Source organism: Pangasianodon hypophthalmus, chromosome 10 (assembly GCF_027358585.1).
Source record: "Pangasianodon hypophthalmus isolate fPanHyp1 chromosome 10, fPanHyp1.pri, whole genome shotgun sequence".
NCBI lineage: Eukaryota > Metazoa > Chordata > Actinopteri > Siluriformes > Pangasiidae > Pangasianodon > Pangasianodon hypophthalmus.
The window spans coordinates 23,454,973-23,590,463 of record NC_069719.1 but is presented as its reverse complement, the minus strand read 5'-3'; the positions used below and the strand labels follow the sequence as shown (position 1 = coordinate 23,590,463).

Sequence of the window (135,491 nt, the reverse complement as noted above, 5' to 3'; positions counted from 1 at the left end):
TGTAACGTATGTTTTTCCCCCTGGAAATGTAATTAAGTACTTGTACTCTGTATTCAAATTCAATTCAAGTAATGTAGACTGAAAAATAATACTTACAAACTAAAACGTACAGTTACTCAAGTATTTTCCATCCCTGCCCAAATTAAATGTTAAATTAAAGGAACAAAGTAGGGACAATGAAGCAACTCAATGCAAAAAGGGACAAGTTGCATGTTGAAATTTAACCTGTGCCATATTTTTAAAAAAGAAGAAACGATGGAGGACACAGAGATATGGCTGAAATTAAATACATAAAGTGCTGTGCTAAGCATTTGGAAGTGTTTCAATAACTCCTTTAATTGATGAAAGTTAAATGACCTCAAAAATTAAGAGCGGTGGTTTTAAAGCCACTTTGTTAGTGATGTGGGCTTTTGCATGATTCAGTGAACTCAGCTCCCCAAAGGACAAAGCTTCTATAGGTTACAGCCCCGATCGCCCTTCACTCTCTACACAAGGTAACTTCTCCCGTGCCCAGCTGTGGTTCGGCTATTTTTGGACAGCACAGTGTCGGCTGAGTTACGAAACCTAGCCTCCTGCACAAAGATACAATCAATTCTGTCTTCTTGGTCTCTCTCTCTCTCTCTCTCTCTCTCTCTCTCCTCCCCTTTTCAGTTTGAAATGGAGCGCGCGAGAGCAAACCGTCCTCCGTCATTGATCAGAAATTCAATTCAAAAGCCTATAAATAAAAACAAATGAGTCTCCCGGTCCCCTCTCAGAAGGTGCCAGCTGTATGGAGATCAAATCTATAATCCTTCAGCTGCAGACAGGAACAGCTCCAATAATGGCTCTAGCCGAATAATTCACATGCAAAAAAAATTGAATGTCGGTTGAATTAAATGAATTTGGTAATAACGGAATGATTGCTGTAGCTTGACAAGGGGTTGCTCGCAATTGCTTATAGCTGAAGAAGGGCTGGAATAAGAGGTGGGAAGAACGGGAAAGGGGAGAGAGGGAGTGGCCAAGTCTAAATTAAGATGTTACATGCGAAGTTTCCAATAGGACCTTGACATAACTTTTGACCTACTCATGGCACCATCACAGTGGCAGGGATTTGAAATTCTATTAGAATTACCGATGGAAAAAAGAAGTCAAGGAGTCATCAGGAAAGCAAATCTATAGCTCGACTCTATCAGCCAATTACTGTTGTTAAAGTAGAATTAGATGGGTATTGACAATGAGAAGAGGAGAGAGGATTAGGCTGACAGGGCTGCTGCACTGAGGGGACAGAGACAGAATTAAAGGAGATGGATATTTAATAAAAGGATTGCAATGGAAGCCTATTTTAATTTGCAGCACTCTGTAACTAAAACACTCCACATCAGTTCAAGTACTTTGAGTTCTGAGGAACAGCAGAAAAGAACATGCTCAATCCATTACGAGGTGCAATACTTCTTACAGAATGTGTCTGAAAGCCATAATATTTCTAAAGTCTATTCAAGCGGTGGTTAAAATCTTAGAATATTGTATGAACTATTTACATGTGGCTCTTATACTAAAATACAAGCTTCTGAGCACAGCACAGGAACTGATGAACATGTAACACTGAGACAGTGTGTGTGTGTGTGTGTGTGTGTGTGTGTGTGTGTGTGTGCAAGAGAGAGAGAGAGAGAGAGAGAGAGAGACTCCACTGTCAGATCTTTATTTCTTATTGGAAAACTAGCTGAAGTTAATATTGACACAGCGAGGTATGAATCAATACATTGAGAATGAGCAATACATTTTAATTTCAAACCTGTTCAAACTCCAGCAGCAAATCCATGCAGTTAAGCCACAAAGGGGGCCACGAGGGAGGGCAGAGGAGTGGGATTGGACAAGATAGAAATTTGCTCTAGATCAAATTCTGGATCAACCTTCTCCACCGTGACATTTCCTGTCAGCTGATATAGACTGGCCAAAGCTACATTATAATCCATACTTTAAAACGGGAGTATGGAAGAACAAGACACCCAGAATGTGCAAGGACGTTTAAACAAGGCTTTTTAATTCACAAATAGCCTCATATTGGGTTAAAAAGTCAGAAAACAAAACAATACAAAGCACTGCAAAATATCCTTCAGAAGAAAACTTCTTTCTACCAGACCACATAGGATGCATGTGATACCTAGTAATCATCATATATATATATATATACACAGACAATCATATCATATACTAAAGCCAGGAAAGAATAGAGAAAAAGCGTAAAATCATCAAACAAATCAATAATGAAGCTATCAGTTAAATACCAGTGCTCATTTGGTATTTATGTTTAAATATAATGTGCGCTGTGGTGGTGTGATACCTTGATGTTTCAACTACAGCACATACTACTACACGTACCATTACCTGGAACACACAGTAATGTGGAAACAGTGATGCTAGCTCCTGCTAGCACAACATGCAGTCTCATCGCAGGTAAACATGCTAGACAAAGACACTAGCCAGACTCTAGTAACGTGTGATGCGAGGAGAGAACACACCAGCTCATACTACTCCAACAGCTTGCTGACTTTTTGTTGCTACATTAGAAATTAGATTTAGAGAAGATAATAATCATCATTCATATCCCATAACCTGTATCAATAAATTCAAATAGCTAACTAGCGCAACATACATTATTACATTATTATTTATTAGATGCCACTTTTTACCCAGTTAGGTTTCCAGGTCAGTGGTTGGTAGGATAGTCAATGAATTTATAATCTGTCCAGCCCTGGTATGTATTCATTATATGTTAGGATATTTTTACCCACAAACAACATTTTATCCTCATGCAATCTTTTGGTAAAGTTGTGTGTAAATGTTTGCGTAAACCAAATCAAGCAAAAATTTTCCACCATATTTACAAGTTTCAGAGACGCTGATTTTGTTCATATTCACGTGCATATGTCCATCACCAATAAAGTGCAAACAGAGCAGCTCATTTAGTTTTAGCTCATTTGCATGTAGCGACACCCACAAAACTCCATAAAAGGTCAACTGCACAGAGAGTTGGGAGCGTGAAATGAACAATGATAGTAAAGGAAGAAAGACAGAAGTGGAAGTTATTCTGACTCACTTCTATGTCAATAAAAATATTTAATAATATATAATATTAATAATAATAAGTGAGCACTAAATCTCCCATTAGCTGAGGCATTTGTTTATGGTTTATGGCTATGCGCAGACAAACCGTCTAGTCCTCCGTTTATACGGCGCCATTTCTTTTGTCATAATTGAATTGTTTTATTTGTCTTAATTTATGGGTTTGTGTTGGCTCACTTTCTTTATTCTTTTTTTATTCTTTAATGCCAATAATATCAAACAACTGGCTTTCACAAAATTCTCTTGATGACATTCTTATTGCCTGACCTAGTGAACTGGCATGAGGATGTGTTTTTGATAGAGATTACAAAGCACTGGATAAGGGCATTTGCTTAATGCTGTAAATGTAATTTTAAAAAAAAGCAATTTAACCAAAGTGCAGTAGTCCATGCAAATTATATGATTTTATGTCGATCAAGTTGAGGTTTACATTAGGTAGTCTTCTTATGTGTAAATTTTACAGACACTCAGGAGCACGTGTGGGATATGAACATATTTCCGAATTTACAGGATTTTCATGAATAACATATTTCTTGTGTAAACGCTCATACGAAATATTTACAGATAAATCCATTCGTATCCAGCTTAATAAATGAGGCTCAATATATTAACATAAATGTTAATGTCGCCTTAAATCAGAAACAAAGTGCCTTTGAGTTTGGTCTACTTAAACATAATATAGATAGATATGTATAGCACAGAACTACTGAATTCTTGATTCTGTTTGGTCAGAAGGAGTTCATTTTCTATAAAGCAGGACAGCTTGGTCGGTAATTCCGGCTGCAAGACAAATCACAGGTTTATATTAATGTGCTCGTTCTAATATATTATAGTTTCTATAGTAACCGCTAATTCACAGGGACTTATACAGTTGGTACTACACATAACTAATAATTAACTAATAATAAATCTGTTGTTATTTAACAAAGAAAAATGTAGAATCGTTGATATGGTGACATTTTCTGTAAGAAGACTTATGGAAGGAGTCTCCAGTGTCAGTGATTTTGCGCTTTCCAGATTCTTAGTAACATGACAAAATGCGTGTGTTTTTTTTAATAACTTCAAGGGAGAAAAAAAGAGAGAGACTAGTGAATGAACTATTTATAGCTGCTGTAATGCAAGTGATAACAGGAACTAACTTGTTTTGTGGATAGTCCAGATGTTTAACTGTAACTACAGTATAAAGTCATAAAAAGTATGACGTGTCATTCTTTACTCAATAAAATATCTAATCACTGGTGGATCGCTGTAGTATAAGAGGAATAAAACATACTGTTATTGGAAAATTATTAACTATGAGGTGGTAACGGGTCAACACAAATTTACACTACATCGTTACACCCATCGTTGAAAATCTTCCTATATCAGGCCCTTCATGTTTTATTCCTTACATTTAAAATATAATTATTATATATTATTACTCTGCATAATAAGACGTGTGTGTGTGTGTGTATGTGGCTGATATAGAAGAGTTACACTTCACTTTTTCTCTATTATCTGACAGAGGAATGGCAGGACCCTCAGGCTGTCATGTGCAGGTCATGGTGGCTGTGTGTCTGGGTTCACTAGGTCACATGGAGGAACGGGACGCTTAATCACACCCGGCAGACTAGTCATTACTGCAGTCAGCCAGGGTGAATTACCATATCACAGCCTGACAGACAAGAAGAGCGAATGAGTGGCAGCTAGTGATGACAGGCGATCACTGAGGAAAAGGGGCCAATACACGCAATCATGCTGGAGGACATCTCAGAACAACAGAAGAAAAAAAGACAGCGAGGGAGTGAATAGCTTTGGTACTGAATAGAGAGGATGTTCAGGATGGTTTTAGATGAATAAAGTGACTAAAATTGAAGGACACCATTGCAAACGCAATAGATTTTACTTGAAAACTGTTTTTCTTGCCAGACAGGTGATTAATTGACCATACAACCAGACTGCTATTAAGATCTTAACTGTTATTAAGAAGTTTGTGTTATTTTTAGGCAAAACAAGAAGTGGTAATTAAAGTCTAGTCTTAGAGAGAGGAACATCTGTTTTCATCCTGCATAATTACCATCATTAATTAATGTTAATCAATCTAAAACAAATTATTTTTTAACACCTAGAATAAATCACAAAGGCTTCGTCTTCTCCGCCGACCCAATCTGGCTGGGCTGAGTGATCGATCAAGAGTAAATAAGACAATGTGCAGCAATGAGGCGTATTGTACTCCTGTACTTCACACACACCTGAATCATTAGTCCAAACGTGGAAATGGACGGAGGACGGAATCTTCTCAATCTAAAGGAAAGACACTAACGGCAACCACCACATCAGAATTGAATCAGAATAAGACATCATGAGAAGAAACACTCGCTAAAAGGATTTCAGTTTGCACTGTTTTAATTGCTTGAGCATCCAGTGCGTCGTTATGCAGTGAGGCTGTATGTAATGAGGTTATCAATTCAGTTATCATACACACACGTAAATTACAGCATGAGCAATGCAGTCCCACACTCACATGCACAGACACCTATAAAATCAAACAGATCCAGAGAGGTTTATGAAAAGACAAAACAGGGGGCCTGAGGGAATCCACCCACACCTGGTGCTGCTGTATTGCTGTCAAATCCACTGTTGGATGTGTTAATCAAAAACTCAAGGGGAAAGGTGCTATCTGGCTTGCACACTGCCATCTTTATCGATTCCATTTACTCCAACTCGCAGTGATTCCACTTCTTTAATTATTAAATTGGCCCAAAATAGATTTTTCGGTTTACGCTGCAGCGACAGGGAAAACATTAAACCGTAACAAAAAGGAATATAAAAGAATCTGAAACAGATGAATAAGCACTGAGGAAGATACAGTATGTGGCTGGGATTTTAATGAATTCAGATCATTTGGTTTTAGTTAGAGGTATAAGCAACAATTTTTTGGATGAATTATTTAAATGATTTGCATCCTATTGCATGTTTTGGATAACGAAGCGAGGAATTTTCAGTTTTCTAAATGAAATACATTAAGCAAAATCACTGTATGTAAACTATACATCTGTCACTAAGAAGCTTTTTGACGTTTAAATCAGTGGCAATATTTCTGTCCACTGGCTCAGTTAAAAGAATCTCTTCCCATTGTATGAGGCTTAAAGCAGACTAACCATGTAGCACAAGTATTTTTATTTAAAATTATTTATACTTAATTACAATTATATATACTGTATCCTCTATACATTTATGAGGTCCCTGGAGGACTAGTGGTTAGGCCACAGCGCTCTCACTGCTGCGGCCCAGGCTCGAATCCCGGCCAGGGAACCAACCCTAGCCACTGGGGTTGCGTGCTACAGTGTGCTCTCAGTGCCGGTCCCAAGCCCGGATGAAATTGGGGAAGGGTATCCGGCGTAAAAAAAACTGCGGACCAATGATCCTCTGTGGTGACCCCTAACGGGAGCAGCCAAAACAGGAACAACTGTATACATTTGTTTGCTACCAAATACCAAAGGTGCTCCATTGGATTCAGACCTGGTGACTGGGGAGGCCACTTAAGTTCACTGAACTCACGGTCATGTTAATAGAACCAGTTTGAGACAACTTGTGCTTTGTGACATGGTGCTAAAACTAACCGTTATAAAATGGGTAAATCGTGTCCATAAACAGATGCCTGTGGTCAGCAACAATACTCAGATATGCTCAGGCATTCAAACAATGCTCGAATGGTATTAAGAGGCCCAATGTGTGCCAAAAAAACATTCCCCACACCATTACACCACCTCCACCAGTCTGAACTGTTGACATGCATTCATGCTACTGACACCAAATTCTGACCATCTTCACGTCGCAGGTGAAATTCAGATTCATCAGACCAAGCAAGTTTTTTCTGATCTTCAGCTGTCCAGTTTAGGTGAGCTTTGGCTCAGTGTAGCCTCAGACTCCAGTTCTTGGCTGACGGGAGTGGAACCCGATGTGGTCTGCTGCTGTTGTAGCTCATCTGCCTCAAGGTTCGACGTGTCGTGCATTCTGAGATGGATTAAAACATCATAAGACTAATGGCCTCTCATAGAGCGTATTTCATGGAGTGGAATGAGTCTGAAAAAGTCTAAAATTGAAGAACAACAAAACATTAACTGCATTATAAGTTTGTCTGGGCAGACACATAATTGATCAAATGATGGTAGAGTAATGCACATTATTTGTTTCTTTTGTTTAGCTACAATTTCTTATGAAAGGTACCTTTAAAGAGGGTAACACCTAAACCAAGCCAAAAGGAATTAAATGCAAAAAAACACAATATACTGATCAAACCTCCAAATGATGACAAAATACTCAGCAAGCTCAACCTGAACAAAAAATCCATTTAACTCCAAAAGTATGGGCTCCTGTGCCTCAGTTACTCTGCTGATTTGATATTTAAACTAAAGAACTTTTCAGTGTCAAACAGTCTTCTAAACACACAACTTAGTGGAGTCATCAGGCCCCACGAAAACAAATCTATCTGTAGTAATAGCTCCTATAAACCTAGACAGAGCCATTGCAATAAGGGCAAGTAAATAGGCAACAAATCCTCGTTTAGGTTCGGGTGTGCACTGAAGCACACCAAGCAGTAGAAATGGGATCGGGCCCTGGATGGACCGCACTGAACCGTGACTAAAAAAGGGCCAGAAAAAGGCCAGAGTTCAGAGGACAAGGTCTTTATTAAGAAGCAGCCTTCCCTCCTCCCTTGCCCTCCCTCTCTCTAGTAGAAAAGGAATTGCTAGACATGCTGTGTATTGTCAAGATCAGGTTCAATTCGCAGCAATTACAGGCACGTTCAAACTAAATAAGCTTAGTCTCAGTCAAGCAACTTTGTATTTCACACAGAAAACAAGCATAAAGCTCAAAACAAGCCAAATACAAAAGCTTTCCAAAGCTGAAACTGGTGTTCATAGTCACAAGAGCTTTTCATTTTAAGGTAAGTGTGTTGAATAGAATTATATATAACTTATTATATATAATATATAACTTCTATTAGCGATCTGTCAAAATACATGCGATTAAAAATTCTGCTCAGTGTTTACAGTTGAAATGAAAGCAAAGTCACATGACTCGGAAAACACCAGTGTCACCAGACTGATGTGCAAAATAGAAGGAAAAGTAGTTCATTTATGATCATTTAAAATCTACCTCAGGAATCCATGACCATGTAAGGTTGCAATAAACACACACACACACACACACACATACGCACACACAGTGAAAGTGCAGGTCAGTTAGTAAAGCTCACACAGACATGAAAAGGTTGCCAACTTAATAATACTATTAGCTGTGCTATCAAATTTGAGTAATTGTGGATTATTGAAGATGGTACACAACGTTAAAGCCTTTCATAACAAGTTCATAAATTAGTTACGGTTTGCAAAACCAGCATCTCCAACATATTACAAGGAGAAATTACCAAAATAAGTTTAGTGTTCCTGGGATAGGCTCGGGATCTACTGCGACCCTGTCCTGGATAAAGAGGACACTGCGGATGAATGAAGGAAAGCTTTCACATATTCAAGAAGCATAAATATGAATATGATTGTGTACATGTAAAGAAATTGTACACCATATTGTAGTCATTGAGGCTTTGAGAGAAGAAACAAAAATTTTGCTTATTGATCCTAGGCAAAAATGTCACCATGTCTCCGTTATAGAGATAAAAGAAATGACTGATCTCCAAGTGGCACAGCGAGAGATTGAGCCAAGCTTCAGGTGGACAGACCCATGAGCAAAGACAGGAAACACAGCAGGTTTTACTTCTTCTTCTTCTTCTTCCTTCCCCAAAATAGGACAGCCAGCAGTGTATTTTTTATTAATGGAAAAGATTGGGATTTTAGACATATGCAACTGGAAGCAGCAGGAAAGGCATCCATGGACCACCAACCTCAATGACGACACAAATGATTTCATATTTTATCATTCACTCAATCGAACCGGTTCCTATCTCAGTCTCTGCTTTATACATGATACAGCACTCTGGCCACAAAAACAGCACTGCTCGATGAAATGGAAGAGACCTCAATCAAACACAGGCTAAGCCTTTCTTCAGGAAATGAAACACTGCAGCCCTCCAGGCAGTATTACTGTCTGAAAACCAGAACGAGAAAAGACAAAATGCAAAACAAATAGGAAAAGGAGTTAGTTTTTGATGAATAATAACCAGCAAGAAGACACAAATAACTGTGGTTTGGTGATAAACTACTACAGGTACGCAGGATTATAGTGAACGTAATTGCTATGCCATGTGGACAACAGCGGTAACACACCCACCCAACATGACCTGCCTTGTACAGTATGGATGTCTTTGGCCAGGCTGGTCAGAAACACAGAGGAGGTGTTGAAAATGATGAAGAGATAAGCCAGAGCCTACCAATGATGGATCTCACGCACTGGCAGTGGGGGCCGGCAGCACTAAATGCCCTTCCGTGCAAGGCAGAGAAAGCCTCGACTTCATCAAGGCCCCTCGCAGGATCATCCCCCTTCTTAATGGATTACCACTGTCTCCATGCAAGCACGCCACAAATAATGATAAACCGCCGGCAGATTAAAGCACCTTACACAATCCTCAATTCATTACCTTTCCCCCCCAGATAAGGGCCAGCTAATAAAAATATGATTTTCTTTCCCACTAGAACAGTCACGCTTTTTTATCCATTAGGGGAAACAAAGAAGGAAAGAGAAGGTGAGCTGGGTAAAAATCAAGGGGAATAATGACCATCATTTCAATTATATAGCCCCCATGGCGTTGGAACAAAAAGACTCTCAAGATTGATGACGCAGAGGTACACGTGTAGAGTAAGATATTTCCTGAAATTAAACAACTTCCTGCAGGCACTTGCATCCTCTAACAAGCTGCCAGTGTTAGCATTATCTCTTACAGTCCTGTAAAAAGCGGCTTTAACCATCTACTAGAACAGAATCACAAACAGTGTTGACATATGATTACTTAAGTGCTGCATGATACAGTTTAAAAATATGGTTTGTTTTTGGGTGTGAATGGGTGTGTGTGTGTGTGTGTGTGTGTGTGATTGTGTGTGTGGGTGTGTGATTGTGCCCTGTGATGGGTTGGTGCCCGGTCCAGGGTGTCCCCTGCATTGTACCCCAAGCTCCCTGGGATCAGCTCCAGGCAACTCTGTGTAGGAAAAGTGGTACGGAAAATGGATGGATGCATGGATGGTTTGTTTTTGGATGTCAGTACAAATTTTGGGTGACTGCACTAGGCTTTGCACCCTGAACGATTTTTATTTTCCTAGAAAATTTAATCCAGATGAATTTGAAAACTCACTGAGAAAGCGTTTTTGTCCAGAAAAAACTGAACTTTTCGAAAACGCCATTTTCACGTTGTACTGTGGACTGAGAAAATGGAGATTTCAAAAACAGTGACGTATTTTTAGTCATGCGACAGTCATGGGACCCATTCAACTCAAAACAAACAGGATGGTGGACGATGTTGTACTGCAGTTCTTGTGCCTGCTATCCAGTTTGATAGCGTTGTTAAAGATTAATGTCACTTTGTACAACCTTCAGATTGGATTTTTTTCAAAGGGGACGGAATGGACGAAAAGTAAATAAACACCTGACGGAAAATGACGCAGGCCAAAGCTTCTTACGCTAGACATTTGCAACTGCGCAGTTTAGTGATGTAAGCGCTTTCAGATGTTTCAGTGTGGACGAGCAAATTTTGGAAAATGTTTGAAAATACCAGTGTAGACGGAGAGTGTTTTAAAACAAAACCTGTAGTTTTCAGATTTATCCGGATTAATGTTGATGTAGCCTCAGGGCCCTTGCAGTCCTCACCCCTTTTCAAACAGATCTGTCAAGAATATTACCTCCATTTTGTTATGTCCAGTGGCATATCTAGTAGCTAAAATGGTAGAATAAGGACAAAATGCTCACTTTCAATACTAACATCCCAAAATGTCAATAGTGACAAGAAGTACAGCATGCTTATTTAAGATATTAGCTACATCGCAATCCAACCAGCTATGGCAAACGTTCAGAAAAGGGGCAGCAGACACACCAAGAAAAAGAAAACATTAATTTAAACCGTCCCACCGTCCGAAATGCTGGACTCATCACATAGAGTTTGCCACAGAGTGGGCCATGAGGTCATGTGTAAAACATGCTGGTCTCCGTGCTGCGGGAAATGATGACTTTACAGTCATCCAGCTTGTCAAAACAGCGCTCCGCAGGTAATTACCACGGCTTAAAGTCCACAGCCTGGGTGGATTGGTGCCATCGAGAGGCGAGCAAAAGGCTGGCAGAGTGGAGGGAGGTGCCACAAATCCATACACAACTTTTAAAGGATGTGTGCAAGGAATAAAAAAAAAAAGCTGTCAATTCAAGTACGAATTTGTTTCAGGACCATGCTTTGGACAAGATTAGCCTGCTGTGTTGCCTTGCACAACATTTATTAGCCAAAACTTTAAAAGCTAAACACTAATTCTGGAAACCTCTGGCTAGCTAATTCATGTCAGAGACTAGAAGGGAGCTATAGGATTGGCTAAGAGAATGTGGGAGACAATAACATAATATTTACCAAAAAATGAGTTTTATCAATACAAGTAGCCTAATAAAACACCACAAGAATGAAATAACAAGCTGCTAATTAGTCAACAGTGTAGAAATAAGAGATTTCATATTAGCTTTTGCTAGCTATTGTGTACTTCAACGCTTCTGCCATACTGGAAAGGGCCTACTATGTAAGGAATAAAACACAACGGGAAATAATCAACGCCAGGACAGAAATATCTGCAACATTCAGTTCCTGAAGACTGTCCTTAATTAAAGGGAGTTTGTGTTATCATTTGCGTTAGAACAGCTATAAACAATTCACCAGCCTCTTTTTTTAACCAGTTAATAAGACAAACATTGCAGCTTGTCATGTTACAGAGAAACCAGACACTGCAAAATCCTCTGTCCTGAAGACTCTCCCGTGGAGGAACATTTAAAGTTACAGCTTTTAACTGTTAGAACACACTGACACTGGAGATTCCTTGCAAATATTCTATAAAAGCGACTCCTTAAAGGAAACTTCACATCAATAATTATACACATTTTTCAAATCTATTTACGTGGAACATTCATCAGAGGACTCCATATGAATTAGATGTTACTATAGAAACGATTAACTCTTAGAAAGATTTTTCATTTGTCTTGCAGCTGGACCTAATGTCTGAGCTGCTGTCATAGAGAATTAAGAACTTCTGACCAATCAGAATCAAGAATTCAACAGCAAGGACCTTTTCGAAACTTCCGGTGAGGTAATCAACAATGGCAGTGAAAACAGTGAATTTGTGAACTTCCCTCTGGGATGAATAAAGTTATCTATCTGTCTATCTATCTATCCATTTATCTATCTATCTACCTACAGCTCGTGATCACTGCAGCGTCCCTAGATGCACAAATAATTCAAGCTAACATTTATATTTAAGATTTCACTCATTTCCCATGGATGTCCTCATGAGAAAGAAACGGCTTTATGCTATTCACTAGGATGAAGGTGAAAATGTTTAGAGGCAAAGAATCTGACTACTCGAAAACCAACGGAGAGATAAATAAATGGCAGAAACACTGGAGCTCTAAGCTTATCCTGAATATGCTCTTAATAGACTATTGATATTTACTGCCACTCTTGCATTTCAGTACCTAAACAATGTTCAAAGTGGCAAGTTGAAAGCATTTATCACAATGACGACGCCATCATTGCGATAAATGCTGCATTCTTGTAATAGATTATTTCTTCACTGAACATATTTATTTCTATTACTTGTTGAATACTTCTTGCTTGCAGGCTCTACTTTTTGCTTGCTGCTGTAATCTGTGGATTTACCTCTGGGATTAATAAAGTGATCTATCTATCTATCTGTCTATCTATCTATCTATCTATCTATCTTACTAGAGGTTATAACTCCGACCTCTGACCAGGAAAAAACAAAGAAAACACAGCCTTAATTCAGAATTCCTATTTAGGAACTCAAGATGGTCTCCTCAACTCTGAGTTCAGCAAGTGACGTCAAATTAGCATGGCAGCATCCATGTTTCTCCCCCGCAACTTGTAGCTTGAATGCATGGTCAAAAATGACATCATTCCAAGCTCTTACTTCCCTCTTCCAAGGTAAGTGGGATGCAGTAAAATGTCTACAACAGATGCATTTACTAGACAATTTAAGCTAATCACAAACCTTACACAAAATCTTACAAAACTTCACACATGCTATCAATTATTCAGAACATTAACTAAGAATATAGGTCAAATTAAACATTCTTTGAGAGATTTCACCTGTGAAAATTAATACCTTGTACTCTTTTTTTTTTTTTTTTATTTATTTTTTTTTTATAGGTGATTGTTACAGCCGAAAGCTGCACACACTGCGAGAATTTCTGCACAAACTCTTACTCGATGCTCCAAATTCAATTCAAGTCAATGAGCCCAACCTGGACAGCTGGCCCATCCAAGATGGCGACGCCGCTGACGTGTCATGACCTCTTCATGTCGATTGGGGTCAAAACCAACCGATTATTAGAGCATGTCTCCTCAGAACGTTCGCATTCGCTTTTTTGAAATGGGTTTGAATTCAGCACATTTTTATGTCTTTCAAAAAACACACATGTCAACTGTGTACGATAAAACATTGTGAAAATTAAAAAAAAAAAAAAAAAGACCTTTACCTGTTGCTATACGTCAATGCCGTGGCTTAGGACACTGTGTAGTTACAACACCCCTCCCTTCGCTGTTTTGGATTCTTCCTCGTTGTCATGGATACGAGTAAAGCTACACGGACATGGCGAGGCTGGTGAAGTTGTACGAGCAGATAGAGCACATTAAAGAGCAGTATTTTATCAGAAACAGGTAAACTCAGAGACCCAAAACACTTTTATGTGTTTATATTTAATGTGTCTGAGTTGTTGTTGTTTTGTTTTGTTTTGTTTTTTGCTACAATATGAGCATTATTCAGTATATCTATGCTAATGTGTATGTATTTATGTGTACAGCTAGCCTCATGGAGACAAGGTGTAATAGAAATGAATGGCTAATGGGCCACACAGTAACTTGGATATTTTATTGAATTTATGAAGCCTTTTTTTATTATTATTTATATTATAGAAATGCTGAAGAAAACAGAGAGCATGAAAATGCTGCAGCAGTCAAAATTCAAAGCTGGTTTCGAGGCTGTCAGGTACGCCTCTACCTCAGGTAAGGGTGTCCAAAACAAGGCCATTATTTTACTTTGACTTCGCTTTTTAATCTTCTGTCATTTTAAGATATTCATCCCAGTTTTCACCATTGATAAGGTCAAAGCAGGAAACCTCCATCCATCCATGCATCCATTTTCTGTACGGCTTATCCGGTGCAGGGTCACGGGGAGCCTGGAGCTTGTCCCAGGGAACACCCTGGATGGGGTGCCAACCCATAAGGGCACAATCACGGGCACATTCACACGCTACAACAATTCAGAGATGCCAGTCAGCCTACAAGACATGTCTTCGGATTGGGGGAGGAAACCAGAGGAAGCCTCCAAAGCATGGGGAGAACATGCAAACTCCGTGCACACATGGTGGAGGCGGGTTTCGAACCCCCCAACCCTGGAAGTGCGAAGGTTAACCACTAAGCCCCCATCGTCCCCCCTGTTGATGTGCCCTGTGATGGACAGGCGTCCCCCATCCAGGGTTATTACCCCCTTGCGCCACGTGTTGCTCCGGATTCGCTACGACCTTGATGTTAATGAAGACGAATGAATGAGTGAATGAACGCTAGTTACAAGTGTAACTAGCGTTCATTCAGAATCACCTGGGTACCTTCTTGTGTGTGATGAGTCCTCATAAATGGGGCTCAATGGTTAAGGCTCTGCGTTACTGATCAGAAAGTTGGAGGTTCAAACGCCATTGGTGCCAATGTTATGGGGCCCTTGAGCAAGGCCCTTAACCCTTTCTGCTGTGTAATGGTGCATTCTGACCCCAGCTTCCTAACAAGCTGGGATATTCAAAGAAACAAACTTTGCTGTGCTGTAATGTATATGTGACAAACAAAGGCATCTTCTTCTAAATGACCTAGTATTTGATATAAAAACCTGCTGTCACACAGCCATCATTCCATGGAAACTTTTCATCGAGTTCTTACCGGGTCATCGTTGGTTCCGAATAACAGGTAGCCCTGGTTGTTCTCCAGTGCACAAAGAACCACATTTATATACACAACTAGCATTTTACTTTATTCCTCCACCTTGGTTCATGAGGAATCCACTTTGGGATCAAATGGAAAGTTGTTTGGAGATGGCCGCTGCTGGAAGTGTGGTGATGTTAACATTGTAGAACCTGGCATTAACATATTAACATCCATCCCGAGCGATCCGATCAGTAGCAGATAGACGAAACGCATAACTCTTTACACCTGGCATTTTGAATGCATCTCCAGTGATCAGATTTCGTACATCATTTCCACTGAAGTAAGGGTGGCGTGCACATTTATTACACCCGTCTTCCATTGCATTTGTTTTCAGGCAGAAATATCCTGCGAATCTTATCTCATGTACCTGTATGAGCTGTTCCAAACATTTCCATTGCCTGGTCTCAGAAACCTTGTGATAGATAACAAAGTTTGCAAGCTAACCAGCGATCTCCTCTCAGGCTGGTAGCCACAGGGTTCTGAACGGCTCCAAAAACAATTAAAAATATTCACCACAGCTGTGAAGAGATGATTATAGGAGTCAGTCGCCAGCTTTGGAGGTCAGGTTACCTGTCGCTCCGACTGTAGTCACAAGCCATTACACAGATAGTGTACGAGGTGAGAAGAAGAAAGGGAACAGTGGTTGTATACCAATGGTATTTATATGAAATACTAAGTTATGTAGTTACTTTTGATTTTGTCGGAAGGTCTCGGCGTACGTACTCACAGCATACATACAGTATATTCCATAACTTATTTCTAGCATAAACTGGAAAAAATACCCATTGAAAAATTTATGGGGATAAAATTTAAAAAGAGTTTTTTTCATTCGTTTTGTCCATTACAGTGTTTTCATGAGCCTGAAGTGCTGCAGACAATTGCTACCCCCTAGCTACATTTTATGTAGCCTCTGCATGCTAAATCATTGTCTGTTTTAGTCTTTAGACATAGAAATTAGCAAGACCACTTGGTGCTCCAGCAATGTAACCTCCATATATTTCTGTGCAGTCAGCAGACAAACTTCCAGACAGTAGGTTCATTTAGATTACTTTAGTTAATTGATCAGTGTGTTAAGTGGTTAATTAGGCACAATCTGAGCGCCTTAAGTGCAGTTCTTGGGTTACCACCTTCCCTATATATGCATTGATTTTCTGGGGTTATAAATGGTCTTTTTAAAACTGATGGCCTTGTTGAGTTCAGCATTGCCGTAGACATGCATTTAGAGGGGATCATTTTGATGAATGAATGCAAATGTACAGTTGTCTGAGACGCACCAACCATTTAGGGCTCTTAGGAGGAAGCTTTCTAAATGTTCCTTTCACTGTTAATATCTAGCAAAGATGATTAACTTGGAAATATTATTGCAGCTATCTACACCGGAATGCGACTGTAATACAGAAAACATGGCGGGCTTTCAGCGCACGCCAGTACTTTAGGCAAAGGGTAAAGGTAAGCTGTGCCATTGTGTAATATTGATTATGTTATGATTACCCTCATTAACATTCAGTGGTTACAGGCGTGCCGCGACTTACACCTCAAGTAGGTTTGTAATTTGACAGTATGTATTGATTAGCTATGAAATGCTTTACCTAAAAGAGGCTGCTGAAGTAGTGCACTTATTCCTCTTCTGACAGTCATTACATAGGTATTGTTTTATGTTGGTTTTATGTTGGCTTTAATGGCCAACTTCAGAATTATTGGCACTCTTCAAGAGAACTGACAAAAATTATACTAAGCACAAATATTCAAATATTACCTCCAAACAATTGGATAAATGATTTGCTTTCCTTCTTTTTAAAATTATAGTATTTTTTAATGTAAGTGTGTGGTAAAATTTGACCTACCTAACCTAAGAAATACATCAAATAAATGTAAAACACATAGTCACCCATTAAAATGTATTACTCTCCATAACCATAAAATAAATGGCTCTTCAGAAATAATTGTTGCCTTTAACCAGATATAAGGCTTTAGGGTTTTTGCACACTTGTAAAATCACTTTGCCATCAGTCATCACAGAAAACCAAAGAGCTATCAACACAAAAGAGACAGATGGTTGTTGACTTGCACAAGTCAGGTAATGGGTATTAAATAAATACTGTAGGTAACGAGTTAAAAATTAAGTACAGTCAGGTGGTAAAAGAAAAAATCATTTTAAAGTCTGGAACAGTTGAAAATTTGCCATAATCACAGATTCAAAGATTGAAAAGAACAACCCATAACATCCTATTCCAGATGTTGTTCCCCTTTGCTGTGATAATAACCTCCACTCTTCTGGGAAGGCTTTCCACTAGATTTTGGAGTGTGGCTGTGGGGATTTGTGTCCATTCAGCCACAAGAGCATTAGTGAGGTCAGGCACTGATGTCGGGTGAGAAGGCCTAGGGTGCTGTCAGGGTTCCAGTTCATCCCATAGGTGTTCAGTGGGGTTGAGGTCAGGGCTCAGTTCAGATCACTCGAGTTCTTGACTCCAACCATGGTAAACCCTATCTGCATGGAGCTCACTTTGTGCACAGAGGCATTGTCATGCTGGAACAGGTTTGGGCCCCTTAGTTCCAGTTCTATACAATTGTGTGCTTCCAACTTTGTGACAACAATTTGGGGAAGAACCACGTACGAGTGTGATGGTCAGGTGTCTACAACCTTTGGCCATATATCATATGTTGTGATCAAATAAGACCAAATAGAGCTTTTAGACTGTTGAGCATGTTTAAATATCACATCTTAAAATAGCAACTGCATACAAGTTGCAACCCTTGTGGTCACTGTAAAATATGGTGGTTTTGTAGGTCTTTTTAACGGCACCTTGAAGCGCCAGGATATTTTAGTGTAATACCTGGTTGCCTCTGCCATGAGGTTAAGACTTGGCCATAGATTTAGAGCATCTTTAAATAAAATAATCATCCAACTCAGGACAGAAGTAACAGTTAATGTATTTCAATGCGATGGCCACCCCAATCTTCAGTTTTGAACCCATTTTAAAACCTGTGGTCTGAACTGATTAGGACTTCAACTAATATAAATGAGCTTGAAATGTTCTGCATGGAGAAGTGGTCTACGATCCTCTACAAGTGGATCAGTTCCCACCCACCAGCCTGCTCTCCACATCATACAACAGCTTCCAGCCGATGAGGTGAAGGCTAACACATGCTTCCTCCAAGACACATGAAGGCAGCCACATCTTTTCAAACTGCTGCTCATGCTGCATAAGACACTCAGGGGAAAGCGCTATCTACCCTCTTCTGCATACAGACTCCCAGGATTGGCTAGTGTCACTGTGATTGACAGGGACGTGAGAGAAATGCCTTCCCACCCAGAGAGCAGGGCCAAATTTGCTCCCTTGGCTCCTGGCCATGGATGGCTGTGGCATCATTGGGATTTGAGCTTGCGATCTCCTAGTGATAGAATGAACATATTTCTGTTGTGCAAGTTAGGAGCCCTGGAGTGTTTTGCACAAAAATGCAGTAACATATTGTGTTAAAGTTAGCAACTATGCAACATCCCAATATGTTTCTCTAATTATCACATAGTGTGTGTTATTTATTTAACATTGTTGCTCATTTTCATGCAGGGTGCCAACAGTCCTGAAGATATTTTGATTGTTTATTATTTTATTACTTATTTTCTTAAAAGGTAACTCGGGTAAATGACAGAGTGGCTTTATAAAATGTAATGCTTGAGTAAACTGAGTGAGAATTCTAATAGTTATAGCTTTTAATAATTTGGAAGTTCTCTCAAGTTATTCCTGAATAGTGTTCACAGTTAATAAATTATATCCTTACCTGTAGAGAATATTCTCTGCTATGGTTATCCAGTTTATTCCCCGTGGGGCGCCATTGATTATCAAACTCAGCATAGAGTGTTTTGCCATATATCTCCATTAGGTTCCAGTCTGACTAGCATAGATTTTCCTCAGCCATGACTGCATTATGTATTAAGAACAGCCGTGTCCCTTCAATATGAGGTCTGACTTACATTTACATCCTATCTCTCTCAGCTAGGTCTTTGTTGCTTATTACATATTCCATATAAAGCAGATTCCTCTTGTGCATGTTGGGAACAGGTCAGAAAGCCGTGGTCCAATGCCTGTAATGTAACACTATCTCCCTCTCTCCTCACAGACAGCATATTTTCTCATGAAGATGAATTTCTACAATAAGATGGCTGTCAAGGTAAATACGTCTTCTTCACTTGGTCTCAAGTTTATAATTTTGTGAAATCTACAAGCAGATTTTCTTGCCATTTGATAAGCATAAGTCAGTACAACTGATACACATACGATGAAACCCTCATTATATTACAGCTTGGCAGTGATAGTTTTGCAGTTGTCCAAAGAGAAAAAAAACCCTCTGCATGTGAGATGTTAAGTCAGCTACATGTATTTATCTTACTAGAATGTATATGCCTAATGTAATGTTTTATTGTAATTCTTTATCACTGATGTTTTTTTTTTGTTTTTTTTTTTTAGAAAATTTTTGTTCAGCAGGTTGTATTCTTATAATTCAAACAATATAGGCTTTATTCTTACATCATCATGTGGCAGCCTCCAACCAGTAATATTCACCCAAGTGTCTGTTTTTTCCCCCTTTTTAGTTTTAGACTTTTATCAGTTCCTCATGTTGTATTCCAAAACATATAAAGTAGCGGCTTCGTATTTGAGTGATGCATTGGCACTTTTATAGGGGTATCAATATGCAATGAAATCGTAGCTTTACAATCCCATGTAGTGTTTTTTTTTTTTTTTCCCTGAAGTGAAACTTTACAACACTTACAAAACTTCACAGTTTATTGAAGAATGGCAGGTTCCCACTGAGGAGTGATATTACTGTGATGTTTGGAAGGCACTGGAAATCAGGAATGAGTGAAGATTTATATATCCATTGGCGTGTTGAATGTGGGCCCTAAGCCTGTGCTCTGTGTCCATTCCTGTTACATGAGTCTAATAGGAGCGATGGAGCTTGACCTCTTCCCAGAGGTCCCAGTGCGTGAGGCCGAAGGTCCTGTCGCCACTTAGACACAAACAGAAGCCGCTCAACAAGGCAGATGTGTTTTATAGCTCTTGTAAAAGAAGAGACTGTTATGTCTAGGAAGGAAAGGGAGTGTAAAAAATATTACGGGAGAAAAAAGGGGGCCGGTGTGAAAATGGAAGAAGAACTTGCAAAGCCAGGCTGTGTGTATATAGAATACATCAAATGGATAATTTATGGGTCTTTTTAAACATGATTGCTTTATCACTTTATTGTGTTTATTTTGTTAAGTGTTCACGAGACAAGGATAAAGTGGTTATTGATAAATGAAGGAAGGGTTATATCTCCAATATTACATAGCTATCCCCACTGCTAATGTTACAGTCCACAGACACACATTAATCAATCAGTCTATCAGGAAGTCGTCAATTAATTAATAAACCAATCCCATAACAAACCAAACGTTCAGTATTTATGATGATCTGCGTTTTGCTTGTAGCTGTTTGCAGTAGATTTTGATTGGTTATTGGAGAGTTGTAATTGTAAGACACAGTTTTTTCAATTACTATTCATTAATAGCTGTGCTCTTTTTCCAATCCAATTTTACTCGCTCACACACATTCTTTACCAAAAGCCAATGTGTTAGCTTGTTAATAGAAACCAATGTTTACAAGGGTGCACACATTTGTATTAGATCTAATTGAGCAATACGCATCATCGATTTTACTTGTCTAAAAGGTCAGTGAGAACTTGGATTTGCAGAGCGCAATTACTTTATTTAGAATTATCTATTGACTGCTGATCAATGCCAATTTTCATTTTGTTTTGTTTTTGCCTTATTATTTTTCTGCTGCCGTTGTTTTAATCTCCTAATTATCCTGAAGGACATGTGTCCACTCCGGTGCAGAACTGCAGCACTAGAGTTAGAGTAATGCTGTTCTACACACTTAGTTGTGTAAGTGTGTGTAACGGCACTATGTCTAAACCTTCTTCATTTACGGCATTTCTTTCAGTGTAAAGTCAATAATATTATTTATATTAATGAGCACATTCATCTAACTATGGAGGCGACCAAACAGACAGTGATGCATTGTAGGTAATTAAAAACACTAGCATTGCAGACATATGAAAATCCAGGATGAAAAAAAAGTCAGTTAATGACAAATGATAATCCTGACATTTCTAAATGAGATATTTCCTTGACAGATACAACAGAGATGGAGAGGTTACTACGTAAGGAAGTATGTTCACAATTACTATGCACGGAAGAGGTATCTGGAAGCCTTGACAAAGAAGAACGCACAAGTGAGGTGGGAGAAAACACTCCAAAAATAAGAAATATTGTTTACTGCGTATAATACTGTATTTTATATTATCTTGCAGTAAACACACACACACACACACACACACACACATATATATATATATATATATATATATATATATATGTATATATATGTTGTATACATCTAAGTTTGTACAGTTTGCATGCAGTAGTATTACTAAGATTAAATCCATGAGTTTCTACAAAGATAAATTACTCCTATAAATTGTAAACTGTGCAGATTAGTAGGATGCCAGGCATTTTTTGCCCATGGGTTACTCAGAAGCGAATGTTACCAAATTAAAAAAAATTAGCCCCTCATTTCAGCCAGCTTCTGCATTAATAAAACATGTATGCTTTGGGGCTAAAAATGATACCATCTTTTACTTTTGATAAAAACTTGGAGTCACATGTTAATGTGGCCAATATATTTTGTGGGAAAATATCTTAAGGGTTTTGCTAAAATTAAATGTAAATTTGTTAAGTGCTCCTTGGATCAGTAACTCCAGCTCCCACCAACGACACCTCCAGCCACCAGAGACTCAACTCACTTAAGTGATGCTGCTTGCTTTTAATGGGGTTTCTCACCTATGAGTCACTTTCTCTAATGTGTATGAAACACTGAGGATTAATTTTTTTTAAAATGGCAGGCCTTTTACAGTATCCCTTTGTATTTGATGAAAAGTTTGTAACACATGGGGCAATGTATTGATATTCTTAGATATGAGATAATTGTCTAATATTAGAAACCTCAGAAGAATCTTTACATACATAATAATAAGCATATTATGATCATTATAAAAGAACAAAATTTCTAACTGTATAATATATATACATTATAATATACACTTTATTACAAAAAACACTGAGTGAGCGACAGTTCTGTGGGTGGAAACGCCTTGTTGATAAGAGAGATCAGAGGAAAATGGCCAGATTGGTTCGAGCTGCCAGGAAGGATATAGTAACTCATATAATTACTCTTTACAACCGTTTTACTATTAAAGAGGACGGTGTGTGTGTGTGTGTGTGTATACATATATAAAATCTACTTCTCAGTGCAGGAAATGCATCATTTCTGCAATTTTCTCCCTTCCTCATCTTAGTAGAATTAGTTGTTTATTAGTTGTCGCACTATACACTCTATAATATACGTAAATATATGTCTATATCTAGTCACTCACTAAATGATTGCACCGAGTTTGTGAACCTGCTTGAGTGTGGAATCACCCAATGACTGATACGTCACCCCTTAAAGGTCTCTGTAACAGGACTTTAATTCATGTAGTTCTAGCGACCAAATAAATTATTCAGAATTTTACTAATGGTTCCCACTGAGCACAAGGCAAATGGCTCAAGCTGCCAGTGACCCTCGCCTTCCCTCCTCTCTCTCTCTTCCTCTCTCTCTCTCTTTCTCTCTCTCTCTGGTTGAAAGATTTCAACCAACAAAAAAAAAGAAACATGCTTGCCTATTCATTAGCTGAGACTTGATGACAGAAGCCACTATGCTCCAGTGTCCATCTTCATCCTGCCGTCCCCTCCTGCATATCTTAATGAAGTCAAGGCCCGAGTTCACCGCAGCAATTCCACAGCAAGAGTTTGTGCAATATAACAATTCATCATTTGTCAAGAAGACACTTAAAGTTCTGCTGCTTAATAAGGGCTTCCTCTGGGCTTGAGTAATTAGAAGTGAGCGGCTTGCATATTTACTAAATGCGGAGTGTCATTGCCACCACGGCCTGTTTCCCGCATGAATTATTCCTCTATCTGTAATAAACAGCTGGGTAATTATTACAGCCATAATCAGATAAATGTCTCTCTACACTGTTGTAGCAAGGCAAGTCTTTAACTCTTCAGCAGCGTAGGGAGGGAGAATTGATGGACTGCTAGTGGTAAGGCTACTTTTGTGACTCTTGCATACCTTTCAAGGGCATGTGAAAAACTGGCTTCCTTTACTTAATGTATTGCAAACATTTGCAGAGTGTTTAAGGCAAGTACCTGATCACAGTAACAAAGAAATTATTAATGATTGTGGAATGCGAAAATATTGAAATACTGTTTAATTTATGGAGCAATCGAACTTTTTATATTTAATGTACTCAGGAAATCAGAAATGGGCTGTCTGTACTTAAAGAGATTTAAAAGTTAAACGTTTATGAGAGCTATGTATGAGAGCTGTTTTTGTGAAAACCCTGAAAATTGCTTGGTGTAACATTAAGAGTCAGCAGACCTACCGCAAATTTGTTGCGAGTTAGACGTGTGTGTGGTGTGCGCATGTGTTGTGGTGTAAGGACACACAAAGGTCATGTGTGTGAGCCGCTCCCGTGTCTCCCCACTGGTCCATCAGCACTAATGAGCTTTATGTGTTTCCCCATCGCCTTCCTCAGACACAGATTGAGATCCCCTCCACGGTTACAAATCTGTTTGGCTTTTGTCCACTACAGTGCAATTAATAATAAGTGTGAGATATAGGTCAGCAAGGTCACACAGACTATAGTACCAAACACACACGCACACACACACAAAAAAAGGAACTGGATTGAAACTGCATCCAGCAAATGCAGAAACTTCAGATCGCTGCGCCACAACATCAAATATTATGCTTCCTAAATCATGACAATATTAAATCTGTACGTTACCCAATATTGTCTGTATTGCTAATAAAGAAGCTGCTGTAGTCAGGAGGTAGGTAGAATATTGCAAATGAGCTCAAGCTAACTGGTAGATTTCATTACCATTAATACAGAAGACCATTTCCTGCAGACTAAGATGTCTCTATTCTACATATTTCATTTCGTAATTTAATCTTCTGCTGGGAGAGAAGGGGGGTTTCTGCAAAAGTGGTGATTTTTAAGTGTCAATATTCTCAGTTCTATAATCATATGTAAAAGGGAATGATAATTGAAAAGTGAGAGCTCGAGGAGGAGGCTGATGAACGACTGGTCTCTCTTTCTGTGCACTTGTGTGCACAATAGAACAGGGCGCAGGTTTTATTATTGTATACTGTATCATGTCATATGTGTTCTGTTCTGCTATACTACCAAACAGCTGTATGTGTGTATAATATAACGCAAATAAAGATTACTTTTGTGCATATTTTTGTGTAAAATAATTACATTTTGCAAGCATGATATAAAAATTAGATTCATAAATAATTAATGAAGGAATATTATAGTGTTTTTATTTGTTGTTGAAATTGTTTTATATTCCTATCAAATCTAATTCTGAATTCTGAAAAAAAAAATTTGAGAAAAAATTGTGTGGTTCTGTGTTTTTTGTTTTGTCTTTTAGGAGAGAACTAGAGGAAATAGCAGAGCACCAGAAAAAAGAAAGAGAGCGCATTGCCATTGAGAGAGAGGAGCAGGAGAAATATATGCAAGCTCAACGACTTCACTTCCTCCTCAGCACTAAACAGGTCAGCACCTCACACACACACACACACATACACACACACACACACACCAAAATCTGTTCAGGTTCTAAGCAGTAATGTTTACAGTACTCTTGAGAGCAGAGACAAAATAGAAACAAGACACAAGTTGTGTTTTGGGGATTAAGTTATTCAAGCGTGTCAGAATATGGCGTCATGTTAGAATGTTTTGGACTGAGATTAACTTCTGGTGTTTCAGACAGTACAGCTGTAGGGCAACACACACATCTAATTAAGACAACAACTTAACTAAGAAATGAGGAATATTTTATTAGTAATTTCATCAATTTTCAGCCGGTTAGGGAACCGGGAATCATACTGCAAAATGATGAAACCAAGAAACCAAGACGACATTTATTGTGTTAGATTTCCCATGTTCAGAACACAAGTAACAAAAATAGTGTTTAAGTGTATGTTGCCTGTTTATTGTCCCTCGGGGGGCCACAGTGGCTTAGTGGTTAGCACTGTTGCCTCACGCCTCCTGGGTTGGGGATTTGATTCCCAGGTACTCCGGTCTCCTCCCCTAGTCCAACACGCGTTGAAGCCTGAATGGCATCTCTAAATTGTCTATAGTTTGTGAATGGATGTGCGATTGTGCCATGCAGTGGGTTGGCACCCCATCCAGGGTGTCCCCTGCCTTGTTCCCTGAGTCCCCTGGGATAGGCTCCAGGCTCCCCACGACTCTCTGTAGTATAAGCGCTACAGAGAATGGACGGATAGATTCTTCTTCAGCTGTGAACGGTCAATATTTTCAGTTTGTGTGACAGCTTTTTACCCAACTCCCGTTGACACAACTTATCACAGCAAACTGCTTTAGGAACGTGTTTGAATTATTCAAGACATAGCAAAGAAAACGTGTGTTAAGAAGAGCATGTCAGCTGCAGATGAAAAAGTTTGCTATTAAAGATAACTGCTCACTTCGACTCAGGCTGTAACATTTAGGGCATGTTTTAATGTGTTTTCAGCATGAAAACCATGAAATGAACATAGGATTCTGTTTTGTAGAAAAGAAAATAATAGCTGTAAAATAGAGGAGCCAAGACACAGAAACCAAGAGGGATGAATTTTTTTTTCCCTCTAATGCTAACTGGTCCACTGGCTGGTTGATTCAGTGTTAGGCAGATATACATCTTCCCATGGCCTTTAAGCCGTGTTTTTCTGTGGCATCTCTGGTCATCTTCTCACCAGGGATACATCTACTGCCATAACCATTAGGGCAAGAAGATGCCATTGGCAGCACTCTGCAGTCAGTGTGCAGAAATTAAGTAATAAAACGTATCAGCTAATGGCAAATGGAGAACAGATGTGGGGAAGCAGCATGATAAGAGATTGAAAGGGGGAAAGGAGTGTGACGGCCGTCAAGTGGGCACTCTGAGAATGGCCATCATTGGCTATAGTGTTTATACAGATACTGCATGCTTTAAACCAGTGATCACCAGTCCTGTTCCTGGAAATCAACATTCCTATACCTTAATCCAACACATCTGTTGCAGATAATCAGTGTACTTCATTAGCCGCATCAGCTCCGGATCATTAGGGCTGGAAAGGAATTCTGTTCAATGATAGATTTCCAGGAACAAGGTGCTGTAAACATTTCACTTAAACACATTTCACATGCACATTATTCAGCACAGCACATAAAAAGCTATTGAAAAGGTCATGAACCTCGAACTCAACCCACTATAAAGCAAGAATAGCATTACTATCTTTAGGAGAAGCACTCTCTGTCTCTCGCTTTCTCTCTCGTGCACTTTCTCTTAGTCACTCGCACGCTGCGTGTGTGTGCTAGGCAACTTCTGTTCCCACAGTCTGACCTTGTCTGAAGGAAATGAATGGGTCTCCAACGGTTCATCGTTAACCAGAGAAAATTCTGCTGGACAAAAGTGGCTGTGCTGACATAGATGTAGTTGCTCAGTATGAGGGTCAACATCATTGCTCTTTTCCTGGAAGACTGTGGCAAGTTGGGAGTTTACAGCGTACCCCCCAACAGATGAAGAAGCAGGAGGGGAAAAAAGCCTCAGAAGTGGTTCATTAGCAGTTGATATTAGCATGGATAGCAGCACAGTTAATACATACGTGCATAATTCGTGAAGGATGCAACTAAGCATTCCAGCCAGGTCACCTATGACAAGGTTGAAACTTCCTGGAGGAAGCTAACGTTCATGCTAGCTGGAGGACTTGACAGGTGCTGAAGTGATAGATATACGTCTACTCACGGGAGGTGACAAGTATAATTGTTTTGCTGAGGTTGAGTGATTAAAAGCAGGTTCATTGTCAGTAAGACCGTGTGCATTTTTAGAGCAGGTTTTGCATGGATACCTTCAATAAGGAGGTGATCAGATTGCAAGATGAGAATAGCTGGAAAGTGAGAACAAAAACACACAAAAGAGGCTTCTCAAGGCCACTGGAATAGTTTCAATGTCTCAGTACTATGTTAGTGACGTATATTAACCATATTAAAAAAAAGCAATGTGTGTGTGTGTTATTTGTAGCGCCCAGGTGTGTTCAACTCTCCATTCCGCCCAGAGCCTGATGAGATGGAGCTGAGGTTAAGGACAGTAAAACCTTTACGGACAAGATCTGCTCCCAAAGAAACAGCAACCAACCAGCAGCCATCTGGCTTCTTGTCTAGCATAGAGAGACTACCACCAATACATAAGACACCACAGGTAGAGTCACCGCATGTCTCAACATGCCTATAGAAGGCTTCCTAACATAACCTAATGCTGGCATGTCCTAAGAAATGTAGCTGGTTAAGAAATAAAACTTCACAGTCGAAATAATGATTCATAGGTGACATGCCATTATAATGCAAAACAAATATTTATGAACTAGTAACATGTACATTGCTAATAGAATTAAGTTTCATTTACTTTACACATTAAAATCATTTATGAGTTATAAGAAAAAAATACTTTAACATTAAAAATACTAATGCTAAATATCTCATTCATTTTTTAGTGACTGAAATATCAGTTATTGCTTCGTACAAAAAGTCAATTGAAGTGCATAAAGCGAAATACATAACTTCCACCATTCAGTGTTCAGACGTATGCACAATAAAACAAATATCCAGTAGTAAAAATAAATTTGAACGGATTGCAGAGTGTGGAGGCAATTAGCAAAGGAGATTACAAGATAACCGTGGACACTGTTTGAAAACTCCCCTCGTGCCGGTATACTAGCCACTGAGAGTAAAACTGGTGAAAAGCACAACTTGGCTCTTGTTATTCAGTGAATCCCATCGAGTGGTTCTCTGTTAGGAAATACAAAGACATTTTAGAAAAAGACGTCAGTGTTTTTAAGCAATCCCAGATCTAGCTTGTCATCTTGTCCGGCTGTGAGAGGGAACTTGACGATGCATATTTGCATGCATGTTATTTACAATGCAGGACTTTTATAGGGACTGATCCTCATTATTGGTTTCTATTAGTGTTAAACATAAGTGAGCAGAAATAAGGCATGAGTCATTTCTTTTTATTAGAGGCCAAGTTGCTCGTCGTGGGCTGTGGCTTCAACAGAGCCCACTTAGTTGAAATTCAGACAGACAGACAGACAAAGTGGAAGAATGTATTAGTTATCTAGATTATACCCCCACAAAAAGCCTCTCTCTTACTCATTGTAACTTTCTCCCCTGTGATAAGCATCAGGGAGTGATGGATTGATTATGTGTGCCATTTGGGGAAGCCAGGGGATTGGTCAGTGCCGGGTGCTGATCTGGTCTCGATAGCATCAAGGGCATTTGTGCCTGCATGAATTAGCAACCACAGTGTCTGAAGGTCACATTAAGAAACAAAGAGTAACAAAAACCGAGGTAGTTTCGGCCAGCGGAGAGACGCTTTCTGTCCCTGAGCAACGCAAGATTGCTGACCAGCATGATCCTGCCACCGTAACTCCTTGTCATTTCATGTGTACCTGTGTGTTCTGAATTCACTGCCTCTGGACAGTGTCTTACAGAACACACAGAGACTTAATTCACAATATAATCCAATATAATATATATGCTATACAATATTTACGCTATACTAGTATAAATAATTACATTGAAAAAAAATATTTTCAGGTTTAGCGCAGCTTTTGAAATAATTGTTGTAAAACTCGGTAGACTACTTTTTACAGAATAAACAAAATCGGCCAAAATTACAAAAACAGTATGTCTCCGTTATTTTGATCAAGTACTAAATTCCGAATATTGCAGTGTTATGTGTCCATTTCATGGCATACCCTTTCAAAATAAAAGGTTGTAGCAGAAACTGTGATATAACACAAACTGACTTTGTTGTGTGTGGTACCATAGGGTAAAATATTTATACCTTTTTACCCCTAATCCCATTCCTGGTCATCATGCCTTTAGCATCACTAGAACTGAGCTTTAGTACCACAACAGTAGCGGAGCCTGGGGGCCAGTTGGCTGCAAGAGGGAATCATCAATAACAAGTAGGGTGAGCAATAAAACATTTACGTTATCCCTCCCATTCATGTCAGGGGCCTTTCAGGCCAGCTGCAGAGGTTCAGCGGCAGCGCCAGAGGCCCCTGGAGCCGAGTCTGCGCGTGGCCACATCCATCACGGCCCTGGAGGAGGCCAGAGAGGAGCTGCGGCAGCGCGAATGGAGGACTCGCCTCATCGACCAGCCGTGAGTCCCACACACATGTATGCAACACAAGACTGTTTTAAGTGCGAAATCTAAGATATACATATAAATCAGGATTTGACAAAGCAAGTAATATAGTCATGGTCAAACACAGCCTGCCTTTTAAAGAAAAGTGTTTTAAGATTACACGAATTCAGTGAGCACACTTCAGTGCTGGGGGTTCAGTGTATCTGTACGCTCAAATAACATACATCATACTGACAGCAGGAAACATGTCACACTGCATTTGATATGCAGATATATAAATTAGGATACCTAAATGCCAGCTGGTGGTTTTCCAGTAGCTCAAAAGTTGTTGTGCTTTAGTTAAAGAACTCCAACACGGGCTTAAAGGGCAACAGAGCTTCTAGCTTTATCCTTCCAAACTTCAGAACAGATGGTAAAAACTCAGAAGGGGCCACTTTTAAACAAGTTAGCGAGAACATAACTGCACTCTTGAATAAAACACTGCCTTCTCAGCTATTAATGTCCCACCACACGTTTTCCATCCGTGCTGAAACATTATTAGAGTGCCTCTCAAGAATATAATGATCACAGTGGATTATCATAATAACATTTTAAAACAATATTCCTTTAACAGTTTGGTTTGAAAGCCCTTCCATTTATTTAAATTACAAGCTTAGTGTGCAGTGTTTATTAATCAGGATGGCTCCAACTTTAAACAGTAAATTAGCTAACCCCATTAACGCAGACCGCTCCAGCCAGGCTGTTATACGAGAGGTAGTTACTGTGCAAATTGTATTATACATGTGGCAGCTCTGGGGCATGCTGAGGTGTGATTAGTCTGTGTTTTTTGATCTGGCATCCAGCTCATTCTTTTCTCAGTGATTCCCACTGAAATGTTTCACAAAGCTTCCTAAATCTCCTCTTCTTCTATGGCACCGTCTTAATTTAAATTAAAAGACGTCTACTGAGCTGCTCATTCAGGCTATACAGGGGGGTATTGTGACAAATTAAAGAAACTTTGATATGGACTGGACGTTAATGCTGGCTGAAAGTTTGACTTTAATTATTTGGCAGGTTTAATTTGCATGGAGCCTTGCAGCCTTTTGAACTGGTTATTCATATGGAACAAGCATTAATTGTTATTATGCCACCGTGCTGTTGAATTCTCGATTCTGATTGGGCAGAAGGTGTTGATTAATTTTCTATAACAGCAGCTCTGACAGTCGGGCTGGCTGTAATTCAAATCACAAGTTTATATTAATGTGCTCATTCTAATATGTTTTTGTTACTATAGTAACAGTGCATTCACATGGTGGACGCTCCAAATAATTGAAGACTAATAATAAACAGATTAAAAAAAGATCTTTTTTAAATGGTAACTATTTTTTTAAATGCATATTGTTGATATGGTGTTTTTGGAAAGTAGACATTTATCTAACATTTGTGGAAGGAGCGTCAAGTGTCAGTATTTTGTAAGTTTTCCACCATGGGAAAGTGTTCAGGATAGCTGACTTTGAGCTTTCCTTTTTCTCACTAACATGACAAGCTGCTTTTTTTTTCTTTTTAACCTCTTATTAATTAAGAAAGAGAGTAAAATAGGGTGGTGAGGCCATAACTGTGTGTAGCTACTATAATGTAATTGATAAGAGAAAGAAACTTGTTTTGTGGACGTTCCACAACATTTACTATAAACGGATAAAAGTTACAAAATTTCTAGACGGTGTACGAATAGGATTATGATTATCATGCTTCAGTGTGCAGAGCCTTAAATGCCATATAAAAAATGAGAAAGAAAACTTTCTCTCTCTCTCTTTCTCTCTCTCTCTCTCTCTCTCTCTCTCACACACACACACACACACACACACTGTCTCTCTATCACTATCTTTTCCCCTATTTCCTCTCTGTTTGGTGGCTGCCTGGTGTGTTGTCACTACACACTACCTCACACTGCCAAGAGATCCCCTGTGAGGAAGCCAAACTCCCCTTAATGGCTTTGAATGAATAAAAACTAGCCTATTAAAATGCAATTCAGAGGCAATGAAAGCAGTAAGTGAAACAGCCGGCTAGCAGCAGAAGCATTGTGTATTCGAGGACATTGGGGCCACATTAATTTTTACTCTGCGCTGTCTGTCCCATGTGCACATTAGCATGAGTTGCACTGTAATCTGTCTTGCAGGAGCGGCTGGTGTCTCTAGTGGGGAACGATGTATGTATGAGGCCATTATTTAAAGTGCTGTGTTTGATGCAAACTTTTTTACTGCCCCATCAAAATTTTTATCAGTTATTTTTTGCTCCTTTATTAGGCTATTAGGCCATAATTATTTATTAGGGTGTTATACATAGGTTCTCTCCTTGAGGTGTATAGCGAGAATAAATAAGAAAATCACGCTGATTCTTTCTTTGCCATTGCCTGATTGTCAGATCTAACAGTATTTTACTTTTTGTTTCCCCCACCAATCATCTCGTACCCAAGCCCACCCCCATGCATGATTACCCACAGGAGAAGAGGCAATTATAAAATATCCATATGCCAGGAATGATTTATAGACAGTTTACCTTTTACAAAGTGCTTTGATAGGAGGTGTGTTCTTTTTTCCTGTTCAGTGACAGTTCCATGTTTGCATATGGCTTTTGTATGATCTAACTATCTCCAGTATAGCTTCCACATATCTTTATTTAATTGCATTCAAATGTACAATTTAACACCTGTGGTTGTTGTCAGATCATCATTAAAAACTTGTGTATGACAAGTGTGGGGAATAAAAGGGCTTTTTAGTGCGGAAAAAGCTCACAGGGAGTGCCAGAATTGTTGGTTGTTTGTTTGTTTTGTGATGAGCCAAGCCAATGCCCAGAGGACGTTTAGCCGTGCTCATGCAGACACCTCTTGTACTGCGCCGGATAAATCTTCCTCCAGGCAACGTGTCTTGGGTGCAATTTACAAAATCAACCTCGCTGTAATTAACATCTGGCATTTTTCCTAAGTAACAGCCATTTGCATTGAACAAGTGCCCAACAAACACACAGGCGACTCTAACAACCCACAAGAAATCAAGCGATTAAGAAGCCATTCCGATTTGGACTGGAATCCATTGCGGTTCCAAGGGAGGAATGAGCCGACATGGTGATGTATAAGGGTTGAAACATTAGCTGGGAGTGGATGTACTAGATAGAACTAGAGGCTGTTACTGCAATTTAGGACTCTAATTAAATCTCTCCTGCTGATTGTGGCAACTCTAGCAATGTGGATTTTTCTTCTTTTTCTGCTGCAACATTTTACAGCATTTTTTACATCAGAGCACTACTCCTTAGGTTCCTTAAGTTAAGAGCTTATATGTGAAAAAAACTCAAACTATTACATAAAATATTAACTTCAGTTTTTTTTCCCTACCTGAATAGGTTTCTGCCTTTCTCAAAAACCCACCGAAACAAAGAATATGAGCCTCTTCTCCACACACATTCTCCATATCAACAGAAAGCGTACGGAGCCAAGCACTTCCGAGAGGAGAACAGGGCCCAACTACAACGGAAACAGGTACACTTATAGCACAGATACACAGACTATGCACTCCAGCACAATATACTGTATATGGACCATGGCATGATTGAGCAGGGAAAAGGAAACGACACGAAGACACCCCATTCTCAAGTCATGTCACAAATTTGTCAAATCTGACAGCAATTTAATAAATACCCAAAAGTAAATGAGAGGAAAAAGCTCTCTCCTCTCACCACCCTGAAGTCCTCACATTAGGTAATTGACTGTGTCTTTGCTGAAGGCTGTTCATGGATGAAAGTTCTTTATTGGCTCTTACCAGCAGGCACTGCCCTCTGCATCCAGTGCAATTGCCTGGAAATACCTCCTCCTAGAACCAAATAAATATGAGTGCCTACTACTGACACTGCTCAGGCATGTGCAGCCAGTGTTGCAGCGCCTCGCATTTGAACATGTACCTGCACTGTTTGATAACTCGAGGAACACAAGAGACTATGATTGCCACATGCCATCTTTTCTATTAATCCCTATTTGAAGATGAATGAATCTTTCCCTGTCTAGGTTCTTCATGGCATAACATGCTAAAAAAAAAAGTGCAGCCAATCATGATACAACACAGTAACTCTCTCAATTCTTTTGAAGCCAGCTTCATATTCCAGGGGTGTAAAGCCTGTCCTGCTGGCGTTTGACAGTAATGAAGGCTCAGCGTAACAAGCGTGTGTGTGATTAGCATAATTGACGCAGCTGAGGATGTCACATTGAGGATTATCACTGATCCATAGGTAGAAGGGAGGTACCCCCACTATCAAGGGTTATGCCCCACCTAGAGAGGTCTCTCATCTTACTGACAAAGCAGATACACACACACACACACACACACACACACACATACTTTTTGCTGAATTTATTACAGTGCTTCATCTGTGTATTCAGGTAGTGTTTTAAGTTAAATCTCCTGCTTATATCTGCACAGCAGCAAGTCAGATTAATCCAATTAGTATAGATGTTTGCACAGTGTTTACACAGTGTAACTCTTTACAATACAGTTCCTTACTTAATGCTTAGGTACTGACTAACTCAGCAGTAAGTAATCAAATGTTACCATATTTCTTCAATAATTATTAATCAGTACAATAAACTACTATGTTGACTTAAGTGTAATTACTTATATTATATTAAAGTTTTAGTTTATAGCCACTGTGGTTTCTACATTTATCATAAACTTTGTCATTACAGAAGCATTAATTACTGATACATTAAATAACTGTCATAATGTATTGATTCATGGCTCCTTAATTAATGACTAAGTACTTACTAGAGTACTAATAAGTAGTCAGGTATTACCATATCACTTCTCCATTCATTTATGTAATAAATAGCAATGCTAATGATGTATAATAATTTAAACAGTTGTGGTCACTAAATAAATTGGGCTACTCATCACTAATATGCTGACAAAATATATATAATGACTTATTATCCATTTTTGGATACTAGTAAATAGTGATTTACCTGCAGGACATTGATTTATCACTTTACTTGTAATGACAAATAATAATAAGTAACATTAATATATCAGTAATTAACACTTCTGTAATGAGAAAGTTTACAGCGCTGATACATGTAGATCACAATTGGATAACAAGTCATTACCTTTTTTTTGTCAGCAATTTAATACTGTCTTAATTTAATATTAGTTACTAAATCATTACACTTTGGTCAAAATAGTTTATTATGGTGATTAGTAATTGTTGAATTACTATGGTAACACTTGTTTACTTACTGCTAACTTAGCAAGTACTTAAGCATTAATTAAGGAACCATCTTAATAGTTACCTATTGATAGGTAAGAAATAGTCTAAGACTTAATCATTTATTATGTAATTATAGATAACTAGTAGATTACATTTCTACGAAGGATACAATTCTTTCAAAAAAATTGCTTTGCGTGACTCGGAGTGCCATCAATGCACGAAAGTTTCCAAGGAAATGGCTACTATTGCTTTGCTGGCAAAAGTTCAAATGTTTTCTGGAAAAAAAAAAAAAATGTGAGAAATTTTTTTAAAAAATGATTTAATATAGAAAGCTAGGAGTATTGAAAGGGATGAAGATAAAAGGATGTAGTGAGTATGTGCTGTGTGGATGGATACATAGTTTGTGAAGTATAAGAGGGCCATGGCAACCTTCACTATAAATATCAAATTACAAGAACTTCTGTTGCTTAGCTAAAGCCTTCTTACTTTGTACAATTAAGGATGTCATGAAATGTCTGAGGAAAAGTCTTCACCACTCACTTCTTTTTGAAGATGATATATTTGAGAAGAAGTGAGAGATTAGAGGAAGAGGTTTACTATACTATAGTAAACCTCTTAGTGCTGTTTACTATTTACAGCACTAAGAGGTTTACTATTGCTGCCAGAAGAAGATAAGATTTTCATGTCCATGTTAATTTATGGAAAAAGATTAAAAAAAAAAGAAAGGTTGTTTTCTCCTTCACATACATTCACACCCTTCAAATCACATTACTGCTATAACGTGTAGATTCCCACATCATGTTGTCCTCTCGTCTTTATCAGATCTCACCGAGCTATTTGTTATGCAAAAATATTTCTAGCTCTTTAACTCTCACAGGAAAAGCTTTGTCCCTTGATAGCAATCCTAAACGTAAATTGATTCTAAAGAGGAAATTAAATGGCACTTATTACACTGTCTAACTAGTAACCCAGTGTCATTTGTCTGTGGCTTGATAAATGTGGCATATTTGCCTGCGGTTGCCGCTTAGCGGTGAGATATGCGCCGCACACAGACCTGTCGTAATAATGAATTTCCACATCGCCTCATTCCTTTCTCCCTCACATTGACTCACAAGAAGATAATGATGGATATGGTTATTTTCAGGTGCATTTGTGATTAAATTATACCCATAATCTTTTTTTCTTCCTCTACATTTCTTCTTTCCTCTTCCAGTTCTCATTAAAATGGCACCCTGTGATGCGAGATTAACACGCCTTTACCCAAAAAAGCAGCGCGCAGTGATTTATCTCAATTGTAAAGTTAAAAGGAACGGGTGTGAAGATGGCAGAGGCCTCAGACATGCTCACATACATAGCTAATGAACTTCTGATGCTTATATCTGCCTTTTTAAACACTTAAAGTCTTTGCTTTTCCTAACATCATGGTTTAGTTTGTGTGGATAGACAGCTCTCTTTCCCAATCTTTCACTCCCCACTGATTGACATATTAATTGCTGTTAATATACAAGATCCTGAATAGATCTATAGATCTTAAATGAATAGACTATACTGCAAAAGCTTCTTGTGATGATGGCGGCCGTTGCTGATGCATTGTGAAAGTCCAGGTGGTGAGGATGACGGGTGATGCGTACTCCTTAATTAGCACATTAGTTAACACCCCCTTGATGAGGACGGCCCTTCATCAGGCTGCCCTTTGCATGGCCAGAGCGTGTGTTTTGAGCTTTGCATCAGCACCACTAGCACTAGCTAATTACAGAGCCTAATGAAGTGCAGACAGTGGCTGTGCCTAGCCGCAAAACCCTCACCATCACCTTGTATTAGACTTTCATCAATCACGCTTTTAAACTGATATATCTCTGTAGTGAAAGCCCTGTGCGCTACCTACATTTTTCCTCGCTCGCTTTTTGAATGTTGCTTTAGTAATTGCTTTTTCCATTCCATGTCTTAGCCACAACACCACATTCATTCAAGCATATATACGCAGGAAAATTTATACCAATGATGTGACTGAGGTGTGAGGCATGTTTAAATGGAAATGATGGAAAAAAAAAGTAAAAAATAAAACAGCCTGCGTTTTTGGGCATAGCTGATGGTGTCTGGGTTTTAACCCTACAATCACACACATGCATGACCACACACACACACATCAGTCGAGGCTACATTAGTGACCAAGAGGCTCTGGGTGATTCACTATAACTGTTTTATAGGGTGATAAAATTTCCCAGCCCCTTCATTTGCCATGTAATAAACAATTCTCCGGACGTGCCTCTTTCCTTTTTTATGTTATGTATGTATCAATTAACACTGCGCCTTCTTCCATCATGTCAGCATTTCCCTTTTTTATCGTTCTGCATACAAATAATGTCAATGAAAAACAACTTGAAGCATTTAAAAGTGACTTGTTCCCTTTCAATATTTAGCACCGAACAGTGTTTAACTCAGATCAGTTGTAATATATGTTATCAAATATTATTTAGAACATTAAAAATTGTAGCTCTAAATAATTTTCTGGAAACCTCAAGTATTGATGCTATAATGAAGTCTAGTGCAGCTTAATCAATTCAATTCAGTTCAATTCAGTTTTATTTGTATAGCGCTTTTAACAACGAACATTGTCTCAAAGCAGCTTTACAGAACATAAGAAACAAAAAGCATGCAAACAGAAACAAAAACATGCAAACAGTCCTAGATGTTAGACAAAATTACCCCTAGTGAGCAAGCCACTGAATGAAACAGCCTGTATTATTATGTATTTAGTCTTGGACTAGTTCACTATATTCCCCCCTGAAGAACCCTTTTATTAAATTGTTTGCTGTATCCAGAAATCCTAAAACAAGAAAAAAATAATAATAACACAATATGTGATCAGTGTCTTTCCAGGACATACAGGAATCAAAGATAACAACTTTCAAAAGCATCTTTGCATTAAGTGAGTGCCAGAGACTCAGCCTTGCACCCGGCACTCTCTTTAATAGTTATGCTCCACTGAACCAATATACTGCCGTCTTTCGGCTTTGCTTTGCTGTACGTTCTCCACACCAGCACCAGATCTCAGCCTTCAAACAGCCACACATGACAGCCTTCATTTTGCATTGTGAGGAATGTAAGTAAACAAAGAACAAAATGGAAATGACTATTTGATTACTTTGTTTAAAAAAAAAAAAGAAAGAAAGAAAGATGCAGATGCAAATGCAATCTGAAGGGTGTATGAGACTGGTTAAAAAAAATAATAATAAAATACAAATAAATAAATAAAAACACACACAGATGGTCAAAACAAGATAAAAACAAATGTGTTATTTTTGCATTAATACAGGCTTGCCTGTGCAGACTTCTCTATACTGGGTTCATCAAAATTCTCCGTTGTTCCACTTATGATCACATTAATTAAAGCAGAATAGCACAGGGCTTTGATTATGTTACAAGAATTTATATTCGAAGTAATTAATAATGCACAATATTAATATTAAACAAAACAAATTTGTTCTGAGACAACGGATACGATTTTTTCAGATCTCTGTATAATTATTTGTATTATTCATATTCAGTATTCATAAACATTTGCAGGGTTTTGCTAAGTAATATTATTATTATATTGTTTTTAATAGTTGTAATATGTTAAAAAAAAAAAAAAAAAAAAAAATGGCACGATCAGTAGTTACCTGTGCTTTTGGTGTTTCTTTTTAATCCTGTTAAGTCTCGGCTGAATATGACATTGAAAAACGAGTTGGATTAAGGAGACGCACTTGCAAGAAGGAGCAGCACCCCTTTACATTTCTAAATCACAGTTATGGGGAACGTAGGGAGACGAATGAAAGCACTAAACCCTGGTGAAAGAGTGGGATTAGAGGAATAGCGTCCACATCCAGCGTGTGCTGGAATTTAATTGCATAGCCCTTGAGCTCAGATGATCTGGATGAAGGAGAGTATAAAAAAATCTCCTCATATGTAGCTATTAGTGAAGTATTAAGGTACATTACACAAAATGACATCATCCGTTGGATTCAGATTTGAGGCTCACATCTTGTCCTTAACTTTCAGAATGTTAATGTTCTAATGATTATTTCCAAAGTGGGAACATGAGCTCGGGTTCTGTTCGTGTTTTCTGTCCGTGTTCTCCTCATGTCAGTGTGAGTTTCCTGTGGAGTTTCCAACTTCCTCCCAAAAAACATGCCATTAGGTGAATTGGCTAAGATAAATTGCCCTTAGGTGTGAATGAATGTGTGTGTATGCTGCCCTGCAGTGTACTGATGTCTCATCTGGGGTGTATTCCCACATCACACCTAGTGTTCCTGGGATTCAGACAACTCCAGGATCCGGGATCCGGATCCACCGCAACCAGGATAGAGCAGTTACTGAGTGTGTGAATGAGTGTAACAGGACATATTAAAACATTATTCTCATTTTGAACTTGCACTAAAAGATCCGAATGGAAGTGACAAATAAATAAATAAATTATTCACACGGTTTTACACACAGCATCTCAAAATAGCATCTCCTATGATGAATATGAAAAAAAAAAACATTTCGATATACTATTTAATCCAGTCGTGTGTTGGTTGGTTTTTAATGACATAGTTTTGCTCCACAAACTCATAATTTGCCAACTTTTTAGAAATTTGTTTAAAATATTGAAGGATATACACCTAAACATTTGACTGCTATTTCAGGCTAGACTGTATACCAGAGAACGCTGATCAAACTATAAGTTTGATCAACTTTCTCGAGCTGTAATTAATAGTCCAACACACACACTTCCTTTCTCTTCTGATCTCATATCACTGGCTATGAGACCATCAGTGAAGTCTATCTCTCTAATGATATGTTATTAATATTACACTAACACATCCTGTATGATTCCTTTTATTTTCTATTTCTTGGCATGTTTCAGCAGAGATTTGTGTGTTTGTTTTGTTTTCGTCTCCCACACTCATACCCCACCTCAGCCTAAAGTCGTTTCTTCACACGGGAGAGATAAATAAATAAAATCGGATGATAAAATAAGACTTTGGTATGTGGGATGCATATTTCATCAAGCATCTGAATAAAGCCGAATTATTATGCATTGCCATCTTGGGGTTGGAATGATTACCATATACCATAAAGGGCTTCCTTTTTATCAGTCCAACCCTGATTGTTTTTTGCCGGTAGATATTTTTGCCTGTAGATATCCTATCCTAGCATACAACTGCCTCAGAAGACTTTCTCCAGGAAACCTCCATTTCAAAGGTTTTGTATATTGAACTTTTGCTTTTCATCCAGTTAAAATAAATTTCACATTAGCTGCATAAAAAGGTCCAAAATGAGATATGTTTTTTTTTTTTTTTTTAGGTTGTACACTTTAAAGAATTTTTTTGATATGCATAAATATTATAATGATATTGTTCCACTCTTACTTCTATTTTATAGCATAAAGATCTTTATAGAAAAAAAACAGAAATGTCCTAAAGTGCACAATTATTATTCTGAATAATGGTTCAGAATCATTAAAATAATCAATGTTTATAAACCCATAAAAAGTCACAGTAAAAAATAAAAATTAAGTTCTAATTTTTAAATATTTTTAAGAATGTTAATGCCAGATAAAACAATGATAATCACCTGACAGTCTGTATCGTCCCACAAAATGTTCATAAATTCATCTTTTGACCTTTTCATGTTCTGGAATCTTTTATTTTCAATGTACTGTTATTTAATTATGTTATTCCAAGATAATGAACTCTGAAGATAACAGATTTCATATTTTTAATTTTCTTTAATACCCTGCACTAATGCTTTAACACCTTTTGAGACTGAATCAACCTGTCTCACTTAAATGCTACAGAGAAGCTACTACTACTACTACTACTACTAATAATAATAATAATAATAATAACTAAAGGACATTTACTGTTTAATTAACAAAAACTTATTTAAAGTATTAAAGTAATAGTGCACAGTATTTACCTCAAATATTTCAATTCTGTTTTTGATTTCCAGTAAGTGGGTTTCCAGTGTGTGTGTATATATATATATATATATATCTATATCTCCAAGCCTTTTTATTTTAAAAAAAAAGCCTTTTTATTACGTGATTTCAAAGTTTAGTAGAGCACGTTACTCTCGTTGTATTACGCAACTGTTCCTTTGTTGTGTGCAGTCTGTCCACCTCACTTAACCCAACTCTGCACATGTGCTTGATGTGCCCTAATTGTTTTTTCAGTTTCTAAAAATCAAATACACTAAACAGTCATTTGCTTTGTCAAACTACACAGTGTAAAGAGCTGTAGCAGCTTCAGAGGGAACAAGAAGCAGCGATGTATGAAAGAGTCCTCTGCCTTTTCAGCTGGGAATTACACCATCAACTTCTCGCTAGCGAACATAATGTAAACTCGTTTCGGCTGCAGGCCGGCGAGATGTCAGCGTGTCGGACTGCGGAAAGTGCATTGGATGCATTAGGACTTGACAGGGTCCTTTCTTGAAATAAGTGAAATTAATGGAGCTCTTTTCATGTACGACAAGGCCGCGGCACCCCTTTCACACTGCTTACATTCAGAGAAAAGTCAATACTTTTTTATTACTCGATTGTGACCTACATTCTGCACTACAAGTGCTAGCCCGCTAATTGGTTTCAGGAAAAAAAAAAAAAAAAACAGAACAGCTCCATGCCAAAGAATGGTCAAGCAAATAATTCAATCTTAGTTTTTTTAATGCCTGCGTCTGTTTTTTTAAGGGTAAGGTTACAACAAATGCTGGGTTAAATATGACTCCAGCAGGCGAAAAAAAGAGTGTTCAGATTGAAGCTGTAGTTAAGTAGCTGTTAAAGGCACACTAATGCAGACAACTCCAGGCTAGTCATACCCAGTTTAGTGTTCTTGGGTCTTAATATTAATGAATGTCTTACTAATTCTAGTATATAAAATGTTTCAGGAAAAATGAATGAATTTAATGAATCATATTAATGAATTGACCTTACACATCACTTAAGTAACACAGTCCTGTTATTTTTAAGGGTATGTTTGAACAGAGTCTCTGAAGGCATTAATATACAATGTTAAGTCTGAAAAGTCAGGAACCAATCAGAATATGTTGAGCAAATATGTTGATCCGAATATGATGAGAAAAATCCACAAAAAACATGAAACAGAAGCTGAGGAAATGCGTAGACCGTAATGGTGAACATGTCGAGCATATGCTGTAAATAATAAATACAAAATGAAGTATATGTAGGTTTACTCTCATTGGTTCCTGACTTTTCGGACATGCTGTATCTACAGTATATTATGCACTCCACCCCTTCCTCAAGCTGACACGTTGGCTGCTCCTGTGGCTCTGACCATGTGTCCTCTTCACCTCAATGCAAGTTCAGCATACTTTGCCTTCCATCTCATTAAGTAGCTCTACGTCACAGGAGCTATGTACAAATACGGCTCATTCAAGTTGTTACTCTGATTTCCATGTTAGCAAAACACACATATGGAAATTTTTTTGCTTTTCCTTTTTCCTCTTTTGAGGGTTCGAGATGAAATGCATTTTAGACGGCATCCACTTGCGTTTCCTCCGCAGTCATTAGTGTCAGCACTGAGTGGTGTCTACAAGGACAGCAGTCTGCAGCATTTCCCGAGGCCATGGCAAAAAGATGATTGTCACGCCGGCCGACGCTGACTGACAGACAAATCGCATGCATGCCTGCAAGAAGGGAAATCGTCAAAGCCCCAGTCTATGACATTAGTTTGTCCTTCGTCTTTTTTTAGTCTAAACAAAATATATAATTAAAGCATCTCCCTTCCCTCCCTCTCTTTCCTGCTTGTCTAACTTAACTCTCCACTTTTGTTGCTTAGCCCAAGCTCTAGCAAGCAGGCAAGCCATGTTGGAGTGGTTTTAGACCATCTCTGCCTCTAGGGGGGGTCGGCGAGCATTAGTGCTCATCTAGTGAAACAGAGAGGAACACAGCAACTAGGCCACTTGTAAAAAGCTGAATCCAGTCCAGCTAAAAATACCTGACACTTTTTGCAGAGCTGCAAAAATAGAGGTCAGGATGTGTGTGGTGGCTCTAGCATTCATCATTAACAGGCTGACTGAGCTCGGGATAAACTATTAGGATTATGATGAAGAGGGCATGCTACTTACAGCAGCAACTTCTCCACCCCTGTATCACATTAGAGCACACAGTGGAGCAAACTGTGCATGTGGAGTGAACTCACTACTCTGTGACTATTCAGAGCTTTGATATACGGTAACAGGAAGATGGTCAAAAAAAACAAAAAGTTAATCTATATTTAGAAAATTGCACATAAACAACAGTAAACCCTAAGAACGAATTCAATATTTGACGTTATCGTTGCTTGTCTTTCAAACTCCATTACTTCTCTGCATGCAGTTGTTTAAGAATATTGGTGTTCTTCTGTAGACTTTGGCTGTGTCTCTTGCTTCTGTCTCTGCAGGTCCCACACAGCCTTCAAAATGTTTTTATCCAAAGACTGCTCTATTACTTAATAACCTACTTTCATTAATGACACATAAAATGTTCTTTGTAGCATTTTTTTCCTAATATTTACATATATTCTATATTTACAGAATATTTGTAAAAACATATAAAAAATATAAAAACATGTAAAATGCAGTTTATATTAAATATTGCATTCTGATATATTTTATATATATACATGTCTTTTGCCATGATCAGCTGCATATTATAGGTTATTAAATCTTGGTAAATAACATTATTTTTGATGGTGTGGATATTGAATGTGCTCTAATGGTTAAATCTTCTTCATTTTTCCAGCCATTCAAGACAGTCTTCACAACCTGCCACGTCTTTGACAAGTTTGGACAACTATACTCCAATGCTGGGAAAATTGTTTAGCAGAGTAAATCAATTAAATAAAATATGCATCATGGGTTTTTTTTCATGTGTATATATATATATATATAGGATCTCAGGATAGCCATGTTATGAACCCTGTTATTTACTATATATATTTTGGCACTATTCCTGTAATTAGGTTATGTTCATTATTTCTCTGTGATTTTTGAGGGTATTTTACAACAAACATTTTTCAAAAGTTATGTGATTATTAGGATTATACTAATTATACTAATTACATGTATAAATAATAATACATATTATATTTACCTAGGTATTTCTAGTGTATTTTTATTTCAACGAATGGAAGAAATGCTTCTAGTAATATTGCATTTAGTGGCATGCAGTGTGATTGTTGACTTGACAGCTGTCCATCAGCAGACACATGGCAAGAGGTGGCTACTTTAGTGCATGCGTCCAATTTTACCTCGTCCTGGAGACAAGGCCACTTTCCCATGCATTTTCCACTGAGCAAAAAACGTCTTTAATTTCACTGAGTGGGAGAAAGGCGAAGTCGGCCAAGTGAGGCTTCTCCTACAGAGATTTAATTTCCACAAATAATTCTGAGTGCTTTGTTCTGTTGTGGTAGTATGTGTGTTTGTGTGTGTATGTGTGTGTACGCATGTGGTGTGTGTCTAGGTGAAGCCTGCAGGCGACCATCACCACCACCCCTGCTGATGAATCAGTGGCAGAAGCGGTGATAATTTGCAGATGCACAAGCTATCTCTTTGATTGCTTTCAGTCTACGGTAGTCCATCACTTCACAATAACTCAAGCCGCTGCTGACTCCTTTCTTAAAAAATGCTGCTTTCCCATCAGAGTGATACGCCGCTTTCCATCAGGCCGATTAGAAAAAAAAGCCCTGGCGACTTACTCTGATTGCTCACTCTTTTCATACCAAGTTTGATAATCCATGCAAGACCCACGTCAGTGGAAGCAAGGGCAGGGGATTGTGGGAAAGGCCGTTTTCGAATGATTCATGAAATGTGACCGATAATTATTCAGCAAAAGGGTTCACACGAGAACATTCTTCACATCCCAACCATGGTGTATTCCCGCTCAGTGTTCCTGGGATCGGCTCCAGGTTCACTGCGACCCTGACCAGGATAAAGCAGTTACTGAATATGAATGAATTCATTTTACTCTGACTTAAGAAAGATCTCACATTCACCAGAACTATATTTTAGACTAAAGGTCACAGTGCACAAAATGTTTCAGACAGCCAGTTCATCACTACTCATATGTTACTACTATACTTCTCAGTTGGCCACTACACTTCTTGGTTAATCCACTATACTTCTCAGTTAATCCACCATACTATAGTTACCCAACTATATTTCTCAGTTAGCCCACTATATTTCTCAGTTAGCCCACTACATCGTGAGCCCACTATACTTCCCAGTTAATCCACTACACTTCCATGGTTGGCCCGCTATATTTCTCAGTTAGCCCAATATAATTCTCAGTTAATCCACTATACTTCCCAGTGAGCCCAGTATACTTTCTCGGTTAGCCTACTATACTTCTCAATTAGCCCACTACACTTCTCAGTTAATCCCCCATACTTCTCATTGAGTCCACTATACTTTCTCGGTTAGCATGCTATACTTTTCAGTTAGCCCACTATACCTCTCAGTTAGCCAACTATATATTCTCAGTTAGCCAACTATACTTCTCAGTTAGTCCACTGTACTTCTTAGTAGAGCCACTATACTTTGTCAGTCAGCCCACTATAGTTTCTCAGTTAATCCATTATACTTCTCAGTGAGCCTACTATACTTCTCAGTTAGTCCACTATACTTCATGGTTAGCCCACTATATTTCTCAGTTAATCCACTATACTTCTCAGTGAGCCCATTGTACTTCTCAGTTAGCCCACTATACTTCATGGTTATCTGACTAGATTTTCTCAGTTAGCCCACTATATTTTCTCAGTTAGCCCACTATACTTCTTTGCTAGCCTACTGTACTTATTAGTTAATCCACTATACTTCTCACTGAGCCCACTATACTTTCTCAGTTAGCCCACTTTACTTCTCAGTCAGTCCAGTGTACTTCTTGTCCACTAGCCCACTCTATTTTTCAGATACTCCACTACTCAGTTAGTTCCCTATACTTCACAGTGAGCACACTATACATCTCAGTGAGCCCTCTATACTTCTCAGTTACTCCACTACTCAGTTAGTTCACCATTCTTCTCAGGTTAGCCCACTATACTTCCCAGTTAGCTCACTATAATTCTCAGTTAGTTCACGGTACTTCTCACTTTGTCCGCTATACTTTTCAGAGTTTCTCCTTTATGTGATAATGATCTCTTATTGTCTCTTAAAACATCTTATTGCTTCTGCATCGATGTCCTTATTAGGCAGGAGCAATATAAATAAGTCTCACAGTCAAGCCCTGCAGTGTGTTCTTCACAGAGCGTGTGTTGGGTTTGGCTGCAGCTTGAGTGTGGATTTGAGCCAATGCGTGCGGTGAAAAGTTGCTGCAGTGACGGCAGGAGGTCCTCTGCCAGTCTGACGGCCATATGCAGTGATAAAATGCTCTAATGAGTGAAGACAGGTACAAGAAATATTGAAGATTAGTTTAGCTTTAAAATCAGATCCCCTTTATTGTCATATGGATAGTAAAGTCATTAGGGGAGTAATAATACTAGATATTTCAAATTATCTGGATGACTGAAAACCAGTGACATATGAGTCACAGGGCACTGCTTAAACTATGAAAATACTGGGCATTGTGTTAAGCTCAACATGGCGGCTGTTTTGTGTAAGTCCAAACCACTAAATCAGATTTCTATCTGGCCTATCAGATTCTTCGATACATGGTAAGATTCAATACATTCAATACAACACCATTTCAAATGTAATCTTTTTGATCTGTTTCTGATGTATGAGGTTCTTCTCATTCAAGGAAATAGGAGCCTGATCTTGAATGACTGAAAATACCTGCTCATTGCCAAGATGGCTGCCAGGTGGACAGACTTTACTAGAAGCACTTCCCTGAAAAACCTCATAGAAAATGGCATAAAGATTTGTGCATATATACATTTTCAGATGTTTTCCATGACTTAAAAATCCCCAAAAATCTGACTTAAGATCCTAAATCAAAAGATCCTGAATTAATTCTGACTCAACAAAATTCTTCTATAAGCACAAAATACATATATATGGTGATTAGTCATCTGGACTGACACTATGCACCACAAATTTAGCTATTAGATTTTTATTAGAAATTAATGATTGCAGTTATTACAAACAACACTTAAAACCGATTTGATTATCAGCTTTGTGAAGAATTACTGGGCAGACATGAACATTACTGTATTAATGTATATTGATTGTAATAGTTTCTTTGTTTTTTATGCTTCAAACATTTGATCTTGAGGGTAAAATGTTCTTTACGAAGATTTATCTTAACATGGCTGATTTTTAAAGAAAGTCCCATAGGCTGAGCTTCATACAGAATATATTTGCATTTAGGTAACATTTTAAAAGTCCAGACATAGCTCCTCCCACATAGCAGTAAAGCTCACACTTTCTGGCTTCATGAGCAGGACGGTGTGAGAAGTGCTGATCGTGTGGGTCAGTGCAGTGCTGTTGGTCAGAGTGATCAGTCAGTGAGGGGGTCTTCCTTCTCCTCCAAAACCCAGCTAACGGACTCGAGCACTGGGGAGAGGAGGTGGGTCGGAGGGCTGACAGTGAAGTGATGGGCTGTCTGAGCTCACTGCTGGGTCACAGCAGGACATGTCAGAGAAGCTGGCTTGCCTCCTACCTGTCTGTCTGCTCTGTCCATCTTCTCTCCTCTCTATGTGTGGACTATACACACTCTCCTCTCTCCCAGACAGGGCATACAAAAATTATACATGGCTGAAGTCATGTTAGTCATACATATCTTTTAACCCAGACTAAAACACTCAGCAGCAATAAACAAAGTTTATTTACCATATCCGATTCTGTGGAGAAAGTAGTATGGGAATAAGATAGGTTTTTCATTTCCATTGTTCCACTCTGTGGTGTACTTTTAAAAAACTTTTTTTAAAAAGTGGTTTGTTTAAAACAAATAAGGGTAGTCCTGATTTTAACTAATTGTCGTAAAATTACTAAAAAATTTCTTGTAATATTAAGTAAATAAATACAAATTTTATTAGAGTCTTAAAAAAATTTATACCATTGTGTGATGGTTTTCCCACCAGCCATTGCAAGATTTATTTAAGAGTTATTGTTATTGTTATATTAATGTTATTATTGAACATATCTTCAGTAGCTGCTTTATCCTAGTTAGGGTCATGGTGTATTCTATACCAGCAACACTGGGCACAAGGTGGGAGAATTCACCCCAGATGCGACACCAGTCCATCACGGGGCACCATACACACACATGCATTCACAGTATGGGCAATTTAGCATAGCCAATCCAGCTACCTGGACAGTGGGAAGAAACCAGAGAACTGGGCGGAAACCCACACGAACACAGGGAGAACATGTGAAACTCCACGCAGACAGTAACCCGAGCGAGGATGAAACCCTAGAGCTATGAGGTGGTAATTCTGCACACTGCATGTAGTTAAATCCTACGACATGGCTATTAATAAAGGTTTACATTTGGATTCTAATATTTGGAATATAAGAAAAAGGTGCAGTTATCCCGAGTTATTATTAGAATAAACTGTGAGATCGGGTCGTGTTTTTTTTTTTTTTTTAGGTTTGAGTTCTAAAGGGTTCTGTCATCCTTGTAGAGGTAGAATGAGTGCATGTGATGGCCAACTGTAGCTTTTTTTTTTTACAGTGTGGAGCTTCACCCTCTGTCTACTAAGAAGAACGGTCATGTACCCATACCTAATAAAATGTCTGAGAACTTTATTTGATATTTTAATGTAGTTGTTTTGTCCTGAAGATTAAAGCGACATTCTCACCATCTATCATTTCTATAATTACAGTGGCCTGTAGGTTGTGCAGCCATTTCTTACACGACACAGGCAATAGTATAAACTATTATGAACTCCAAACCAAAATTTCCAACAACGTTTTATTTTTACCATTGTGAACATGTATGTAAAAAAGAAAATATTTCATTTTAATTTTTTTAATCTTTTCCTCCATCTAGTCTTTATTATTCCCTACCCACTACATGAAATGGCCCTCATTTGACACAAACGATTTGAATTAAAATGAACGGATATGAAATCGTCTCCATTGTTCCATAAGCAGAGCATGAACTGAGTAAATAGCAAGCTTAATGTGCTTGTAGGAACGGTATTTGAATTGTCTGGAACAGAGCAGGAGAGTTGCAATGAGGGTAGTGCCAGATGCTATGCCAGATGTGTAGCCCAGCTCACTTGGGTGATTCCATAATTACATTTCTCATGCAGATCCGAGCAGGCAGTTTCAATTGCCACACTGAATGCTGAAGGCCTCAGCTCCAATGTCTTTCCCCTGACTAATTCATGATTTGGTGGCAGTTGTGGATGAGGAACTCCATTTAATGATCACCTTTTTCACCAATACACTCCAGCAACCCAAGTTATAATGAGCAGGTTGTTCTGTTGGGTTCATGCAATCATATCATGTCCTTACAGATGTTTTGTTCAGGCCTTTAATACTTGGACTTTTCAAGTGGGAAAAAGACTGTTTTTAACAGTCCCTAACCCCAAACATCTCTTCAATGCAGATGATGAATGAAATTCAACAGCAATGATGAATGCCAATCAGAACAGGAGGCGACAAGCATTTGTTCTGTGTAGAGCATGAGAAAGAGACAGGTGTCTGTCTTAAAAAGGTGTATTGGCAGGTGTGTGCCTCTGGCACTCATCAGCTGCCTGAATGACAAGGCGGTATTGATAGACAGGATGTGCTGACATTTAAAAACGCAGGCAGAGTGAGAATCTGTAATTATTTTCAACATTTATAGAACATATCACCCAAAAACACAACAAAGTGTAGAATAAAGATGAATCTGTCTATAGTTATAATGCATCTATCTTTCTCTCTAGTAATTTCATGACATCCTGGTATTTACGGTGGTCAGGATGTGTCAACTGGCCAGGACAGCCAATCTGACAGGGGCAAAAAATCAAGATGATGACAATGAATGTTGGAGGAAGGTGCCAGCTGCTGCCCACCCTTAGTGACCCTTGGCCCTGACGGGCGCCCCAGGTTCTGGCAGGGTGGACAGGTACTGCTCAGTGTGTGGGCTCATGCCCCTGCCTGGCTCCACTCAGTGAATCAATCAGCCAAGCTGTCAAAAGCTAACCCATACAGACAGAGGAGGGCAGCGAGAGGCAGAGGGAGCTGCTCCCACTGGGAGTCCAACACTAAGAGCCAACAGCATGCATTACCAGGTTCGACCTCTATCTCTCTCCCAATCAACCCCTCTCTCAACCTCTGTCTGCTACGTACACTTGTATCTTTAATGGTAACTGTGCGTTTAATGTTATCAATGCATAATATATTAACTCTGGGGTGCCCATTCTTCATATATGCAAATCACAATAACTGTAACAGCAAAGTCTTAATATACCGCATTGTGTTCCATAAAGACAAGAGAAAACAGCCGTTATGGCAATAGAGATCTATGACCTTTCCTGCTCCAGCTGCAGACACACATACATGCACACTGATGCATCCTGCCTAACTGTGTCTTGTATCACCTCAGGAAACTTGTGGCTATTTTTTTTGGCGGGGGCTTGGAGAAAGAGAGAATGCAAATGAGTGCAGACAGCTGGTGCCTTCCTGGTGGCGAGGAGTGATGGAGGGCCTGGAGGCCTCACTCATCAGCCCCTCGTCTTGCCTCCTCCTTTCAGACAGAAACCCACCGGGGAGAAGGTGGGGAGGCTGCTCCAACAGCGGGACCAGATGGTCCAAAAGGTAAAAAGCACAGCTCATTCGGTTAGCACTACGCTATTGGTCACCTGGGCGATGCTGTTAATGCCTTCATGGCCCACGGGCGTTCGAAGAGTTTGAACAGCTCCACCATCTAACTGGCACCACGTGTGAGCATGAAAGGAGGTGCTTCCAGTCAATCTCACACATGCATGTGTGTTTTGGACATTCAGACACAATGGCTGCTGTCATTTATTGCGTTTATTGCGTAAGTTATTGCACCTTCATACAAAATCAATACACAAAATGAACAGATTAACTAATACAACTTTCCAAATCAAATGCAAACAGATATCATTCTGGGTATTCAGTGAGTACAACTCCATATTATTTACATAATAATAGCAATAATCCAGGATTGCCAAATTATGGAGATAATAATATGCCCATATAATAATATCCTGATATACCAATACTGGTAAAAATATGAAATAGTCCTGTTCGTGCTCTGAGTGACCATTCCGTAATTGTAAAAAAAAAAAAAAAATCCCAAATTATTCGTCCTCCAAATACAGAAGGTTATCAAAAGAAACCTGGATAGAAAATGTCAATTAGGTGACCTTGTCTAAAAGTGATATGGCCATTGTCCTGATAGTATTTCAGGATATCTCAGGGATATATTTTGTCTGTTTGACCTTTGACCCATCAGTAATTGACATATTTCTATTTTTCAATATTTATTTTTGAGAAAAATTCAAAGGTCCAGCACTGACACAATAGGAATCTGGGTACCGCTGTCAGGTATCACACAGTGGGGAGGTGGAAGGTCACCTGTCCACCAACCTGCCACTGAGAGAGTTGTCAAGACACCTCACAAGTGTGAATCTCTCTTTCTCTCTCTCTCTATCTCTCTCTCTCTCTCTCTGTCTCTCTCTCCTCTCTTCACTGTTTGACATCTGCCAGCTAGCTGAGAACTCCCATGTCTCCCCCCCTGCAAACAAGCCTTCATTTACAAACACAGCCCCCTGTCCGCTTCTCCAGCTCATCAACATTTAGATATAGTCATCATTTACTGGGCCAGGCCTGTCAGCTAACATATGGATGTCAGGTGCAGTCTCTGCCAGAGCTTGAGTCAGGACGGAGAGAGAGAAAGTGAGAGGGAGAAACAAAGGAGAAAGAAGGGGAGGTATAGGGTAACTATATTAGATGAGTTGCGGGGAGGAAGAGTCAGACTCCCTTATGCAAAAAAAGATGGGAACTTAAAATACATAGAGACTTTCTGGCTACTATATAGTGGACAGGAAACAGGGGAAGACAGAGAACGAGAGTGAGAGAGGCAGCCAGAGTAGATTAGCCCTAAGATTCACAAGAGAACTGCCACAGGACCCCTAGCCGCCTCCTGATATATCAAAAACTGATGGAAAGACACAGTTCAATTTGTCCGACTTTCATAAAAGATAATTAAGCTGTCAGTCTCCACACTTCAACAACTTCATTAGATCGGAAGTGGAGCGTAGGTCGGTACAAAGGGGAGCCAATCAGGATGGGTCCCGATCGGAACCCCTCCAGCACCTACCTCTCTCATTTCTCCCCATACTCCCCTCTGCTAAGTACATGTCAAAATATCAATGGATCATGGACATGTGTTTGCAATAAACACAAGTGACATCTTACAGTAATGGCTTATGTTAAACAGTGCATGTTTCTAGAACAGGGAGCTTGACACCATTTAACATAACATGAAAACCTCACAGAGAGAGCAAATCAATTTAGTGCCACTGAACCATGGAGTGGTCTCGAAAAGACCTTTTCTTAAAATAATGCAATGGTATCTTAAATTGAGGTTAAGGGGTTAGCCTGTCATTACGAGTCTATGCTCATACAAGAATCAAATTTCATATGCAGAGGTTCAGGAATGAGCTTGAGAAGGTCGATTATAGCCAAGAATTCCACTGAGGAGTGTGACACAAGGACTACTGACCTAGCTGCGATTCTGGCCTCATTAGGATATGTACTCCTTCCACTATCACACACTTAAATGATCACTTTACAATCTTCCACTTAAGAGGCCATCACAGCAGCCTAAACTTTAAAAGCGTGATAAAAGCGGACAAGTGGTGCACTTTTACCATTCCTAATCACTAAAGCGTAGAAGTCCAGAGCACCTTAAGGTTGAAAATTGTGCATTGTCTGCATGTATGCCTTACCAAATTACACTACTACTATACTGCAAACAGCAAAATTTTCAAAAAGGCATACAGTTAATGAGCAAATTAAACACTTGGGTTCCAACAGATGCATCCCTCATAACTACCAGGGGACATGGTATAATCTGTTGTAAGTGAGCATGCAGTCTGACTCTTTCAAGCACACGCACTTTACTGCAATTCACTGTGATAACACGGCCAGGTGCAAGACCCCTCATTTGGTGTCCAGAATTTTACGACCCGAGTTAACCAGCACGGTGACCAAACTCCTGACCCTCTGATGGTATGAATATTCAAATGCTCTCTCATCTCTTTGGCTGAAGGTGAAGGGGGGCTTGTTGAAGACATTTCCTCCAACAGATGGACCACAAGGACCCATCTGCTGGCAAGACAAGCAAACGCTCAATGATGCATCGCAAAATGATTTAGCTTTCAAGGATCCTCGGCAAGTAGTTAGCAATGATTGTCGCAGTAGCGCCATGTGCAAACACTCTATTTTAGATATGATCTATTGCCTCCATAAACAAGGGAGCTTTTCTTAAAGAGCCAGTGCCTTATTTAGGCAGCTTCATTCTGATTGGGTATGTGAATCTACACAATCTAAATTTGTAATTTAAAACTGTTATCATTTATGAATGTCTACAAAGTTATCAGATCTACACAATTGTGCTTTGGCACTGACTAGTATTGTGACCACAAGATGAACATTTGTCATGTGATCATGCTCGTTCAGATCTAGTGATTCCTACAGAGATCACCAAGGTCTGGAACTTTGGTGTTATTTAAAATTTCTTTCTTTTTACCTCCTACATTGTCAAATTCAATATGGAAACAGTGACGTCTTGATAATGTAGTAGAAGGATATAGGCTACTGTGTGGAAAAAACTTTCAGCAGTGATGAATGGCTCTCAGACTAGCTGAGGAGGACACTTTAAGTTTGCCCATAGACTTAAATGTCCATTTTGATTAGCTCTCAGGAGATGCTATGATTCCAGCCTATAGCATTCCCATCCAGCTTCACATCTAGTGCTGAGTGAATGAATGAATGAATTAATTAATTAGTGCATGCCCTTGTCTGCGTATATGATGTTAGTTTGATGCCCAAGTATAATGTTTGCGAGCAAGAAAAGGCAAGAGGGGCAGGTTGCTCAAGGGCACATTCGTATAAAACTAATGATTGGATGTAAATGGAGAAAATTTTTCCTGTCTGAAGAAAGAGGCATCCACGCTTAGCACGCTATCGTGTTGATGGAGTGCGGAATCTCATTACGTATCTAATACAATAACTGCCGTGTCGTTCTGGAGGGGTAACAGCAAAACCAGATTAGTCTTATTACTTTATTATGCACCACATGGCACGACTCAGAGTGGACAATTGCATTAAACAACAGATGAGATCACAGACAGGGAAGGCTCTGCCCCCCTCAAAACCATTTAATTGATTCCACATGAAATTAGCAGGGACAGATTTGGGATACCTACAATCACCACTTTGTAAACTCAGACGTCCTTTGCCATCTCAAGTGGGCTCCTCTTTTTGGGGAGAGGACTATGGCAGTGGTCAGGACAAAAAGGAGAGAGTTTGTCATTGTCTGAGTGAGTGGATGGAGGAGGGATTAATTACCGTGACCCTGTTGTGCAGTTTGTTTTGTGTTGTGCTACTTGGCTAGCCACCCTGTTTCTCATTACTACACCTCTCACTGAGTAACTCAGGCACTGAACTCATCATGCTCTATCTCATTTACGACCACTTTGTGCAGTCTAAAAGTTTGGGAACTTCTGGTGCTCCATAGGAATCAACTGACTAGTTTGCACCAAGGGTGTAATGTGGGAGAGGAATACAATTAACACATTTAGGGGATCCCAGTTAGGGAGGGTCATCTATGATTCATTACAGTGTCGATAGTATCATAACTCTCCTTCTGACCGTGAGGAGTAGTTTACTCATCTGTTGCCTCTTCAATTCAATTCAGTTTTATTTGTATAGCGCTTTTAGCAATGGACATTGTCACAAAGCAGCTTTACAGAAAAAATATAAATTCAGGATATAAATTGTAAATTTAGGAATGTATCCCCAATGAGCAAGCCAGAGGTGACGGTGGCAAGAAAAAACTTCCTGAGATGATATGAGGACGTAGGCTTATAAATAATTTTCACTGTTACATGTGTCAGTATAATTACTAAGCATATAAGAATATATTATTAACTACACAATGATTATTTTAATCTGTTTCAGGAGAACAAGGAAAAATGGCTAAATCCAGTCATACCTACTCTCCAAATTGTAATGTAATTTGTATGCTAACTATAATGTTTATGTTAAAATAAATTCCTAAAATAAATCCTTTAGCATGATTAACTATGATCATACAGATGGACATTAGCTATAAAATTAAATCATGTGACACAGCTCAGGAGTGTTCATTCCTAAGAATTATTTAGTAACATAAAATCTTATTTCATAACATAAAATCTTATAAAACCCAATGTGTACCAGTTCCCTCTTTTGTACATTCTTAACCTCTTAAACTTGATTTACTATCAGTGACATTATTTAATTATAGTTACTGAGTAATTCATAGTAGTTAATGAATAGTACTGTATGGTTTAAGATGATCACTGAAATAATTAGCTGAGACTTAAATAACACAAAAGCAATAAGTATTCTATAAGTGGCAATAGGGTTTATATACAGCAGTTTCTGCTTCTTTACTGTAATCACAGTCATGTTAGATGAGGTAAATATGATACACACTCATACACACACACATAACAAGAGAATTGTATGGATTTGTTTCATGGCTCATCTAACTGTCAGCACTCCATCAGTATCAGGGACTGGTGATGATATCGTGTGTGACATCTCACCTTGACCGCTGTTACGTCAGTGTTCTTTTCCAGCCTGGCATCAACACTGTTCTCTACTAGTACAACAGCCATGACCTTGACTCCCCCCTCTCTCTCACTTACTGTACTCGGAGCGGTCCTCAGAGGGACAGGCTCTTGGTGGCCATGGGCTGCTAACCTCACACACTTGCGATGGCCTGGCAGTTTAAGGATGCTGTCTGTCAGTCACTGTAGACTCCTGGTGGCTAAGATTACCCAAAAACCAGACAAGAGTGTCATTTTCTCTCCGTTTGTTCCTTTAGTTTCATTACTTGCTGTTTTTAATGATACAGCTCTGTTATTTGTATAAATGAACTCATAATTTCAGCAAAGCTGAAATGTCATTTAATGACTGCTTCCATTGCCTTGTGTTCTGTTACACTAAAAAGTCAAGACAAGTCAGCACCAATTCAGCTCCATGAAATATCATCACCATACACCAGACTCTTACTATTCATTCTTTATCCTTTCAAAATTCAGCCCTATAAGCTGCTGAAATTCATGAGACTTTATGGACAAATCCATCCACATTCCCCAGTGTGCACGTTCTGCTATAGCAAAGGTCAGAGACCTGTCACTTTTCAGTCGGACACCTCACAGCCATTCAGTGTAATTGGCCAGTACTTCCACAACAGAGAAGTCTTGTGTCTTGTGAAAGACGGCAGCTTGTGTTATAGCATCCTACACCCTTTCACACACTTCCTCCTCCACTTATTTGATTATGTTTATGCTGACTTTCCATTTCTTCCAGCGTATACATTTATTGGCCTGAACAGAAGTCAGGATGTCACGATCATGGTCCTCAAAGCTCATTTTCTATCATATCAGTGAGATGTTCAGCCAAGGATTCCATGTGCTTCCTGATTTTTTTTTTTCTTTTATGGTATTACATTGTATTCAGTAAGAGGTAACTTATGTTTGTAGGTGACAAACCTTCTGGGATTTCTTGGGCCATCTATATATAGTAAACAAAGCCCTTAGTTATGAATAAATAGATCGTCTGCCAAAAGAAACCACTATTCAACTGATAAACATTGCTACTGTGCATGGGTTAAAGCACTCTTTTTCAAAATTTTAAGCCACTATAGGTTTTTTTTATTATTTCTGCCTGAAAAACAACCCTGGGCAGGCAGCAAAGTGACTGCATGGGAAGGTGCAAAAAGTATAAGTGAGTAGGGCCAATGGTGCTTTAAAAAGAAAGTTGGAAAGCGCTTTGGTCAAGGCGGAGAGAGGAAGAGTAATTCAAATGGTTGCGCTAATGACCGGAGGAGGAGCAGCACAGCAGTTGTTTCCCTGATACGATGGCAGGTCATTGCGACAGATGTTCCCAACATATGTGGAGAATTAATTACCCACTAGTAAACAAAATCTGTGATGCAGAGAGTCGTTTTGTCCAAATTTCTTTCGTTTCGCTGTTATTAGGGGCATAATTTTTCTTGATCAGCCAGCCCTACTCAAATGCAAGAGCCCAGTAATGGAACGGCCACATGAGGCCAGAAGGGTGTTTAATTGGCAGAGCTGATTGTCAGCCTGCACAATGTGAAAGCCATTGATTTTATAATTGGTTGATTGAAGCGCAGGGGTCCCAGAGCACGTTTTCCCTACTGTTCCTCCTAAGGGCTGGGATGCCAGGAATGTTTTCACAGAGAAAAGAAACCTTGGCAGGGGAAGAACACACAGTGGCAAGTGTACTGGTCCAGAGTGTGTTAGGCAAAATGATCTGAAATGATAAAGAAGCGCAGTACTAGAAACTAGTTAGTAGCAAAGATGTCAAGCGAAAGAGCATAACGTCTCTTCAACAGAACATCACAGAGAACTGAGGACAATTAAGTGTTTCTTTTATTCAGCATATTTCTTAATGTCATTACATTTGGTTGTGTAATGTGATAAAGTGAGCACTGACTCAATAGAAAGGACGGCGACATCCATTAACCGAGCAAGCTGAATCTCAAGAAGCTAAAATGAAAATCAATTCATAAATAAGGAATGACATTGTCCCTACGAACAATGCAGAAAATTGCAACTGGTATTTAGAAGTCTCTCAACATCAACAAATATTGATTTCTCCATCACCTTATTCACACCCTCAATTTAATATTAGATTAAGCTAAAGAAATACTTCTCAAGGTGAATTATGCATTCCTGCACAAATCCTAATCAGATTAAGTTAACCGATCGATTCGTATCACTTACGTCTGACTGAAGTGTAGCAGCATGTAGGATGGTTATATGGTTAGGGAAACTCTTCATTGCAATTAATATTTTTAAATATAATAGAATAGAAATGGAGTTATAGAAACGTATGGTATGTCTGCAGTTATTTGATGATTCCTTATACAATTTACTGTTCAATTAACAGGACTGAGCTGATATTGTTTAAAAAACATTCTTTTCAATCTAAGGACCAAAGTCTTGGAAATCAATATCAATTCACATTAAAAACACAATGAGCTGCCCAAATATATCAAATCATTGCCAATAGTGAGTTAGATAAGGTCAGATCATGTTACTACTTTAATCAAGACTGGCAGGCTGATTAAGCCGATGGCTAACTCTAGGAGCTTGGAGGGACTCAACCCTGACATCTTCACCATAGCCAATTCAACAGCATGGCTTCAGCTCTGCTCTTCCTGAGAGTGGAGCTCTAGTGAAGTGTAACTAAACTCTGGGAAATGAAGTTGTTAGCTAAAATGAGCTAAGCTCCGAGGCTGTGACTAAAGCTGCATGTGATTGCTTCAGGGGGGAAAAACACTTATTACTTCATTACATCCATAACGTATTGATTTCCTGCCATGATAACATGTCAGTTGGAGTTAGGCATCGCTTTGAGGAAAATATGGCTGTCCGACATTATTGTCCAGTCTTTAATAATGTCAAGCTATCACACTGTGCACAGGAGGGGCTCTGATACTGGTATTCCAGTAGTGGTATATTATTATTATTATTATTATTATTATTATTATTATTAATAATAATAATAATAATAAATGTAAAATGCCGTGGACATTAATTTGTAGTTTTATTTTTTCTTTTTTTTTGGCAAATATTTAATGTTAGAATGTAATGCAGACTGTAAATACTTTTTGAGACAACAGAGAAGCAAGAGCAGAACAATATCATATAATATTATGCATATTAATTATTTCACATATTTGACTTATATATTATATTATATTATATTATATTATATTATATTATATTATATTATATTATATTATATTATATTATATTCAGTACACTCAAGTGTACTGGTAAGTCAATGCTTTCTACAAATTGTTACGCACACTATATGGCCAAAAGTATGTGGTCACCTGACCATCACACCTATGTGGGCCTTCCTCTGCACACAATTGTCCAGAATGTCTTTGTATGCTTTAGCATTATAATTTCCCTTCACTGGAACTAAAGGATCCAGACCTGTTTCATCATGACAATGCCCCTGTGCACAAAGTGAGGTCTATAAAGACATGATTCATCAAGGTTGATATGGAAGAACTTGTGGCCCCAGCCCTGATCTCAACCCCACTTGAACACTTTTGAAGAACTGGAACACTGACTGTGCACCTTCTTACTTGACATTAGTGCCTCACTAATGCTCTTGTCATTGAATGAGCACAAATCCCCACAGCCATGTTGCAAAATCTAGTGGAAAGGCTTCCCGGAAGAGTGGAGGGGGTGGAGGAATGTTATTAATGCCTAGAATGCCATTAACATATAAAGTTAATGCTTTTGGAATGGGCATATATGGGTGTGATGGTCAGGCGTCCACATACTTTTGGCCATATAGTGTAAATACATACCACGAATAATGAAAAATGGTGACAAGGCAGCATGGTGGCACACTGCTGCCTCACAGCTCCAGGGTCACTGGTACAATCCTGTGCTTGGGTCTGTATGGAGTTTCATACTGTGTGTCCAGGTTCTCCATTTTCCCACTTTCCCAAAATATTCAGGTAGGTGGACTGGCAAGACTAAATTGCCCGTAGGTGTGAATGGGTGTGTGAATGGGGCCCTGAAATGGACTGGCATCCCATATGAGGTGAATTCTCTTGCCTTGCACCTAGTGTTACCAGGGTTACACTGGATCCACCGTAACCCTGACCAGGATAAAGCAGTTACTGAAGAAGAATGACTGAAAAGGATTATATGGAGACTGTATCCAGTTGTGAACACTGAGTGAACAAGAGTTTTGTAATTGTAATTAACCAAGGTAAAAATGTCTCACTTACACTCACTCATTCTCTAATGATAAGCCCAGCATTGAAACAGTGTCAAAACTGCAAAAAGCTATCATGAGCATCATGATAAATTTCGGCCTGTGTTTTCCCACTCCTTTTCCTTCCCTCTGGTTTCCAACTTCCTACACAATCAATCACCCCCACACCACCAACCCCTTGTTCCTTGCCTCTTGGATTTCGGATCAGAGGATGTAAATCCCTGACAAGGGTATCTATATATAATATTAATGTGCATTGTGGAGGGTTTCCCATGAACACTGTGCTGACTGCCAAATAAGAGAGTGATCAGAGGCAGCTTACCCATCCTCCCTGGCCCTCTTCTGTGTTCTCAGCCCCAGGATGGATGGAGCATCATTAGGCAAAGGAGCCTGGCCATTCTCTGCAGAAATGGCCAAGCCGGAGGTACCCATCAATCTACCCACAGATACCATCAGTGCAGTGAGGTACAGAGGGTTGCGAGTTGGTGCTCAGGGAATCACTGAGCTGAGTGCGGCCCAATCTCATCTACAGGCATCCGGGGGATGGGGATGGGGGTGGGGGGGGCTCTTCTTACTCGCTCTCACACACCCCGACTTCTAACTTATTTACGGAAAGAAACAGTCACCAGGGAGTAAATGTACAAGGAAGGAGAAAACAAAATGCTTTCATCTATCCATAATTTGAGGCCATCTTGCAATATGGTTTTTGTAATTGTACTTGAATTACTATAAAAGAGAGGCCATCTTCTTGTCTCTATAAAACAATTCCAGATATCACATATTCATTACATTAATGCACATGGTGCTCTGCAATGGACTTGTGTCTCATTCAGTGTGTATTCCCTCCTCGCACCCAGTGATCCCAAGAAAGGCTCATGATCCACTTCAGCCCCTACCAGGATACACACTATGTTCAAAACTTGCTAGCAATAAGGATGCACATCAGTAAGGCTTTCCATCAGATGATGTAAACTGTATTATAGAAAAAAAAATGAAGTGTACACATTTGTTTCAAAGATAATAGCTTGTAGGAGCACAAAGCCTATGTGAAAGGATTTCATTTAATTGATGGAATTGTTTGTTATGCTAATACTAATAGAGGAAAGACAGCAGGATATTTGAATCAAAGGGAAGGGTGTTGAGCAGGACTTGAATTAGAAAGAGGAGCAATGTTGTGGAATGCGAGTTAGGTTATTGGTAATCAATCGGAATAGAACGGTGATTGAAAAACCGTCTGTCATGCAGTTTGGAGAAACAATTTGAAAATAATGGCAAGAAAAAGGAGGCAAAAAGAGTGTGACACAGTCAATAGAGGAAGACAGCTGCAGGACAGATGTGAGATGTGCTTTGTGCGATTATCTAGCTGGATGTGACACAGTGCATTGTGAGCACTTGAATGCACATTGAAAGAGAAATACACTCAAAGTCAGTAACACACTGACCGAGCAAAGGCACATTAAAACTTAAAACAACACTTTTGGATTTTTTTTGTTTGTTTTGTGATCAGAAGCACAGCAAATGGGACACAAATATTAAATTCTAACATGGCAGTGTGTTGTATGAATACAACACAACAATGAAAATGATTTAAATTCAAATTAATTTGAAGGAATACTTGAGAATACTTCCTAAATACTAATTTCAAGTAATACTTGAAAAGAAAAACACATGATGCCAAAAGACCTGACTACAACTTAGTCTTCGTTACAGCAGTCATTGTTCAATAGTGGGCTGATCCACTGGTTAAGAACAATGTTGTGTTTATTACTTTCATCACTACAATGTTTATTACTTACGGTGCACCTTGTTTTCTCTTCCTCTCTCTCGCTCTTCTACTGTAGCTCCTGTAGGACTTTTTTCAAGATTTTTTAACAGAGTGTTGGGGGGTAGTGGACTTGTTAGTCCACCACTGTCCAATTTGTTGAGGGTGTTTGGATTTGATTAAGGTTGGGGTCCCTCCTGCTGTCCACCCCGCCCATCAATCACATTGATAAGTCCCAGAATGGCGACACATTGCCTGGGAAGAGGACGGGGAGGGATATCAATTTCACTGTCATGCCGCCGTCTCCACAACTCGAAAACATCCCATGCTGTTTTGGCAGAGGTGCAGGACCGCCAAGGGTGAGGTGAAGGGGAGAGAGGATGGAGTACTCCAGCAGGGGGATGGTGGAGGGGGTTCAGCAAGTGGGAGACGGTAGCAACCAGGGATCTGGGGGTTAGAAAGGTTAGTCAGGGAGACCTAATGATTTTAATGTCTGTATTTCAGTGTGTATGTATGTGTGCTCTGATGTTGAGCTGTAATAGTGGTACAACTTGTGCACAGCAGGCAAAGGTGAGGCTCATATGGACAAGCTCATCTCTTTATAAAGACGTTAATGCAGGACTTATTCTCTGTAAGGTATAAGGAAGCCGCAATTAACCACCCATACATTGATCATGTTGAAACAAAATCACTGTTATAAAAATATTAAAACTAGAAAGCATTTTTTTTGTCCCTTTCAGGGATCCTTACTGTAGAACACTACAGTTCATGGGTTCCCAATTAGAAAGGGTTCCAAGCAGAACTGCTTTACAAAGCTAAGAATCTTAACTGTCCAAAAAAAAAAAAAAGTGAATATGAGTAAAGTGCCCTGTCTAAGTACACTTTGCAATACATTGTGGCTATAATAGAAAGACACAATCAATTCAGTAGATTGGATTTATAAACGCTTTACATGTTTTCTAGTGACTTTAGTGAAATGTTGTAAAATCTGGGTCATTATTTCTTAAGCTGTCTATGGAAATATACTATGTGTAGGTTTTTTATGTGTAGTATGTTCATAATACACAAATGTTAAGCATGTTCTTTGTTCTAAGAAATAGAAAATACAGACGTGAAATTAAATTTAAAGAAAAATATATGGCTAAATTATCTGAATAAAATATTAGAGAAATGTGTTCTGTTTTTACCAGACTGCCAAGTTTTACTCCATACTTGAGTGCATTATTTATGAATACTAAATGAACTAATATTTCAAAAACAAATGCCACAATAAATGACATAACCATAAATAGAGACCATTGTTCTCTCACTAATCATTTCATCAAAGATTAAGCTATTATATGGAGAGATTATATCAAATAATTACAATTAAGATAAATATTTGAAGGGAGCCAGACAGCTAAAATTGTTGTGCAAAGCTGGTAGTCCTAATTCAAGTGAATACATGAATCAAGTATGTCTCAATGTAACTATATTTCATTTTTGCTACTTATGAAAGTGCTTAAATTAGTGATTAGCTAAAATGAAAAAGAGGAAACAAATATGCAGAGTATATCTGGCACATTTCTAGTGAAAAGATCTAGAAAACTGATCAAAATGTGTCATCATGTTAAGGTGCCATTATACATTCTAGAAAAGCATGATAAATAAACATCTACATCTTTCAGTTAAGCACTAAGCAGTAGTTTAGCGAGGGTGTGTGTGCCATGTCAATTAGACATGGTTACATTTACACGCAGAAACTTCTCTTTACTCCCAGAAAGTCTTATATTTCCTTTCTAGAAGGTGACTTTATACAAAAGATCCCAGCAGGAAGTTCATGTCACTGACCTTCTGAATTTGATAACTTCATCTATGTCTGGAGCCATCTGTTAAAGTTGTGTATCAACGACTTGTAATATTCACATTCACACACTCGGTCACTTATAGCTCTTACTAGCATTTGGTTTTCATGTAATTCAATCATATGCCATGAGCCCCCTCTCCTGCTTTTCGCTCACTTTCCTATTTTTAGTGTCCTTCTCTGTACCTTTGAAAATACAATGATGCAAATTACAGTTTGGCTGTTTTAACAGTCCAACCGCAAAACCAGTGGAAGAGAAAGGGGAGAAAGAGAAGGGAGGACAAGGGGAAAAAAGGTGTCTGCCTTTTCACCGTTGCTAAGTGCTAACTTGGGATTTCCCAGGCCCATTGTCATGTCAGCCAGTGCAGCAGTCCTTCCATTGTGATGATAATGGATTCGGTGTTGTTGGCTCGGAGGTCACGGGGTCAACATAAGCTCCTTAATGGACTGTGAAATAACTCTAACTGCATTAACCTCCCCAGATCACATGGTGCGGCACCCACTCTCCCTCCTGGAATCACAGCCCTTTATGGCCGCCACACGATTGGATTGAATTTTAATTGGCAAGGCGTGCACCTGGCAGTGGCGCTCCAAGGATTTTAATCACTGAAATAGGTGCAACTGAAAGGATATGGTAAACATGCACGGATAAAAGCTGACAGTCTCAGCGGGTGTAATAGAAGCATGAAAAGCTCAAAGTGGCCTTCATTAGACTGAGACTGCCTTTTGTCTGTGCATGCTTACGAATTGACCGCTCCATTGAGTTTGCTTGTCAGAGACCTCATGCATGCCCTCTTGCCACAGAAGTCAGTCCCCAAGAGGCTGGCGTTCATACTGGAGCCTGGGGCCTGTGACTAGGAATTGCTTCCTTAATCACAGTGATTAGGAGCTGACAGCAATACATGGTAATTTGGTCACAGGACATTCTTAAAGGAGTCTTACATTAAGGGGAGGAAGTTAAGGAACACCTTATATATCAAACTTTGTAAATAACTATTTGAGAGTTTAAATGCATACAAGACCAAAACCAAACAGAGTGATGAAAAACTGAGACAAGGCAATTTACCACAATCTGTAGACACATTAAGATAGTCAGTTAAATTAAATACACCCAGAAACTACTGAATTGTTAAGTTGTTGTAGAAGTTGAACAGCTAAGCTTTGCTATGGCCTACAGGGTATATTTGAATTATTGAATTATGAATTATTTTTGCTATTTCACACCAGGATAAAACACACAGCGTAATCATCCTCATCTAACGCAATTTACTATACAAACTGAAAATGCTGACTTCAAAACATGCAGTCTGTTTCGCTATAATTTCCAACAATCTCTACAGAGAGGCACAAAAGAAGTGGCTGTCATAAGCTTAGATTTAACTTTAGTTTCAGAGTAAAGTAGCATTGAGTGATACAGTGTAAGTAAGAGACAAATGAGGTAGGATGGCAGGAAAGTGCAAGTGACAAACATTGCAAATGGCATGATATATGAGTAGTGATGAGTCTAGAGACATGTAAATGATAAATGTGATTCAAAGACAGTACAGTACAATCGAAACAAAGGTGCAAATGCAATGATAATAAGTGGACATTTATCCAGAGACATGAGTGAGTGGAATCCAAATACAGATACAGCAGAATGTAAGGTGTAGAAGAATGTGCAAAACTGTGCAAACTGTATATAAATACATATATTCCGTGTGCAAAGAGCAATTGGGGTTTGAAGAAAGAGGGATTAGAGCCATTGTGAGAAATTCAACAGTGCTTCCTGGATGGGAGAGGAATGAATCATACTGTCATGTATTAAAATTATTTTAGAAATCCATAATTTTTCAGTAAAGGTGTGCAGACCTGTGTGTAAGGCCTCGGTGGAACTATGTACTATTGTTACTCTTAATGCAGAGATGTAGATATAATGTGCCTCTGCACAGACAACTTATTAGTCAGTACCAAGTCACTTAATTTGAGGAATTAGGACATGCTTCAAGAGAATCCAAACTGCCCCCCAACCTCATCCCCCTTTTTTTGAGGGTAAACTGAAAGTGACAAAATGAAGTGTTGGACTTTGTAATGCTGATGGAGCATGTTCCGTGTGAATAAAGGATAAACAGTGATTAATTTCAGTCAATAAATAACCGTTTGAGGCATTGCATCAAAAAAAGCCCAACAATTACTTTTCCATTTTTCCTGCCAAATGGGCTGATGGGGGGAAACAGGGGATCATGCCGCGTAAATCAGTCTTAATTTTGCCTTCCCCATTAAAAAGCCGCCATTAAGACCTTCCTCGCCTCATTTCATCTTCCTCTTGTTTCACTTTTTCAATTTGTGCGAAAGGGGGAGTTCACTCATCATAAAATTTCACTTTGGCTGGCCTATCATTTGCATCTGAGCCAATAAATAGCAATTAGCATTAACAATTAAACCAGAGAGTGGAACCAATGTCTGCTCTCTTGGAAAGCTGATGAATGGCTATGAAGTGACTTCCTTTTTTTTTTTTTTTTTTTTTTTTTTTAGAAGTGGGGGCATTACCTTCCATGGCCCTGCAGTAAAAGTAAGAGCTCTCAGAGAAGTGGTACATCCTAAATGCTGATTTATTCCATACTATATTGACCTCCCTCATCTATTGTAATGCAACACACAAGATGACTGTGATGAAGTAGAGGAAAGAGACATTTCCAAAGATTTTTGCTGCAGTCTGCAAAATGTGTGATATCCAGTATATATTCAGAAAGACATACTGTATATACTGTAAGAGACACAAATCACTTTTTGTGGTCAGGTAGAGCTTGCCTATTGCTAACTAACCCCTATTAAGTTTCTTTCAGTAACAGTAAGAACTAATCAGTAACAGTAAGAACATTTTTGGATCAAGTATTCCTTTAAAGTCAAAAGATAAAAAAATTTGAAAGATGCTAACAGGATAGCGTATAGCAGCTTTTGCTGTGAGTCAGCCAAGGGAGACAAATGGCTCTGTTTAGCCCCTCATGGCACTCAAGCACATTTTTAATGTCTTATTTTAGTGACCCATTTTATTCTCCCTCTGTGGGAGATCAAAACAGAGTACAGGTTCAAGAGGCATTCAGGATAACCGTCTCTGGCCATTCTCTAAAATTACACCACACCACTGTTTTAGACCTCAGCTATAAATGGTCGATTGTGCAAGATGAAAGAAAAATAAATGCTATTTGTACACAGCAGACATGCAGCTGGACCTGGAAGGAAATTAGCTCATATTGTCTGTACCTTATGAATTCATTTAGTTGCATTAATCATCCGGTAAAAGTGCTGACATAGCAGTTTAGGTGCCCTAGCTAACAAACCATGGACTAAGGACAGTGGCACCCAAAAGCAAAAGAAGGCCTGAAATTGGAAGAGAGTGGCTCTGGTTCTCTTTTTTGTCCTTTTATTAACATCACAGGCCCATTAGAAAGCTCCCTGTTCACCTTCACTGGAGCAGCAAATGAAGAAGCTTCGCAGCGCAGGACTCCTACAGCCTCGCACGGTCACAGCCCAGGCCAGCGCCACCCGTGTTTTAATGCTTGTAAGAAACAGATGTTCCTTCCCTGACAAATCTCTCACTTTGATTTATTAGTCATTTGCTCAAAGCACAATGGAAAGTCTTTGGGCCATTAATTAAATCCCACGCAAAAATAAAAACTGGGCCGTCACAAGCTCATTACTGGTAAATGACTTTGACACATCGTCACATCTGAGAGTAGAAGCTAAAGATCTTTTTTGGTGGTAATATGAGAAGGAGAACTGGGTCTGGTCTACTGAATCCAGGGTTATTACATCTGTGTATAAAACATGAGCATTAAGATTAGGATCTGTGAAGGCCTTCCAGTTGTGTCAAGAAGAATCAGCCTGAAATCGATTTAGATTTGAGCAACAAAAAAAACAGATCTAATATGTTTTACAACCCCTGATGATGAAAGCAAGGAGGATGAAAGCAATATGAAGAATGCAAGCACTGTGCAATTTATACCTCTGATAACTTCATTGTACTGTTTCTGAAATGCAGAAACATTATGGTGCTTAATGCTTCTACATGATTTCAATGCTCCGAAATCAAAATATTCACATCAAACATCAGAAGAGGGAGAAAATGTGATCTTGGTGGCTTTGTGGCATGGTTGTTGGTGCCAGACAGACTGGTTTAATTTTTAAAAACTGCTGATCTCCTGGGATTTTCACCCACAACAGTCAAAAATGTTTACACAGAATGGAGTGAAATACAAAAAGATCCAGTGAGCAGCAGTTGTGTGGGCAGAAAGGCGTTGTTAATGAGAGAGGTCAGAAGAGACTGACCAGACTGGTACAAGCTGACAGGACAGATACAGTAACTCTTTACAATAGTGGTGAGCAGAAAAGCATCACAGAAGCTTTCAGGGGGTGAGGGGGATGGGCTACAACAGCAGAAGACCACTTGAAGTTCCACTCCCGTTAGCCATGAACAGGAATCAGGGGCTACAGTGGGCACAGGCTCACCAAAATTGGACAGTTGAAGATTACTTGGTCTTTTTCCAATCATTAACTGTCCATGATGAGACCGTGCCCACTATATATGTATACTTATTTATAAGTATATTAAAGTATAGTAAAATATTTATCAGTTAGCTATACAATAACAATTCAGTTGCAGTAGCCTGTTTTGTTTGCTAAGTACAAAGATATAACTACAAATGGTCGTGTCCATGGGCACAGTTCCTGTTACAGCTGCCAGTTGCAGTGTGTCAATGATCTTCTAATTACCTTTTTAGCTTCACCAGTTGAGAGCAATTATAATGAGGGAATGGTTTCGTCACCCCCACCTCTAAACACTCCAAACACAACAGCGCTTGTGGGAGTTTGCACACACTCACCAGGCCATCCAAATGACTGCATCACGCACCCCAGTCAGTGCTGTCACACCCCCAGCGGAAGTGTTATCCACCGTGTCATCCTAGTAATCGCACACTCATTATATTTTTAACTTTTTTTTTTTTAGATGTTTTCACAGCAGTTATTATGAAACCTTCACGTGCTGTTAATGGCATAACAGTTAAAGTCCTGCTGAATAGATGACTAATAAACTCACTCCTGGGCTTTGTTATGTATGTTGAGGGAGTTAATAGCATTTAACAACTTATAATTAGAGATTGCCTCACTGCAGTGTTAACATCATAGCAGCACTTTGGTAGGATCTTGTCCTAAGGCTTGTGAAAATGAGACGTCAGTTTCCCGGCAGCTGACTGGTGAAGTCACACATTTTACAGGTTGTTCATTAACATTGTCTCAGCGGATCCTTATCCATCAGGTCAAGGTCGAAGTCCCAAGTCTGCAACCTGAGAATGTAAAAAAGACACAGGTATTTTAGCTAAACTAGAACTTTGCCTCATGCCTTACCTTGCCCTGAACCGTGGGTTCATTACATGCTCTATAGGGGAGAGGCTGCTATCGATAAGAAGATTAAATACCTATTGACTGGCATCAAAAAGGTGCATGCTTTGATAATCTATTGTCATTGTTCTGTGGCCCAAGTGTGAACCACTTTACTTGATAAAAGCGCTGAGTGTGGTGTAAAAATACCCCCTCAGCTCCTGTGACCGCTGCAGGCCGATCTCCATTTGCGGTGGCTCCTGCAGCAAAGGCACATCGAGGACTGCTATAATTAAGCGGCGTCACTTCTCAATGACAGTTTAATGATGCTGGCCCTCAATAGAAGAGACAGGAATGCTTTGGAGCATCTGCTGAAGATAGTCCCTCAGATGGAATGACAAAACACGCGCATACACATGCACATCCAAACGGCTAAAACTTCCTTTGTGCCTGCTGCCGCGAGGACCACAGGGGACGGGGCCGCTCTAATTAAGTCAGTCTGTGGGGAGAGCTGGTGTCATTTCTACTTGGCATCAGTGCTCTGGAACTGGCAGCATGGCTGGCACCGGTGCAGCTCAGAGGGGAGGCAGATTTGAGGGGCAAAATAAGTAAGAGACTTGTAACGGATTTGGATAGCAACAAAAGTGCTTTGGCATGTCTTGTTCCACAATTTTCTGTGACTTTTGTCTCTCCCATGTTGAGCTTTGTTTGTATAAGCACACAGTGTGTTTCCTCACATATTAACAGAATCTACATTAATGTGACTGAGAAGCTCTTATAATCAGCTGGATTATAAACTGGATAAGGAATAATAGCTGCTGGGCTGATTGGATAACTACGTGAATGAGCTGGGAGGTCAAGAGCTTCAGTTAATGTTCACACTGAACATCAGAATGTAGCAAATGTGATCTCAGTGACTTTGACCGTGACATGGTTGTTGGTTGCCAGAATGGCTGGTTTCAGTATTTCAGAACCTGCTGATCTCCTGGGATTTTCACACACAACTGAGAATGGTGCAAAAAACAAAAAACATCCTGTGAGCGGCGGTACAGTGGGCAGAAACGCCTTGTTGATGAGAGAGGTCAGACGAGAATGGCCAGACTGATTTGATCTGACAGGAAATCTACTGTAACTCAAATAACCACTCTTTACAACAATGGTGAGGAGAAACGCATCGCAGAATGCACAACACATCGAACCTTGAGGTGGATGAGCTACAGCAACAGAAGATTAGAATCTGGAGCTATAGTGGACATAGACGCACCCAAACTGGGCAGTTGAAAACATCGCATGGCCTTTTTCCAATATTCTACTATCCAAATATATAATAGAAAGTGAGTGTGGTGTAATCAGAAAGGTCTTTCTTTCTTTCTTTTTACTACAGTTGTAACCTACCCTACTTATGTTCCCCACAGACACACTGGAAAAAAAAACCGTCTCTACAGAAAAAAAAAACGTCTCTACAGTCCATAATTCTCTCAACTAGAGGTGTGTGTGGGACTGTTTGTTTAATCTTGCTCATGCAGTTATTATTTTTGACAAATTTCTTCTATGCAACAAATTTATTTGGTTCTATTTCCAAAACTATAAACAAACCAATAGCCTAATTTAAACCATTTGTCCAGTATTTCACTTTCGTAAGTCGCTCTGGATAAGGGCGTCTGCCAAATGCCATAAATGTAAATGTATTTGTCCTGCAAGCTTCATATCTGACCACACATTCTCACCTGCATGAAAGTAAAAACCTCCTTCCTCTGTGAACCTTTTTATTGGGTGCTGTGGGATCCCAGTCCTGATGCACACCTTACAGTCTCAGCCAGATGTCCTAAAAAAAAAAAACTAAAATAAAATCCTTAATATAAACACACCCCCACACTGGCCTGAGGACAGCCAGCAGCCCTGACATGGTCCACTGGGAAATGACAGGAGTGGACACCACTGTCACCAATGAAAAGCCTGCCTTCATCCTCACACCGCTCCTCGATCTGGCAGCCGGTCACACTCGGACATGATATGAGGAGACAAGGCAGAGATGTTCTCTTTTTCCCCACGTCACATGGATTTGGGAAAGCTGCCGCAAAGCAAGATTATCATTGTTTTTGAGTTCCTGTGTCTCATTTCATGAATTCACACATTTGCAAATTTCTGGGTTTTTTTCTTTTCATCTGTGTGGCTTCAGTGATGCAGGATTACAGGTAGAATTGCCCTGCAAGCCTTTTGCCAAGGTTATGAGCAACAGTAGGGTGTGCATGACAGCTTAAAGGGTTCGTAAAACGCACATCAGGTAAGATAAAAGCCAGTAGAAGTTATGTAAAGACAACATTGCTCTTTGCTTGGTTGGAGGTTTTTCACTGACTGACGTTCACATATGGAGTGGATGGGGGAAGACAAGAATCATGTCAAAGAGTAAGGTGCGGAATAAAAGTCTACATTCATAATAACCAAAATGTCTCACTATGAATTTGCACAAAATGAAAAAAAAATAGATTTAACAAGCAACACGTACTCCCATCAACAGTACCGCTTCATACAAAGATGTTTGTGTGTACTCATACAATTTAGAATGACACAGTGCCATAAAAGGTGAAACTGCTCACACACACACACACACACACACACAAGTGAAGGCACCGACACAACAGCAGGTTTATATGCTCTCATAAAGCATGTGAAGTTTCCTTACAATCCCAGAGGCTTTCTCCAGCAGTGGCATGAGGTTACACGCTTTAATGGAAATGTTTTCCTTTGCTGCCATTCTATCCTCATTCGTATTGCAAAGAAATTTGTCTTCAGAGTCCCAAAGCATATAAACTAGTCAATCACCAGAATGAGGAATGATTAATTTATAGCCTTTTCCTGCACCTGAGTCCAAGGGAGCTGTATTTGCCTGCATGTTTCATCCACTGCTGACCCGAATCTGCTGCTTCAAGTCCAGACCAAAAAACTGTGCAACAGGTCTCTGGGAAATATTGGCATTTATTGCATGTACAACTATGTATACACAAAGGTTAAATGTGGTTGAAATAGTGCTTATACGTGCCAGTGTTTTTAATTATTGTAACAGCTGAACTATTCTGTGAAACATTAGAAGGAAGATTCCAGAGTGTTAAACACTGTTTTTTACTTTTTGTACATATTTGTATAATGCTTCGAATTCTTACTAACACCACAACTGTTATGCAGATCAGAACCTTAGTCCATAATTGTAGATAACACATAAGCCATCATATATTTGCCCTGAATTTTATTTTATTTATTTTTTTTGCTACAATTCTGTCAATTCAATGTACACTGCCCTTTATCTTTTCTCTCTCATAAACAGCTTCTAAGACAATCTCATAAGACAAAGGAAAAAATTAGGATCTTACTACAGAATGGAAAATAACATTCACTAATCCTGTTTTTTTTATATTTACTACCTAAGGGTAGGTCACCCACTTATTTCCACCACAAAACCGTAAGATATGGACCTATTATGGAAATGTACTTTCTGGTACAAATCTATATAAATATAATTAATTTTGTTAGAATTTAACTGAGATTTGCTCTTTTCTCGCATCCCTACTAGGCATGTCACCAAATATATTATTCGGAATGAACAGATACAAGTACAGATATGATTAGGAGGTGCACTATTTGTTTTTCAGGTTCACAGGGTATCTGGGTGAAACTACAGGTGTGCATTGGGACTGGAATCACGCAGAATGCAAAAAAAAAAGGTGCAGGAGGTTTTTACTTTCATGTACATGCAAGTGATTGATCAAAAACCACATTCGTTAACATGAATGTACAGCTTTCTTTCATTTATCCTAAGTAACTGCTGCTCAGGATCATCATGGTTTAAATTAGGCTACCACTTCGTTTATATTTTTGGAAATAGAACCATCTAAATTTGTTAGAAACTGTCAACTGCAGTGGTGGCTTAGTGGTTAGTACAGTCGGCTTTCACCTCTGGAATTGGGGGTTTGATTCCTGTGTGTGTGTGTGTGGAGTTTGTGTGTGGAGTTTGTGTGTTCTCTCCATGCCTATGTGCCCTGTGGTGGGTTTGCACCCTGTCTAGGGTATCCCCTGCTTTGTGCCCTGGTATAGGCTCCAGGTTACCCTGTGACTGTGTGCAGGATAAGTGTTTCAGAGGATGGATGGATAGATATCAATTTCAGGTACAAACAATAACTGTGGGATTAAAAGAAAGCAGTTCAACTGCAACCAATTATGTACTAGGGTGATGTAGCTGAGGTTGAGGAACCAGCAGAACCAGAATTCACACACCATGCTGAGGGTGCTGGCATTTCTACCTCTGTGTGTTTACCCAAGGCGCATTATTCAGAAGCAATTAAGAAAAATGTCATTCATTTATTATTTCTAGACTTCATCCTTGTCAGGGTTGAGGTGGATCCGGAGTCTGTCCAGGGAACACTGGGCATGGAGCAGGAATGCACCCTGGATGGGACACCAGTTTGTCTCAGAACACCATGAACACACATACACAGCTAGGGACAATTTAGAGGAGCCAGTCCACCTACTAGCATGTTTTTGGAGGTGGGCAGAAACCGGGGAACCCAGAGGAATCCCATGAATACACAGGAAGAACATGTGAAACTCCACATAGATAATAACTCGAGCACCAAATCGAACCAGGGAACCTGGAGCTGTGAGGTGGCAATGCTGCAGCATTATGCTGGACCGCGTATTTCAATTCAAGGCAAAAAAAAAAAAAAACAGTCATGTTAACAAGTTCTTCCTGTCAAGGTCCCTGATACCAGCATACTATATTTGTAACTTTTTTTTTTTACTTTCTTCTTCATGTGCATCCAAACTGAGTTCATTATCTATTTCCTTTGAACAAATATCACGTCTTCTTCCACATGATTCATACATGAGATATAAGTAAAAAACCTTAACATGGTTTCATTTAATCATTTACTTATAATCTATTTGTCTATTCATTAAAGTCAACATAAGAGTAGTTATTCAATTGTCAATATCAGTATCAAAACCATGGCAATGCGCAGGTTTCTGGTCATTTTTCCAGCATGTCATAAAACCAACACAGGCAGGAAGCATGATCTGTAGCTGTTTTTAACTTAACACAGAAAAGATTGCCTCTATTGACATTTTCAACCTTGATGCCATCTCCATTTAAAGCACCGAGGCGACTGGAGGAGGATGAAGGTTTAATGAAACACAATTCATTGGGCTGCCTAAAAATAGACCTGAGTGTTTGTCACACACAGAGGTCAGTACTGAAGTATTAAATAAATGATTGTGCTGGTGATTGAAATAATTGAATGAAAGAGTTGTTCACTGTACACAGTACACAGCAAACAACAAAATCATGACAATAACGCCAAAGATGTTTGTGTAGTATTGTAGTAATTTTCATTTTCATTGTAGTATTACTACTACACTTTTATTATTACTACTCATACCACAAAAACATATTTACAACCAATACTACTACTACTACTACTACTGCTACTTCTAATAAAAAAAAATAATAATAATAATAATAATAATAATAATAATAATTATTATTATTATTATTATTATTATTATTATTATTATTATTATTATTATTATTAAGTAGCAGTAGTAGTAAATGTGTTTTTGTATTATGAGTATTTTTTATTATTACTACTCATACTACGAAAACAGTATTATTATTATTAGAAGTACTACTACTACTTCTTATAATAATACTGCTTATAATAATAATAATAATTATTATTATAATTTTATTATTTTAATTTTATTTAAATTTAATATTTAATATAATTTTAATGTTTAATTTATAATTAATTTAATTTAAATTATATTATTTTAATTTTATTTATATATTTTTTATTATTATTATTATTAGTAGTAGTAGTAGTATTTTTTTTTTTTATAAGTAGCAGTTGTAGTAAATGTGTTTCTGTAGTATAAGTATTCTTTATTATTGCTACTCATAGTACAAAACAGATTTACTACTATCACTAACTGCTACTACTACTTAATAATAATAATAATAATAATAATAATAATAATAATAATTTTTATTATTATTATTATTATTATTATTATTGTTGTTGTTGTTGTTGAATAAAATATATAATTATTGTTAACAGAAATTAACAGACTTAGTTTAGCTATTCAATTATTATATATTGTGAATATTTAAATTAGATTGTGAAAGAATTCCAGCACTGAAACATGAGGCTCTGAATTCGAGAGGTGTTTTTATTGTATCATTTTTGAAACAGTGTGAATTTCCTTTAAAGGTGGACATTTAAGTGATGTAGTAAAGATCCATTCATTAAAATGTTGGTGCTGCTCCTGTCCTCATCTTTACCTGAAACCTTCAAGGACACTCCACTGACACGGGCATTGTGAGCTGCATGGCTTTAGGCCAGATTTCCTACATCTGCCATTTTTTCTCTGTTTGTGCAAATTAAAAATGACATTTTATTCCATTTCTCTGTCTGTCTCCGTCTCTCCTCCTCCCTCACGCACCCTCCTCCTCGGAGTTTTCAAGTGTGCAATTGTCAAAATATGACCACAAAGAAGCGGTTTTGTTTTCCCTGCTGGCTATGTGTGGGAAAAACCTCCCTTCTTGAACCATAAAAGAATTTTCTCCTTCTTCCTCTATTCATCCTGACAGGACGTTAAAGTGCATTCAAGGCCATTTGCTCTGTGAAGTACACTTTCCTTTAGAGAGTGGTATCAGCCACATTTAATATTACATGCTGCTGTGTTTATTTCAACACAACAGTTAAACAGCTTTAAATATAACAATATGTTCCACATATTATCCAAAATTATATGCTCTTATCATGGTTGTGAATTTATTTAGAATTTGTGTAGAATTTATTTTTTATAATATCTACGCTGTAAATAAAAAAATAAAACATAAATTAAAAAAAAATAGAGTTTTAAGACAGCTGCATGGATATTAAATTAGAAATCCCCAATACCTTCAACAGAAATGAGGTGTAAGTATGGCAGGAGTAAATAGTTAAATGCACAAAATGTATTTATGTTTTATTTATATTTAACATTTCATAATTAGAAACAAAAAATATATAATAATATCTGTTTATTTAAAATACTTGTCAATATTTTTGTCATCACTTTTGTTTAAACGCATTTTGTTTTGTATTGTGTTAAATACTGTATGTGTTGAGGGATTAAAACTACACAACTGTCTACACATCATGTTTAAATCATTGTCAGTTCAGAGTGTGTACTGCCTTCAATTTTCCCTCAAATCTACAGAATCTACATATTTTAACACGTTTAGTTGAAACTGGTTGTGTTAAAAGTAGCACAACGTGAGTTAACTAGACACGCAGGTGTGTTAAAAATAACCCTGTTGTTTTATTCCTTTAAAAAAAAAAAAAACTCTCATGTATCCTTCAAACCTATCGAAAGGTCCGTTTTAGTGTACCAGTCTTCTGGATTTTCTAGATTAGCAAAAGCTTTTGAATGTAAGAGATACAGCCCATGACAACAATCACGACGACAGCTGAAAGTTTTAAGAGACACAGAGCTTGTCATTGTATTTAACATCGCTGAGCATAAAACTTTGACTTTAACTTTTAAACCAGATGGAAGTGAATGTCACTTTTAAATCTTTCAGATGTACATAAAAAAGTGAGAGTTTCTACAGTGCCACTTGTTTTATCACTGCTTCCAGACGTACAAGCAAAATCACGGTTCGAGTATAAAACAGGTTCTTTTGCTTCACATCAGGCCGTATCACACCACTTTAGCATGGATTATAACAACTATAACAACGCAACACTTCCCACTAAACTGGTAAATCCGTGCAAGGAATTTCTTTGGAATTTCGTTGGTGTTTAGTCACTTATGGTAGACATACACGTTACTGAGATAATAAAATATTCAATTGTTACAGTAGTCCTATATTTAGGTGGTCAAGGCTTGGGGTTGCAGAAAATTCATAATATCCAATATAACTGGGGTCGTTTACCCAGAAAGTTTGAGAACTCATGCTAGAGAAAAACTGCATAATGTTTCAAATTAATCCATTAATCCCTCTCGTTAGGTTTCTTGCGTCTATACAACACATCTCTCTCTTTTTCTCTCTCTCTCTCTCTCTCTCTCTCACACACACACACACACACATGAAACTCTCTAAACAAGGGCAGCTGAAAGTCAGTGAGTATGTGTTGCACGTTCAGTGTCACATGAAGTATACATGGTGGCAGATACGTACGGAGGCCCCGTGGCTCTGACTGCCCAAACAGGCAAAAATAGATTGAACACACCAGTTCTGTGCCTGTTCCTCTGCTTTGTGTTGTTCTACGTTTTTTTTTTTTTTTTTTACTTCCAGTGTTGGGCCAAACTGAGACAGACAGCGACAGAAACAGAGAGAGAGAGAGAGAGAGAGAGAGAGAGAGAGAGAGTGACACAGAAATAGTAAGGATTTACACACATCATCAGCAAAATTCCTCAAGTCTTTAATCACTGCATTTGTTTGTTTCACTTGTTTATTGATCAGAAAAAAGTCAGATTTAAATTTCTATCTATGGAACAAACATAATGTGTATAATTTCTGTAACATTAACAAATCATTATCAAACATGATTTCACTGAATTCACAGTATTTTGAATGACGGAGTACATGGCCTATAGATTTTGTATATGGTATATTCTTTTTTGTGCAGGTTAATTTGTAATCTTAATACAAGATTTAATTTCTTTAGAATTTGAATGTGCAAAAAAGTTGGGAGCTCTGATAAATTACCTAATATATAATGTAAATAAAATATATTATACTATATTATATATATTATGCCATTTCTTCAGATGCTGTAATCTGTGCACTTTAGACACACCATGCAAAGCTAAAGACAGTGGAAATCATGCTGTTTATTTATAATAACTGGCTTTTATGCATGTTTATTTATATTTTAATATTTTATATTTTAATCTTAATGTGATATGTATTCCTAGATCATTATTAATTAATATATTTGAATTGAATATTTCTTAATTCTTTTTCAACTGTTTGCCTGCTCTGATACATATTTAATTAAATTAAAGTTACTATTTCACTACTAATATTTATATATTTATAATAACTCCACAGTCATACATTTCTACTGCTGTTTTACTATTTTACACTTTAGCCTGAGCATTATAAAAAGCTAAAAAGAGTTTTAATCGTGTTATGATTATTGGTTGATAAGTGGTTGATTAATCTTTCTTTTTCTCTGACTTTCTTGACAAATATCTGTGTTTAAGTTTAAAAAAAAAATGATGAGACTTCAAGACACAGTGTTCAGGTGCTCTCTGAAATATTTAATGCAAAAGAGAGAAACTAGATGATTGAACACTGCTTTCACATGGAGGGCCTGTACTCTTCAACTTTTTATTAGTTGCCACTCAAATAAAAATGACATTATTATATAAATTACAATTTTGTAGTCTCTAACTTTAAAAAGATGGTGGCCCATTAAACAATAGCAATTAAATTTCTCCAAACTCCCTCCTCATGCCATTAACTGCAATATCTAATTAAAACTCAAAAAGGGAGTCACCTTTGATGGATAGGATCTCTTTTTACTATTTTGCATTTTAATGTTCATTAATAAACTTTTATTGTTTTGCTAATTATAATACCCCCTTTAGATAATGACTTCTCATGGTTTGTTATAAAAGCCAGTCAGCTACATATGGAGAGGCCTCGAGTCAGACTCCTAACAAAGCAGAACTCTGTCTCTCACTTCTCTTCAAGATTCAGTTTCACATGTTCAGATAAATCCCATTTTCGGTGTATTTACAAATATAAAGGACAAACACTTGGACAAAGCCTAGTTTAACACTACGGCTAAAGCATCGGTAATCAGTAAGCTTGTATATTGCGATGTGATTTCAAAGTCAACTGTCACAAGACTGGTATTGACGTTGGCGGATGCATTGTCTGCTGGATTCGAGGTCTCTAATATAGAAGTCAAAGAATCCACTAACCTTTCAGCACCTATACTGTATCTCTCTTTCTGTTTCTCTCGTAAGGGCCAGACATTCTCATTTTCCTGGTTTGTCTAAAATAATATCTAAATGTCTTCTAATTCCTTTCTGACAAATATACATGAGTCTGTACAGCCTTTAATCGAACATAATGAACACATTTTATACAAAGCAGTTTGCTTTGACTGAAGGAAGGCATTTTACAAATTTGAATAAAAAATTCAAGTAGTGTGAAACGGCATTACACATAATTATCATCACCATTACGACTTAGTACAATTTACATTTCCATCAGATTGTATTACGGGAGCTCAGCTTTGCTTGTTGTTCACAGCTCTGTGCCCTTGAGCTCCCTCCAGTTCAATCTTATTTAAAGTTATTTAAAAGTGCCACATAAATAAAGTGCTATTAGTAGTATTGTCAAAACAGCAATCTGTGGCTAAAGCTGAGGAAGCATGTCCAGTCGAGACAGAGGGGCTGGTGCTTATAAAAAACACTTTTCTTTCACAGGGAAAAGGGAGAAAAAGAAAAGGAAGAGCACAGAGGAGGACCCAGCGGATGTGTAGATTGATCAGGGCCAGTAATGGGCCAGTGATAACCTTGTGTAATGATATGTTGCTGCACTTGTGATTCCCGGGCCGCATGATGGATGACGACGGCGAGTTGATAGTGCCATTACTCACTGACACACACACCTGGCTGACACCCGTCCCCTCCGGACCCACACCAGGGCCCCCAGAGCCCTGCTTGCCGACACACTCGCCTCGGCAAATTCTGCACTCTGCACAAATCCCAGTAAAGTTCCCCCCCATACCTCTTTTGTAGGACGTCTCCCCCCTCTTTTTACTCTCCCAGTTGCTTCCCTTCACACACTTTTTCTGACTCTCTTGGCTTGAATACAAGCTAAAGTCTCACGGCCTTTTAAGAACATCTAAACAATGTGATCAGTAGTTTATTGTGTTTAAAGTTTTTCCTTCACAACTGTATAAGATTGTAAAAGTAAGACATCAAATAATATCACAGCTGTACTGCTCCCTCTCTCTCTCTCCCTCTCTCCCTCTCTCTCTCTCTCTCTCTCTCTCTGTCTGTCTTTCTGGGAAGCGTAGGAAGACAAGCTTTTTTTTTTAAATAAACTTTCCAGAGTGTTGCTGATTTTTTCGTTTGTTTGTTAGTGAACTTTTTAAACCCATGTTCTCATGTCATCGCAAATTGTCTAAAACTAACTTCTACTAACTGCTATTAAACTATCTTGTATTTGTCACAGAATGAGTGGGATTTCAGCATCAGATTTGCATTCGCAGTGATTTCTTGAACAGTTAACAATTTTACCACAATAACTAACATTAACTAAGTTAGCTAGCTGGCTTAGCACACCAGCTCTAAAAAGTTAAAAGTTTCCAGGTACTCCATCATCCTCTAATCTCAGACATAACTGGTCATTAGCCAAGCTTATTATTACTTATTATGACCTTACCTTACATACACAACACTCTGAACACATACACAACAGTCCAGTTCAGTTTATTTTATAGTCAGTGTGCTCACTACCTCCATAACAGTCTGGTTCTGCTCTGACTCTTAAATCTGCAAGACCAGACTGCAGTGAGTGGCGGAGAAGATCATCAGCTGTGAACGCACCAAAATCAAGGCCCTATACACCATCAGGGCAAAGAGGAGGGAGGTGAAAACTGCTGCTGACACCGAACATCCAAGCAACCACCTCTTTTTCAAGCTGCCATCGCAGAAGCGCTACAGGTCCATCACCTTCTGAACTACACGCCGGATGCTATCCAGTTACTCAACTGCCCCAGTCCATAGCCACTCTTACTGAACCACCTCGCATTTTTTCTATTGCAGTTTGCACAAACTGACACCTTTGTCTTATGTCTCATGTCTCATGTCCTGTTTATGTGTAATCATAAATGCTGTTAGCATAATTCCTGTGAGCACAACTCATAGGCAAATAAGTGTTTCTGATTCTAATTCTGATTCTTATTCTGATTTCGACTGTGAAAGTCCATGAAATTTGCAAACCATTTAATTTTTTTTTTTCAGTTTGGGGGTTTATTAATAAGTCATGATATACAAAACATAAATACATTAATTGTATTTATGCAGAACACATATTTATGAATCATTTTTAATAATAAGAAGGAGCATTCTATTGGTTCACCCAGTTTATACAAACATTCAGTTGTGTACATCAACATCTCTGATTGTAATTAAACCAAAAACTTTCCCATAGTGAATACAGGCTACAGTGGAGATTCCTCATACAGCTCATGTGCTGAGAGAGAAGTGAGGACTACAGACCTCACTTCAGTAGGACCCGCAGTTTAGGAATCCCAAAGTACATACTGCCCCCTCCCACACACACACACACATACACACACACACAGAGAGAGAGAGAGAGAGTGACCTCCCCTGACACCTACAACACCACCAACCACCCAACACACAGCAGCCTCAGTCTATCAATCACACCTAGCCGGTGCAGAGAACCTGGAGGAGACATGATGGAGAAGAAACAGAGGGAGAGAGAGAGAGTAGGGAGAATAAAATAACATCTGTCCCACTGCTCCCTTCCTCTGCAAAGCTCTCTGAATGTTTCCAGCCTTTCAGTTGTAAATGATAAAAGAAATGAAATATGAGAGTTTGTTTTTTATTTTGTACTTTAATCTCTCACACTCAGCGCTGCCGCTGTCAAATGTGATTTTTCATCATTTCAATTCAAGAGATGAATAATGTCTGGACATCCTTGAATGTCAAAATTTCCTTTCCTGTTATGCTTGAAATAGATAGACATATAGACAGATAGATAGAGCTGAGTCTATTTATGCAGTAATACAAGCAGAAGTGTTCATCTGCTGCTGCACACTACAACCACACTGCTACATCAACCTCTCCAATAAACACACATTACTGTACTCATTTTAATTCTGACATTTACATCGTAACTATGTCGCATATTGAAATTGAGCCAGGTTGCCTGTATGCCACCTGTCATGACCGTGTCTAAAGCAGGTTTAACCATTTGAGCAAGATTCCCAAGTGACAGGCAACTGACAGGCAGAATTACAGATGTCATTTAAAGAGAAAATATTATTCACTGGCTCTGGATTTTTTAGAAGTTGTCTTTCAATATTGTCTAGAAACCTTGCACAAGCAGTTATAACTGTCTTTATAGAATTGCTACACTAGGACACAAAGCACAGCAAGAATGAGACTGAACATAAAAGGATTGCACTTTAATACGGATCAAGTGCAGAAATGTGCCACTGAGTGCAGTTATTTCACACTTTTCACATTTATACATTTCTATAATTCTACATATTCTGGCCTTAACTATCTTAATATTTTTAACTGAGGTTTTGAGAACACATGTCTGTTGACAAAACAGATGTTAATTGATTAAATTTGCAGCCGGAACTGACATTTGAGTGCAGAGAAATTAAAAAAGAGCAAATAACGGGACACAAATTGAAGTTTAGTGGATAATTAGCATTAAATGGGCCTCTTAATTGGGCTAGAATGCAATGAGAAAAACATCCATATTTCACTTTGTCTTCATTAACGCCACATGAAGCGTTCATTTGATTTATAATAATGAAGTTAAATAGGAGATATTTATTCCAGAGCTCAAACCGTTTGCCATGGCATTTAGGGAAATAAACAGGAAACAAACATGTAAACACCCAAATGAATCACTGCCTTGTTGAAGCAGTGCCTCATTTTCAGAGAGTCTATTTTGGGAGCCAGCAGTGGCAGATCACAGCTGAAATCACAGTCTTTCAGATTGAATATTTTAGCAGACGACAACCCTGGATCATGCTAAACAGCCATTACATAGCCCTTAAAAACAGTTAGGTCCCAGTCTGGTGGGTGGATGGGAAAAAGCAAATAGAAATATGGTAATTGGGAAATGAGAGTGAAAAGGAGAGGTGTGGAGTCTGGGAAAGTGTAGCAGTAGAGAGTAGCCTGCACACCAGCCCTTCTTGAAGACTGCACCTGGGGGATTCTGGCCATATGTTTAAGCTTTGTCTTGTCCTACAAAGTTAGTCTGCCCTTCACATGCTTCGGCTGTGACATGGAGAATATGTGCTGCTAGTGAGGGAGCCTGAAGGATGGGAGGGAGAGTGAGAGAAAGATAGGGGGGGCCAAAGGAGAGAGATCGCTCCTGGCTTCTACTGAAGAGGCCAACTGCTGAACTGATTATGGTATAATTAAGGCTGTAAAGCAGTGATATTATCCACCTGGATAGGGCTCGAGTCCCCCGCACTAATAAGGCAAATGAGGGGCGTCCAGCTTGCAGGTTTGGGCCGAGAGCACTGGCAGATTAATGCTGTTTATTGAGATCTGTTAAAAGCATTATGGGTAGATAGGCGTGGTAATTTGTCATTTTTAAAAGCTGGCAAATTAAATTATTGGAACAGGTAAACTGAGCACAGATAAAGTGGAATTGCTCTTCCAAAGGTTACAGTTTTGCAAGCTATGTGTTTTCAGGTTTTCCCTTCTCCCTCTCCTTCCAGGAGGCTCCTGGTGGGCCACTTTCATTTGCCTTTAAGTGGCTAAATTGGGAATAATTACCTCAACCATAAACAGAATTTGATTAAAGGACAAAAGACACCTATGAGGATGTATAGGGAGGATTTAAATTGGATTTGCATAACTGTTAAGTGTGGCTAGAGCCACAACCACTGTCTTATTTCAGCTCATAAGCAGATGTGCGTACAGCTTACACATGCAGCAAAGCCTAGTGAGTTTGTACACTGCAAAATCACAACCACACACTGTTTCCTGAAAAACAGATTCATTCATTTATTCATTCGTTCGTTCATAAAATGAGATTCAGTTTAACAAATTATTTCAAGTTTGCCAAGCACTACTCATTATATTTAAAATAAAGGCAAAAATGTTGAACAAGCTTTTTGTGTTCCTCTCCTTTTTCTCTGCTTTTACATCTTTGTCCTTTGTCTTCCATTCTCATCTTATGTGTCATAATTTTTTTTTTACTTTTATAAAGCAGTTCATGGTCCTCTACCCACAATTTTAAAAAAAAAAGCATTTTCTTTCTCATCATCAGGCAAACGAACATCTCTAACTTTGTTCCTTAAGGGCCGTTTGTGAGCAGTGTATCTATAAGGCGAACAAGCACGGGACATGCACAAGGTGAACATTTTAAACCAGTTACAAGACATTCATTTACATAAATGTGCAAAGATGTGGAAAGAAACTCTCACAATCCCTTCAGTACAAATACAGAAGCCATACAAGGTTTGATTGCCATTTATGCCAAGGGGCCTTAATATAGACGATACAATACATCCAAAAGATAATGTGAACATAGTTGGTTTTTTTGTTTGTTTTGTTTTGTTTTTGTTTTTTTTTAGATCAAGAGCTAGTCAAAATTTCTCCACAGAAGTTTAAATAACTTGAACTTGGAAGAAGAAGAAGAAGAAAAAGAAGAAGAAGCATGCTTAGACATTGCTATAAATATTTCTATGCCTATTGTATTTTATGTAAGAAAATGCAGGCAAAGAAGGGTAATGCATATTATGCCATTTTTAAATCTTCTTTATACTGTGATGTTTCCTAAAATCCTGAAGCAGTGATGTTGTAAAGTTGTTCTGGCAAACCCTGAAGGACGTGGTTTGTTTGCGAAATGTGCTGGGAAAACTGGAACCTTGCATATTTTTTGTGTTTACCTAATGATTTTTTTTCCCAAGGACAAATAAGTAGCAAGTCAGTAGCCTCTATAAATTATTACAGAACACAAAACAACACATTTCTCCTGTTAGGACTGTCGAGAGAAGAAAGAAAGGATTTCTTCACCATTTCATTGTAGAGGGAGCCACCTTCTGGTCATGATAAAACATACACCTGGCAAAAATATTTGAGTTTTATAACAATTGATTTCCATTAACAATGCTTAAGGAATCAGCAAAGTCTTATTGCTGAAAGATAAATCAGTTTGCTAGTTTGCAGGAACACAAAAGGACAAAGTTACTGTGTGTCTTGAGCTGAGGTGGAGGCTCACTGCTCCCCGTCCTCATGCTCTAATCCATATGAGCGCTTATAACAGCTGTATGTAGCTTCAACAACAATAAGCAACTGTGGAATATATTAAGAAGCAGGCTGAGATGTACCTGTGAAATCCAAGAAAAGTGGAAAGACCATGATTTGCACTTTTAAAAGACACAAAGACACATTTTTACCTAGACTGCTACTGAGGGGAAAAGTTTTACACAGTGAGCTTATTCTTTAGAAACTGTTGTTTAAAATAATAAAATATAGCATAAAAAGAAATTGTCTCAAATCTGTACAATAGATAATATCGAACAGTTATATAATAATAATAATAATAATAAAAATAAATGTGTGTTAACAGACAGGCTGAAGGTTTTCTTTTTTAGTATTCTGGCATCAAAGTACTGAGTGGTCAATAGCACTATAGGCCGCTGTGTATTGCTTTCAAGACCTTAAGTTACTCAAATTCATTTGATTCTTTTGTTTTGCTGGGGGTTTTTTTGTTTGTTTGTTTGTTTTTAATTGATCCATGCATTGTAGGAGCTAGAATAGTACTATAAGAATACTGGTAATTGTTGGCTGAGTGCAAGTTTCTGTTAAAATCATAATTACATGACAAAGAGGGAGAGAAAGAGAGAGAGAGAGAGAGAGAGAGAGAGAGAGAGAGAGAGAACAAGTGATGCCAGTATGCCCCCGGTCTCCAGTACCCGGAAGGATTTCTAGCACACCTTATTAAACACTACGTGATAGGGTCAATAGCTCCCTCTCCGAACACAATCCTAGAACAATTTCAATTTTAATAGCTTTTACTATGTATAGGAGAAATAGAGTGAAATAGAGCCCACCATTGAAATAGAGCCATCAAAAAGTGGCACCGACACATTCCAGCCCGGGAGCTTGGCGTAATTATCCCAGCGGATGTGGGCCTCTGAAGCTCGGTCAGCCTCGTTCATCATTTCCAGCAGGCCCCTGACTCTGCCTGCTAATTTCATCCCAGGGATTAGCTTGGCTCACTTGTCTATCTAGTTATACTTCTGCGTAGGGGTGTAAAATATCACCTCTTTCCATTTATAATAAGGCCAGGCGAGGCCACGCACCGATGCATGCACATGGCTACGGCTCACTCTTGTGGGAAGTGACCGAGGAGAGGAAGTGAAGGTGAACAAGTGTGTGTGCCTGTGTTAGCTGCAGGGCAAGGTGAAAAAAAGGAAAATACAGAGGTACAAATACCTCCAGAGTATGCTTAGGCTGAAATTAGCAGACACTTAAGCACATACTGTATGTACAGAACGAGCACAGAACAAGTGTGTGACATCTTATTAGAAGACACTGACCAAATCCACTCTTGCACAGATCATTTGCTATCCGTTTGTCAACTTCACCCTCCACTTCACATGTTCTATGCTTAATTACACTGTATTGCATTTAAAGGGGCAATTAAAGGCAATCACACAGTGCCAGGCTAGGCCTTAATTACACACTCACAAGACCTGAATAACACTTGCTCCTCAGTACAGTGAGCAACATACTGTTACTTTGTTGCATAAATCTTAATTAGTTACAGCACATATCTGTAATCACACTGTTATAGTGAAATCTAAAGTAATACAGAATGTGCTTATCAAAAGAATAAAATCTAATCCCATCAGAACCCACTGACATGACAAATCCCACATCACTGCAAGCAAGCTATTATTCTGTGCTTGTCCATCTGAAAATATTAGGGCTGCGCTTATCACTCAGCGAAAGGTGATAGAGCCACTACAAAATTGAAACAGAGAGACTGAAAAATATAATTAACCTTGTTATAACCAGGTCAGGCAACCAATTGTTATTCGTTTTGATATGACAGCGCTGTGAGGCAGTGTGTGCCCAGGGAACTTTGAGCCATGAGACTTAAATTGAGATCAAATGAAAACAAGAAAGTTGAATTAATACAACTGTATTGAGTAAAGAGCTCAATGGCACCTGTGAGATGCCCTCAAGCAGTGTGAAGTCAAATCGCAATTTAACCAGATCCATTTAGCTACTGGAGCTCATTGCTTCAGACTTTCATTACAGAAGCCATCTATCGTTTCATTTCGTACTGGTTACTGTATTACTATATATGTTTACTATAGATCCTGTTTACTGTATTACTTATAGAGCCAACACATGCATACATGCAGGAACAAATGTAGACAGAGCCTGAGCCTGTAAACACCATGCTCATGGTCACTAATGAACCTGTACTGTGCAGTGTTCAGTTGGTGTCAAACATCAGTGTTACCCATTATCACTTACAGAGTTACAAATGATCATTTTCAATTGTTTCAGATGACCTTTATGATAGAGAAACACAGAAACAGAACTTTTACATGTTATCTCATATATACACTACGATGAAGGACACTATGAGGACACATATAGGACACAGTGATGAAGACAAAATAAAGTTACAAAGGTTATAATAGTAGTCTCTTAATTTAGTGGCATGATTGTATAAGAAAATTATTAATATCTGTATATATTGTGATATAATACATTAAAATTGTAATAGCAGCTGTAAAAATTTTTTTATTAATAATAATATTAATATTAATATTAATATTCATAATAATAAATGTAAGTCACAATAAAACTACATATTAATATTCCATGGAATATTCCTAAAAATATATTTAAGTATTTCACCTTTGACTTGCACATAAATACTTACACATTTAAAAAAAAAAAAAAAAAACATAGGTAAATGGGCAGAAGTGTAGCTTGCTGTATGATAGCTGTTACTGGACAAACACTGAATTTGCCATAATACTCTTTAAAATTATTCTAAATTTAAGATGAAATTTAACAGCAAAATATAATGCTCCTGAGAGGTGGGCTCAGGAATAACAGAAAAAACACACCATTTACTAGCACAAGTAGATGATATGGATTTAAAGAGCACTATGCTGTGGTAGAGAATTGTTCTTGTAGGAATTTTATACTGTTAAGCTCCGGCCTGTAGCTTTTTCTTAATTAAAGCCAGGGAATTGTATTGTTCATTACTTTGGCTTCTCGTGCTTGCAATTGCTGCAGCCTATTAATATTTACAACCTAATATGTACCACTCATTACAGACACAGGAGTTGCTGCACTCAAATCATATATCAGATGATTAACACAATACTTATACTGATGATCAACAAGCAGTGAGCCATATTTCATACACGGCCATGAGTTTTTCATTTTTAAGGGTTTAAATCTGTTCTTTATGCAAATAAGTTCTCGACACCTTTCAATTGATGCTGAGGGACACTGTAACTACAAAACACGAAACACTTTATAATTATAAGTCATTTCTCAGTGACAACGAGTTTTGGTAATGTAGTGCTTAAACTGACCTTCTTTCTAAAGCAGCAATGTGTTTGAGGTTTGGGTATCATTTTCTATTGTAATAAAATATATAATCTTTACCATTTACATTAAAATCAATTACAGTTAAAAATAATCAGAACAATTACTAGGAAATTTGCTTGTCCATGTCTCTCATCACAATTTTTTCCTCTCCCTTGGCATATATCCGCTAAAGATTTGTATTTCTTTATTTGCTTTGCTCCTATGTATATTACAGCATAATGTCTGAATCACTGAAGACTTAAGTTATCTCTTCAGCCTTCTCATCCAAATCAAACCAGTTATATAATCCATTTCCATAAGAAAGTAAGTTCCAAATATTATAATTTTTTTATCCTGGCTGCCTCCAGAATTTTACTGAAGTGCTCCTAAAGCGTGCCACGCTTTCATTCATGCATAAAGACTGATATTAATTGAATTACCATATTTTCTATCTGCTATCCAGAAAAGGCCACCCACCACATCAGGTGTGCAGGGTCATCAATGATGACATTTCTATCCCACAATGCCAGGGGCACACTGTGATACATCATTTACCCCTCTGAAGGTTAAACTTAGATAACCTGCCTTTGGCATTTAATCAGGTACATGTTAAATACTCTTTCAGTAATAAAATTATTAAAAAATTTTATTGCTTCTCAAATGAGGCTCTTTTGTTAATGGATTTAATGACTTTGTTAAGGCTCCACACTTTCCATGATGCCTTTCCAGTTACATCAGTGTGTAAAACTAACGGCATGCTTTACAGCGTACGAAATTGCAATGATTTTCATCCAAATGACTTTGCTAATAACTATGTGTAAATTAGAAATACTTGCGCCATAGGCAGACGTTTAAAGGGACTGTTTTAACTTGGAATATGGATGGTATGCTCCTGTGTTCTCGGGAGCTATGTGGTTTTATGATAGACATAATATGATCCACATGACATAAAGAAAAGAAAAGAAAAGAAAAGAAAAGAAAAAGAAACTCTCAACATTTTTTTTGTCACAGTGACATTGACCGTGTCGTGGTTAGTGCAGGTAGGCTGGTTTGAGTATTTCAGAAACTGCTGAACTCCTGGAATTTACACACAACAGTCTCTAGAGTTTACACAGAATGGTGCAAAAACATCCAGTTCTGTGGGCAGAAACACTTTGACTGCTTTGAGCTGAAAGGAAGGCTACGGCAACTCAAATAACCAGTCTTTGCAGCTGTCTCCAATGGATTTGATCTGAAATGGATTATAAGGTTTTGCGCAAACTTGTAGAGTCCATACCAGCTTGAATGCACACTGTCATTAAAGCAAAAAGGGAACATACTAAATACTAAGAAACTCTGAAATTCATGTAAATATTTCAAACATTCTACTTTTCACTCAAGTTGTTGTCAATAATATAATTTGTAAAGAAAATTGTTGTATTAAATTAAAAAAGAATGCAAAATTGAAGCATTTATATTAGTGGTCTAAGACTTTTGGACCTCACTGTATATAACATTAGAAGAATCTGCTTTTTGGTTTTTAAGTCACTGTTGAATGTCAGAAAAAAGTGGCCAAAACCTTACATATAAATACATTACTCATACACACTAGGCTGATTTTCTGAAAATATCCCAAAAATGTATCTCCCTAAAACAAACCCCTTCAATACTTCAGTGTCTGGGTTGCCCTTCAAAGCCCAGATGTGCTTGTTTCCCATCCACTGACACCCATATAAATGGCCTTATTATCTCCCATTGTGGCAGGGGAAGCTGGCATGGTCTGGCCCAATGAATCACCGCTTGCATCCTGCTCGGCTGGCCCGGCTCCAGCTCTTGTTTTCTCATTAGGGGCTGCGTCCCGCGAATGCCGCAGTGACAATAACTCACCTGGATTAAAAGCCCAAACCAGCCCCTGAGTGGCAGCATGGCCAGCTAATGAGGGGCATTTGGGAAAATTGTTGACAGAGCTTTTCAAAGAAGGGGAGGGGCCACTGGTAATCTCCCAGCAGCCGATGAAGTCAATGCAGATGAAGATGGATCCACTAGCAGGTCCTTGGGAACTTCTGCATTAGTGCATGACAACCTGAAATGCTCTTGTCATCAATGAGCGTGTGATTTGCCCACGGGGCACTTAGTGGGGGAACAAGAAGCCGTCAGGATGACAGATTGCAGAATAAGGAGGACTGGTAGGGGAGGAGGGTATGAGAAATGAGCGTTTTGTTGTGAGGGCAACCACAGAGAGTGACAGTTACATGCTACTTGTGTCAGTATACTAATTCTAAACTGAAGGGAGGCAATGCAATTTTCAGTCCTTGGTTTATTCATATATGCACTATCAGAGCCATTACTAGCTTCACACAGAATTGTATTTGGGGTCTAGGCTTATATAAATGCTGGATACCAAAAAGTGTTAGGTCCAGGGACAGGAATAAATATGGCCCTTTGTAATGTTTGATAGCAACATGCTTAATACACCTTGGCCTAGACTATGAATATCCCTATCATTTGGGTTTTTTTTTGTTTTTTGTTGGTTTTTTTTTGTTTTTTTAACTAAGCTTTTTCTATTGTTATGTCATCTTTAAGCAATCTCTGAATTACAATGCTCTTGTAAAGCTTCCTTGTTTCAATTTTCATTAGTATAACAGATATAAGTACGGATGATGCAGCAGTGCAGTAACAGTGACTTACAGCTCTGGGGTTTGATCACAAGCTAGTTCAACAAATTTACTATCTGTGCAGTGTATCATGCTAGTGTTTTCACTGTGTCCAAATGGGAGTCCTTATAAACAGTGCTTAAATTCTAATGAAATTCCTGGGCAGCCCCACAAGGTGGCATTGTCGAATTATTGAACGCTGATGGTCACTTGAAACTGAGATATTTAAAAAAAGAGTGAGTTAATTAAGCTGATTTTGTACCCATGTAGCATATCCTGATTGCGTGAACAACTAACGTAGGCTGTCATATTTTTTTCTTTTATTACGATTAAATTTATTTAAAAATTGTTCTTGATTTCCAGCCATCATACTTGCGACTGCAAGTGCCAATTATTAACAAAACATTAACAAATAAAACTACAGCAGTGAAAGGAATAAAAAGCTACAAACATTATAAAAGAACTAGACCAAGGCAAGACAAGGCAAGGCTAGGAACACTCAATATAAATGCAAGATTCTTGACACCCATGACACAAACACAACATAACAGTAACAAACACACAATGCTTAGCAATAAGGGAGACAAATGGCAGAACTTACATAAGGGAACTAATTAGGGGGACCACAAAACGGGGGTGGGTGTGTGTGTGGCTGCCCAAAAACTTAGGAGGGCCTGGACCCCTGAGAAGAGCAATGTCCCTACTGGTGGCAGAGGGGGGAACGATGACCACGGCGAGGCCAGAGCAGGGAGTCATGTCCCGAGCCGAGCAGGAGCTCAGGGAATTGTTGAGCTGGGGGGAATTGTCCATGGTGGATGTGAAAATGAATGAATGATGCTGTGATCAAACTGCTACTACAAGAATACTGAAACACTGCATTTAAAATTATTATATAGGACTTTTATAAAATAAATTCTAATACAATAAGTTGAACTCCCTTTGTCTGATTCAATTCAATTTTATTTACTTGGCACTTTTAACAATAGGCATTGTCACAAAGCACCTTTACAGATATCTGGACTCGAAAGGGAACCCACCCTCATCTGGGTGACACCTGATAGTGCGATTATAAATCATTATTCTTCTACAACTGTGGACTGTAGTGTCAAGCAGTGCTAAGTGTTTTGGAAAGGTCTTCAGCATAAGCATCAGGATCATTTTTTATGTCAGTAGAATTTTAGCTATGTAAATACTGTCGAGTATGTGTGCTCGTGCGTGTATGCGTCCGTGCGTGTGTGTGTGTGTGTGTGTGTGCGAGAGAGAGAGAGAGAGAGAGAGAGAGAGAGAGAGAGTTGATATCCTACGATAAATTGGGTAAAATTTGACAGTTTACATTTCAGTGAATCATTAAGTGAACAAGTCAACAGCCACTCATTTAGAAAAACATTTTTAGCTGACTACAAGAGTTATTGGGAAGATAATGGAAGTGTTACTATTGCAGAATTGACTGGACTGGTACCCATATTGCACATATCATAACTGTTGTATTCTCTTATAGAGTCTTACTCAAAATAAATAAACAAATAAATAAATAAATGTAAGCATACCTACCCTTTTTACAATATGATTGTAAATAAATTAAACAGTATATAGAAAACTTGGCAAAGACTTACAACAAAGGATTTATTGTAAACTTTAAGTTTAAGTTAAAGTACTGGTACTCAGCAGTTGAATTTGCTAAAAATGTTAAAGTTCAGGCGCTTAGTGTTCAATTATGGCAAAAGAAAATGTATTGTGGGCCAACAGTCACAAGCAGTAAAATTAAATGTATTCACTGCATTTGGAATCTGGAAAATGACTCAAATGCAAAAAGAAATACACCTAATTCATGTCTGGCATTTTATTCAAAACAAAATACTTTGATGAAACTTTATTTGTGTTACTTTTAACTTTATCATAAGCTAACTACACTATATGGACAAAAGTTTGCAGACACCTGACCATCAACCCATATATGACATCCCCCCTTTTGCTATTATAATAACCTCCACTGTTCTGGGAAGGCTTTCCACTAGATTTTGGAGCGTGGCTGTTGGGATTTGCTCATTCAGCCACAAGAGCATTAGTGAGATGAGGCACTGATGTCGAGGTGAGGAGGCCTGGGGTGCAGTCAGTGTTTCAGTTCATCCCAAAGGTGTTCAGTGGGATTGAAGACAGGGTTCTGTTCAGGCCACTTGAGTTCTTCCACACCAACCTTGGCAAACCATGTCTTTATGGACTTTGCTTTGTGCACGGGGACATTGTCATGCTGGCACATGTTTGGGCCTCTTAGTTCCAGTGAAGAGAAATTGCAATTCTACAGCATACAAAGACATTCTATACAATTTTGTCCTTTCAACTTTGTGGCATCAGTTTGAGGAAGGCCCTCGTATGAGTGTGATGATCAGGGGCCCACAAACTTTTGTCCTTGAATATACACTTTTATAGTGTATTTCATATTCTTTTTTTATTACCTTCACAATGGTCACCATTACAGTTTAGTATTTCTTATTACATGATTATTCAATCTGGCCTTATTCAACAGCCTACCAATACATATTGTACATGTTCAGAGCTCATGTGCTGCTAACCATGTGAGATGTAGTATATTAGACTTTAGTATAAGTATAAAAACAAGACATTAAACTCTCAATTAAATGTTAAATGTAAACTCTCAAATTAAAATTCCATGGCTGTCGAGTCAAGATGGCGTGGGGAATTTAAATGTGTGGTGTCCTGGAAAGAGTCTTCACATGGTCAAATTTTGACATTTTCTACTTTATATAGAAAATAGCAGGTTTTCCTGAACTGAAATATATTTCTCTTTTACACATATTTCAATCAGAGGTAACATTAGAGTATTTTAAAGTGTGGTTACCCCAAAAGTGAAAACGAAGAAAATCCCATTAAAAGAGTTTCACTATGGTGTGTATCTCTCCAAAATTTGTGTTGCTTGGAGGGGGGGGGGGGGGGCTATGACCTTCACCCAGCTGTAAGTTCTGGTCCATCATGCTAGAGATACACTCTCATCAGAGCTGAGCTGTAGATGTGTTTCTAACAGCCAAATTCAGATGAGTTTCCATAGTGGATTGCCTAATGGCTCACATGCCAGTTACAGCAGGCTTCCGTTATAATAATATCTGGTTTGGGACCATTTGTTTTAAACCTATATCTTCAGTACATTCTATTTATCAAATTATAAATTATAAAAATCATGTTGTCTTCCATAGCCTCGTAGATGAAGTGTGCTAAAGGTGAACTCAGGTAATGTGGGACACCAGATATGGTGCACCTACATTTTTGTGTTTTTCTTATTCTAATAAGAACAAGTTATTGTTGCTATTCCTAAGTGTTAGTAATGACATCATGTAATCAAAATACATGTAACATGACTTTGTGGATGTGGTGTCACTATGGGGCCTGGTATCAAAAATAGATCATATCAAAAACTAGGTCAGAGTCTACATAAGTGCATATACAATAAATATATGGAAGAACTCAAAGATGCAAGACAAACAAAATAATCCAAAGACTAAGTCCAGGAAAAGGATTAAAATAATGAAAAGGATAATGGGCAGATTGGATATTTTGTGAATGCGTAGGTTATTAGGTGTTTGAATGAATGAAGTGGAGGCAGGACACTGGAAATGAGTAGGAACATCTGGGCAGTTTCCCTAGTCAAGAAAGGTTGCTGTCTTCCAATTTGAGATGAAATCTGAAGGATCTGTTGGTTGTTTTAAGGTCAATATCTAGAATCACACCAAGGTTCTTAGCTATGTGCGCTGGATGGACTGTGAGCTTGTTGATGGTTAAGGATGGGGCCAGTATTAGGAAGCTCTATGCAGTCTAACCACTGAGAACAGTGATTTAGTGTAGAAGGGAAAATACAGTGCAAAAAACCTGAGCCCATAGTTAGGCTGTGAGGTAATGGCACTGAACCTCTCCAGACTATATGGGAGAATTGATCCAGTAGATTTGACGAAACCCAAATCAGAGCATCTCTTACAGTGCCTAAGTCAGCGAGAGTAGAGCTCTGGCGTTTCACTGTATCAAAGGCAGCAGACTGGTCATGAAGAATTATGACTTAGCCTTTTGTATGTGATGATACAAGAGCTTTGTGACAATATTTAATTTAAATATTGATTAATTCTTAATTATTGATGCCTCACAGCTTGGGTCCAAATGATCTCTCCATGTACTTGTGTGTGCATAGTGCCTTGTAATGGACTGGCAATCCATCCAGGGTGTACCTACTCATGCCTCGCACCCAGTGCTCCTGGGATAGGCTCCAGCTCCACTGTCAAACTGAATAAGATAAAGCAATTCCTGAAGGTGAATAAATGAATTTTAACTGTTGCAACGTTATTGCAGAATACAGTGGTACAAAGTGATATAGCCTATTAATTATGGAGAATTAAAAGAGATGAGGCAATGTCCTGGGGGTTTCACAAAGCCTCAGTGTGCTTTCCTAAAAGATTTGCTTGATGACAGAAAACGTTTACAAAAATTTTCCCAGATTACTTGATGTCACCCCATCGTTTTGACAGCAGATGGAGCTAAAGCATTCTTAGAGTCCACTAGTGGTCTCACTTTTCATTGCTTTGGCACAAAAGCATTGAATGACCTCAGCTTTCAAAATTCATCAATTCTCTTCTCACTTAAACTCAACCTCCAACAAAGCTCTGTGTATCTACAACTCATTTTTCACAGGTTTACATACTGTTTTCAAAACTAATCAAGATAGTTTCAAAACCAAACAAATATGGTAATTTTTATAATAAAATTTATATTTTTTAGGGTTGTAAACAAAAAAAAAGATAGATAGATAGATAGATAGATAGATAGATTTGATTATCCACTTTAGCCTTAAGGGTCCCCACAGCCCCAGGGTCTTCAGTTTGATCCTGAGCTCAGCTTACCATCTCTGTGGAGCTTCTGTGCATGTTCTTCCCATGTCCATGTGGGTTTCCTCCTGGTTTTCTGGTTTTCTCCCACCTCCTATTGTACAAACCAGTAGGTGGACTGGCTAAGATAAATCATCCCAGGTATGAATGTGTGTGTGTGTGTGTGTGTGTGCGTGTGTGTATTCCTGCCCCGTGTCCAGGATATACTGAGGTACAGTATGTGCAAACAGAGACCCTGACTGTACAGAACTGGATCTAACCTGCAACAACAGAAGCATTGCACTTAAAAATTGCTGTGCTGAATTTACCTGATTCGATTGAGTATAATTACACATGAATTAAATATTACATCAATATAATTATATGCAAAAGTAAGTAAACTGAAAGACAGAATATAATGTCATATGTTTACATCATTTAGCTTGTGCTGTTATCCAAAGCAACAGGATAAAACTGAGGAGGGATAACAGACAGCTTGAAAATGATGGGATACAAACTTATAACCTTCTGATTAATAGTCCAGTGCTATAACCACTGAGCTATCACTTCCCCTGTGAGGGTTTTTGTTTATGAGTGAATGATGTACTTGTCTGAATCAATCAATTCAGTGCATGATTTTTTTATTGTGCTGTGCATGAAAAGAATTTTTAGCACTTGGTGATAAGTGATATTTCACATGTGTATGTGTGTCTGTGTATGTACAGGGGATATACATATTTTAATTATTTTCCTGGAATTTCCATTTTTTTTTATACTTTGGGTTTACTTACATTTTGCAAAAATGACAAAAATGACACAAAACTGAGGTAAAGTATGTGCAGTAGTACACTGCAGCATTTTTATTAATTCCTGTAATGTATACGGTAGTACATTCTACACAATAAAGAGGTAACGTCCCTTTTTTGTGATGGAATGTTTGTTTATGTATTAAAAAAAGACAAAATGATAAATCTGGTAATGTTACCTGATATTAGTGTTTTTCAGGTCACTGTGTTGTGAATGAAAAAGTGTTCTTGTTGAGACAGAACCTTTGCTAGTGTTCTGGTAGAATGACTTGGTTTTGAGGCATGTAAGAAGTGTTTGTGGTTTTAGTGCATTTTGGATGTGAGGTTAACTGCTGTGCTGAGCTGCATGCTGATAAGTGTTTAAAAAAAACTGTAACGTCCAATGACTGGACAATCAAACAGAAGTGGGCTAAGTAGTAATCAGACTGGATTTGTTTTTACATGGGGAGGTGGGGTAATGTAATTATTACAGGAGTATCTCAGGGATATTTGTCCATCTGTAATGTTTGCGGACTGCTCGTGCCCGCATCTGGAAAGATTACATTCTGTGTCAGCAACTATAAAAGCACTTGCAGAAATAACCCAAGGTAGTAAACACTCACCATCCACTTTAATAGGAACACCTGTACACCTGCTTATTTATGCAGTTATCCAATCAGCCAATCACGTGGCAGAAGCACAATGCATAAGATCATACAGGTACAGGTCAAGAACTTCAGTTAATGGTCACATCAAACATCAGAATGAGGAAAAAGTGTGATCTCTGTGACTTTAACAGTGGCATGGTTGTTGGTGCCAGATGGTCTGGTTTGAGTATTTCAGAAACTGCTGATCTCCTGGGATTTTCACACACAAAAGAAAGAGAATGGTGCAAAAAAACAAAAAAACATCCTGTGTGTGGAAGGTCTGCAGGCTGAAACACCCTGCTGATGAGAGAGATCAGAGGAGAATGACCAGACTGGTTTGAGCTGGCAGGAAGCCTATAGTAACTCAAATAATCACTCTTTATAACCGTGGTGAGCAGAAAAGCATCTCAGAATGCACAACACATCAAACCTTAAGGTCGCTGGACTACAACAACAGAAGACCACATCAGGTTCCAGTCCTGTCAACCAAGAACAAAAATCTGAGGCTATCATGGGCACAGACTCACCCATATGAGTTATTATATCCTTCCTGACAGCTCGAACCAATCTGGTCATTTGCCTCTGACCTCTTTCATCAACAAGGCGTTTCCACCCACAGAACTGTTGCTCACTTACTGTTTTTTGATTTTCGCCAAAAAACAAAAAGAAAAGAAAAAAAACAATAGAAATCATCGCAGAAATTCTAATGATTTCCATTACAAACCATCAGCTAACCATTAAAACCATTACCATTACCATTATTGGTCCTTAATCCTATCTATAAGACATAACATGCCACCGATAGAAGGCAACAAATTACCAGTAGAGACCCACAGGGACCATTACAGTTTCCATTAAAACCAATACAATTCCCATTATAACCATTAAAACCCTGTCAGGGTTTCGATTGTTGTTGTTGTTGTTGTTGTTGTTGTTGTTTTTCAGCAGGGAGAGGACATCTGTTTAGTGTGTAGAGACTAGCAGATCAGCAGTTTCTGAAATACTCAAACAAGCCCTTCTGGTACCAACATGCAGGCCATGGTTAAAGTCCCAGAGATCACACTTTTTCCTCATTCTGATGTTTGATGTGAACAGTAACTGGAGCTCTTGACCTGTAGCAGCATGATTTTATGCATTGTGCTTCTGCCACCTGATTGGCTGATTGGATAACTGCATGAATGTGCAGGTGCTCAGGTGTTCCTATTAAAGTGGACGATGAGTAGATATGTCCTAATGACGTGTTTGCAAAGCCTATGTTGCAGTATATCCTGTTGAACAAGAGGTTTCGAGCTTTTTCCTCAGTATCCTGGAAGCCCGCGTTTCTAGGTCACGTGACCTGCCAATGTTACTGTGAGCGCGACTTCCGCGGCCACGCGCGCGACAGTAAGCGTGTGCATGAAAGTCAGAATAATCAGTTCTTATGAATATGTAGTGTATATGTAAGCAGGACGCATAGACCTTTGGTATGCATAAACACTAAACTGATGTCCTCTGACAGCATTACTGAGCAGACTAATTCAGAGATCTTATCCCGTCCTAATAGCAGGCTAATTCAGACATCTTTCTAACAGACTGCACTTCAGTAGGACTATTTATGCTTTGAAAAAGCTTTCTCGACCTAATTTGTGTGAGTGCATGCGAGAGTCACTGGAAATGCCCTGAACTCTACCTTATATCAACAGCTGGATAGACTGCAGGCTGGCATGCTTGTTTATTTATTAGGTTTTTAATGTTATGTTTAGGTTATTATTTAATTAGCTGCTTATATCTACAAATGTTTACACCCCCAATGTACTACCACACTGCACTCTTAGACTGTATTCTTTTTATATATTTATTCTTCTTTTATTTCATTCATAATGTTAAATTACTCCTAGTGTAGTTTCTAACTCTCTGTGCTGCTGTAACATGTGAATTTCCCTCTGGGATGAATAAAGTGTAAATCTATCAATCTATCTATCTATCTATCTATCTATCTATATGTCTATCTATCTATCTATCTGTCTGTCTGTCTGTCTAAGCGAGTACAGACAACAGCTTTGGTCTTAAATTAAACACTACTCTACTTTTCCGAGGTCTCCCCTGACCGACTTGGTATCTTCTGCGTGTGTCTGCTGCTCACTCATGGGAGATACCATCTCCGCGCTGTGGTAGGGGGTTCCTCTGAGCGACAGCCTGAGCCTGGGCGCTGATTAGTGTTAATCATCAGGGCACACGGCTGACACGCACACTGGACAGAGCTATGTGAACTATTCGCTTCCAAACACAGGAATATTTCAGCGGTTTGTTCAGCTCACTGGAGGTAAGTGTGTATGCGTGTGTTGGGTGTGAAACATGCTGAGCGCAGGTCGGTGGAGTATTTTCTCAGTACACTGACGCTGAAAACTTAACCTGCACTTTGTCCTAAAACACGTCTTGTGCTGCTTCTTGTTTACTGAATGCTGCATGAAACGGGCTTCACCCAGGCGTTAAACAAACAGCAAACAGTGAAACATAATCCTTTTATTCTGAGAAAAAACTGTGTGTGCGCACTGAAATATCACTTTATTTGTATTCAGTCCAAACCAGCGCTCACAGCAGGCTGTAGATGTGATATCAGTTCCACTAGTCTGAATTTATCACTGACTTAAAGGCATGATGCAGCTCCATTCTGCACCAGAGCCCTGAGGACAGGTTTTATAGTGTGTGAACAATATTTATCCAAATTCAGGTTCAGAATTCATATTTAATCAGCAGCTAGAATTGTTTTGGATCACCCGTTTGGTGGACTGTTATGTCTAATATCTGAGTCAGAATTCTTTTATAGGATAAGATTATTATTATTATTATTATTATTATTATTATTCAGGGTTTGTACCACTTTTATATTTATTTTCAAAAGTTCAGCCACTATAGTGTTGGTTCATCTTTGTGTAAATCATTTAGTCTTTTCCTTGAAAGACAACACAAACATAGGCAATTTTTATCTTTTTGGCTGCTTCCAAGGACAAAGCAGTAGTTCATCACCATAGTTCGAACTGCATCCAGCTGTGGACTCAGCATTAGTCATTATGTACACAACAGCAGAAAGGGAATTAAATGGGATGTGAACTGTGTGCTGCAATACACACTGAAGTTTTTGAAGATTTTAATGGCAGGAAAAATCTAACCACTTAAATCTCACATTAGCCACTTTAATGAGCTATGCCTCAGGAAAAGTGTGGACAGTGTATGAAACTATTATTATTTCTATTTCTATGGGTTTAAACTATACAATTACTATTATTTCTAAGCTATTACTGTCTAATTATCATATTGTATTGTATGATGGGATTGCATGCTGCAACTGGACAGCCATCTGTTGAAAGTAATACCTCACAAGATGTCAGCATCTGAAAGAAATTCTTCACTGAATAAGCTATATAACCATTCCACTGGTAATTCCATATTGGTAGCTGTTATCTGTGTGTTGAAGTCTTCACTGTACAGTTTTCAGGTTTTATGACAGTGACTACAATGGTTTCAATCCCCAAACACACAGAAAAGTTTTACAGAAAAGTCACAGTCGAGTTGTGTTTACTTAGGAACCAAACAGAACCAGTTTACTGACGTACAGAGAGGAGACTTACTGCTCAAAATGCCTAATGTGAGATTTTCAAAGGTTTGTCTGTCTGTAGAACTACTAAAACTAGCTGAAAGGCAGAAATCTTTGTTTGTCTCCTGACACTACTCTAATGATGAACTGCCATCATTTGCAGGAGAGACAGCTCATAAAACTTTTCCGAGGTGTTTTTGTAGTGTGCCACTATGTGCACAAATTATAAATAATAAAATAACATTTGTGGAACACTCTTCTAAAGGTCACAGTGGTATTTTCTCAGCAGAAAGATGAAATCTTGTTAGCTGTTGAAGATGCTTAGCTGATGTTATGGTGCTATTGTGTCTCAGACAGGTGGCCAGGCCTTTTAGGACTGTGAGACCTGATTAAGACCCACTCCACCATCACATCCTACCACAGGCACTCTTTTCTTTCTCCCTCAGTTTTTTCCTTCTTTACCCACTTTGCTCTGCAAGGTATTTGCAAAAATATTATAAATCTGAACATAGTCAGATAAAAGGTTCCAGTTTGTTGTCATTTCAGGACATCCCTTTAAGCACATCCCTATTTGCTAACAGCACACATAATCCTCCTAAAACTGCACCACTGATCCCAGTGTGGGTGTGGGGTGAGGTGGGGTGTCTGAATGCAACTGGCCAGCCCTGAAATGTGATCTTTTTGCTAGGGTGCAGAGGCCAAAGGTTAAAGGTGAGGAGAAGAATGAGTTAGGGTTATCTTCCTGGCCCTATAAGCCTCTTTATGTGCATTGAGCCGCTGGCTGGACCATGCCAGAGCACATCAAAGCTTTACCCAAACATTGTTATCTGGACCTGACCTTTAACCTAGGGATGGGTGATACCACTGATTTTTTTTTTTTTTTTTGATCCAGTAACAATACCATGACTTGTATTGTGATACTGATAATTTGAAAAGTCTTCTTTTTTATATAAAATGCAAACATACGTATCAAGAATTATATGTAAAATAAATCATTTGATACTGTTCTCTCTTTGGGGCCTGTGTACAGAAAAAAATTATATATATATATATATATATATATATATATATATATATATATATATATATATATATATATATATATATGTGAGTGTGTGTGTGTGTGTGTGTGTGTGTGTTTATATGGTGTGTGTGGGTGTTGTGGTGGAGCAGTGAGGAAGGGAAGGCAAATAGTTAAATACTCTTTTTTCTAAGTCCCCAGCTCTTCCACCAAAGCTTTACTGCCCATCCTTGGCTCAGTGTCCTTTTTCTTGTTAGTCTGGAGCAAAGAATGCAGAGAATTAGGCAGACCACCCCCCGCAAACACACACCATTCTCCTGGAGGCAGAAATTCTTTAAAATTGACCTCCCCCTCTCTGCTCTTTTGTAGCTGGGCAGTGAAAGTAACAGTTCATGCATGGGCACTAGCAGACCCTCAAGTGATGGCAATTTGTTGATAATGTCCATAAGGTTTATTGCTAAATAACAATATCTAGAGGGAAGCATTTTGACAGTCTGGCTGAATTACTATAGCATAATTCTTACAAGTGTTGGTGAAATTTAAAATTTAAAGCTGCTGCATTAACATCTGTATGTCGATTGAAAATGTGTCACAATGTTAATGGACAAATGTGGCTTATATGGGGAATTTAGTTCCTGATCTTTATTTCATGAAAAGAATGCGGGAGTGAGAGACAGAGAGAGAGAATGGATCACAGTGTTTGAGACAGGAGGTCATAAATACAGGCACAATGGTGGGGTGCAGTGGCCTGGGAGGAGCAGAGGAGAGATGAAAGGGCTTGTCACCTCCGTGTAAAGGAAGCCGTGTCGGGGAGGTCAGGGCTGAGGGACATCCTCAATCCTATCAACACTTCCTCCTTTATCTCCCAACCTATCAGCAGAGCACCACTCAAAAGCAGCTCGATTTGCATCTGTTTATTTCACAGACACTGCCTATCAGGAAGGCTTGAAAAGTCTGGACAGTGGTCTGCTACAGAGGTCCTGTACACACCATGAAAATAGGGTTGTATATAAAAGCTTGCCTGGGGCACAAATGAAGAACTGGGTGCTGTATGGAACCTTTTCAGAGCGTATATGCTTTATTTTCTTCTAGTCAGAAAAGTTGTTGGCAATTGATATTGGGCCAGTTAGAAAAGAATTAGAGACACAATATTTATTGATTTAAACCCTTACTCTACCGGGTCTCTGGAGGACTAGTGGTTAGGCCACAGCGCTCTCACCACTGTGGCCTGGGTTCCATTCCCAGCCAGGGAACCGTGTGCAACAATGCACTCTTAGTGCCCAAGCCCAGATAAAATTGGGGAGGGCATCCAGTGTAAAAACTGTGCCAAATCAAATATGTGGACCATTGATCCGTGGCAGCAACCCCTTACTCTATCACTGGATGTGAAATTAAATAACTCATACTACACTTTTAGAAAAAGGTTAACTCGAGAATGATAAAGGGGTTTTTTGTCTCTTCAGGGATTTGTTAAAGGTACTTTGTAGAATTCTACAACCGAAGGTTCTAAGTAGGACACCCAAGTTTCATTACACAGTGGATAACTTCATTTGAATATTATAGATTTATAGCTAAAAACTGTTAAAACTGCTTTCTGACCATGTCTATTGTTAAAAACACTATATAAATAAAAGATAAAATAAAGGTGAAGATCATATGGGATAGTCTGTTTAGGTGCTGGGGGATTAATTAGGAGTGTGTTCCTGAGTTTCTGAAAGGTTTTCTGGGCTCCTGAAACAGTTTCTTACTGTGTCCCTACATAAAAACACAACCTTTACGAGCTGTCCATTATTATACAATATATATGTTTCTATTTTATGTAATACACTTCAAATGCTGCAGGCCAAGCTCACAAGATGATTATTTACTCAGGAATAAATGAGTTGTGAGTAATTTGATCCATATAAATTCTGGTTCATTAATAATATATACGATAATTCATAAAGAAATTAAGTGGTTTATGTTATGACCTTCTTATTCCCGTCTGTCAGATTCACTGCAGCCACCTCTGACGTTAACTGTTGTTTACTGTAGGAAAGATGCAGTGCTCTCTCTCTCTCTCTCTCTCTCTCTCTCTCTCTCTCTCATTCAGGTCAGAATGACCTGACATTTGGTTAGAATTAATTCATGAGGCTGCGAATTGGACACCATGACCAAATTCACTGCTTCTGTTGACCTCTCTAGAGGAAGTTATGCTTCTGCAGTCGGAGTCATGAAAATATGGTTTTTAAATGACTTGACTAATAGCAGAGACGATTTAAACTAATTCTTGGCTCGTGAGAACTCATCAGAGATTCATCATATTTACGAGGCAGAGAAAGAGGCAGACTGACTCATCTCGTGCAGACTGACGATGCTTATTTGAGCTTATTTTATTATTTGATGCTCGTCTTCTTTTAAGATGTGTACAATCCTCAGAACCCTGTATTCTCAAATAAACTTTTGTAAGTGGTGACATTGCTATAACATCTTTCACAAGTTTTTTTATTTATGTCTAGAAGTCATATAGGTTATGATTGTAGGATAAATTGTGAATTGTGGGTGATTTACAAAAAAAAATAGTCATGCGCATTACATTGCCTGCAAAGTCAAGGGAGGAAACAATATATAAATGCAATTTTTGTATATGCTGGAAGTGTTAGATATCAAAGAGATTCCCAGAAGAGAAAAATGAAACTGAAACTCAAGTATAACACTTACGAAAGGCAGTGAGAGAAGTAAAAAAACTGTTCAGAAAATACAATATGAATAAATTAATAAAAGAGTGCAGATATGGGTGGGTTTAAATGATATGTATATGTAAAGTATATCTGTAAATATATGTATATGTACAGTGCCACTAGATATTGCCACCCCCATGCTACATGGTTGGGATGAGGATCTTATGTTGGAATGCAGTGTTCGGTTTTCAAATACAACACTTTGCATTTAATCCAAAAAGTTCTATTTTGGATTCATCTGTCCATAGAACATTCTTCCAGTAGGCTTCTGGCGTATTCACGTGGTCTTGAGCGAACTTCAGATGGATAGCAGTGTTCTTTTTGGAGAGTAGTGGTCTTATTCACCAGTCTTATTCAGTGTTTGCCTGATGGTGGATGCATGAACATTGACATTACTCAATGCAAAAGTGGCTTGTGGGTCCTTAGCTGTTACCCTGCGGTTCTTTGTGACTTTTCATAATGTTATTCACCGCACCCTTGGGGTGATTTTTGCTGGATGTCCAGTCCTTAGGAGAGTAACCGTGGTGCTGAATTTCCTCCATTTGTATATCATCAGCCTCACAGTGGATAAGTGGAGGCCAAACTCTTTAGAAATGGTTTTGTAACCTTTTCCAGCCTGGTGAGCATTGATAACTCTGAAGTCCTCAGGTATCTCCTTTGATTGAGGCATGGCACACTTTCATAAACCTGTGTGCTGAAGACCAGACTTTGATAGTGAAAACCCAAGTTTATGTTCTTGAAACATGGGAGGGCCTGCTAAACTCACGCCTGATTGCCATCCCCTTGACTGAAGCACCTGACTTCAATTACCCCTTTAAATTAACTCATACTCACAGAGAAATTAACTCATAGATTCACAGAGATACTTTTTCCACCAAGGATATTTAACATTGGATAATTTGGCGCAATAAATAAATGTAAAAACTATAATGCTTTTGCATCATTTGAGGCACTGTATATGTGTATGTATATGTGAATCAAAGCCTTTTCACAGGCTCTGTTTAAATGTTCTAAGAATGTACAGCAAATAGATATAGAAGTATACCAAAACCTGACCAATCACACTCATAAGTGCTTATTGAACATCCCATTCCAGATTTAGTCTTCCTTTGCTGTTATAACCTGCACTCTTCTAGGAAGGCTTACCATTAGATTTTGGAGCATCATGCTGGAACAGGTTTGGGCTAGGTCCATTAGTTCCCATGGAGGGAAATTTTAATGCCACAGTATACAAAGACATTCTAGACATTTGCGTGTGTCAAACTTTGTGGCAACAGTTTGGGGAAAAAAACACATGGGTATGATGGTGAGGTGTCCACATACTTTGGTCATATAGTGTATATAATATGAAGCCAACTTTAAGAAACTTTTCATTTATTTCTAATAAAGCATAATTAAGATAAACTAATAATGTTCGTTAATAAGACTATCATTAAGCAACTGGCAGAAACAGGCTTCCACAAATTTAATACATGCTTTCTGGGCATATGAATTTGCTCTTGCAATCATTGTTCTGAAAGTAAATTTCGGGCTGCTGTAAATTGCATTGCAGTTTGCTCCATAGACCCTGTTAGTAAATCAGCTTGCATGTTTTTGTGGGTATTATTTAATTTGCACATGTTTTTACACATGCAAATTTGCGACCATAGTGTTCTTATGCCCAGGCATATCTCTTAATAACAGTCTTCACGTTTTGCATCATTCAAATTCGAGTCTGGCTTACACTGTCACTTAACCCCATTCCAATTAATTGCCATTCTGGAAAAGAGCATTTTGCTGTTAAATTAATAATATAATAAAGAATAAATGCTCTTTACTCCACTTTTTATCATTTTGCTTTTGAAAACTACCTTCTCCTGTAAGCTAAGCTCTCACTCTGTCAGATGTTTATTTATTAGCCTATGGTTGTCATCTCTTCTTTCTTTCTGCATGATTATATTAGGAAATGTTCTTCTTCTGTTTTCATTGCACTTCATTTTCATCTTTATTCCAAAGGAGATGGGTAACTCATATGCAGGGCAGCTGCGCACCACACGTTTTGAAGAGGTTCTGCACTATTCCATCGAGGCATCTCTGCGCTCCAACACTGTAGTACCCAGACCAGTGTTCTCTCAACTGTATCTGGAACCAGAGCAGAGGCCCCTCTCTCAAGAAGGTAATGGTCTCTTCTTGTTTTCTGTGTCCTTTGCTGTGTCAAAAAGAGTATGTATCTGAATTACGATTTGTGTTTTTATTTATATTCACATGGTGATTCCGTTCCAAAGGATTACTCCTGAAACCGAAAAATGCTAACATTGCTAAAAAATGAAAGAAATTAAGGAGAGCCCATTAATGTTGACATTAAACATTCTCTGCAAATTGTTCTTTTGAAAAACTTTAGGAAACAGAACCAGTTAAATTCCTTAGAAAATATCACAGGCAAAAATAATACCTGCTTGAAGGAGATTTTTTAAAAAAAAAACTTGCTCTCATCTTTAAGTGAGACCAATGAACTGGAATGATGTAGCTGAGGTTGAGGAACTGTCAGAGTCATGCTGACAGTGCTGCCATTTATATCTGTGGGTTTTTTCCGTTGTTTTCCAGGGGCAGAGTGTTAGGATTCTTGGTTTTTTTTTACTGATTTAGGACACTCCCATGTCTGGTTTAAATCCGAATACAGGTACAGATACACATGTTTGGTGCACTAATAAGTACATATACAGATAGTGGGGTTGTGTTACACCCCTAGTGTCCATAAGGTGTTTGAGTGTTAGTGTACATGTTTATGTGTTGCTGGACTTGTTTTGGATAAAGGCTATATGCATCATACTGGTACTTGTGTGTGTAATGTTTAATAGTAGGCGAGTTGCTTATGCAGTCACAAATGCACATGTTCATTCTGGTCAGGGCCATGGTAGATCTGTTGCCTATCCCAGGGAACATTCACCTGAGGCAGGAATAAACTCTGAATGGGACGTTAGACCATCACAGAGCACCATGCACTCACATTCATACACTTATTCATACTTAGCATGTCTGCAGTTTAATATAGGCAGTCTACCTACTGTCATGTTTTGGAAGGTGGGAGTAAACCTGAGAACCCACACAGACACAAGGAGAACATATGATGAGAGCTCTGCACGGACAGTGCCATTCTGTTATGCACATGTGCATGCATAAATTATGTGAATGTGCCCGTTTTAATTACAGTTTTTCAATATGTATATTATTAATGAATTTAACCCGTTTTTGTTTAAACGTTAATTTGATCAATTATTTAGAATTTCATCAATTAATTATTTCCTAGTTTCTATTAAAGCAAAATTTCCTTTTGATAAATGTCCTACATTCTTTTTGACAGTGATTGTTTCAGTACTGCTTCACTGTAAGTTTGACATAAAGGTATAATGATTGTGTCAACCCCATCATCAGAACACAACCTGTATTCAAAACCTAATAGCTCATGCTAGTAAAATGATTTCACAATATCTAGTTCGTGCAGGACACTCGGCTTTTATTTGATATAATTTTCTTGACTATCAGTTGTTTATTATCAGCCACCAGCCAACCATGTGTTCTCCTAATGGCTGATCGCTGTGGAAGTATGTGTCACATTCAGAGTGAATTTTCTGAACTGCCTCACCTTAAAGACCTTGAAGCCCATTAAAGTGTTAATATCAGTACAGAAAGCCATAATGATATTAAAAATCTGAATAAATTTTGTTTACTCAGTGTAACAATGTGTAACAACAGCTGGTATATTTTTAAGAAACAAGAATGCACTAATGAGTTTAGAAACAACATCACAGCCCTAGTAGGCCATAGTACTGGAGGAGAAGTACTTTCAGACATCGGGAAAAGCCATTGAACGCCCCTGAGTGTGCATTATGTTTATTAATGCAAAGTAGTGATCTCTTAAAGCAAGTCGGAAATTGGAAATGCCGGCATTAGCGTTTGGCAATATCATCGTCAGACAAGATACACCAATGATGATATATATTATATTGTGTGTAAATTTAATAATTTAATCTAAACAAAAATTTCTTCACCAGGCCAAATGGAAAATGAGGAAGATGATGATGAGGATGGCTCAGAGTCTAACAGTCCTCCCATTCCATATCAGATGAAGCCTGCTCCAGAAGGCTCCTGCACCACTGATGGTAAGAGCACGAGCACTGATCAGTATGATGGGCACTAAGGCCAAACATTTTAAAGAGGGGATCAGAGTAACACTCCAGTCATCATAGTATTGAACTCTGTCATATGAGATTGCAAAACCAGCTGTGTATACAGTCATTTACAGTATATCCAGTGTACAGTATGTTTCAGCAATATTATTCACAGAACACAAAAACAGTGCAGTATCAGCTGGATGTTACACTTTAGTAGCATTGTTTCAGTTAAGCACTACTATTTATTTTGCATTGTTATAACAAGATCCACTGTTCTGCTATCTGTTATTGGGTGCTTCTCAGGATTCTGTCAGGCAGGTAAAGACCTGCGACTGACCTCGATGTCCACTGAAAATCTGGATGTGCCACCAGGATTTCTGCTGGTCGGGGCCAAATCTCCCAGTATACCAGGCCACATACTGGTGTGTGCGGTGGATCGCCGCTTTCTCCCGGATGAACGTGGACGTAATGCACTTTTAGGTAGGAATTACGGCGGTTAAAATTTAGCCATTAGTTTCTTTATTTTTGGGGTACAATTGTTGATATCAATATCTTGCATAGAGTTCCAATCCAAAAGCATTTTACTAATGGAAAATCTATAGAGGTAAACTCATTACATTTGTTGAATAGAGTCGTGATCAAGCAAGCTGATTTTCCACTGATTTTCACTGACTCACTGCTCACAATCAATTAGACGTCTAATACATTTTGTAGTGCATTTTATCACTGGATTTCTCAATATTAGAAAGTGAGGGGCTGCAATATAAATGTGGAGAGATTGAATGAGAGAGACATAGAGAGAGAGCAGTTTAGACACAGGACAAGCAGCTGGGTCAGGGCACCATAGCCAAGTGCATCCAGACCTGTGCTTATCACAAATATATTTTTAGCCGTTCAATTATGATTCATGTAATCTCTACATCGGCTCATTTCCCTTGATCACTGTGGAAACTGGGCTTCATTTACAGCAATGGCCTGAAGCGCATTGCACTTTCGTCCCTGACACACCTAAAGATACAGTGACAGGGGAAATCAAATTTATTTGCATTAATCTCAGTTGTGTCTGGCTTTCAGGCTTCTCAGGGAACTGTATGGGCTGTGGTGAGAAAGGATTCCGCTACTTCACTGAGTTCTCCAACCACATCAACCTGAAGCTCACCACACAGCCCAAGAAACAGAAGCACTTAAAATACCATCTGCTCCGCAATGCACAGGGTGTGCTGGTCAAGGGCCCACCCATCTGCTGGAAAGGAATAGGTAAGCCATGCACAAGCATATAGAATAGGATTATTGTCAGGTGATAGAAGGCTGACTAATAACGTTTACATTCTAAAGAAACAAAGCCTGGTTCTACCTTCCATTAGTCCTATGGCTATTTTGCAATACAGGACCTGGCTTTTGGAATAGCCTGACTGAAATAACCTGAGAAAAGAGAAAAGAATAAATGAAGCCAATGTTATTTTTGTTGTGACTGTAATATTTAGTAACAAACTCCAAGGTTAGCTGCGGGGCTGAACTCTTCTCACTATTCCAAGAGTGCTTTTCCACCGGGTGGTTCACGGCTCACCATGGCAAATTACCCATAATCTTCCACATTGTTGCCAAAATCCAAGTGAGCTGTTTTGTACCCAAGTACTATAATGAAATTGGTTACCCTTCTTATCCAGGTAACATGCCCACTGATCTGTAGTGGGTCTAAAAAAATTCAGTTCAGGCCATTGATTAGTCAGATGCAGTCACACAGACATCCTGATTAATGTCTCTGGCCGAAGTCCCTCTCTACCAGCACAAAAATCTTCAGAAATAGTTATTGTTTGCCAAAGGCTAACGCTATTTAGCTTGACCTTACATTTCTTCCTGCATTCTTCTAGAGCAAATCCCAGCTGGTTTCCTATTTACTTTGTTTGTGCCTTATATACAAAAAATAAAATAAAATAAAATAATGGAGCTAAACACCCTACCTGTTGAATAGTGTAGAAATACATTAGAGATTTATTGTGGTGCTGTTTGGTGGAGAAAGTATTGGACTGAGAATAATGATTAAAACAGGATGGTACAGCAATTTGATTGTATCATTAAACTAACTGAGAATTAATGCTGTATATACAGGTTACATATACAGTATGTATATGGATATATTTATATGATTGTGGAATGTAATAATTAAATGTGATCAGCTGAAATAATTGCAATTAAAAGATTATGTAATAATTATGATAGACCAACGTAAGTGATATTCGTGTTTGTTGTAACAGGTTTGTATCTGTGTATAGATAGCCGCGTAAGACAGACCTCCTCAAATGTGTCCGGTGGTGTAGAGGAGCAGCCATCTGGACCTGTAGCAAGCAACTCACTGCCTAATTCAGGACATGTGGGTTTAAGCACAGCCAACCTCACAGGTACAGTGATGCATTTAGCCTGTAAAGTAATGACAGTGTATTCATATAAATGTATTAGATATGTTGGGTTTATTTTCTTGGTCAATATGGACTGTTCCGCAGATCTGAACACACATCTCCATGCATCTGAAACTTCCCCTCCAATGACCAATGGCAGCCACATTCCAGTATCTCAGCAGCCTCTGCCCCAGCCTGTGGTGGCCAACGGCCCAGGAAGATCCACAGGTACTATTCAGCACCTACCAAAAAGTACTTTAATGCTAAGTTAAAAAGCCTACTTTGGTGTGCTAAATAAAGTACCACTATTTTAGTGCCTATCAGGAGGGAGTGCTAAAGGGGGGATTCACTTCCCATCACACATCCATGAAAGAGATTCCCCTACCCTAAAATACTTTAGGAAGAACTTCAGTTGTATAGTCTAGTCCTTTTGCTCCTCTGCTTTTGTACTGACAACACTTGGGGTAATAAAATGTTTTCCCTCTCAGTGTAACACCTCCATAAATGCTGTTGTTTGTTCTTTTTACTCTGTATTTTGAGCTCACCACTGCTATAAAATGCAAGGATTCTTTTGTAACATGTGGTTTTCAGTGCAGTTTAACACACAGTGTTCACTTTTGTGACCCTGAGACATAAGAAGATGCCCCCCACCCCCCGCCCACACACACACACACACACACACACACACACACACACACTTCCAGCCCTTCCAGTTAAACAAGGGCTTCCTGTCAGACCCAAGGCTTCCTTGACATTTATTTATCGCTAGACTCCATCATTTTGAAATGGGAATGTCATTGTTGATCTCATGATGTCTAAATGCTACCTTTCTCTCTCCACTTCAAGGATCTATGGCAAACACAGGACCACCCAAAAAGAGACACAAGGGCTGGTCCCCAGAATCCATAGGACACACTGAAGCAAGTAGTAGACCTGTGGCCTCCAACACAGTCAACGGCACAAAATCAGGTACAAACCTATCTAATTCCATCCTCCTAACCACTGACCTGAAGGGCTCAAACCTCTTGAGCACTTCTCAACTAATTGCTGACTCTGGGTGCACTCAGAGAAGCTTCTGTTGAGACAGATGTATTTTTAGAGATGTTTGTTTCTCATTAGCCCTAGAATAAAGTGCTCTTAGCCAACTCCTAATGGGGAACCTAGAAAGGAAAGCACATCATGCAACACACATACAGATCAAAAGATTTAAATGCTAAACAAAGAAACTCATGGGGATTGGAACGTGAGTAGTTTAGTTTCTAGTGTTCTTATCATTGCTATAAGACTGATTATGTGCGTGTGTTATCACAAATCCATTTTTGTCAATATCATTCTAATAAACCTGATGACCTTGTGTGTGTGGCAGACACTGGGACTTCAGTGTCTAAAGGGTCTTCACCCTCCATGCCCCCAGAGGAGTCTGTTGCAGTGCCTAATAATCTGCTCCAAACCTGTGGATTGCAGCCAGTTATCTTTAAAGGTGTGATTTTCTCCACAATCTGTACAAATACACATAGAGAACATAGTTTATGTTCCATGAATGCAAATATGTGGTTAAAGGTAGATTTACACAGGTGAAAACCCCATTCAGTGAAGCATGATTCATTATGTTAAAATTAATTCATAATGCATTACATTATAATTGAAAAAGTTCTGTATGTTTACATATAATAGCTATAAAAATGGTGCATGTGTGTATGTAGGGCATGGGGATCTGCCACATCTATGTGGGAATACAAGTGAAGTGTTGGTGAACGGGTGGCTGCAGGCATGCTACCGAAGCTCCCAGAACCTCCCACGTATTTATGAGCAGTATGGAGCCTCCTCCATTCAGCCGCTCTCCACTGAGATGCAGGTCCTGTTGACAGTCTACTATCTGGTACAGCTGGGTGAGAGAGGCGCTGACAAGTGCATAGCATATACACATTAAATCTGTAATCTATAAAGCAAAAGATCTATAAATAAATGGAAAAATATGTATAGCGTGTACACTATACACTATATATATATGTATATAAAATGTAAAACGTGAATAAATCAGTGGACACGAAGTCCACCATAGAAGAGCAGATTCTGTATGATTTTGCTGGCAGGGTTTGGTCCACTTGCTTTAGACCAATGTGTTAGACAGCATTCTCCACCACCATCATCAAAACACCAGCTAACGGAATATCATTTTGGAAGAATGGTGTTCATCATTCAAGTAAAGTTACAGATTTGTAGACTCTATGACAGGGTGCACTGGTGTCCTGTAGTGTCCGTAGTAATACACTTTACACTTTATGTAATACACCTAGTAATACAGTTTATGTTGGTTCTTCCTTTAATTTGTCATCTGTCTATTAAATATTTCCTCCAAGTTCATTCAGCTGCACTATGATGTAGCATGAGCAGCAGATTGAAAAGATGGGGTGGCTGAGCTGCACGTCTCTAAGGAAGTTCTGAGGAAGTGCAATAGAGGAGAACTCGTTAGTGATTGGAAATTAGCCAAACTGGATGGAAAAAAAAAGAAAAAATCAGTGCATACATGTTTCACAGTGTAATTACTATACAGGTTTTCCCCTTACCAGTGGGATTAAAACCCATACCACCCACATTTGCCCCTAGAAAGTAACATACACAGTGACAGACATTTTGGCATGTTTGTATTTAAAATGGCAGTTATTTTTTCTGGTTCACTTTGTATGTCCCTTTTATGATTTTCATTAGCATACTTATAACTATTATTATATGTTGCAGATATAACTATTATATGTTGCAGATATCCTTGTGCAGTGTGATCATCATATGTCTTATCCTAGGCCCAGACCAGATACCCCTGATGGAGGACCTGGAGCAGATCCTCATGCGCTCTTGGCGTGAGTCACACCTGACAGAAATCCGTCAGTACCAGCAAAGTCATGCCCAGTTTCCTGCCCCACTGCCTGGACTGGCACAGCCCCTAACCCCTTCTCAGCTCCCTTGGCTGGCCAAGCTGGCCACCAGCTCCTGCGGTGATGCCGTTCTAGTGTTGGACACATCACCCTCATTGTCTGAGGCACTGACAGACACCTTCCGGAGGCTAATAGAGGGCAAGCTTAGTCACACACATTTTGTGGTGATCATTTGCATGGGCAGGAGCCAAGAGACAGAGTCCTGCATAGTGGTTACAGGTAAAAAGCTTGCCTGCATTCCATATATCTCAAAAGGGGATTAACTCCGATGATCTGGCTATGTGAATTGAAAAGTCAATTAATGTATTTTTATTGTATCCTCCCAGTCCTCCCAGGTGTAATGGTGGGTGTTTTTGTGTGTCATATAAATCCTCTTGTGAGAGAGTGTAGGCTAGCAGATCTCTTGGGAGCAAGGCCTAACATTGCACAATCCTTTAGGCCTGCCTAACCACCATGGACAACCTAATTCTGTCCCTCTATGGATCCCTGACCATAATTGGAAGATAAAACAACCAAGACTTATATACTGGGAACCACTGTGTTGCAAAACAGTGTTGACAAAATTTGTCTTATTCATAGATAATTCATTGAAAATGTTTCTTATATACAGCTCACTGCTACCCTTTGGTGTCTAGGTACCTTAAAGAATATACCTCTAATCTACAGTTTTTGTAGAAAATGGCATATAACAGTCAGTTAATTGTGTTTAGTACACTATAGTAATTGAGTCAGCAGTTAAGCACCGTTCTACCCAGAAGTGAAATTACTAAGCTCAAAAGATCCCATTACCGTGCTAACCATTAGTAACAGTGACAAGCAACATTCAGAAATAGAACAAAACACAGCATGGCAATCACATTTGAAAAAATCCAAAATAAACAGCTGGAGACCTGAAAAGGTCCTTAGAGAAAAGTGGAATAAAAGTCCACATTTATACTACATTCAGAAATATCATCAATCACTATTAATATCTCACACTTTTTTGATTAAAGTGGGTAGGCAAACATTTTACTCACCTGTATAATCAAAGTGTAGAAAGCTCCTGGATTATTAAGACACTAATTTACATTTTTTATGTATTTATTTATTTTTCTTAACATTTGCGAAAACCAGTTATGAACATGTCGTTGTTGTTCATCTTCCTATTTCAACGGCTCCCGTTAGGAGTCGCCACAGCAGATCGTTGGTCCACATATTTGATTTGGCGCAGTTATTACGCCGGATGCCCTTCCTTACACAGACCTCGCCAATTTTATTCGGGTTCGCGACCGGCACTGGAGGTGCACTGTCACCTGCAACCCCAGTGGCTGGGGTGAAACCAGTTATGAACATAATGAAGATAAAAAAAACAAAAACAAACATAAATTGTCTTAGACTTGGGTTGCCACAAGCTTCCAGAACAGCTTTTAGCTTTGAAATAGATTCTACAAGTCCCTTTTTCTAGTCCCTAGATTCTACCCCCCACTTTTTATGTACAGTTTGATGGTGGAGAACATGGTATATCACGTTGGCCTAAAATCTCCCAAGTGATCAAATGGGTTGAGATGTGGTGACAGTGAAGACCTAGCATATGATTTACATTTTAATACTCATCAAACCATTCAATAAGCCCCCATGTCCTGTGGATAGGGGCATTGTTGTCCTGGAAGAGAACTTCTAAGGTGACAAGTGGACCCAGAGCAACTTTCTTTTTGAGCAATACATCAATGTTTCCCAACAGGGAAGCACCAGGCACGAGCACTTGCAGAGAGTATGCTCTCCCCAAGTGAATGTGTGAGAGAAATCAGTCAGGAGCTTTCCTCTGGGATGACTGCTGAATTAGATGCCTATGTTAGCTCCCTAGGTCCAGGTAAGGCTGCTTTGATCATTTCAATTCAGATTAGCGGTCAGTTTCCAGTGCTCACATCTTAACCTAAATCAAGATAAATTAGCCTAGATGAGCAGAAAAGGTGCCTGTAGCTATGCATTAAATTTCACTTTAGTTTTGAATATATCCTCTTATAAATAATGGTCTCATTCAGATGGAAATGTGGAGAGTTTGCTGGAGAAATTCAATGCAGAGACTTACAGCCTTTCAGCTCAGGCACCTGGAAAGGAATGCTCTGCAGAAGCCATGTGTACAGGTGAGTCTCATGTGATCAAGTTGCCTTAGTCTATTATACTGTACCTTATTTGGAAAGAATTCATTGTCCAATCTCCTTTCACAGAATATCAGGTAGAGTGGCATGAGATTCGGCCCATTCAGCTAGCAGTGGCACGAAAGCTGTTGTCCCACGTGTGTGCAATTGCTGACTCCAGCACACATAACCTGGATCTTGGATCTTTTGACAAGGTGGAGTTCTTAATCTGTGTGCCTCCTTCTGAGGTGACCTTCCAGCAAGTGGTCCTGCATCTGTGGAACTCAGGTAGATGATTAGGCTTTTACTCCTTCTTGCATATACAGTTTAAAACCTACTGATTTTAATGGTAACATTATCAAGAGTTATAGTTAGATTGTAAAAGACTTTGAGTGGTACTACATGTTCTCTGTTGTTATTTTTTGCAAGGGGTCCTTCAAGAATTAGGCATGGACCAGGACTGTTTGTCCCCAAAGGATGCTGAGCAGTATGTGGTAAAATTAGATCAGTCTGCTGCAGCTAAGATCAACGGTCTCATTCAGAAATCAAAGTTGAACCCATATACCCTCTTCATACTGGTGCATGACCATGCACACTGGGACGTGAGCAGGTAATGGTGCTCTGCTATCTGCTCTTTGTCCAAAACTACTTATGATGCCATTAAAACTTTTCTTTCTTTCTGTCTTTTGCAGTGAAAAGTGTGGGAGGATGGGTGGCTTGTCCAGCTCAGGACTGGTCGACAGTCTGCTGAACTGCAGGCATATTCAAGAGGCACCCAATGTCCTGATTCTCCATGTGACCTCATTCCCCTTTGCCCTGCAGACTCAATACACACGCATCAGCCCCTACAATGAAATCCACTGGCCATCAGCATTCAACAATGTAAGTATAAATACACTATATGGCCAAAAGTATGTGGACATCACACCCATGTGTGGGCTTTGCCCAAACTGTTGCCGCAAAGTTGAACGCACACAATTGTCTAGAATGTTTTTGTATGCTGTAGCTTTAAGATTGCCCTTCACTTGAACAAAGGGACCCTAACTTGTTCCAGCATTGCAGTGCCCCTGTGCACACACAGAGGTCCTTAAACACATGGTTTCCACGGTTGTTATGGAAGAACTCGAGTGACTTGCACAGAGCCCTGACCTCAACCACACTGAACACCTTTGGGGTGAACTGGAATACTGACTGTGCACCACTCACATGATCAGTGCCTGACCTCACTAATGGTCTTGTGGCTGAATGGGGAGAAATTCCCAATTCCAAAATCTAGTGTAAGGCCATCCCAGGAGACTGGCTGTTAAAGGGGGACCAACTTTGGAATGGGATGGTCAGGTGTCCACATACTTTTGGCCATATAGTGTATAAGGAACATCTTAAAAATAAGAAAACTACTTTGTATTACAGATGCTCTAGTCCCTTTAAAGTTTTTGATACGTATGTGCTATATGTTTTTACATAGGATGTGGATCTGTACCATGAGAAAACAAAATACTTTGGCGTGTCCGAGCTGCTGGAATCCACACGATCAGGGAGCGGCCTGCCTCTGCTGCGCTTTGACAGTTCATTTGAGAGCATGGTCACTGCCCTGGAAGAGAGGTAACAAGTATCAGTGCCTTTGATCCCAAAATGTCAGATCTGCATAATCTGTATAGAATATGTACCTCTAACTGTGTTCTGTGCAAATCTGCTGTGTTGTGAATTAGTTGACCCAAACCACTAGGCAAAAGTAAAATGTAGCAATTTGTGGATCATTTGGCAGAATATGTACAGCCCACCTTCAAAACAGTGATTTCAAAAACAGTAAAGTAACACTGAATTAATGGAGGGAGATTATAAAAGCATTAATAAAAGCAATGTGAGCCAAATTTCCTCTGTCATACTGGGAAAGAGCATGAATTTTTTCATGTGTTCTCACATTCACATAAAATTATATGAACAGACTTTAAAAATGAAATAAAATATGTAAAAATACATTTCTCATGATAATCTGAAAACTGTTGTTTTTTCTGTGTAATGTTACCACAAAATGCCGCATACACAACTTCTTTATCATATCCTGTACTTTACTTTCTATCCATTCTCTCTACTATAGTCAAATGTGAGACTTTCTTTTCTTTTGTGTTTTTTGTGTATTCTTGTTTTTTTGTGTATTGTTGTGTATTCTTGATGCATGTGACCCCGCCCCATGCATACATTCATATTACCTGCATAGAACGATTACACGTTCACAGATTGTAAGATGTAATCTAAATCAGGTTTTTATAAATTTTTTTTACTCACACAGAGAACTTTTTTCCTTTTTCAGGTTTCCAAAATTGCACAGCTCCGTAATCCGCACCCAGGTGCTTCTCCAGCACTATTCCGTGGCTCTGTTAGCTGCTGCCAGAGGCCAGGTCCAGCTGCAGAAACACACCTCTGTAGAAACGCTGGAGATAGTGCAGTGTCTGCTGGGCTCGACGCGACGCTGCCCCAGCCACCATGGGTACATGCTCCTGCTGCGTATACCTTTCCCATGTCTGGCAGCACTGGCACATCAGCGCCTGTGTCACATACGCGACCGCCTGGGCCTCCACAAGCACTTTGAAATTGTGCTGGGAGACCCCACATCAGGGATCATTGTAGGCAAGCACTTCCTGAGCCAGCTGAGGGTATCTATTCACTGCATGTGCTTATTAATTAGCAAAAGATTTTCCTGTATTTGGTGGGTACTCGCCTTGGCTGACGCTGATCATGTATGGGTTACATGTGTGTAGGTGTGGCTGAAGATCCAGGACCCAGACTGGACACCTCGCACATACCTAGATTTAGAGGCTTTGCCCTGCATCCTCATTTTTACTGGTATGGATCCAATGGGGGAGTCATTGCCAAGGTATATAACCTTTAACTAACACAAGGTCTACTTTAGGGTAGAATTATTTCAATAACACTATTATTATTGTGGCATGTATGAACATTTCATTATCTGTCATGAGAGTGACATGGAAGACTGAAAACATTTTCATAAAGTACATACTGTACATTAGAGTACAAAACTTGGCATACCCTAAGAATCAAATGAAGAAGACAAAGAAATGTAATGTATACCAACAATATGTGTGTTCAGTTTAACAGATGTTCCTTCATTATCACAGCTAGCAAAAAAGGGCAAATAATGGAAAAAGAAAATATCAATTCAGAAATTTCGATCTCCTTTTGTAAATGTGAGATAAACATTCTCTAAAAACTTGTATGCACACATTTATAACTGCCTTCAACCTTTTCCATATCCTCTCAGCAGCTATTGGATTCTCTCGGTTGTAATATATGGTGGCCGTTTAGACCATTTTCCTCATAAGTAACGTTCTTCCTGACATATCTGTTGTTTGTTTGGCCAATCTTTGTTTGGCCAAATCTTTGTCCATTCCTCTAGACATAACTGTGTATGTAAGATGTAATACATAGCTTTCATTCTAATTAGATTTTTTTGTTGATAGATTGTAAATCAGTTATTTTTTCTTTTTTTACCCAGAAATTTTTGATTTTATGCCATCTAGGTACTTGTAAGGTACTTGTAAGGTACTTTTTTTCATTATTATGTCAGATTTTACATATCACAGAAAAACATTTCCACTGTTGCAGTTTGTGGAGTTGACTGACACAACACAGAGCATGCACAGGAACATACAACACAAAGCTCTCCATCATCAAGCCTGACCTTTCACATAAATTGTCAGCACATGCTGGCCAAGAGTGGCTTGGTTACTGTCTGGATGTCATGTATTGGACCAAAGACAACAATGGTCTCCATTCAGAACTGGCCTGAACTGGAATGCCATGACTTTATCAGTTCTGTCTAGCACACAATATTTAACAAAAGCATTCAATTCAATTCAATTTTATTTGTATAGGGTTTTCAACAATAGACATTGTCAAAAAACAAATTTATAGATTTAAATTTTGGTGTGAAGAGCTCAAGAGCTTGCCTGTGAAATTTGACACACTTTACACTTTTCCCAATATACCCACAAATACCATCCAATCTCATTGTACCTTTTGATCCTGTGCTACTCAGATCTCTGAAGTACTGTGATGAGCGTGTAATAAGCTGCTGCGCTCTGCAACGCACAGCTCTGGAGCAGGAACTTGGTCTGGCGGCATACTTGGTGCGAGTGGAGGAGCAGAGGCAGCATGGTCCGCGTGTGTCCAGTGACCTGTCTGAGAGCGATCCTGATAAACTCAGCAGCACCGACAACGAGGAGGAAGAGACTGTAGTGGATGGTCAGTTGAGTGACCTGCTTCAGTAGCACTCAGAACAAATGAAAAATATTGTCACTTTGAATGAAGATTCTTTCTAAACTTTCTGTTGGTTTAGGAGTCACATAAAAAGAGCTATAATATTCACTTCAGTGTCCTGATTCGTTTGAAGTAACAACTAAAGGATTTTGAGTAGTACTGTAAGCTGAGTGAAATCTGTCCCAGAACCCATGTATCTTTGTCCCAGAACTCATGTAAGGGGACCTCATATAATGTGTGATTTACAGTTCTCCATCTGAAAATATGTGAACATGTCATGCTCAAATGTTCACATAGGTGTCTGGCAACATATTCACACACATTATGTCTATTACAGGGCCATTTTGGTTATATCATATCCGTTTCAGAATTTAAAGCTCTTTCTTAGAATTGTTAGGATTACAAAGTTCCACAAAACTCGGCTATAGATTTTAGAAAATTGCATTAGATACCTGTCACATTCTATCATATGAGGAGACAAACTGTATTGATTTTAATGTCACTGTTAAGTTTTGTGACATGGACAGAGGTTGTTCATAGAAGATGGCAGGCCCAGTCCAATTTATTTCTTTTGTTGGGGGTCATCACGTCATCAAATCCAGTTGTAATATTTAATGTCAGCATAAATAAGGAAATTTCTACCTAGTCCATTGTGCTTTTTGAAGAACATGTTTTAGTGTCATTTTTCTAACTCACATCCTCTGCTTCTCCCTGACGACCTGCAGTGAGTAGTGCTCTACCTGGCCAGGATCACTCCCAGCAAACCCAGGATGAATTCTCTCCTAACAAACCAAGTCGATCTTCAAAATCCACTTCCCCTGACTCCTTGTCATCTTCACAGACCTCTCCACAGCGCTACTGCTGCTCCTGGGCACGTAACAGAAATAGGCCGCCTGTGGTCCTCCTCCCCAAAGCTTTGTATGATCTGATCACCAGTGTGGATGCCAGTGGCTTGCCCAAGCCCATGTCCTTCCTCCCACACCCATGTGTAGAGTGGGCCAGCTCTTTCAGGCCCCTCCTCAGCAAGATGATGACATGTACAGAGCAGTCTTTGTACTACAGGCAGTGGACTGTGCCCAAACCTCAGCATATGGATAGCAGCAATTGGGCTGAGGGACGCACTGACAACTTTCACCCTCGCAGACTGCTCCTCAGTGGACCACCCCAAGTAAGCAGCAGTGCTGTATGATTACAGACACACAATGGATTGATACTATAATGGCTCATTGCAGTTAAAATTTAACTTCAAATGCAAGATATACAGCATATTGAAATTCCCAATGTGTTATATAATCTACAGTACCTGATATGGAACACGACATATACTTATGAAAATGTTAATAGTGAAAATATATATGGTATATGGAAGAAGTTCATAGGTGTCTGCTACAAAATAACTTCTGTTTTATTCACAAAAGAAATTATGTTCTTACATTTTTATTAATAATGGAGTAAAAATATTTTCTGATTTTCTGAAGTGGTTATATGCTTGACCCAACCTCACTAATGAACGTGAAAAAAATGATTTTAAACATCATATTTATATTACAGAGACAAGAATAATCACTGGCCTTCATAAATAAGATAAATAGGTGAATTTATCCCATCTCATAATCTCCATCTCTAATTTGCGCTCTGGCGTGCCATGTTTTTGTGTGTGTTGTGTTTCTGTTCCTGTGATTGTTATTCCTGATGAGGATAAGTGACAATGGATATTTTAAAGTAATTTTCACAGTTTCATTGCAATAAAGCGGTTTTATTGCTAAATAGTGAACAGAACAGAAAGATGAACCTGTATTGAATGTTTGCAGGTTGGAAAGACTGGTGCATATCTGCAGTTCCTGGGCATTCTCTCTCGAATGCTGATCAGGCTCATGGAGGTGGACATCTTTGATGAAGAGGACATCAACTGCAGTCAGTATATAACCTCAGACAATCAGTTGTAGATTCTGAAATTCAGATTATCACGAAATCATATGGTACATGGTCTGTAACTTCTCTCCAGATTGCCAGTCTGAGTTGGTGAAGTATCATCAGTCCATTGCATCATGGCCCAATGCTGACACCTTGAGAGGAATGCCTTTTGACTTTACCATCCATGACCCCAAATACGAGGACATCAGTAGCATCTACTCCCCTGACTTTACTCCAAATGTAGAGCGTAAGAATATCAAAAAAGGCAAAATGTAGTCTATATTGCCATTTTGTTTTATAGTCAAAAAGTCATATAGAATTTTTTTTGACATACAGTATACAAATTCACGATTTTTTTTTTTTTTAAAGGAAACCCCCGACGTCAGGAGGACTTGTACCTTCGTCGTCGTACAGCCCGGATAAAACTCTCCAAATATGCAGCATATAATACTTACCATCACTGTGAGCAGTGCCATCAGTACATGGGATTCAACCCTCGATACCAGGTGAGGTCATATGTTAGAGCTGGATAATAGTTGTCATTTTTAACAAAATCAACATTTGTATACTATTTTCCAATGTTTAGCATCTTTATGCATACCCAATAATTTTGTTTTGTGTGTGTGTATGTGTTCAGCTGTGTGAGTCTACCCTGCATGCCTTCACCTTCTCTCATCTGTTACTTGGGGAGGAGATACAGCTCTATTTCATTATCCCCAAATCCAAAGAGCATCACTTCTCCTTCAGCCAACCAGGAGGCCAGCTTGAGAGCATGAGACTGCCCCTTACCTCTGATTGGGTATGGACTAATATAGTTATCTATAAATTATATCCACTCGCCATCAAAAAGCACATTTAAGTAATGTCTAAATAATCAGAAACCTAATTGTATGATGCTGATAATAAGAAATGTAATGGGAGCTGTATTTCATGCTTATAGAATCCTGATTGTATAAAGAGTCCTATATTTACACCCACCACGGGTCGCCATGAGCACGGCCTGTTTAACCTGTATCATGCCATGGACGGAGCCTCCCACCTGCACATCCTGGTCATCAAAGAATACGAGATGGCTGTCTATAAGAAATACTGGCCCAATCACATCATGTTGGTCCTGCCCACCATCTTCAACGGTGCTGGAATAGGTAGCTAAAACTTCTTGTAACTCCCAAATTAAGCTCTTGCACTTAAGAAATTCATAATTTGTGATGGGAATTTTCTCCATGCAAAGTGTTTAATCTCACTGTCTTTCACACAGGAGCAGCACATTTTCTAATTAAAGAGTTGTCCTATCATAATCTGGAGCTGGAGCGCAGTCGGAGAGTAGAGCATGGCAGTCGTCCTCAGGATGTCTGGCCCTTTATCATCCTGGCAGACGACTCCTGTGTCATGTGGAACAGTGTTGACGCTGACCCCAAGAGGTGCTTCTAAGGGTTCCTCTACTATCTAAGAATTTTTACATACTTCTGTGGACTTCGTCATTAATTTTGTGTCCAGATATGTTTGCTTGCAATGAAAGGGCACTAGTTAGAATTTTTGCTGACTGGCAAAATTTAATAATAATTTTAAAATAATAATAATCTAGTAATAATTATAATTATAATTATAGTTATAATTATAATTATTATTATTATAGCGCACAGTGTTATAGTGTTCAATATATTTCCCAAATCAGAGAGAGACTTGCAGTGATATGAAAACACTTTATAACATCTTTGATCTGGCTTATTTTTGTTCTTGCATGTGTGCATTGTGTGTGTTTGTGTGTGCAGTGGTACTGCTGGAGCAGAGAGGAATGTGTCACTGAAGCAGGTGCTTCAGCACATGGAATCGTCTCCTGATATCACTCAGTACGGCCTGTGTGGTCTGAGGAAGTGGTCAAGCCGTGGAGCTGGCCCTGGACAAAGGAGAGAGCCCTTCTCACGAGGACACCTACATGACTTCCTGCTCCTCAACGTGGACCTCACTCAGAATGTGCAGTACAATCAAAACCGGTGAGCTCAAATGGCACCTCTTTTTTATACTTGAGGGTTGAAACATTAAGAGAAACAACAGGGAAGCCACTATTAGTTTACTTCTCCTATCTCTGTCTTCTCCAGATTTACATGTGACGATGTAGACTTCAACCTTCGCGTCCACAGCGCTGGCCTTCTAATTTGCCGCTTTAACAACTTTAGTGTGATGAAGAAGCAGATTGCCATTGGAGGATATCGTACATTCATCATCAAGACCAAGGTTGTTTTCAACTTTATTATCCAGAAAAACGGAAACAAAAGCAGAGCTTGGTTAAGGGCACTTAGCCCAATATATTTTATAGTTTATAGCACTTACATTTACAGTTTCTTTAGATTTTTACTGGTTAGTTAGAAACTAACTAAAGAAACTAAAAAAATCTAGATAAACTCCTGAAGTTACACTCCAGCCTAAACATATTTTCATTGCAGAATATACAATCAGAGATTGTGGTAGCATTACCCAAATCAAAACGAGGTTATGCTAACTACTCACCATTCGATTTCGTTAATGATCAGTAACGATTTTCATTCATTATGCTTTAAGAGAAGAGTTTCTTTAAAAAGAACTGAAACAGAACTGGATGCTAATTATATGTTATATAAATTTTCTCACAGATGACTGATGTACCAACCACAGTGCAGCCATCTCAGTACATCTGTGCTCCAGATAGCAAGCACCTGTTCCTGGCTACTCCAGGTCAGCTTCTGCTGGAGAAATACCTCCAACACACAAGTCAGCGACTTTTCCCCCTGAGCACTGGCAATTATAGCCATCCGGTTCTTTCAGTCGACTGCTATCTCAACCTGGGCCCCGAGGTAGGCCAATGTCCTTACTGATTTCTGTACAGGAATATATATTTTCACATATATTTGTAACTCATGGGACCAGAGACAGGAAGATGAAATCAAACAGTGTTTAGATTTATTCAGTCATTGTCATAATCCAAAACGAGTGTCTAAACACTGCCAGACACTGTAAACCAACGGTTCATGCCAGGATTTTTCTAAAAATAAATAAATAAATAAATAAATAAATAAATAAATAAATAAATAAATGAGAAAGAGGGGATACTAATACTTAAAAAAACATCTTATGCTCTCTTGGACTCCTAGCCATGATGGATTGTCAGAATTTGAACTTGTGATGTCCCAATAATAGGACGAATACTTCGCTGTTATGCCACTAATCTTTATGTTTATTTTGGTTTAATACAACTTTTGAAATATACACACTGATCAGCCATAACATTAAAATCACTGACAGGTGATGTGAATAACACTGATTATCTCCTTACAGTGGCACCTGTCAAGGGGTGGGATATATTAGGCAGCAAGTGAACAGTCAGTTCTCAAAGTTGATGTGCTAGAAGCAGTGAAAATGGGCAAGCGTAAGGATCTGAGGAACTTTGTCAAGGGCCAAATTGTTAAGGCTAGACGACTGGGTCAGAGTATCTCCAAAAGGCAGGTCTTGTGGGGTGTTCCCGGTATGCAGTGGTTAGTACTTACCAAAAGTCATCCAAGGAAGGACAACCAGTGAACCAGCAACAGGGTTATGGGTGCCCAAGGCTCACTGTCTGGTCTGATCCCACAGAAGAGCTACTGTAGCACAAATTGCTGAAAAAGTTAATGCTGGCTATGATAGAAAGCTGTCAGAACACACAGTGCATCGCAGCTTGCTGAATATGGGGCTGCGTAGCCACAGACTGGTCAGAGTGCCCATGCTGACCCCTGTCCACTACCTACAATGAGCATGTGAGCATCAGAACTGGACCATGGAGCAATGGAAGAAGGTCACCTGGTATGATAAATCATGTTTTCTTTTACATCATGTGGATGGCCGGGTGCGTGTGCATCGCTTACCTGGGGAAGAGATGGGACCAGGATGCACCATGGGAAGAAGGCATGGCGGAGGCAGTGTGATGCTGGGAAACCTTGGGTCCTGGCATTCATGTGGATGTTACTTTGACATGTACCACCTGCCTAAACATTGTTGTTGCAAACAAAGTACACCCCTTCATGGCAACAGTATTCCCTAATGGCAGTGGCCTCTTTCAGCAGGATAATGTGCCCTGCCATACTGCAAAAATTGCTCAGGAATGGTGTGAGGAACATGACAAAGAGTTCAAGGTGTTGATTCGGCCTCCAAATTCCCCAGATCTCAATCTGATCGAGTATCTATGGGTATATCTGGACAAAACGTCTTATCCATGGAGTCCCCACCTTGCGACTTACAGGACTTAAAGGATCTCCTGCTGTCTTGGTGCCAGATACCAACAGCACACCGTCAGAGGTCTTGTGGGGTCCTTGATGGGTCAGAGCTGTTTTTGCGGCACAAGGGGACCTACACAATATTAGGCAGGTGGTTTTAATGTTATGGCTGATCAGTGTATGTCTCTATTTCTTTATGTATTACAATTTGTGCTGGTAGCTGCATCATGTGTAAGTTATTCCTGAATCATTGTAGTGATGCAGATGGAGCTATGCTCTGATCTTGTCTGTGTGTGTGTGTGTGTGTGTGTGTGTGTGTGTGTTTGTTCCTCAGGTAACAGTGTGTTTTGTCAGTTCAAGACCACACTCCGTCAACATCAGCACAACAGGTTTGCTCTTCAGTGGCCTCCTGCTCTACTTCTGTGACTCTTTTGTCACACCAGGCTTCCTCAAGAAGTTCCAGTTTCTGAAAGGTAAAAGATCATATTTACACTTTCATTCCCTTTTAACAGTAGACCTAGCATATCACAGTAAATGGAATTGTAGGATTTTAGGCTGTTTGCATGAAGTGAACATATAAACTTAGAGTATATTAATGTAGACCATTCATGTCCAAGTTCTTGGCCTTTCATAATAGTTAACTCAAATACAAACAAATACATTCTTACATATACAAACATACGAATCTGTCAAATGACTGAATGTGAATGTAAATATATTCATAAACAGTCACAATTGCGAACATGGGAAGTGGTAGCTCAGTGGTTACGACATTGGACTTCTGATCAGAAGGTTGAGAGTTCAAATCCCAGCACCACCAAACTGCCACTGCTGGGCCCTTGAGCAAGGCCCTTAACCCTCAACTGCTCAGCTGTATAAATGAGATAATTGTAAGTTGCTCTGGATAAGGGCGACTGCCAAATGTAAATGTAATATTTATACAAGCGAACTATAAACCCTTAAACTCCCAGGACCCATTAGTGAGTCCAGATGTACATTCATTGTTCTGCTAACTGTGTATCTTTTGCTATTAATGTCAGTGTACTGAATAAGTCATTTTGTTTATTGAATAATCTGCTTGGGTAGTACTGTTACCTCACAGCTTCAGGGTCCCTGGTTCGATACTGGGCACAGGTTACTGGCTGTGCATGTTCTCTCCTTGTCCCTGTGGGTTTTCTCTAGATTCTCTGGTTTACTCCCAACTCCCAGAAACATGTCAGTACATGGTCTGGCTAGATGCACTATATTGCCAAAAGTATGTAGACACCTGACCAATCACACCTATATGTGATTATTGAACATCCCATTATAGATGTAGTCCCCCTTTGCTCTTATAATAACCTCCACTCTTCTGGGAAGGCTTTCCAGTGGATTTTGGAGCATGCTGGACCATGCTGGAACATGTTTCAGCCCCTTAGTTCCATTAAAACGGAAATCTTAATGCTACGGCATACAAACACATTCTATATAATTGTGTGCTTCAAACTTTGTGGCAATAGTTTGGGGAAGACCCACATATGGGTGTAATAGTGAGGGGTCCACATACTTCTGGCCGTATAGTGTAAATTTCCTGTAGGTGTGAATGAACATATGAATGTGCGTGGGCATGGTGCGCTAAGATAGACTGGTATTCCGTCTCTGGTTGCCACCTCACACAAGTATGTAGAAGTATATTTATGCTCTCAACTATGTACTATGTAGCAGAATAAACAATAAAGTTGCAGCGGGTGTCGTGCATTTGGAGCAGTAGTGGAACACCGGACAGGAAATTTTAAAAGTGTTTTAACAACTTTTCTGTGTGTGACTGCAAGGCCACTGAGAGATTAATTCATTTATTAATGTTAATTGCTCATCTCTCACTCACATAGGTGCGACTCTGTGCGTAATCTGCCCAAACCGCAGTGCTCTCCGTCAGACAGTGGTGCGGCTTGAGCTGGAGGATGAGTGGCGGTTCCGGCTGAGCGACGAGTTTCAAACTGCCAATGCCAAAGAGGATCAGCCACTCTTCTTTCTCACAGGGACACACATCTGACTCAGTAACTCTGGCCTTACTTTTATGTACATAGATGTGTGTATATAATTAATTAGATATGTACTGTACTCTTGCACTGGTGTTACTGTTTTGTTTGTGTGGTCTTTCTCTTCTCTCTGTTCTCTTGCATAAAAATGAAATGTGATTTTTAACAGTCTTCAGTTTTTTATATATATATATATATATATATATATATATATTTCATATATATATATGAAAAATTATATTTATTACCATAACTGTTGTATGACCACAAATTCTGTCTTGATTTTTATAGTGCTTTTTTATTATTGACATAATTCGTGCATAGAGAATTGTACAACCCTTTGAATGTTTTTGCAAAGGATATTTAGTAGAGGGCGAATATTTTTGTATATATTTATTTAGCCTGTTCTCTGCTCTTGCTTGCTTTATTAGAAGATGTCTGAGGAGATTGTGTCATTGTACAGTTTTAGTACCTCACTGCTTCATCTGGTTTGATTTTGTGCTATTTGTACAGTTGTGTGCTATTTGTTCAGTTTTGTGCTATTTGTCCCTTTGATGGACATTTATTGCTATTTGTTCAGTTCTGGCAGGTTAACAGTAGAGGGCACTATAATGCTATCAATTGATATCAAATATCAGTCTAGTTCATCACAAGGTCATTTTGTATAAAGAAATGACTTTATTAAAAATGTCTATAACAATAACCTGTGAAGAACTCATCCACAAAAGAACAGAATGTGTAGTTTCTCACTTTGTTCTTGATTAATATATTAATGATATAAATCACCAAGCACCTGCAAAATCTCTCAAATACCATATTTAGGAGCATATGTTCTGTGCATTGGCCTACTTACTCAAAAAATTGTAGTTTTACTCAATGAAATGATATAGAATTCAGCAGTTTAGAAGGTGGTCACTGATACAGTTGTGGTAGCAAATTCTAATAAAGAGTAAGTGATGAATAATAAATCACTAATACAACTATCGAAAAAAAAACAACAAAAACCTAAGATCTGATGTTATTTCATCATGAGTTCTGTAAATCCCAGCTGACATGCTCAATATCTTTGTACATCATGAATGAGAGCATTTACTTCTTCCATGTAGCAGAGAAATGATACGCACAACACAGGCCAAACATTTGGAAGCAACTTCAAAATATAGCAGACAGTACCATATTAATTCCCATAAACCTCCCATAGATGTATACAGCAATAATTTGATTAACAACTATAACTATACGCTCAACTCTAGAGTGAGAGTACATCACTGCAGAATATTTATTCAAAACATTGGGTTAAACTAGGTATCTAAACATGAATTTCATTGACTTCATTGTAAAATATTTTGAAACATTAAAAATCAATTCAGTTTTATTTATATAGTGCTTTTAACAATGGACATGGTCAAAAGCAGCTTTACAGAAATCTGCATACAAATTTAAAAAAAAAAAATGTATCCTTTATGAACAAGCCAGAGGCAACAGTGACAAGGAAAAACTTTGTGAGACGACAAGAGGAAGAAACCTTGAGAGGAACCAGACTCAAAAGGCAATCCATCCTCATCTGACACCAGACAGTGCGATTATAAATAGTTTCTCTTCTATAACTGTATACTGTATAGTAAAAAAGTGTTAACTGTTTTAACAGGAACTTGAATATGAGCATCATTAAAGTTTTAATGACGTCTATAATACCAAACTGAAGTTATTTACTGTTCAGTGATGGACATTTGAGTGTAAACTGTTCTTAGCAAACACATTTTGCATCACCTTTTTTTTTTGGCAAGTAGTGTATAAGTGTATGTTGAAACAGCCATGAGAACATTTAATTTTTACCAGTGTATATGGATTTTTAAAATGAAATTAAAATGAAACCGTTTCTGAAGGGATGAAGAGACACATATAAAATGTCTGCCTGAAATATAAGGATAACAAAAACACAGTCTCACCCATACAATCACAGATGATGGTGTCCGACAGTGTCTGACAGTAACTTATACCTTTTGAAGTCTCATTGAAACCATGTGAAAATAAATGGCAGAGATGACTTAAAGTGCAGGATAAACATAACAAGATAAACCTGCACATATACATGGGCAACACTGTACTTTTGACTGTATTTTAAATGATTAAATACAGATCTTTTTTGTTATTTTTATTTCTCATATTTCAGGTACTGTAGGTTTTATAGGTTTTTTTAGGTTTAATTCAAGTTATTATGTCTCTTGACCCAAAACTGTGCAGTGTAGCACTATAAAAGCAATAGAATTGCTGTTATTTTCAGATCCTAAAGTGATCTATTTATTTTATAGGCATTTTATTTGCCACCTTTTTTATTTCTAAGTATATATAATATAGTTTCCATTAAATTTTTTTAAAGTGCATTATATGACAAAATTACAATTTATATTTCTCTTTATTCAAAAAGAGAGGGTTCAGACGGTCAAATCTTATATAACTGTGTGAGCAGATGCTAAAGGGTCTTGTAAGGTTCTCGCAGCGCAATCCTCTCAAGTTGCTCTGGACTCCATTCCAAGAACATGCTCGGTAAAATTAGTAAGAAACATCCTAGAGCCTGGTATATAGACCACTGTTTGGATCACCAGGCTGCCACAGTCACGCATATTGTTGTTAAGAAAATTTGTTTTGACCTCAAGCAAAAAAGACCTGGTTTACTTTGGGGAGCTGGGAGCTCCAAACAGACAATGGAATCATGCAATCTGAGGATGAACCCGAAGCATATAATGTGGAACTCAATACCAGTGAGACAAGTTGGATATGGGTAATAACCTATTTTCTTGTGCATGTCTGAGTATCAAATCTGTATAGAACAGTTTGACACCATGTAACATCTACTTAAAACCTATCAACCTACTTAACACTGTAATGCACTCTCAGAAAAAAACTGCATCTCCAAAGCCATGATTTTCCTAAAAAAGTAGGGCTGGCTGGCTAAACAGAGATGTAGAACAAAATATCAACTATTATTCTTTCATTTTGTATTTACTCTAGAATACAAATTCCAGAATAAACTAAGTTTCCAAGTATAAAATATATAAAATTGTAAATATGTAAATAACAGTAAATGATAAACAAAAGTAAATATGTACTGCATTCTGAATGTGATCTGATTCAGCAGTGCAGAACACTGCACTCAGGTAGGAGGACTTCAGGGTGTTGTTGTCTCTGTAGCTGTAAAGGTCCAAGTCAAGTAAAATGTAGCAGAGAAACAAGCTGAATATTCTGTATATTTGGCTTGTTCAGTAAAAGCTAAAGCACAAATACAAACAGAGTTGAAGTAATTGTTTATATATTTAGACACCAATACAGCAATTGGAGTATGAACATGTGACACCGTTGTAACACAAGGTTAATAACTAGGGACACTTGAACATATCTGGACGCCTTAGCTTACTACATGATTTTCCTGGTACACCTGTCAGGTTAAAGTGAGCTAGGTTTCTGTATAATATTGTGCTTATACATGTAGCATAACAGGGGATTGTGCAGTAGGCATGACCTAAGCAATGATAAGGTTGTGTCGCAGTGAGAGTGCCCTGATACTAACCAGAAACAAGTTCTAAAAATATGCTCAGGGTCAAATGTGTGACAGCAAGACAAGTGTGTCAAATTTGCTCCAAGAGGCTCTGCTAGTATGTGGCTCACATATAATTCACCCACTAATCCAGTGGCTAGTTAGCATTATGCAAATATCATGTAACAGATGTTCTTTAGGTTTCAGTTATTGTAAGCCATATTGCTATCTCTGGGTGAAGTATTCCTTTAATTTGTCTGAAATTTGACACCATAAACATCAGGGCAAAGCATATGCAATATCCTGCATGATTATAAAGTTTCGTCCTGTAAAGGTCTTGCTGTGACTTCTGCACAATTTGGTCAGTAAAAAAAAACTTTTCGGTGGTTGCTGAAGTGTACCAGAATCTACTGATGCATTTTTAAAGGCAAAGGGTTGTCATGCCAAATATAGACTTTGTTTAGTTTATTGCTGTTTACCGTCTTTTACCACAGGACTGTTTATGTAGAACACCTTTAATTTCATTATTTCATTATTATTTTTCATTATATTTAAGGCATCTTTGCTTTACAGCATTTCTGTGCATGTGCCTAAGACATTTGCACAGTACTGTGTATTTCATCAGATAGTCTGTGATCTTTGCACTGCCAGAGATTAAACCTTGTTCAGAGCATGCTCTGTGCTTATTATGCATATTTAATCCTTCCTTATTAGAATGACTGATACACAGAAGCCAACAATATTTAGTTTGATAAATATCTAGGTTATTTAGCAAAAACCTCAGTTTTTGCCCCACCATCAAAAAATGTGCTTCAGAACGTGTGGCCCCAATGGGACACATGCTATTACTACATTTGTTCCCATGTGCACTTTTCTCGCATGTGGGCAAAAGATTTTCAGCCCATAGAGAATGAATGGGGAATAAACATGGCTGTCACAGCTCAGTCGTTCGGCTGACATGCTCGTATCACATAAGTCTTAGGGAGAAGACCTGGCATATAAGCATCGTGTTTCAGAATTTTTACCGGAAATGTCCAGAAAATGGCATTATTAAGGCCCCATAGACAATAATGGGAAATTTTGCCACACAGTCAGTGACACAGACATGAATGATGTGTACAAGTGTTTGGCTTGGTCCAGAGAATCAGTGCACGTTGTGTGGAATTTCCCGTCGGGATTTGCAATACACACTGATGTAAAATGAGTCTAGAGGAGCAAACAGGCAAACATCTCCATAGAAAGTCTTCATCACCTAACTAGTCCCGCACCGTTTGACTCAGACACGGATCATACCTCAAATCGCCCAGAATCGAATTTCTTCCATACGCACACTGATAAATCAGTAGCAGGACCCAACAGGCCATAAACTGAGTGTAATTACCAATCTACTGCAGCCATGTCATACATCACATTGCATTATGGAGAGATTACGAGGAGAATTGCATTAATTGTAATTGCATTACATTACATTGCATTATGGAGAGATTACGAGGAGAATTGCATTATGGGAGATGACAATACCCTTGACTCAATGTGCAGAATTGCATTACGGGTCACATGGCATCACATGCACGTCACCACAAAACTGACTGTAACCACAAAACTACTGATACATAGACATATGACATATCAAAACACTTGGCTGACTGAGGAGAATAGTATTATGGATATTTTAGTGAAGTCACATACGCATCAAGTGCACGCTAACACCCAGAATAAGTGGAACCACAAAACTACTGCAACGTAGACACGTGATACATTAAAACTCTCGGCTCAAGGAGGAGAATTATTTTATGGGTATTTGCATTGTGTTATGTGCACATTAACTTCCAAAATAAGTGGAATCACAGAACTACTGGTACGTAGATATATGACATCAAAACGCTTGGCTCAATGAGGAGAATTGTGTTATGGGTATTCTAATGATGTCACATGCACACAAATGGACTGTCATAAAGCTTATTATATTAAAGACTCAAGTTAAATACAATCATTACGGCTACTGATATAGGTCAAGTTAGTTATGCTTCAACAAACACACACACACACACACACACACACACATGTAGCTCCCCGAATAGACAGGTATCAGATTTTTTTTCCCGAAAATGTTAATTCTAGTCTAACCATATCACAGAAATAGTTCAAATATGTACTGACTTTTTTAAACTTCGTAATATGGCATGCAATTACTCTTGTAATTGCATTTACTTTTTGTAAATTATGTTTTATATTCTTGCACGCAGTGAATACTTGCTAATTGCAACCAATAGAAAGTGACCTATTTATTGCTTTTGCAGTTTAGCATAGTGTATCCACAGAGCAGGAAGATCTCACCTTGTATACATTGGATATTAAAAGTCTACACACCCCTGTTAAAACACCAAGTAAAACAGCAGTTTTTGTAATGTAAAAAATTAAACCAAGGTAAATAGATCATGTCAGACCTTCTTGCCCTTTTAATGTGATATAGCAACCAAAAAAATAAGTAAAAACAAATAGAAATGTGTTAGGGGATAAAAAGAAATAGAAAAAACTTACAATAACCTGGTTGCACATGTCTGACTGGGCCATTCCAAATTTTCTTCTTCTGAAATGATTTCTTTGTTTGTTTGGTCGTCACATTAAAGGTGGAAAAATATCTGTCACTATTGATTTGGTTTCTTTGTTAATATCACAAACCCTGCCATTTTAACAGGGATGTGTAGAATTTTTATATTCACTGTATATCTATTAACAGACATATACACTGTAATATAGCATGAAACAATAGAGATGAAGTGGTCGTATTCATTCATTTTGGGGTTTTGTGGCTTTGTCCCAGTGCCTCACTCTTCCCTGACCACTTCAATTAACAGAAATGTAACTGGTTGAGAAATTACTGCGTGTACTGCACCCAATCATTCCAAAATGCAAAATTTAAAGATTAGTACATAGACTGCCTATCAGCTTCCTGCCCATTAAAAATACATTCTATTGTGCCAACAGATTAATCTAAAACAACAAAAAATGTTTATTCACTGTATCACAGTAAGCAAATGTTCTAGCACTGCATGTTACTGTCCAAAATCATAAAGAAAACAGTGAACACAGGAACACAAACGAAAGAAAAGGATCCTGCACTACTGGAATGTCTCCCTCTCAGCTTCCCCTCCCACTATAGCATGTAGTATGATTAGCAGTCAACAAACGACCTTACTGGATTGCTGTCACATGGCCCTCTGCGCTCTGATTGGTGTAGAGAGCTCAGCCCTAGCAACACCCCCCTCTTCCACGAATGCAGACTTGAAGACTGAGTTCCTAAGGAGTTCTAGGAGTTCCTATTCCCCAGTGACAAATCATGCGTAAAGAGCAATAACGATCACACAGCCCAAGAGCAGAGACCAGAACTAACCAATGAATTTATTTATGAATCATTTATGGGATTACAGTGTTTACTGTCATGTCAAAATATTATTGCATTTTTGCTTGAATTAAATGTGACTGATTACCATTTATATCATAAATATTATTATGCATTAGTATATGTTTTGTTTTTTTTTTATATCAGGATTGAAT

The 135,491-nt window shown here is 38.7% G+C and overlaps 3 protein-coding genes across 6 annotated transcripts in view; all 3 read left to right on the top strand.

The window, feature by feature from the left end:
• Positions 1-13,839: 13,839 nt before the first annotated feature.
• spata17 (spermatogenesis associated 17) lies at positions 13,840-77,189 on the top strand. Of its 2 annotated transcripts, XR_008302495.1 has the most exons (13): positions 13,840-13,951; positions 14,207-14,296; positions 16,633-16,714; positions 19,385-19,435; positions 21,437-21,540; positions 24,843-24,966; positions 27,474-27,650; positions 29,467-29,615; positions 32,976-33,111; positions 43,591-44,419; positions 49,664-50,011; positions 50,326-50,537; positions 77,100-77,189. XR_008302495.1 is itself a non-coding variant. In XM_026926813.3 (10 exons), exons 1-10 carry the CDS (start codon positions 13,884-13,886, stop codon positions 43,669-43,671), a joined length of 1,062 nt encoding a protein of 353 aa, XP_026782614.3. In that variant the 5' UTR covers positions 13,840-13,883; the 3' UTR covers positions 43,672-48,436. The 2 variants fall into 2 exon arrangements, 1 of the variants encoding a protein (XP_026782614.3); XM_026926813.3 differs by lacking the exons at positions 49,664-50,011; positions 50,326-50,537; positions 77,100-77,189 and having other exon boundaries at positions 43,591-48,436.
• Positions 77,190-99,209: 22,020 nt separating this feature from the next.
• Positions 99,210-130,212, top strand: greb1 (growth regulating estrogen receptor binding 1). Of its 2 annotated transcripts, none has more exons than XM_026926020.3 (32): positions 99,210-99,355; positions 106,364-106,523; positions 108,400-108,507; positions 108,823-108,999; positions 109,594-109,776; positions 110,775-110,918; positions 111,021-111,143; positions 111,762-111,884; positions 112,282-112,395; positions 112,619-112,804; positions 113,717-114,067; positions 115,569-115,697; positions 115,870-115,971; positions 116,056-116,253; positions 116,395-116,575; positions 116,658-116,847; positions 117,431-117,567; positions 118,277-118,619; positions 118,725-118,840; positions 120,023-120,228; positions 120,969-121,411; positions 122,055-122,157; positions 122,249-122,404; positions 122,527-122,663; positions 122,795-122,956; positions 123,098-123,302; positions 123,416-123,578; positions 123,930-124,151; positions 124,257-124,392; positions 124,788-124,988; positions 126,715-126,853; positions 128,249-130,212. In XM_026926020.3, exons 2-32 carry the CDS (start codon positions 106,367-106,369, stop codon positions 128,410-128,412), a joined length of 5,499 nt encoding a protein of 1,832 aa, XP_026781821.3. In that variant the 5' UTR covers positions 99,210-99,355; positions 106,364-106,366; the 3' UTR covers positions 128,413-130,212. The 2 variants fall into 2 exon arrangements, with proteins under 2 accessions (XP_026781821.3, XP_053093743.1); XM_053237768.1 differs by having other exon boundaries at positions 110,793-110,918; positions 128,249-130,210.
• Positions 130,213-130,928: 716 nt separating this feature from the next.
• Positions 130,929-135,491, top strand: part of lpin1a (lipin 1a) — a 34,408-nt gene continuing 29,845 nt past the window's right edge. The window contains exon 1 of one of the 2 annotated variants that reach the window (XM_053237773.1): positions 130,929-131,180. In XM_053237773.1, the coding sequence (XP_053093748.1) occupies positions 131,112-131,180 (69 nt within the window). In that variant the 5' untranslated portion in view covers positions 130,929-131,111. The remainder of the gene's footprint in view (positions 131,181-135,491) is intronic. The other variant, XM_026926404.3, reaches the window with a different exon arrangement.

Excerpts from the sequence above, each read along its gene's own strand:
- spata17 (XM_026926813.3), top strand. The coding sequence starts at position 13,884 with ATGGCGAGGCTGGTGAAGTTGTACGAGCAGATAGAGCACATTAAAGAG. Across the intron at positions 16,715-19,384 it reads ACTTTAGGCAAAGGGTAAAG|ACAGCATATTTTCTCATGAA; the intron begins GTAAGCTGTGCC and ends CTCTCCTCACAG. Across the intron at positions 21,541-24,842 it reads AAGAAGAACGCACAAGTGAG|GAGAGAACTAGAGGAAATAG; the intron begins GTGGGAGAAAAC and ends TTTGTCTTTTAG.
- greb1 (XM_026926020.3), top strand. The coding sequence starts at position 106,367 with ATGGGTAACTCATATGCAGGGCAGCTGCGCACCACACGTTTTGAAGAG. Across the intron at positions 111,144-111,761 it reads CGGCCCAGGAAGATCCACAG|GATCTATGGCAAACACAGGA; the intron begins GTACTATTCAGC and ends CTCCACTTCAAG. Across the intron at positions 116,576-116,657 it reads GCACACTGGGACGTGAGCAG|TGAAAAGTGTGGGAGGATGG; the intron begins GTAATGGTGCTC and ends TGTCTTTTGCAG.